This window comes from Ciconia boyciana, chromosome 1, assembly GCF_034638445.1.
Source record: "Ciconia boyciana chromosome 1, ASM3463844v1, whole genome shotgun sequence".
Classification (NCBI taxonomy): domain Eukaryota; kingdom Metazoa; phylum Chordata; class Aves; order Ciconiiformes; family Ciconiidae; genus Ciconia; species Ciconia boyciana.
The window spans coordinates 94,046,656-94,190,834 of record NC_132934.1 but is presented as its reverse complement, the minus strand read 5'-3'; the positions used below and the strand labels follow the sequence as shown (position 1 = coordinate 94,190,834).

Below are 144,179 nucleotides of genomic sequence, written 5' to 3'. Positions count from 1 at the left end.
GGTCTGTGGGGTAGGAGTTCCTCTTACTGTATGTACGTACAGCACTGGCAAAGTGAGACCTTGTCTCGCTGGGGCCTTTTGGCATACTCTTACGCATAAAAATTACAGAGCCTTGAGTGCTTGTACATGTATCACCAGTGGAGGCAGCAGTCAGTAGCACTGTGGTCCTAGTACTCTAAAACCTGTGAGCCGAGCTCTGAATAAGATATTGTTGGTGTTCCTGAAACACAACCTGACTCCTAGAAGGAAGCAGTCCGTTTAAGTAATCTGCAGTGCTGGATGGTGCTACAGAAAATCTTTTAAAATGTTTTAGAAATCTGTTTGCCAAGCTGTACATTTGCAGTGAAATTGCGGTAAAGCTGTCTTCTGTCTTTCTAGGTTGCTCTGTGAAAAATCAGGAAAACTCCTATGTAATTCACCTCACCTTTACTTTTGTGACAAACTTGAAACTCAGGACAGGTTCAGACCTACTGGCAGGATGAGGCCAGACTTGTGGGCTTTGCAGATTGCACGGGATCTCACCCAGGAGCACCAAGCACTGGGAGGATGGGCAGGACTGGAGCCCGTGTCCCCATGTCACTGGGATCTCTGCAGCTGTAGCTGGCGCATCACTCCTAGCAAAGGAGTGGAGAGTCAAATTCCCCAGGCACAGGGTGCTGTCTGGCTGCTATAGCCTGTACCTCCTGTATTTTATATTCCAGCAGCTAGATTGCTTTTCAGAGAAGATGTAGTCAAAACAAAATATAAAAAGATAACTTCCTGGTGATGAGACATTAACAAGGCACCTCATTTAAACCACAAAAATATACTGTAGCCCTTGGTTTTGTTAGAGCCCTGGATGCACTAATGAGCCTTAATTGCCCTGAGCAGCCTCACCTGGGGCCTCCAGCCACACCCCTGCCCTTGGGCCCAGGAGCCTCATTTAAGCTCAGCCTGAGGGGGTTAGTTTCTCTCTGGGCTTCGTTGGGGAGTGTGTGCTCTGACTCTCTTCCTGAGTTGTTGTTTGGCTTTCCTTGACCTGGCTTCTTGGCTTGCCTGATGCTTGGAGGGCTGTTGCTAGGACATGTTTCCATCACAGCCTTGCTCTGCTTGCTGGGCTTGGGTGCAGTGAGGTTGTGCCCTGCTGATGAGAGCCCTGCCTGCATTGTGGCAGCCTTTGCCTCCCCATCCCTTGGAGAGCAGCTGTGCTTTTGCTGCCCTGGCAGGTGTGTAGCTGTCTAATTTCTGTCTCCTTTTATGTGATCCCTTCTGGTGAATGAGGAGCTCAACAGGGTGGTCTTTATGCTGTCCTGACCAGCTTCAAATGTGTGTGGATTTTTCTCTGTTATGGGCATGACGCTTGAACCTTTGGAAGGGTGACACTTAAAATGTCCCTGGTTGTGAGGTGTTGGTTGGAGGTCAGGCTCATGCAGTATATGCAACTGCAACTTTGAAGAGAGAGGGTCATCCCTAGATGAGAGCTGTTCTACTGTCCAAATCTATATTCTGTTTGGTGAAGGGGGTTGTTCCTCACTTGCGCAGTGGCATCTGTTGAGTGTTGGTGTACTCTGAGAGGCAGGTCTCAAGAGGAGCACAGGAGAAACAGGGATAAACCTATTTAACACTTGTGTTTCGCCTCTACTTGTTCATTCTGTCTGTTCAGGCTGTGAACCCTTCTGAATCAGGACAGTCTCTCCCTGGGTTTTTTCTGTTGTTCCTGGCTGCTTTTTGGGGAAAACAGTTAGGGCTTTTAGTCACAAATGTAATAATAAATGACTGCAGTGGCTTAAAAATTGCATTTACTGATAATATGACAAATTAGGTGTGTGGGTATGCAAAGTGTGAGAGTTTTCATGGCCAATATTTATTGCAGCTACTGCTATAAAATGCTAGTTTTGTAAAAAACCAGAGTTTTCTTTTCAGGGGAGGCCTGTCTTCATTGATCTTTTAAAATTGTTTTGGAGAGGTCAGTGTTGCTTAAAATGTTCAGAAGGGTGGTTGAATGGTAGTATTTCAGCTTAAACTGACTTTCACTTTGAAATTCAGAATCATTGTGGCTTAAAACTTTAATAAAATCTTATTTTGAGGATTCTGAACTCTTGAGATGTTTACTACCATTTCTCTCCAGATTTGTGTCTTGTGTGCTCCCTGAGTTGGGAATATGGACATTTCCAGATAATTCCTTTTTTGGGCAGGAAAGACATAAACACTAGATCTGCATGATCTGGTAAGAATAAAGTAGGATTGTACTTCTAAAGAGTATGTTATTCTTCCAACTAATGATGCACTGTAATTATGAAGGACAAAAATCTGTGAATTTTAAGAGTATTTAGAAGGATTATGTTCTAGAAACCCTAGGTGGGCAAATTTGAAAGAAAGACTTAGGTGTATATGCACATTTGAAAGTACTTATGCATGAAGCTTACTTTTTCTTCCAGCAAAGTCAGTAAGAACAGATTAAAACTTACTGCATAAGTTCAAGTCACTTCCTATAAATCCAAAGCACATACTTATGCTTGGTTTAAGGAAAAAAATAAACCCTGAAACAAAACCTCTTTCAAAAGCTCTGCCCTTCTCTTCCTGTTTCTATGTGCCATTGCACAACAGTTATGAGTTTGCTTTTTAGATGCTTTATCTCTACATGTCCTTTGGTCTCCTCTACTTGCTTGTAGTTTCAGAGGGCAGTATAAAATACAGAAGGTATGGACTGTGTCTCACCTGCAGAGGAGTAAGATGTTATCAGAGCACAAGTGTGGCAGTTTAACCGATGGGGAAGAGTGAGTGTGAAACAGGTATAAAATAAGCATATGTGTAGTCTAACAGGAGCTGGTGAAAGGCCAGGGCTTATGTAAAGTTGATAAGGGGGATTCAGACTGGAATGTGGAACATCTAAACAAGAATTACTGTCCTTGGAAGTAAAAGACAGCCTGGAGAAATATGTAAGCTAATTAAGATGTTTTGGGAACCATCTGAAACAACTATAGAAATGTGATAAGAAGCACCCTCATGAGAACTATCCTCATTATAATACTAAAAATCTCACCCTTTGAGCTGGAGACCCCAGGCCAAGCAGAGACCCCTCACCTTTGAGCATGTGCAGAATATTGAAGTAGCACTGTAGCTTTAAGTTGAAGTAAGAGAAATGTAGACCAATAGAAAACTGCTTTGTGTAATTACTTATGCATATGCATAACTAGACTGTATATAAATACTGTACCTGCATGACTGAACTTTGTGCTAGCTTTGTGGAGCTAGCACCCATCTCTGTGCAGACATGAAATAAAAATACCGCTGTCCTGTGTGTATATTGGTGTCTTGCTCACCGGGTAAATGACTTCACACTTGTGGGATAACATGGGTGCATGGCAAGATGAGGTAAGATCCTGAAGGCAGCTCTCATGCAGAGACAAATGTGCTGCTGGTGCAAACCATGTTCCCCTGGACAAGCTGACATTGTACTGGCTGATGGTGTAGCCTACAGTGCACTATCAGCACAGCTTAGATAAAAGCATGGGCCACCCTTGGCCTTCTCACTGCCTTGGCCTTCACTTGCCCACAGTTTGTGTAGGCACTCCTCCCCGAGGCTCAGCACAGTCTGCCAGCAGAGGCACTCATCCTACACCCAGCCAGCCACAGCATGAGCTGGGGTTGGGCACTGTGCCTGCAGTACATGTGCTCAGGGGGAAATGCGGTGTTTGCTGTACAAACCTAGTAACCTGGGGTTCCCTGCATGTGAGCAGGGTCAGGGCCATACAAGGCACTGCTTTTTCTGAAGCTGTCTGCAGACTCTAGGGGGCTGCGTGGCTGTAGGGTGGTGGTACTTGTCTTTCCTAATTGCCTAAATGCATGGGAGTCAGCTTGTTCATTAGTGCAGAGATTCAGGAGAAGTACTTAGCCTAATGGTGTCCTGGTGCTGAACAGGTCCTGCTCTATATGAGGTAACTGTGTAACTTGGCAGACTGAAGGGCTGAGCTGACTCTACTGGAGGTCAGGGAACCACATTGTCCTGGGGCAGGCTTTTCAGCTACTGTGAAATTCCACTGTGCCAGTGGAATGGGTTTCACCAGCTGAGCATCTTCCTTTCAAACCCTAAAGTCTCCAGACTAATCAATTTTAGCCCTAGGACAAGCTGTGTGCATGTGTCTGCATGTGTGCCTGTGGATAATCTGTATTTGTAACCCTTCCAATAACAGTAGCTGGCAGACAGGAAACTGGCCATGTTCTGTCTGATGTGTTTCAATGTCCTCACATCCTTGCTGTCCCCTGCTATAAAAGTTCCTCTCTGCACAAGTAAATACCCAGACAAAAAAATCTATTTCTCTAACATATGTTGATTAATTGAACCAATTTTGCCCTGAAAAGTGAAATGTCCAAAAGGACATTGCTTTTGATCTATTCTGTCAGCATGCAATAAAATGGTTTGTCCAGATTTATTTGAATCTTTGGTTTGAGTCACCTAGAACAGATTTATTTTTTTTTTTACATTGCTTATAGCAAGAAATCTAGTTTCTGGAGCCTTTAAAATGTTTTCAATAATTCCTCTATTAGAAAGGTTGATATAAATAGACAATCAACTTGGGAGTGTAGGATTGGCAGGAAGCTCCAGGAGCATGCTCTATTCCCTTGCCATTGGAAGGAAAACATCATCCATTTTATAAACTGATAAAGATTTCTTGGAATATTGAGGCATAGGACCTAGTAGCCCAGTGAGAAGGCTGACATTTAGAAAGCTTATTTCCAGCCTAAATGTGTTTATGGTTAATTTATAAACATTAGATCTTGGGCTGGCATTGTCCCTTAGCTGAAATTATTAATTTCTTCTCTTTTTTTGGTGTGTGTTTGGTTGTGTGGTTTTGGTTTTTTTGTTTGGTGGTTTTTTTTTTTTTGGAACTGCTGTACTTACCAGCACTTCATAAATTGCCTTTGTATGACAGTTTTACATTATGCCTCATTTGATTTTGCTTCTGCTGAAAGAGAAGATGCTTGCTTTTACCTCAGATGCACATTCCTGCTGCTTCCTTTGTCCAGTCTAGCCATGCTGCAGCAGCAGAGTGAGCTGTATCAGCTTGTGATTTCACTCACAATGCAATGGAGATAGTGAGAATGGGGCAAGTGGGACTGCCCTTCTGATAGCAAGCTGCTGTTAGATCGGGTTAAACATATTTTTAAACCGCAATCCCAGCCTTAATTTTGCTGGCTAACCAAGCAAAGATTTGGTTTTATTCCACCTCCCTTTCAGGTATTTGGTTTTCTGTTGCTGTGTTCATCCTAGAGCCCTTTTCTGTGCTGACTCAGGTGAAATTCATCCATCCTGAACTTGGTGAGCAGAGCTGTCTGCAGTATTTCAGAGGCAGTCTTACCAGTGTCTTGTACAGTGCCACAAAAACTACCCTCTTTCTCCTGGGAATACTTCAACAAAGTCATCCTATGATCATACTTGCCTCTGTCACAGAAGGTAAGCTTCCACTTTGGACAGCACTGATGCATGACCTTTATTTCCCCTTACTGCTAAGGGGATCCTATGATTCAGGGCTCCTTGTAGCTTTTACAGCATTATCTGAACCAGCCTGTTTACTGCTGCAAAACTTGCTTTGCTAAAATATTGTGCATTGTTAGCTACACAGGGTAAAATCCTGGCAGTACTTTCACTGACTTAATAGGGTAAGGAGTCAATAAAGCTAATTTGTCCTTTCCCACAATGTCTGGCTGACTAAATCAGGACCTTACATAAAATCTGATGTCTAATAACTGTTGAACATGTGATTCATCCCTAATTTCAGTATGAAAATAGGAGAACAGTGGGGAGAGAAAAGGAGTGGGAAGTAGGAAACACACAACCTCCACAGTGTGTTTTATACCTGATTTAATTTCAGCCAGGCCTGTGTTTCACCTTGGTGAAAGAAAAAGCTTAACCACTGTATCCCGTGTTGTAAGGAGCTAGGTGATGTGTGAAATAAATTTGACTTGAAGAAATAAGAAAGGGGGTGCAGTCTTCTGCCATAACTAACTAATTAAAAGCTATCATCTTGCATCTGACAGCAGCGGCAACTGCCTAATTCGATGTTAAAAATATCCCTGACAGTCTTTGAAAAGTACATGTTTGCATGGTGGTGAGATAACTGGTACTTTGGCCTTTGTACAGGTTGCAAGAAACTAAGGGCTAATGTCTGAATGTGTAATGGCTTCTTCCTCTTGCTGCACAGGCTCCGCATCCCCAGCTTCTGACTCATGCTGAGGTCCTGGATTTTCAACAGAAAGCCAGTTCCTTTCTGCACTCCTCCTTCAGAATTATATCCTGACTTTGCAGAAGGCTTGTTTTCAGTGTAGCTGCTTCTTCTGATGTTGTTTTCTTTTTATTTAATTGGGAAGGGGTAAAGCTGATCTACAGATCAGTGGTGATCTTGAAGCATAATTGCATGTTACAGCCCCTGGTACAATTTGCACAATCCAGAGCAGAAGATTTTTTTTGTCTTTGTGATTGCCTGTTAGTGCCAGCAGCCCAGATTTGCCTTTCAAAAAGAGGAAAGAAAACAGAAATAAGGTGTGTATGAGGGGGGAGGACCCAGTCAAAGCCAAACCACAGGCACCTTAATGTTTTTCTTCCTTTCTGCCTGGCAGTAAATTGCCGGTATAATTTTTTTCTTCACAATCCACCAGATGGTGTTAGATGGCTATTCAATGACTCGCAAGGGACTGAAAGATCTTGGTGATAGCTAAAAGGATGCAAGAAAGAACAGTTTTGCAGGGATGTTCAGTGAATCTGAAAGCTGTGATAGGCTCCTGTTTTAAGCATCTGTGTGTATGCTTTCAGCTTACTACTAGTAGGGGGTGGGGAGCTTCATAGCTGTAGTACTCTATTTGAATTGAGACTTCTGAGACATCTATCATACTTCTTCCTCCAAGGGTTTAGGTGTGTTTGAGTCCAGTGGAGCAGAATGAATAAAACTACCGACCCCCACTAAACACTTTGGGGTTCAGAGGTATATAAATTATTTTTGCTACTTATTTTTTAATTGCATTTCCTCTTTGCATGCACCTGAAGAGGGAGAGTGAAGCAGTACAATTCTCTGCTGTGTACTGCTGTGACAGAAGTATCTGCTAAATCACACTGTCCACACAAAGGAAACAAGTGAGATGGAATGAATAAAATGTGAGCTCAGCAGGCTGTACACTGTCCAGCCAGGCTAAAACACAACATCAGTGTCTGACTGCTTTCCATTAGCTGGTGGGATGAATTCACTGGGTCTTGGTCAAGCTCCTAGAGAACAAGTGTTCTGTCTACACTGCTGACCTGGACCTGTTACAGATGATAGTATTACCTGTGTAAATTGGTAAGTGTGAAGTGATTAGTACTAGTGGGGAAAATCAGGTGGGTGCGGAAAATCAGCTTGGATATAGATAGATAGATATACACACTGGCTGTAAGTTATTACTGTTTAGGAAAGATCTTGGGGTCATTATGGATATTTCATAGAGTGTCTGGTTAGCTCACAGCAGTTAGAAAGTTAGGAATTGTAGGGAAAGATATATACTCAAAGATCCATTCTGTTACCATATAAGTCAATGGAGTAACCCACCTCTTCACTACTGTAGCCAGTTCTAATAACTCTACCTCAAAGTTTATAGAAGAGCTAGAAAAAATATGGAAATAGTTAATAAGAATAGTCAAAGGCATGGACTCACTATTACATAAAGAGGGTATAAGTAGTTTGGCTCTTCACCCTGGAAGAGAAGTGGCTGGGATAGGCTATGTGGGAGTCCTATAAATGATATGGTAAAGATGAACAGGGAAAGACTATTGCTGTTTATTGAAATGCAATTGGAGGCAATGGCCTAAAAGTTTTTTTAAACCTGCTGGTTCCTGCAGTGCATAATAAAACTGTGGAGCTCATTGTCACCTGATTATTATTTTTTTTTACTTTTTTGTGGAAGCTGGAGAAATAAATAAATCCAAAATAGGTTGGACAAACTCAGAAGACCCATTGCTGGCTGTAAAACATGACTGTATGAAGGCAGGCTCTGGCAATATACCATGAGAAGGGTCAGCCTAAACATTGCCTTTTCAGTCTTTTGTCAAGCTTAGTTCTTTGCTGGCAGTTCCTGGTAGGTCACCTGTAGATCTGTTCAGCAGTTACTCTAGGTGGCTACTGGAAATGGTATTACAGACTTGTGAAGGTCTTCCTTTCCTGTGAGATAATGATGTGTATTTAAGTGATTGGATTTCAGTGGTGGAGGTCTATAGGTATGCTACTGTAGGTCTACAGGTAGGCTACTGTACCCTGTTATTCAGAGAGCTGCTTATAAAACAGTCTAAATCTGCTTCTGCCTTTTAAGCAGCCTTCATTCTGGACCCCAGGGCTGGGTTCAAGTATACTGGTAAGATTCACCTTAACATCAAACGGTTAACAGACTGACATAGAAAATAATGAGCAGAACAGCCTTGACATGCCAGTCAAGGGCATAATTTATACAATCCCAGGAAATTTGTTTTATGAAGTGACAGCTTTTAGTGATGGGATAATGTATTCAACTTGGTAGACTTGTTCCTGAGCAGTCACTAAAAATAGCAAGCACTAGGGTATACAAATGTCCTAGGCAGAGGTACAGAAAATGAGAGAAAGGTAGAACAGCATGACTAGTCTGTTAATAAACTGCAGGACTGGTGGTTTTTGGGAAGGTTTTCTGTGTTGTGGGGTTTTTTTAAGAGTTACCCCTCTAACAGGATGTGGGCTAGTTTCTGTCCTGTAGTTCATGAGTAGTAGTGCATAAATCCACACCCAGTAATGAGAATAATTTATACTATGGTATTTAATCTTAGAGCATTCCAAAGCTGCTAACTGTGATGCTTACAGAAAACTAACCACAAAGGGAGCCTTATCAATATCTGATCTGGGAAGCTGAGTCATCCCTAAGTGCGACCAGCCCTTCGATAGGATGCTAGCTGTAAATCATGTCCATTCTGGCCTGTGGAGAGGAAAAAACCCAACAAACCCCCAAAACAAAACAAATGCCTTCACCCCCCCTCCCCCCCCCCCCCAATATGAAGCCCTATTTCCTTTTTTTTTTTTTATTCCTGGCTAGTTTGTAGTATCCCTTAGAGGATGGAGGGCTGTGATCTTGCCTCATGCCCTGAGTTTTCGGAGGGGATTTGCTTTCTCTAAGAAAGGCTACCTCTTTCCTTTTGTTGGTTTGCTCAAGAAACGGTAAAGAAAAAGAGCATGTAAGGAAAGGCTTCTGGCTAGTGCATCTCAAAGCCCTTGCTGGTTTGAAGGGGGATGTTGTGGCTAGTAGTACTGCCTTGATGTCTGATATATGTGCAATTCTGCATTGCAGATCTGATGTAGATGAGCTGGCTGAGTATGTAATATACTGTGCTTGGGCATTAAAGCTATCTCCTTAGGCTTGCTTAACTCTCAGTTACTTTTTAAAAATCTCTTCACTGCTTTCATCCCTTGTGGTTCATGTCCATAGATCCAGTCCTTGGTGGAAATGGACTCATCCTCACATTTGCAGTACAATAATTCTCTAAGATACTGTTTTTTGGCTTTTTTTATTCTGCTAGTGTCAGTTTAGCTTATCAGCTTCTGAGGCAGCTGTGTGTGTCCCTATCCTACGTGGTCTGAAGGGGAGCAGAGGCTTTCAAAATGGTCCTTGGCAGCCAAGAAACTGCAAGTTCGTAAATAACTGTTGCTGTGGTAACACATCAGCACTATCCCTGGGCTGAGTTTTCACTGGTAAGTGCGAACATTTGAAATTATTAACCTGGACTGGGAGCTGCGTTAGTGGCAGAGAACTGCAAAATGGGATTAACCACTTGAGGTGTGTTAAGCAATACCCAGTACTTCCCCAGATGGCTCTGAAGATTGGTGAAGGAATAATACAGCATTTAGGGGTTTTTGGCTCTTCAGTGGTCCAGACAGAAAGTGTGGGTACACGAGTGCAATAGTGGATGAAGTCCACAGGCTTTCCTTTGCCTTCTTATTGATGGTCTTAGCAAAAAGTCCAAGGACTGATATAAGAAGTTGGCATGCTTCAGATATGTTAAAAATCCTCCTTTCTTTGCCAATGACCACAATGATTCCCAACCCCAGGCAGTGTTGGGAATCTATGCTGGTACCGTCCATACTGAGGCCAAGTCGTCAAAATCTTCAGGACTTTATACTAACACTGAACTATCACTCAGGACTGCAAATGGAAGTGTTGCTCAGGAATCTAAATATCTTCCTCTCTTCTTCCAGTTATGCTTCTTAAAAACAATTTGCTCTATATTTAGAGGCCATCTAGTAAGATTAAAAATGTTATTTCATGTATAAAATTCTCTCTGGACTGGAAGAACAGCACGGCCTGTTCAGCTGGCCTGTATGCTGTATGTTTGTTTGTTTGTGTTTTGGTATCCATTCTCAAATAAAACTGAGTTAGATTAACTTCATTGTATTTACATTCAGTTTTAATTTCTGGTGTGCATGCACTAACTCCCTGCCCTTATGTCATCTTCCTGGGATGAAGAGAGGTTTACTTCACCAAATTTTTTCCTTTTTTTTTTTTTTTTTTCTTTTAGTGTGAAAATATGTTTGTTACTTCTATTCATATAGCAGCTCTGGAGCTTGAGAGGTCTATTTTTTCTAAAAGATTTCCTATTTTCAGAATGAGTGAAATCATATATCATTTTGTTACTATATGAAGTATCTTTTTTTTCCTGGTGATAGCTGTGGCTTTCATGGGTTATAAGCTTGGATTTAAGAAAAAAACCTATGTTTTTTTAATTGCCTGTCTTCTCACTGGTACTCCATCCTTTCTCACATAAAGTATGTTTTGTTGATATAAAAGATGATTTCTTCTAGACTTCTTGATGATGTCTTAAAATACTTACTCCTCTTGTAGTGTGCATGCAGTATCACATCAGTGCACCTTAAATGGCTAGATTTTTCCTGGTGACTTGGTACAGGGCTTTCAGAAGTTCCAGATATGGCAATTGCTATATGAAATTGGATCCTGTTCTATTTTTATGAGCCATTGATCTTCTGTCAACTTCTGGCACCAGCAGCTTTTGCTTGAAGAATTTTACTCTCTTTTTTCCTGTATCTCCTTATGATACATGTCTCAAACTTAACCTAACCTCTTATTTTCTATAGTAAAGCAGTGTTCCTATCTGTTTTCAGTGATGAAGGAAACTGCTTGTCCGCCAAAGGTGTAAAATAACTGTAATACCTCAGTAGCTTCATAGTGATTTGGTTCTGAGAACTGACTACTGGTGGTGGTTGTTTGCAAACACTGGCAGTGTAATCCTGCAGAGCTCCCATATGACCATTACTGGTCATACATTTTGAAGGTGCATTTGGGTCAGGGTGTGGTCTCACAATATAGTTCTTAAATTGTTTAGCTCCATATTTGAGCCAAATTCTGATCTGGAAAGATTGGAGCGGGTGGGGATTACCTTTCCTGCAAGTCTGCTTGATGATGGCAGGCAACATGATGCAGCCTGCCTGTTCTGCAAAACTTTCTGAACTTTGACCAGGTCAGAAAATGTGTTGTGATAATTTGCTTGTGGCTACCTTCAAATGTTAGCATCAGCTGATGGATCTTCACCTGGTCCTCAACAGAATGAGGAGAAAAGTGCTAATAACCATTTTTACCAATGCTACAGGAAGCTGAAGTATTTCTTCCCCCGTCCCTCATCTGAGGCAAAAGGATGCAGCTTCATTCTAGATAACTGGTAAGGTAGCTAACATAAGGAAAGCTTCTCACCACTGAAATCATGTCCCTGTGGCAAGGGCGTGTAACGTTTAGCCTTTGAGACTTAAGCTCTGCAGTGTTCCTCCAGTTCTGCCCTCAGGCTTGGAGTTATCTGGCAACATGTTAAGGGAATTTAAAGCATGAAATGAAATTTGGGTGAATGGCAAAATGCCTGATGAATTCAGGAAGGGAGCCAGCATTCACTTTGTCCTTCCCTGATCTCTTATCACAAATAAGAAAGTACTGTTGACAGTACTTTCTAGAGATTGTTCTAGTGTACTAACTAGAGATTGTTCCAGTGTGAGTGTAAGGTCCCATACTCCTCTCTCCTCTCTTCTCCTCCCAACCTGGAAGACAATATTGCGGAACAAACTGCAGATAGGTAACTAGTTTCCTACTCCTCCTTTTGCACCTGTTGGGAGGCCTGGGGTAAGGAGCCCACAGGGCCATGTGAATTACTGTTCCTTGCAGGGAAGATTTCACCCAGGGACTTGGGTAAATAGCTTCCATTTCATTTAACTGGGGTTTTTTTGTTTTGTTTTTGTTTTTTTTTCCTGCCCAGGTAGATTGAAACAAGGGAGACTCAGAGTGGATATAAAGAACCTTTTTCCTGAGAGAACAGTCAGGCAGAGGAGCAGGTTTCCCAGCAGGGCTGTGGTGGCTCCATCCTTGGAGGTTTTGATGATCTGACTGGATAAAGCCCTGAGCATCCTTGTTGGACCTCAAAGCAGATTGTGCCTTGAGCAGCAGATGGGACTAGGAACCTCCTAAGGTCTCTTCCAACCTGCATTATCCTACGAACACAAACCTCCCCTAAGCCCCAGGCAGTGCAGTCAAGTTTGGTGCAAGCCTGTATGGACAAACAAGATCCCAAGTTCTCAGCATTGCTCACCCGTACAAGTTCAATGAAGGTTTTAGATCCTCTCTTCCTGGGATGTATTCCTACTATCGTAAAGTGGTAAAGGTACTGCAGGGTGCGGTTTTTTTTTTAATCCCACAGGAATAGCTGGAGTGCATCAGCATGCACTTGGTCTAGAATGAGCTATTCTCACTGTGTTTTCCTGATCTTCACCAGTAGCTCTTTCTTGCCTCTGACAGACTTTCAGTTTTTGTCTATGTCCTAGCAGAACAGTAGCACTCTAATTAGAATGTTAGAATTTGTATGTGTCTTACTGTAATTCCCTGTGTGGACATTCAAAGCAACGTAAATGACATCAGAAAAAGGTGCGTGTACTGAAGACTAAGTTTGTGTGCACAAAGAGCTAACATCAGTAATAATACTAAGACCATACCAGTGTAGTTCTGCTGGAAATCTCTCCTTTGTAGGGGAGCCTGATGACTGTCATACTTCCGAGTTTGATCTGAAAGGGCCCATTAGGCTTAAGCTATCCATGGTCAGCAAAATAGTCCAGCGCCTTCATATGAGATCCAAAAAGCTCAGAAGCTCATGTCATCTCTTCAGTTGTTCATGCCAAAGTGCTGGACATGAATGCTGACCAAATTATGTTTCATGTTTTGCAAGTCTTTCCCAGACACTTCTGCTTTCTTTTTGCTGTGACCCCCTTGCTGGGTGGCTGAAGGGTCTGCTGCCATTCCCACCCTCTGATGACTGCTGTAGCTCAGAGATCCTCAGCCTTTCCCATATCACAGCCATCTTTTCACATGGTCACCCTCTCAGACCTGCAGATACTATCTGCCCTTTGCTGACAGGACCCTCAGGGGACACTTTTTCACCTTTGTGGCTTCTCTGTTCTGTCTGTGGGACAGGCAGCCACAATGAGGCTTAGGCTGTGGCTCTTTACAAAAGTAGCTGCTTTCCTTGATTTCCAACAGTGTATTCCTTATATTCTCCTGGTAGGAAAGCTCAGAACAGATTGGTTGGTTTTTGTTCTGAGAGTGTCACTGAGCTTGTGTATAAGATGGGCTGGAATGCTTTGCTGAAAGCATTTTTATGGTGGGAATGCAGAAATTTTAATCCTTCCTTTTGCTGTTTCTTGTCTTGCTGCTCTGTGTGGCTTGTTTTCGTAATTTGATTACTGCATGTTGCTGGAGAAGGAAAGAAACAGAACAATGTTCCTATTAGAGTTGCAACAGCTGGGAGATCGTCAGCAAGCAAGTCACAGTCTACATGGTCAAAACCAAAAACTTTTTGAACGATGATAGCAAAGATTGTTTTTGAAGCTATGGCTTCTTTGCACAAAAACAATTTTAAATAAAATGAGTCATGGTCTTTTTCTTACACAGTGATATGATATCCACAGGTAAAGAAGAGAAATGAAAAGAACATCCTACCATTCCCAAAACCAAATGCATAGGAGAAAAGAACAGCTCACCCCCTCCACGCTTTCACAAACAAATGCCTAAACATTGCTGCTGCTTGAAGATCAAGGCCAGTCTGAGAGGTGAACTGTAAGGCAAACTGCCTCTTGCTGAAAAGGCAGGCACGTCTACTGGATTGATTCAAAGACTTAAAAAAAAAAAAAATGGGGGGGGAAGCCTTTTATGTCTTAGCTTCAAGTTGCCATCAGATTGCTGTTGTGCTCTTAAGTTCGCCTGTTGTGCCAATGCAGAAGTTCCTGTTGTAGACAACTGACTTGCACTTGGACACAAGGTAATTATCTTTGCTTCAGATTATAGATTTGGAAGAAACCTGGTAGGAAAGTGATTTGTAAGTCATTCAGGCCTTTATATGCCTATGTGACTTCTCTTCTTCCCCTCTAGGGAAACTGAGTCTAAAGAGGAGTTTCTAGACAGGGAGACCACTACACCGGTGTTCTCCATTCAGTCCCTGAATGGCCCTGGAGTAGCACCTCAAGTGTATTAAAGGCTCCAGCTGATGTAAATAGATAACAGAAATGAGAGCTACATGAGAGGTCTAAGGCCTAATGGTCTTGGTTCAAGTGTGTCCACTATCTGACCACACAGTGGTTCAGGATCAACATTATAAATTAGCATGGCAAACATTAGCCTTGTCTCTTTGCTTGCAGCACAAATGCTGCCCTGGCTGACTTTCTTTTTTTTTGTCTCACTGGGACTATTGCCTTATCCGTAGCTTTCACATTCCTGTAGCTAATCTCAGGATGTCCGGGCCATTCATTTCATTGACCCAACAGGGTCAGGTTCCTACCAGCAGCCATTTTAAGCTGCCTTCAGGGGATAAGTTAATTCATGACACAAAAAGGAGGAGAGGTGAAAACAGGATATCAGACTAACTTTATTGAAAGTATTTAGTGGGATCTATGATAGCCACATACAGAGTAGACAAAGACTCAGACTTCCTTGTCTCATCAGAGGTAATCTAACATCCACTGCATTTACCCTAGAAGGATGGTGGAGAAGGGTTAACTTTGATAGGTGTTGTTTCAGGACTCTAGTATTGCTTAGCAACAAGAGTGTTTCAGCTCTCTTCAGCCCCATCTTTGCACTTGAAAGGTGGTGAATATGGTATTTCTAAGATGAAGTGACTTGCCTCGGGTCATTCTGTCAAGGTTGGAGGTAAGAATAGGGCCTAGAGACCTTAACTCTTTGGCTAGCTCTGGGATCTGTGCACTGGGCTGTGCAAGCCCCTGCTTTAGAGTGTGCGTTTAAATTATAGAGCATCTGACGTTGATGTTGAACATTGTAGGTTAATGTCTAGGACAGGATGTTATGTTTTATTTATAGGTATTGCTTAGTGGTAATGGTAGTAGGGTTTTTGTTAATTACGCCTCTCTGGAAGCGGTATGCAGATTGAATAAAACCAAGTGTTTGCTGTCTCTGCCCTTCTGTCCCAGCTGCTTTATTCCTTCTTAAGTCCCAAGACTAGCACATTAAAAATGCAAATGCTCTTTGATAGGCATTTCTGTGACTTTGTTGCATTATCTGTGCAGCTCCTGGTTTCAGGGGACCTTCACACAGACAAAATTGATCAGCAGCAGGAGGAGGAAAATAGCTGTTGCCATGGCAACCAGTGATGACTCATCCCGGGTAGCAAGCAGCAAAAGCTGTGAGGCTGCAGTAATTTTCCAGATGCTTAATCCAGCTCTGGATTCTTTATTTCTCTCGCTGACAGGCAGAAATTCTCCTCTGCCTTTCTTTGCTTGCAGACTGACGCAGCCTGCAGCCGTACGTGATGCAGAGTAGTCCTTTGTGGTGCTTACCCAGAACAGTGTCACAGAGACGTGTCTGAGTAATGTAGACGAGCTATTCCACGGATTGAACTGTAGCCCCCAAAGGTAGTAAAAATAGAACTGTAAACTGCCCATCTGCAAAAATACCCCAGTGTGTCATTGGCTGCACTCAATTCCTATCTACCAACTAGCATCACGTTTACTGTAACTCCAGCTCTGATTTAATATATCAGTTCATCTTGTTCCTTTTCAGTAATGAGGCTGTGCTTGTGCTCTATACAGAATGTGCTAAGAGGAGAAAAGTGAACTGCATTCAGCACATGCATTTCCATGAATTAGCTTCTCTTTTCTACAACCCACTAATTTTTGTGCGAGAATTTCGGTCTGTATGTGATGAAATAGAAGAGGTTAAGAGGCTTATCCAGGAAAAGGGCAACAAAAGGTGCAATACCTTCCATGTTGCTCAGGGAATGCCTACCTTGCAGTTTTCCTGCAATGACTGCATTGTAATACAGGCATCAGCCCATTTTGGGCACTGTTATAAATGTCCAAGTAGTTATTTACCTGCTCTGGTGGTGATGCAGAGTTCTTCATGATTGCAGTATGATGCTGAAAAATCCAAGTGTAACTAGATTAAAGGTAGCTTCAGTTTATTTACATGAGGAAGGTACACAGTTCACTGTTGAGCTGGAGGACCAATTAGCACAGGGTGAGAGTGGAATTTGGTTTCTCTGTTCAAGTGAGTTCATTCAGCTGTGGGGGATGTGAACCTGCTCTGTGGTACGGGGAGAAGGAAGAGCTTGTGGGAAGATAAGAAAAACAGCAACAAAGCCCTGTGTTTGGTTTGGGAGGGGGAAAAAATGTACTGATGCTGCCAGTTGCTGTCTCGTGCAGTCCCTGGAAGGCAGATGGCTTTATGTTGATGAATCAAGTGAGACCTTCTCCCACAATGCAGTCTCTTGCTTGCAAGTCCTCATTAAAGTTTTGGCAGGGTATGCAGCTGAAGTGAGCTGCTGCATTGCTGACAGGCTTTGCAGTGTATTACTGGCTGACAGCCAAATTCATTAAAGCCACCAAGTGTGTGGGCATGAGGAAGCTGTATGTGATGTTTGTTTTCCACTTCTTGTTGTGGTCAAGTCATCTGCTAATAAATACATGAACCATATTACATGAATATGTATTGCCTTGAATCTTTGTCTCCTGTCAGCAGGTGGGATGCGTAAGCATTTAATGAATGTGCTGTGGCTGTTCTTCAGGGGAAACCAGTTTTAAAAGGCAACAGAAGAGGCTCATCTTTTTACTGTGAGATCCTGAGCTCTTTCTTGATGTGCAGCTGTTCCTAACTGTGGCCAGGTTTTGTATATCCAAAGGGAGAAGTGTCCCATGATCAATCATGGCTTAGGACACTAACCCTATTTCCCTTCATATCCTTGCATGAGAACTAATGTTACTATGCAACAGGTTGATGTACATGGTGAATTTGCTAGAAAGTTGTCCTTTCCAGTAGCACAGGGTTTTGGAAATGCAACAAAATGAAAGCCAAATATGAGATTTTGATCCATTCATCCTGTCCCCCAAGACAGGAATCATTTGCTACCTGGGTAGCATGACATATGTGATAATCAAAATGCTGCTAGTCAGATCATCTGCAATTTCAGCAGCAATTATTGCAGGCCTGCATAGTTGTCCTAGATTTATTATAACATATATGGCTAATTGGCACCAAAAGTTCCGCAGTCCTAGCAAACTCCTTATGTGAAATCATCAAATATCATCAAGTGCATTAAGCTCATATGTATTTCATGGGTCCTAGAAAAGATGCTGGTCCCTCTGTCTTTCTGGAAAAGAAAAAAAAAAAAACCAACCCAAACTTCAACCCACCTGTTTAATGCTATAATATTCACTATTAATGAAGGTGTATGGACTTGCTAATGCATTTTGTGATCAATTAGACTTAAGTAGGTTGCCTGAAACCTTGTGGAAATGTCTGCTATGCTTACCATAGACAACAGTATTTGTAATTAGCTGCATGCTAGTTTCTTTGTTTGTTTGCAGAAGGCATGTTCTGGACAGGAGCTGGCTAAGGCCACTGTATCCAGTGAAGGTCCCCAAGGACTCTCTGACCTGTGGAGTGACTTAGAGGGATAAAAGCCTGACTCCTTTTCAAAGTAACACTGTATTTCTAGATGCCTTTTTGCTTTTGGAAGACAGAATTACTAATAAGTGTGACTGGATAAAACCTTTAATAATCAGGGCAGCCTTGGGACACTTGGAGTTGATGCACGTATACACTATTAGCCTTGCTGCTTCTCAAAATATGTAAACTTGCATATTTCAAGTTTTTCCCCTTCTGGATATTTTCTTTCTGAAGGCCTTTTTGTATTGGGGGTACACTCTTCAGAGTTCACTTGCTAGGCATCCTGTACTGTGGGAGCCTTATAATGTAGAAATAGTAGTTCCCATCTCCCTTTCAAAGCCATTCAGTGCAGTGCCAGCATCAGCCATGAAGACCTCTCATCTCCCCTCTGTAACCCATGCTGTGGATGAGGTAAGCCATCCAGCCTTGCATGCAAGCAAAGGGTCCAGCCTGCATGTCAAGATCTGCCCCCCTTCACTGACTCCCACCTTATTAGTCACCAACTGTGCAATTGCTATGCTTTCAGTGTATTACAGAAGCAAATATGAATAGATTTGGAAATCAAACCAAGTGTGCAGATTGCCAGAGTCTCTTCGTGGAGCTACAGTAAGAGAGGTGTGAAGGCGTGTTCAGTGGAGATACACTGAATGGTGCAGTTCAGCATGTATATGATTTCTGAGCCAGCTGGCAGTCTGGAGGCTGCTGGAGCAGCAGCACCATCCATCATGGCTGTTAGCTAAGGTGACATCCCACTGAGCCAGTCGACTCTGCAGCTAGAAAAGGGGCTGGCATTGCATCTTTGTGGAAAGGGAACAAAATCAGTAGCTGCCCTTGACTTCGCAAAGCTCCGGGCTCATTGATCTCCCTGGAAGTGCTGTACAAATAAGTTTTATTTTTGCTTATCTTAAACTAACATAAAGTGAAATGTCTTTTACAGGAAAGAAATATTCAAGCCGTAAGAACAGCTTGAACTAAATCCCAGGTTCTAAATGCTGAGTGTAGATATTAATTTGGATTTTGAAACTGCCTGTTCTCCTTATAACATGCCCTTTAAATCCCTCTGATCCAAACTATTGTTTACTGAAAAGAGGAATCTTATGTCTTTGGCACATGAGGCTCTTGGGGAAGCTTAAAATCCAGGTATATCGTATTTCATGCTGCCTTATACCAACAAGGGAGAGAGGAGCTCAGTTCTCATCTTGGTCAGTGCTTGGCACCTCTGTATGGAAATTCCCAATCAAAAGCCAGTTGCTACTAATTTAGTTTTGGCATTTGGATGAGTGTCCTTTGAAAACAATATCGTAGGCTGTTGAAGAGAGAGCACAGTCATCCTACTAATGAGATTTATAAATTGACATGTTCACCTCCATAATATTTCCTGGTAGTAAGATGTATTGCTTTGATAGTTTTGCAGGGGAAGCAGTAGAAACACTACTTTCTGAAACCTTAAAAGCCATAGCTACAGAGAGTTTCTGGGAGAGGTGCTAGATCTCCTCAAGTAGGTGGTCTACAGCGTCTGGCATGGCAAGGTCCTAGTGGATATGGCTGCTGCATTACCCCTGAATAGTGCTAATACTCATCACAGTGCTATGAAGTTATGCTCTAATTGCACAGTATTTTCTAATACGAGGATGACGAATGAGAAGGTCATCCAGCGTTACTGGATGAAGGCAGAGAAAATCAAAGTTCTCTTGCATTCCTAGGTTCCTTGTTCACGGGATTTTTCTCCTTCGTGCTCTTTTAAAGATGCTTACGTGAATTTCCCATGTCTAGGGATGTATGGAGCTGTCTGTTAGTCTATCTTCTGCATAGGAGACACAGAAAAAGCTGCCTGTAGTCAAGTTCCTGTGATACTGAAGTTCCTTGAAGTCATTAAGAAAGAAGATTCCAATGCTTTGGATCATTTGTTATTTGCACTCTAATTTAGTCTTATTTCTCATGTAAGTGAAGCTGAGCATAATACTTAAACCTCTGGCTTGCCTGCACTTTACACAGGATAGAAGTCTCCTTTCTGTACCTCATGAAGCACTTGCAGTTCAGTCTAGGAGAGCTCTGGCTTCCCCCCCCCCCCCACTGTGTTACATAGTCAATTCCATTTATCTCTCCATGGTATATCCCAAATATCCATGTCACTCCTGGGCACTGATTCAGAATTGAGTGCCATCTCCTATCTTCTGTCTTTCCCTGAGGTGTGGTGAGATTTCTCTGCATATCTGTCTCTGAAGTTTGGGCCAAGTCTGCTCTGCTTAGATAAGAACTATCAGTGGTGAATGCAGTTGTCTTTAACAGCGAGCAAAGTTATCTTTAGCTTTCTTCCTGTGCTGGCTACTCACACATTTTTGCCCATGAGCACTGCAGAATTTCCTCTGCTCAGCAGCAGTGTGTCAGCTCTGAAGCTTAACTTAGTACCAGTGTGGCTAGGCGGTTTGCTGTTGAGCACAGGTTTAAAGTCAGTAAAGAAACTCCATGGAGGTTGCTTGATCCCCCCCCCCCTTCTTTTTTCCCCGCTCTTCAGTGTTATTGCATTTGTGTCAGTGACTGCTTTGGCTGTGCAGGTAAGAACCCTTAAGACCTCTCCTGTGCATCTCTCACACAGCACGAGGTGACTTGAATGACCTGTCATTGCAAAGAAGTTGGGCAAAGACCACTGTATTTTAATAACAGCCCTTTCTTCTAAATTCTCCTGAAACAGGTCACCTATGTATATAATAACCCCTCTTGTGTGTTGTGTGACAACATAATGTTATATCCCTGACATTCATTGGTCTGAGGCTTTTGTTGCCAAAGAGAGTATTCAGCACCTTTTGCTAGCAATATATTCTCCACAATACCTTTATTTTAAGCAGCACTTACATTTCCCGGACTGACAACCACCGCCTTGGGATTCCTGGGAGCATCAGTAGAGACAAAGAATTTTCTTCCCCCACAGAATTAAATTTATGATTTTTTTTTTTTTACAACACCCCCCCCCCCCCCCCCAGGTGCCATCAGAAGACACTGGATCTAAACTCCTTTATTTCGGGGCGGGGGGGAGGGAGGGTAGAAATAAGCTCTGAAAAGTAGGTTTGCACTTTGCAGCACTCATCTAATGAAGGGGATGAATATTTCTAAGGATACTCGATTAATTTATTTCTACAATACTGTGTTGTAGAAATACACCACACTGTTCTCCTGCAAAATACTTCAATGCCTCCATTTTACCTGGAAGTCAACTGAGGGCTAGAGAGCCTTTGCTACCCTGAGGTAAGGTATTAAAACCAGCCCTTGAAGTCTTTGTTTTCAGTTTAGAGGAGCCCAGCCTGAGGCTGCATCCCCATTTACCTTGTGTTCTTCCAAGTTCTGCAGCCCCCTTGGCAAACTAGGAATGAACAGTGTCTGAACACACAGGAGCTTTTCTCTTGCCCAGTACCTGGGGTCAGTCTAAAACTTCCCTGTGCACGTAATCATTTTGCTATTATCTGAAGGCCACTGCCCTTCAGCTTGCTGGGAGCGTATGAGATTATTACACAGGCAATGGTATAATGAAGCGTGAGCTCACTTTTTCATTTAGCTTTACTAATACAGTTCTTCAGCTTTATTAAACATTCTTGAGATTGCTATCTTTAACTTGTAACTCTTTTTTTTTTTTTATAATGACTTTGGGGTGGTGCTGTTTTTTTAATAAGAATTCATGCCTTTATCTGACACGTTACCTGTAAGTATAATAAAAAAATAATTGAAATTTAAAACAATAAAGTCAAATCACTCTTATTTGAAGAGTTAGCATTGCATAGCTTCCAGAGATTTCTGCTCTTGCATGGAAGTTTTATATACATCTAGTAGAGCTGGCCAGGATTTAACCAATGCCTCTTACCACAAAGTTAGGATGATGGTTTCCTCCTTGAGCACAGAGCCTAACCCAGGGGGATTTAGACCTAATTCTGCATGGTAAGGGATGGCAAAATGTTGGTTGTTTTTTAAATAACTTCTTTATTCCTGCACATGTTCCAGTTATGGCAAATCACGCACAGAGAGTGTACTAGCCAATGTTTCTTCGCCTGCCAAGTAAAATTGGGTGACCATACCCAGGATATGGGCATATGTAAGCTCAACAAGCCCTCTGCAGGGTAGGTGAGGAAAAGTGCAAGTCAGTACCTTAAGGAATAGCACTTGAATGCAGAATGATCCATTCCCCATACTCGGTAGTGGAGGAAAGCCCATACAGTTACCTCCTTGAGAGGATCGCACCCAAGACTGCTACAAGGGTTTTGATGGGGCAAGAAAAATAATTTTCCCCAGGGCGTCTGTCTTTGAGGCTCTAGCTGTTCATGTGATGATGTGTCCTTGTACAGGGAGGGTCACAAGCCTAGGTTTTGCTTTGGGCTTTCCCTGCTGCTGTGGCATTGTGTGCTCCCCAGGAGGGATTCTGGCTGATGTGACCAGGAGGCTGTTGGGTGCTCCTGCTTCCAAATGGGTGGGCACCTCCAGCCTCCCCTTACAGCTGCCTCTTGCTTATAAAAAGGTAATGATCTAAGCCAAAGTGAAAGGCTTAGATGCTTCCTAATGAGTGCTGAAGCATTTTAACCATCCAGTGTGTTGGTTCAGTCCACCAGTTTCACCTGTTGGGCTTCCCTGCTCTATCCTAAAAGAGTAAGCAAGGCCTTCATACCATTTTCACTCCCCTTCTGAAAGGTGCTTTTAATTATGAGCTGTCAGAGCTCATAAATCTGGCAGATGTCATCAAGGGCAGACAGTTTCTGAACGAAGGCCACCTAATTCTCACTGCTAACAAAGCAGAGGGAACCATAAACTCCTATTTTTTTTGATGGTAAAAAACTAATTAGCCTCTCTCTTGAATGAAAACCAAATTAATTCACTCTGTTAGGAGCAAAGTGTTCAAGGACAATCCTTGATAAAAAATTCCCAGGCTCCAGTTGGAAATGCAAATAGTAGTTAATTCCACTGCAGTTTCCTGGAGCCCACAAAAAAGAAAATTGTGCCAGAAACAGATGCAACTTAGGAACTTCAGTGAAAAGGGTATTCTTTGTATGTATTTTATTTGGTATATTATTACTTTGATAACAGATGCAGGGTTTAGATTACTCTGTAGTGTGGGAGATCTAGTATAGACCTTCAGGAAAAATGTTCCCATATGAAGCCAAGCAATGTGAGGAAGTTATATATTGCTTGATATTGGAGATGCTTTAGAATTGATCATACTAACATGGTGGGGATTATCAGGTAAACTTGATCTTGTTTCAGAGGAAACGGATGGGCTAGATGACTTGGAGAGCTCTACTTCAGCTGCATTTGTGGAATAGGCAGTCTCCCTTTGTTGACATAAATCTGACTGTGATGGTGTGCTACCACTAGTACCTGGATAAGCACAGAAATGGCTTTATATAGCCAGGAAAAGGGAGCTGGGAGGCCTGGGTTCTATTCCTGCTCTGCTAAATGGCTGTGGACAAATCCTTTTGCTTTCCAAGCAAACCATCCACACCTTATCCCTGTCTCATCTCTCTGATTGTAGATTCATTGGTGCAGGGCTGATTCTCAGCATGTGTTTGCAGAGCACTGAGCACAGCACAGCTCCAGTCCTCCTTGGGGCTGCAAAATTATAATAATGTTGATTTCTAATTTCATTTACAGATGAGGGAAGTGTAAAAGACAGAAGTGTGAACACTTGAAGTGTTCTTTCTTAATAAGCTAGGTCGCTATTATTATTAACAATGGATGTTTTAAAACGTTGGGAACTGCTTCTGAGAGCAGGTTGTGCATGAAGAGGTGGAGCCAGCAAGAAGGGCAAATACTGGCCTTGTAAAGTGGATATATTTGCTGGTTGATTAATCTCTTGTGGGGGCTGATGGATGTTGTGCTGGGAAATGGCTAGTAAGTAATCAAAATCTAGAGCCAAACACGTGAGTTTCTAAAGTTACTAGCTGGGATTCAGCCTGCAGGTTTGGGTCCTGCGTTGTGCTGATTTTGTCTTTTATGCCTTTCCTCCAGCCTACTGACTGTATCTGGATTTTTCTTTTCAGTTAAGAGGGGAAATAACCACCATGAACTTTGCTTTTGACGTTTGTTTAGTGAGGAAGGTAGTCACATAGAGCTTCCTACCCTCCCTCTGCTTTTGCCTGGTGTTCCTCACTTGCTCCTCACAACAAGCAGGCTGGGTAGCGTGGAGGGAGGTGGTGAACAGTGTAGCCCTCCCTCTTCCTTAAAACAGCTCCACTATTTGTTCTTTGCATTTCTTGTGTCTTTGCTCCCCTGAGCTCATGTGTATGCAGCGTGTTCCAGGTGCTATGGACATGGTGTACAATCACACCACAAAATTAGTATTTGAGTGGGGTTTTTTTGTTTGTTTTTTTCAGCAGCAGTTTCTACTTTATAATATATGACAGCAGGAAGCAGTTCAATGTGTATTTTGATTTTGTTGCTGTAGTGCCTGACATTCAATCCCTTGTTAGTTTTCTTTCTCTTCCTCAGGTGCATACTGCTGCATTGGTACAGACCTGTACCTAGCTTCAGTCCTGAAACGCAAGTGCTGTACAAAGGAGGGGGTAAATCAAAAAGGTTTCCCTGGTTCTGCCTGCCATTACAGAGGCTGGAGCAAAATACCTCACATCTTTATAGGGGGCTGTTGTGGTTTAACCCCAGCTGGCAACTAAGCCCCATGCAGCTGTTTGCTCACTTCCTCCCCCCAGTGGGATGGGTGAGAGAATTGTAAGGGTAACAGTGAGAAAACCTTGTGGGTTGAGATAAAAACAGTTTATTTTATTTAAATTATTAAAATAATAATAATAAAAGAATATACAAAGCAAGTGATGCACGATGCAATTCCTCACCACCTGCCGACCAATCCCAGCCCATCCCCGAGCAGCAATCGCTGCTCCCTGGCCAACTCCCCCCAGTTGATATACTGAGCATGACATCGGATGGTATGGAATAGCCCTTTGGCCAGTTTGGGTCAGCTGTCCTGGCTGTGCCCCACTCCCAGCTTCTGTGCCCCTTCCCACCTGGCAGAGCATGGGAAGCTGAAAAGTCCTTGACTAGTGTAAACACCACTTAACACACTGATGTTTTAGTTGTTGCTATCAACATTATTCTCATCCTAAATCCAAAACACAGCACTATACCAGCTACCAGGAAGAAAATTAACTCTATCCCAGCCAAAACCAGGACAGGGAACAACTGGGATTAATTAGCACTGTTTCCCAAGGAGGTAGGTTCAGCTTTATGGCACCAGGTGGCTGAATATAGCCCAGCAATGGGAATCGTTGTTTCTGGCAGCAGGGTGCAAGCTGAAGGCCTGGCTGTGAGAGGGCTGAAAGTACTCCACCATTTGCCTGTGCTCCCTTGTAGGCGTTTGATATGGCTTTGCCTCCTAGCTCTCTGCTTATGGCCATGCTGGAGTATGAGCAGTTGGTGGGGGAGAGAAAGTTATTTCCCAGGGGAAGGAGGAGATGCTGTTTGTTGCTCTGCTTAGAAACTTCTGCCTGGCTTTTTACTTTATATCTAATTGCATATAGAGTCAAATACCCTAAATAGGCATAGATAAATTTAAGCATATACTAACATGCTTTTCTCAAGTGCTGTCCTGAAAACATGATAAATTTCTGAACTGGAATCTTTACTGGTTTTTATTGGTTCTAAAGTTAAGAGATCTTTATTCTTAGTGTGAATGTCATAGTTCCTTTTTAGAGAATATTTTCTTTTAAAACATATTGTGCTATGGAGTCTCTGAGAACTGAGGCACATCAATGAAGTATTCAGAGATCTGTGAATAAATCTTTTTTTGAAGGTCACTTAAAAATCTCTCTTAATGTTGAATGCCCCACCTGGCTTGGATAATGAAAATATTCCATGTAGATACCTGTGGTTTGATTTAATGTTGACATTTTCTTGTAAGACCACCTTTAACTGTAGCTTCTTTAGCAATGACATGGCTACATTGGGATGCCAGAACACAATAGTGAAATGGGATGTCAAGGAAGAGTATGTAAACCTTAGCCACAAATGACAGTAGAAATGCGCAATTTATGACAGATCTCTATTGTATGCAATTGATTACATCCCTTATTTTATCAGTAACGCTACCTAGCTGATAACACTTTTGCTCTTAGCAGTAGTGGGGCTAGTAATTAACAAAGCCTCAGATGTGAGGCAAACAACAAGACGATGTCTGTAGAGGAAAAATCTACAGTAAGAATGGCCAAAGCTATTTCTGGTTGTTCTTTAAATGTATAGGCTTAAAAATAAAATTAAATGTTCAGTGTGATTGCTAAAAGAGCACAGCCAGAGTGGGACCAGCCAACTTAGGTATGACAAAGACTCCTACATTGATTTTTGTGACGAAAATACAGCAAAGGCAGGCAGCCATTAGAAAATGGCTTTTCATACTCATTCCTGCTATTTTTAACACTCTGAGTATTTCTGGAAACTGTCTTTCTCTACCTTGGAAGAAGCAAAGACACGTACAAGTTTGCCAACTATTATTATCCTGCAATTGCCATCTGGCCACCAACTCCAAGTAACTATCTAAATAATAGAATGGTTCCTGGGACACGTCATCTGCTAGGGAGATCTTGGCTGGAGAAGTGATGTGTTATTGCCGGTGTTATTGGGTAGTTGGGTGTTAGCTCTTTCCCTCTGTGACCCTGGAGCACAGTTTGGAAACCGTGAAAGACAGAGGGAGTGACTCTTCTGTTGGTACCCAGGATGGAAGCTACCAACCACTTCAATGAAAAAGGCTTTTGAAAAAGTATTATTGTTGATAAATAGATGCCTTTAAAAATGCAGTCTTTCCACTACAAAAAAAATGGCAACCTGATGCTTCTGCTTTTGTGCCAAGGAAGTTCATTCTGGGAGTATAAACCTGGGAGCTTTTTTTGTAATTACCTCCTCTGCAAACTCAGACTGTGGCTCTTTGTGATTATGAGCCCCATGACAGAAAGGGACAAGATTATATGTGCTCCGTCCACACAACAAAAAGTGCTGACCTGGTACAAATTCTGCCAGGAAAAGTTTGGTTGGAAAATGTCCAAGGGGCAGTTTCATCTTGTAGCTTTTATGTGACATCGTTTTATCTCCTCTTCTGCAGGTGGGATAAAAGAATAGAGCTGCCTGACAGTATCATGTGTTCTGCATCACTTAAAACTACAGCTGAGCAGCTGTGCTAAGTCCTCATCAAATTTATCCTGTTGACTATCCACCAGTGCACAGTGCACCAGTGTGGGTTTGAAAAGCCTTTCCTCTCAAAGACTTTTGCAAGCACGTTGCCTTTGCTAAGAATACAGTTACATGTATACTTCTTTCAGTGGTGGTGCAACTTAACTTAAAGTGCTGCGGTTTGGCATCCCCCCTTTAAACAAACATCAGATTTGAGATCTGGCACAGCTGAGAAGACCTCATGAGGTAGAGATGGGAAACGGAGAGAAGAAAAGGAAAGAATTATGAAGTGCAGGGACAAGTTTTGTCATCAGAGAAATAATGGAACGACAGCTTTGATCTGAGAGGAATTTATAGTCAAAGAAATCAAGCCTGGGACATGGTAAACAAATGTACTGATGTGGAGCAGATCCACGTGTGCTTTGTCAGAGCTGGTTTGCCTCTGTATGGTTAATAGGAATAGAGAACAAAAAACTGAGGACAGCCAAACCAACACTTAGGCTTGCAAGTAACTATTTTTGGGAGAGGAGAAATAAGAAAAGGATGTATTGTTTGGTTTTTTTTCTTTTTTAGATTGCTGTTTCTAGTGAAGCTCTGACACTCCACAGTGCACTTTTAACATTGGCCATTAAGCATGGGTGTGAGTTTGAGTCCTCATCCTTACCTGATGCTCACTGTGAAGTCTCCAACCCCCAGAAAACTGGGATTCTGAAAACTTCCCTCCTACCTTTGAGATATGTCCTACCTTGGGCCTGTATGCAGTGCAAACAGATTTCAGGTCCTCTCTGAGGAAGGAAAGGGAGAGGGGAGGACACTGCAGGCAGGCTGGATGATGCTGGTCTTCCTTGTGCAAACCTGTGCCTGACTTTACAATGGTAAGAGGATAATGTGAGGCTGGGCTTTATCCTCTGCTCCTAATGAATGAGTGTAAGCTTAACCAAAAGTAGATGTTATTATAGTTGTATTCCTTCTAACACCAAACTGTCTATTTTACTTCTCAGCTTTTCCCTTTTGTTTACAGCACTTCAGTATTTGGATTTGTACTTGTGTTTCGGCACTGCTGTAGAAGAAAAATGCCATTTCCTGAATTCTTGATCCTACCTCCTGATTGTACAAATGGGCAGTGCTGTGCTCAGTGAGATCAAGCCAAACATGGTATTGCTGCAGGCGTGAGTAAATAGAGAGAGATGAGATCAGCAGTGTAGCTGTGCAACAGAGAACACAAGTGGGGGAGAAAAATAAAAAACTAGATTGAAGCAGAGAAATAAATATAGTCATTGCTGCAATAAGATATTTGTGTCTGAAAAAAGTGTAAAGAAATGAAGTAAGTCTTTGTGGCCCTCTATTGTAAGTTGCCAATGCATCTGGCTGTGTGAGTGTAAATGTCAGTGCTATGTGCCAAGAAGATGGGCTAGGTGTCTTCAAGTTACTTTCCCTTGCCTTGTTTCCCCTCCCACACCCAGATCAAAGGTGTCAAAACCTATGTGTATGTTTGAAGAACCACAGTCAGGCAACCGAGGTAGTCAGCTTTTTTTTTTTATTTCTATGACTTTTTCAAGAAAATGAACAGTTGTGTCCCATCCTTTGGTCAGTGGAACCCTAATGTGCTCATGTAAGTAAGCACATTAAGCTGTAAATCATTCACATACCAAATGAAACCCATTCTCCAGAGGCAATAGCTATTTACAGACTGTTTATGAAAGGAAAATGGATCCTGGTGTTGTGAAAGCAGGACAGCTATGGTTCTCTGACTTTACTTGTCATGTCTTTCCACATGCTTTTTCCATGTAATTTTTTTTTTTTAGTACTTTCTAGTGTAGAGTCCTTAATTTTCTTCCCTGGGAAACAAACTTTCTAGTACTTGTTTAAGAAATCAAAGAAGTTGCTCTCTTAGTATTAGTGTGTGTACTTAAGTCTGATCACAAGTGTTTGTTGGGAAGTATTAGTGTTGGTCTCACAGACATCGTCTGTCTCATGTACTGTAGTAGAAATCTTTCTGGAAAATCTGGCAGGCAGAAGAAGTGGCTTAAGTGGTTTAGTCCTTGACAGTCTCCTTTCTGAGTAAAAATAGTCTCATTTTTGAAGTGAGAGAACTGGGTAGAAGAATATAGGGGTTTGTTGGGTGGCTTGAGTTGGGAAGAGAAGCTGAGCAGAGGAGTGTCACTCATTGGTAGACTTTAACTCTCTATTTCCATGCTTATTATTCTTTGTGATGGGATGTGCAGTCCCAGCTGAGTGAGGCTCATGTTTAAATAGATGATGGGTTGGATTCTCCAGGATAGCCTCTCTTCACTGTTCATACTGTGGCATGCAACTATTTCCTGGCCTGGCTGATCTCGTGCAGGCAATCTCCAGGCTAGTGGCCGGTGTTTGTGCTAGCACTGCTGCTTGCTTGGCACCAAAGAGGCAAAGAGGGATGGACTGATGGCAGCCTGGGTCTGGGAGAAGGGGAATTGGTGGGGTGCCACAGGAACAGCCCTCATCTGGCAAAAGGCCTGCTCCGCTTACAGCTTATCCCCTGTCTCTCCAGCTGATGCTGGGGCTAGAGTTGAGTTGCAGCTCCCTGTTTGCTCTCAATAGGTCAGAGCTGAAATACATCTACAGTAAAAGTCTCCAAGCTGCTGCAGGTCCCTGTGTAAATCAGTATGGACTTAGCTACCTGCACGGCCATAGGCTGGCTCTTTCTTTATAAAAATAAGGTAACAGCATGCGGCTATCCTTCAGCCTATGTGTGCCTTGCCATTTGCACGCCCAGAAAGGCAGTGCTGGACTATGAGTATTCCTGACCACCTCATTTCTTTATGTTCACCCAGAGATGAGGTTTTCCAGTCAGCTACAAGATTGGAAGTTTTCTAGGAGAACAGCATGATTTCTTGTTGTTATGTTTAAATGACAGCAAGCACAATGGGATGGCAGTGTGTATGAGGAAGAGCAACGATGCGTGCTGGATTCTGACACCAGGAGAGGTCTGGATGCAAGACATGGAGCAAGGGGAAGGTTTGTCTTTCCTGGTGCGGAGCACATCTTGCTGTGGAGAGCCATAATGGAGGGGTGAGAGTATAATCTTTGGAGCTGCTGTTGAGACCAAATGCCTGCTTTGTTTGCTCCTTCAGTGGCTATAATGAATTAATGGGGGTTCCAGTGCAGTAAGATAACCAGGCCTTGCAGCAGGATTGGGTTTGTAATGACCACAAGTGTCACTTGATATTTTGGCTTATCTGAGCTCCTGAAAGAGTAGCCATGCTTCTCTGTGGGCAGCAGGAGCTGGATGTTATACACTCTAATTGCACCAAGCCATGAAAATGCTGCTTGCATGCATATCTTAATGGATGTAATTTCCTGCTTTTTATGCAGTTTGTCACACCTAGACAAATGGTTCTGAGTAATGCTGTCTTGCTTATTAAGGTGTGTTTTCACATGGAGCAGATTGACAGGCCATCAAAAGCCCAACAGAATGGTCTCATAGGGAATTTTTAACCCAGCCTTTCTGGCTGGGCATTAGTTAGCCCATTTAGAGTGAATAGATGGTAATGGTGCTTTAATCGGCATGAGGAATAGCTCTATCCATCTGTGGAAGTGGGGGCTCTCTGTCACAGGGAATGGTGACCTGGCAAGCTGCTTCTTGAAACATGGCTTACTTTCAGTCTCCTTTCTGGCTGGCACTGTTGCTTGGGTGGGACACACAGTGCCCCCTGAATGCTCAGTCTCTCCAATGGGCATGTTTTAGGTGCATTGCAAGTTTGTTATGAGTTCTTGGGGCATTGCTGCCTACTCTGAAGTGGGCACAAAGCATGAATGGGACTTCATATACCTTTGGTATGGGGAAAGGAACCTGTTTCTGAGCAGCATCAGGCTTGGATCAGTTCCTGGAAAGCCACATGGACTCACATGCACTTATTTTCCCCAAACATCAAGGAGTTTACAACATGTAAAGGGAAGATCCTAAGATATTAAAGGACTTCTCAGTCTAATCGCCTTGTTTATGTACAAGTGTTATTCTTAAGATACTATGGAATATGCTAGCCAGATATCCAGGAGTACCTATGGCTTCACTATTTGACAGCTGAAGGTCCCCACTGGTCAGTAGCTTCTGAATTATTTTTGCTGTTCCATTGGCATTTTTTTTCCTTTTGGGATGTTTGTGAAAGCAGTGGGAGCCTTCATCTTCCTGACTAGCAGTTAGTACATGTTTTGCCTTTCCTAACTGAAGATAATCTTTGCAGATAAATGTGGACTTAGTTAGGCTCTGCTTTGTGGGAGAGAAGCTGATCAAAGGAGAATGTTAGAGTGGTGGATTACTCTATATTTTTCCTTGGAACACTGAATCAAGGAATACTATTCTTTGCAGACTACAGGTACTTGTTTACTTTTGCTGTGTTGCTTGTGGTTTTAACTAACTGGGTTGTGTAGTGAATGAGCTGGGTACTTCCCATGTTCAAAAAAGTGATTAGACTCTCTAGGGAATTCAACCACTTTAATGATATCCCATTCCTGCCTTGCTTCCAATTTGGGGGTAGGGAGGGAATCTATTCAAGATACTGCAAAGCACCTGGGTAGTATGGCAGTACATTTTATTTAACACTCATGACAGCTCTGTGAAGTATGAATGTGCTGTGTCCCCTATTTTATGGATGGGAATCTGAAGCACATAGATTGTCACACTTTCAAAGCTATTCAGAGAGCTAGGTTATGGTTTTGTATGTGTGTTTTGTTCTGTTCTTCAAATCCTTTCTTGCATTAAAAGTTGAAGACCTGGGTCTTTTGGAAATTCTGGTGAAAGCGTTTTTGTAATTTTAGGTGTCTGAATACATTGCAGAAAAATCTCTTGGGAACAGACTTTCAAAGGTCATGGAGAGACTTTAGGAATTGAACCTGATTATGGCAAAATGCAGAGCTGAATTTTTGCCACCTGATCATCTTCCTGCATTTTCATTTTCCAACCCAGGCAGTGTGATAAGTGCAGAAGGAGGAGGAAGTAGTAAGAAACTCAGCTATGTTTCAGTGGTGTTTCTGCAGTGGCTACCCTGTCCTGCCTACTGCTTGACATGGTGCCAGTTTTCTGAGGAAAACTTACACCTCTCAGTGAGGCATGCCCTCATAAAAAGGAGCCAGGAGCACAGTGCTGTGCTGCAGACAATGCAGCTCTGCCTCTTCTAAACAAACCAGCTCAGGGTTTGCCAGAGCATGTTGCACCATACAGTTACTCCAGCAGTGCAGCCGTTGATGCAGGGTCCCCAGGGGAGCTGCTGGCCATGTGGAGCCTCCTGAGCACCAGCAATTCCCACAGCACACTGGCAACAGGGCGGTGTGGCTGGTAGCTTTTCTCAAATGCCATATGTAGATGAGGATGTGTGTGTGGTAGCTCCCTCTGGCAAAACTATTGCATGGTTACAGCAGATAAGCAAAGATTACCTGGCAGTTTCCCAGTATGAAAACTGAGGAAATTACGCCGTCACGTTTCTGGCTTATTTTAGTGATCATTTTATGGCTGACCATGGGCAACAGCATGATCTGGTAATGCAGTGTGTGGTATAAGCTGGGATCTTGATGATAAGCATAGAGTATATGATATCAAGCTAGAGGTAGCTGTAGTCACTGTAAACGCATTTCCTTCCTCCACTTCAGTGTGCACTGAAGGTTGTATTTAATGAGTGGGTATTTACCAGACAGCCCTACTTATATCCCAGGCTGTGATCCAAGCTGGATGGTAGTGTTGCTTCTTGTTTTACAGTTGGTTGTGCAGCACAGCTGTTGCACAGTGCGTTAGGTGCCTCAGCCCCTTGTATTGCTCAGAGCCTTCTCTTTGTGGCTCTGCAGCCTGCCTTGCACAGGCAGCTCTGCGCCCTGGCACTCAGGCTGCTGTGGCTGCCTTTACCAGAGCCTCTGGGGCAATATTTTATTTCCCCTTGTTGGTGTTACTCTCATGGCCTTGCACTTGCACACACTGAGGCAATGTTCACTGCTGTGAGCGTCACCCACTGGGCTGTAGCTCTTGCTTTACATTAGGGAACCCAATAATATGCAGGTACAGAATTGGTGCGCAGCACATGCCACTGCTCAGCACATGCTCTGATCAGTGCTAGCAGTGTCATACACAGGGACAAGCAGCAGGGGATCTGAGTGGATCTTGATGGAATCTATATAGTTGCTATGGGAAAAGGATGGGAGGAATGACCTGCTGTACTGGAGGAGTGCCTGGCAAAGATGCTCGTCTGGGGACCCCTATCACTCACTCCTTGTCCTGGATAGCCACTGGAGAGAGTTTTCCCTTCCTCTTCTAATTCTGTCTATCTCCTCTTTTGTTTTTTTTCCCCCCAAAGGAGTTTTCTCCATTACACCTGATGTACGGCATCAGCTATGGATGCTGCTAATTAATCTTTGTGCCTGTGCACGTCGCACTGTTCTTTGTGAGGATGTTCTAGTCCCAAGTCAGTCCTTTAATATGCCAGCAGAATAAATGCATCTAATATTAATGATGGAGAACATTAGAAATTACCTTTCTGTTTTCCAAGCACGGTTGTACAATAATTAAATAAAATTGGTTCTGCTTTGAGTTGTGCTTGAGGCTGATTGTGTCCAGACCCAAGGAACTACTGCAGCCTGCCATATGCTGAGAAGGACCTGGGCTCTGTATTAAATTAATATTATATGGCAGCTTGTTCAGATAGAGGCTTTGGTGAGGGTTAAGGTGGTCTGAACTCTGCTTCCATGCTGTGTGCCTGAGAGCAGGGACAGAAAACAGAACTGTCATTTTGCTGATGCAGTTCTACAGCGACACAAACTGAAGTTGTAGTGACCTCAAAAGAGCTCATCTGTGTCAGGCAGAGAAGGCTGTTATTCTGAATCTGTATTACAAACCTGAAGAAATGATTGGGATTGTTGGTGCTGGGAACGATTGTGCTTACCAGTTTCTAACTGACTGGGGACAATTGTTTAATTAGGCTTTGTACCTTGCTTGCAAACCCTTGGTTCCTTTCCTTTTAGTTAAGCTACAGCTCTTCTGCTTGCAACTTGAAGAAGAGCTAATGGCATATGCGGAGAGCCTGCACATTGAAGGCACAGCTGCAGGGTTTTTTTTCCTGCTTCTGTGGCCTTCTTGCAGCCTCTGTGAGCCCTGGGTAAAGGCCATGCTGTGCCGTAGCAGAATGCCAGCTCTCTATGCCTCTGCTTGCAGCTTGGGCACGTGACCTATGGTGCAGTGTAACATGCAACAGTGAAAGCAGAGCTCTCTTATCTCAGCCTTTGCTTCTCTCTGCTTTGGTTTCCTCTGATTTCACAGTGGTGAATGCTTTCTGACTTGTAGCTGACCTTACAGGGAGGAGGCTGTGAGGATGCATGAATGTTTTTGAAGTGCTTCATGATCCAAAATAGTGTGGCCAGCAGGAGTAGGGAAGTCATTGTCTCCCTGTACTCGGCACTGGTGAGGCTGCACCTTGAATACCGTGTTCAGTTTTGGGCCCCTCACTCCAAGAAAGACATTGAGGTGCTGGAGCGTGTCCAGAGAAGGACAATGAAGCTGGTGAAGGGTCTAGAGCACAAGTCCTGTGAGGAGCAGCTGAGGGAACTGGGGTGGTTCAGCCTGGAGAAAAGGAAACTCACGGGAGACCTTATTGCTCTCTACAACTAGCTGAAAGGAGGTTGTAGAGAGGTGGGGGTTGGTCTCTTCTCCCAAGTAACAAGTGAGGCCATTTCCTCTTGTCCTATCAAGTTGCGCCAGGGGAGGTTTAGATTGGATATTAGGAAAAATTTCTTCACCGAAAGGGTTGTCAAGCATTGGCACAGGCTGCCCAGGGAAGTGGTTGAGTCACCATCCCTGGAGGTATTTAAAAGATGGGTAGATGTGGTGCTTAGGGACATGGTTTAGTGGTGGACTTGGTAGTGCTAGGTTAATGGTTGGACTCGATGATCTTAAAGGTCTTTTCCAACCTAAACGATTCTATGATTCTATGATCTACTGTTATACATGTAAAGCCTTTTAAAATTTCCCTTTTATCTTAATGTATACCTTCAGAGGCCCTAGTGAAAGGATTAGTTGGCAAATTTGATATGATAAATCCAGCATACATTTGTTGCAGGAGGTCTCCTTGTAAAGGGGGCTGGGGGGGGAAGAAGGCTCGAAGGAGGAAACTTTACAAATACGATTACTGATGAAAATACAGACAAGTATTACAAGCTCTAATGTGCATCCCCTGTAGATGCATCGAAGTCTGGTGAGTTTGCACTGCCACTGTGAGCTTGCTCTGGCTGGAGTTTGCTTTCAGAGTTATGGTATCAAAACTGCAAAGAGGGATGCTTAGCAGGCCTTGCTGAAGCAGCACCTGGATGGCTTTCCCCACACTCTTGTTATTCAGTGTTTCTTTAACTTAGAGCACACTAATCATATAAGAAAACCTGCAATTTAGGAATTGTCTGTATTCCACAAGATCCACTGGTCCATCTAATTGGATACCTTTGCTTCCAGAACAAAGCAGTGGCGCTCCTTATCTTGTACCACGCTTCCTAAAATAATGATAAGAAAGTGAGATTCTGGCTGCTATCATGCCAGTTATGACTAACTCTAAGTGGATCAGAGGAAGGTGGCTGCTCATCTTCCCCATCTTTCTTTTGTAGCACCTGGACAGTTGAATTATGTCATGTCATGGGAAAGAGAGAGTTCTCCTTCCTCTTCCTCCTCCTCCAACTTCCAAAAGGAATCACTTCTTACCTGGAAAGTGCCCAGAATAACAATTATGCAGCTAATGTTTGTCTTGTAATTTTCCTATCTGTACCATACTTGTATGGTTGTGTGTGGTTTTTTTCTTTTTTTTTTTTTTTTTTCCTTTTAGAGTATGGCCTGTTTGGCTCTGTAACTTTGGAAACCAAGTGTAAAACCACATTTTTTTCAGATGCACTTTTTTCCTGTTTGGTTTGGCTTTGTTATATGTGTTATGTGCAGTAAAACGTACTGTCCAGGCAGCAGAATCACAGGCCTTGGAAGAAAAGAGGGAAGGGGCAAACTGCCATCAGTACAAATATGAGATGGGTGCCATCCAGAATGGTGTGGAGTGACGTGGCACAGCTCATGGACAAAGTGGAATTTCACTGACAGAAGCTGCTTTGGGAACATCTGTGCTGTGTGGTGGAACATACAGTATTAGTTTAGTCTCTTTCAATTTCTATCACTTGGCAACTTGTTTGAAAAAATACAGGTTTATATGCTTTCACAAAAGTGTTCCTTAATATAAAAATGTTGAAAGTGGAAAATAAACCATGCCATATACACAGAGATCATGATTAGAGGAAAACTTTTTTTGCACCTGGGATCTGGCATTGAGGAATTCTGCTAGTCCCAAATTTTCAGTCTCTAGCTCTTAAATAGATGTAGGATCAATTTAGGAAGAAGTTTCGGCTCTTATTCACAAGGCAATGAAATGACCATACATGTATATTTTAATAAGTCTCAGTTCCGTAAGGCAATCAATATTCTTGGTGGAAATTAATGAATGCAGAAGTCATTTTGGAAAGACTCATGTAATAAGCTGTGGAATGGTATAGAATTATGCTAACAGAATGAGCCTGAAATATGAATGATTGCCCAGTCATACTCAACACATGAACCAGCCGAGTCCAGAATTGACATCAGATACTGGCTGTTATATTAGGGATGTGGAAGTCTCTTTTGGATGCCAGAAAAATCTATAAAACTAATTTAATATAAAGATACAAAACAAACACTTGCTTTTTTTTTTTTTAATTTGATTTTTTTTTTTTTAAGATCTGACCTTGTTACATGTCAGTCAAGGGAGCTATTCTGAAAGACTAGATAAAGCAACTGAAGGCAGTGCTGGACTTGCAGAGGGTGAATTGTGTAATGTCGGGGTGGGGGGGAACAGGTGGTTATAAAATCCCAACATCCTTGTGTACAGAGGGGTCTGATTCTTCTCTTTTGTGCTGTACTGTTAATGCAGAATGGCCAATACTGTGAATTCACACTGTTAAGTGTGGCATGGAGCTTCGTAGCTTTTCTTTCTGTCTCTTTCTTTCTAGTGTACAGGCTGCTCTTCAAAATGTCAGCTGAGCACATACTAAATATCTTCAGCCCAAATCTGACAGAATATAGGAATAGCTGTACAGGGTCAAATGCTCATTGAACCTAGTACCTGTTTCTGACAATGACCAAAAGTGAATGCCGGGGGAAGTACTGGAGAACAGCTCTAGCATGGGTGGCACTTTCCCCAGTGAAAGACCTCAGACCTGGCAATGGATTATATGTATTCTAGTAATCCTCATTTATCTTCTTTGAATTTGCCTAATCTCACCTTGAACCCACATGAACCTTGTACCATCCAGAGCACCCTGTGCAGTGGGATTTGAGTTACATGCAGAGCAAAGAGCCATCTCGTCTGCATTGTTTCCAGCCTGTCTCCTACCAGTTTCATTTGATGTCTGCAGATTCTTGTACTGGAAGACACAGTGCAGAGCTGAATCTCTTCCACACACAGTCTCCACACAACTCAGGATTTTACAGACCTCTATCATATTCGCTCCTCAGACATCTCTTTCTCAGACTTAATTCCTGTCACAAATCTCTCCTCTGTCTTGCAGTGTGACTTATTCCTCTTACTATACTGTAAGAACAGAAGCAAACCAGGTTGCTAGGGCTGAATCTGTCTCCAGATACTGTGGCAGTAGGAGCCGTAAAAGCACTGATGATCTCTGAGAGGGGCAGTATTGTTCCCATTCTCCGGGAGGGGAGAAGGTGATGCTACCACCTGCGGTGCTGTGCAGGCAGGCCCCGTTTGTTCCACTCATGCCCTGAGATGCCCAGACCTGCCCAGACAGAAGCCAGCTTGCATTCAAATGTTGGGTAGTGCTCAGCCCAAGCTGACATACCCTGTCTCTGTGGGATTTCTAAGCTAAGACTCTGCACTGTGCTAATGTGACTACACAGCTTCTGGAAATAAGCTGGCTTGTAGCTGGCTGGGTCAGAGCATGTGGATTGGATGCGGGACTGCCTGTCCTACTGTGCCTGCACATCTGAAGCAATCTACTTACTGCCACAGCCTGGTAGGGGAATGGAGTAAACTGTCTCCATAGTACTTCTCTACCATTAGCCTCCTATTTCATGCAGAGTCTGCCTATCTAGCACACTGCTGAAACACAGCTACTCTTGTCCCAACTTCTTTAATGCAATGTAGATGCATGTTTCTACTCGTATCTTTGCAAGCAAAGCCAAGAAGGCTGTAAAATTGACTCTTGATTTTGCGTGAATAAACACTGGTGGATTCAAGGCTGGTTTTCATTACAGGCACAGCTTCTTAGGTAGCAGATTGCAGGGACAGCAAAATGGTCACAGCACTATTGCTTCAGCCAAAGCACTGAAAACCTACATTCATGGTGGCTGCTGCCTGAAGGGGGGACTGTGGGTGGGACAGCACCCACTGCTGAGTGGGCAGGAGGAGAAGTGGCATCTCTCAGCAGCAGCCTGTGCTCGCCTTACATTTCTGATAGCATTGAAAGCAATGGAAGCAGTAAGCCTGTTCTCTAGAGCTGTGTACTGTCTGGTTGGGTCTTCCCTTCCTCCTTCCTCTGCTTCTTTCCTTTCTGTGGTAGTAGGGGCCAGCTCTTCATCCTGGGAGCAGCAAAAATCAGTTTTTCCTGTGCTGCTCTAAACTGCTGGAAAGGAAGACTAGTTCTATCTTTTTGCTATACTGAAAGAGGTGGCATTCTTCAAATGATAGATACTGCTGAGAAGAGGTAAGGGCTGTGTGAATAGGAGTTCTTTTCTGGCTTATGTATAAATTGTATAATTGTAGCCTAAAGAATGGCTGTTTTCTATCTGCAGTCATATCCAGTACTTGCTCCTCCCTTTTTTACCTCAGAGATAAAGGTTGAGTGGCATTATGTATTCTTCAGCTACTCCTGACTTGAGCACCGTCCAGCAGAAGGGATGCTGGATACCCCAGTAATACAAAGATCTTACCAGTTGTTTGATCTTTATTTTCAAACATTTTCCTTCCTCCTTCCATCCAGAGAAATGGCTTGCAAAATTAAATGCTTGCCAGACGTTCTCCATGGTCTCAGATAATCACTGCTCAAGGAAGAGTATGGAGGGGGACACCTGCAGGCTCCTGGTCAGCTGAAGGAGAGACACGTGGCATTGCAGAGAAGTGGCGGCTATTCAAAGCTGGGTAGCTCTTTCTGCTGTTGCAGGAGAGTAAAGCAGGTGTAAGAAAGTCACACAGAGATGGCAGGGCAACACTTAGCTGCAACCAAGGTGCCCAAGGGCACTTTGCTACTAGCAAGATGCTGGATGTGCTCCAGTCTTTTCAGTGCCTATAGGCAGTGCAGGCATGAGCTGCTTTTGGATACTTTCTGGGTTCTGAACTCTTTCTGACAACAGCATTGACTGGAACATGCGTGACTGCTGTGACATTATGAGAGGAACCTTGTTATATTTCAGTCTGATGGTATTTTTAAAAGGTGAATGTTACCAATGTTGTAAGCGGACAAGAAGCTATTGCAGAGCTGTTTGCTGAGCGAGGTGGCTGTGGGAATGCTGATGAGCAGTAGTCTGCTCCTTGACAGGGGTGCAGAGAGCTACTGGCAAGGTGGAAGGAATTCACAGGGAAGAAAGAAAAGTGATGAGGGGCCTGGAAGGTTTGATATATAGGGATGGTTAACGTGCTCAGTGTGTCAGGCTAGAATAAGTGATAGCTGAGAAGGGACAAAACAAACAATTTTGTAGATGTACTAAGAAAGAAGAATTATTTAAGGCCCCTTTTGAGGGCAGAAAAAGGGAGGTAAAGTACTGAAGCAAGGAAAAGGAAAGTTACATTGGATACTCAGATTGGAACTTATAAATAGGGCTGCATGTTTCAATGAAGACCTCAGTATTCACTTGAATACATGATAGCAGTCTCATACGTTGGAAACTGCAGTCTTGGATGGGCCCCATTGCTGGTAAATCCCAGGCTGCTGTTCTGCAGCAGCTCTCAAGCTGCTGGGTTGGCTGAAGCTAACATTTGTTGTAGGGCTACATCAGAGCCTGCTTGTTCTGGAGACTGTATAAACTCCCAGTAAGAATGTCCCTAGGTGAGAGTGTAGGTAAAATGGAAGGAAAGACAGACACCAAGAGGGGTAGTGACGTGCCCAGGCTCACATCACAAGCTGCTGATGGTTTATGCAACAATTTAGGCCCCTGCTACCAGATCTGGCACTTTGCTGTTTGGGTCACATACTTTTTTCAGCCTTGGGTGACCTGTCTCCAAGTCTGTGAAATTACTACAGGAAGGTGTGCTACTAGTTTTGTGGGAGCCATTCTGTCTCTGGGCATCTTTGAGACTACTATCTTTGTCTTCAAGTATTAAAAATAATGTTACCAATTTCGCTTCCTCACCGGGTTTTTGAATTGTTCCATTCCCTTCTCCTCTGTTTTCAGTGTTGTCTCTTGGTCATGAATTTACACTCCTGGAAGAAGAATTTACTGATATCCTTGTGTTAGTCTCTTTTCTGCTTTGGTTTTCATGTAATCTCTTCCACTCTTTCACGGTGAAAGCTGTCATGATGTCAGTGCATTATAAATATTGAGGTGAGATGTATGACCAGATCATCTAATCCACTTTTCTGGTATTAACAAATTGTTTCCTAGTGAGATGTCTGATTTAGTTTTGACATTGTCAAAGCAATGGACTTTTTGATACTTAAGTGGTCAGCAACTTTTTTTTTCCTCACAGTCTTTTTTGTTTTCCCCTTCTTCCTGCTATCACCTTTTTTTTCTTACTAATGGTCCCTTGCACAATGCTTGCCCATTTGCTTTCTTTCTTGGCTTTATAATTTCCAAAAATATGTTTAGTGTAGCACATTTCAATGCTTTACCGATGAGGTCAGTATTAGTATTCCCAGTTTAGAGGTGAGGAAACTGAACCACAGAAAGGAAACTAGATCACCAAAAAGCCAGGGTCTGAACCCCCCAAACCTGGTTGCCAATCTGATGCTTCCGATCTGGTCCTGCTTTTTCTGTTATAGATGCTCATCTCTGCTACGTATATTCATTGGGTCAGCCCCTTTGGCTTCACTGCCACTACTGCTGGATCCACCTGCTGCCTTTACGAGCTGATGTGAAGACTGAATGTGTTAAAGCCTCAGCTTTCTCAGGAGGCTAGGCCACATCTTCCTGACAGTGAAGACGGGGCATCCTGATGGATCGTGTAACTATGCCACGACAAGCAAAGCCGAGTCCTGGTCAGGCCTATGCCGCACATTGTAATCTTCTATTTCCAAACTCTGCTTCTCTATGATAATGTTAACTGGCATTGTGTGATCTTATTGCAGTTTGCTTTACAATAATACTTGGAAATCCATCTGAGACGCCTCTTACACCTGGCAGGTCAGCAGTCCTGTCCAACATACCCTCCTCTGTGTGTAAGAAAGGCACACACCGTCATGGAGAACTTAATCTGTTGCTGCAGACCCAGAGCATGAGTTGCAGTATCAGGCTGGGCTTGTGTCACAGCCACTTGTCCCCATTTATGAATAAGAAAGTCAAAGTTGACCGGATATCGTGACAGCTACAGTGCTCCCTTGTGTGCAGTCGCTTCTAGAAGCAGGTATGACTTGTCTGTTTTAACCTGAAGGAGGGATACTTACAGTCTAGTTAATTATCTGACTTCCAGTAGTATCTAAAAACTGCAGTCAAGGACTAACGTGCTGTTGTATTGGTGGTTGTATATGAGTGAGCACAGTGAACTTTTCTGTGTTAAGTGACAAATAAGTTTGTCTTTGGCACCAGTTTCAAAGCTGTGCTGGTGCCAAGCTTGTCACTAGTGCTAATGATTCATTACTGCTGTCCTGCTAGTAGGGAGTTTCTTTTCAATTTGGGTTTTTAAAGTTACTTACCTGAAGTTGTCCAGTGGTCAGTGAAAGAGTTAGAACCAGAATTCACACACAACTGGATCTTTTCCTTCTGTGTAGTTTGTGCCTAGATCATTATCTAAATTAAACTTCAGGCTGACTTTATGCTGGCAGAACATTATTATCCAACTTGGTGTATGTCCAGAGTGGCAGAGGTAATGCACTTTCCCAATGAACAGCTTGAAGTGTCTTATCCTACTATGCCTGCCTGCTATTTCCTTCCTTCCCAGGTGGGAGTAACCTTGTAAGCGACTCCCATTAGCACAGATGGCTGTCTCTCTGTTGTTCCAGCCCTCCCAGCAGCCTGCTCTGATCTCAACAGATGGAGTGGGCTTGGTGCTCCAGTGTTAGGAGCTGCAGGGGACATGTGTATGTTTGGTGGAAGCAGCAGACTGAGTCACTCAAGTATTTATGGTGTTCTTTCTGTTGAAAAGATTAATGTGGAGATGAAAAGTAAAGTGCAGAAAAAATTGCTATGCTGCAGTAGTAACCGTGGTTCCCAATGTGGAACTATAAACAGCAAAACTGTGGAGACTGATTTATGAAGAACAAAAGAAGGAGGAATTCTGCAGAGCTCAGTTAAATGATGACAACTGCTAGGCCATGAGGAAGGCAAGCTGCTATTTAAAGTGGGGCACAAGGGCACAGCCAAATTTCAAGGGAACGAAAACGAGCGTACAAAATGCTGGCTGAACATTGCAGAAATGTTCTCGGCAGTGAGACCTTTCTTCTGCTTAATAAGGGGAGTGGGAGAGAGCTCCAGCACTCTGGGTGAATTGGTTTTGTTGTGAATAAAACAGCGCTACATGGTGTGTTAGAACTTGATGGCTGTGCCAGGGGTGTAGCAGGGGAGGAAATGTGGGCTCTTCAGACCTCAGATCTGGCTGTGCAAAGGCAAGTACTTGCTTCTCTGCCTTGGAGCAGGTGTGTGAAGAGCAGCAGGTAGACACTGCAATTCTTTGTTCTAAAGCATCTCCCTCTCCCTTTCTGCTGCTTTTGATGAAATTGGGGAATTACAGTAACTCCTCTAGCTCTTTGTGAATCTCATTTTTCTTTCCTTATAGCCTGAACCAGTTCTGGCTGGTATAAGCTGCAGATTCTTCCGCATTCCTGGAAACTTTTGAGGGGATTAATGTTAAACTGGAGCTAGGTGCTCAGGCTTTTTTCACGTGACAGATTAGCTTGGAGATTTGGAAGGGAAGGCATATGATGCACACTTTGGGAACAAATTCTAGGGATCTATAGTCAGGTTACCCTGCGCGCATACGCGTGCATCGCTGAGATGGTGAAGATCATACTCCTTAGCTCACCCACTGCTAGGAAATCTCTCAGTCCCCAGTTTCTTTGGAAGAGTTTCAGCTCTGTTCCTTCCCACAAGGTAATCAGTGCAGTCATATCGATTCACTGAGTGAAATAGGCTTTGAATATCAGATAATTTACCACCAAGGTGGAAATCAGCAGCAATGCCAATTAAGTCAAAAGGTTATTGAGTTTGAAAGTGGTAGGAAAGTGGAAAGAGACACAACCATTTAACAATTAAGCACTTATGATTTTTGAAGTATTTTTTCCTTCCTGGGAAGCATCCTAGAGCAATACATGATAGATCAAAACAACAAAATGCCAGCAGATAAAAAGATAAAATTTTGGAGAGTGATGTGCAATTCCCCTCAACACAGGGCAATCTTAGTGTCATTCAAACACTTCTTTCAAGTTTGTTTTTTCCCCTTCCCTTACTGTAGTTCCCCATATCCTAGTTCACATAATGTTGCCTTCTTGATAGTTTGGCTTCTTACTTTTGATTAAACAAATTAGCACACTAGATGAGCAACTCGGACGCATTTCCAGATATCCTTTTTGTTCCTTATTGACTCCTGCATAGAAAGTACACCATTCGCATTCAGCATCCATGCAGAAATCTGCAGTTAGGTACTATGATGCATTTTCTGATCTCTTCTCATTTTAGGACATGTTTTCTTGGGGAACAGCAAAGCCCATGGGTAATACTGAAGTCTGATTGTGCAGGTAGAGAAGCAGACCATATGTTCTGCACGTGTCCTGTGTGCAAACACAAGAGCTGCTGCACTGGTCCATTGTGAAGAGCAGAATAGCTGTCTCCTACAGAGGCTAACGCATGTTCTTTAGAACTGGGTATAAAAATCCCTCCTCTATTTAACGACTCAGGTTGGATCAGTGAATAACATTTATTTCATACCCTGTGTGGAGAGCAGCTTTATTGTCTGAAGTAAGAGAACTGAGACCAAACTAGGAGTTTATTGTTACTGGTGTAACAGCACATATTGTGCTTCATCACTCGGTGATCTCTAACCTTTTGTTGGCTTTTACAAAGTTACTGTACTGTACTGCAGTCACATCCCATACCACATGGTTTTCTGTTTTTCTCTTTTCATCTTCCCAGAATTTGTAATGCATAAGGTTTCCCCCAGTTTCTGCCATTTAATCTGGACTTGGAGCCAGACAATTTTAGCCTGTGGAGGACTTTGAATGTCATATTGGTGAACTGGGCTTTTTCCTCCATTGTTCTGTAAAATGTTTCTCTAGGTTACTTACTCTCTTTTCCAGAGGATGCTAACACTTGATAAGGGAATTGTACAGGTAGCAAGTCCTGGGACTGTCTACCCTCCTGCTCTTGATAGTGTTACAAAACTTTGCAACTGGCCTTTGCCAACCGAGGAGAGAGGCTAGGATGCAAATTACATGGGTAAATATTTATTCATGTGCATGAGGTGTCCCAGCCAAATTGGGGCACCCCAAATGTGGTTTTACACAGGGTTCTTATACTCTCCAAGCGTTCAGGTATAACGTGATTTGACTAATCACTAACACCCACACTACTGATTACTAATCATAGTAAAACTTTGCAAAGCAGCTATATTTCTGCAGCATTCTTGCTGCTTGTCTATTGGTCCAGATGTCCCTGGAGTCAGTTTTGCTGTAGTTTACTTATCTACGATGCCAGATGATGCTGGGAGGGTTTTGAAGATTCGTTAGAGGGCCTAGCATGCTGGTGTTATCTTGGTTATCCAGGGGTATCTTTTATTCTTCACGGACAGCTCCCAGCTTCCAAGCAGCAAAGCCCTTATTTCCAGGGGCAGGCTGTACTTTAATTTGTTTTACTCAAGCATGAACAATACCAAAGCCTCCAGTAAAATTCCACTACCTCGTTACATTGCAGTGTATAATGTGAACTAATATATATAACAAAGTTAATATACTGTCATACTATAAGGACCGATTGATATTATAGTTAGGGAGGGAATTTTCATAACAATATATTAGTTTAGAATTTTTTGGATAAACTTCTCCAGTGAACTCTGAGGATGATTTAATTTTCCTATCAATCCCTGTGGCAGATTTTTGTGGCTTTAGTCCATGATGACAGTATTGAAAGTTTTGTACCAGCACTGACCATGCTGCTTTTTTGTTGTGCTTCTTATAATTGTCTTGCTACCTAGCACCTAATATGGTCTTTCCTCTTATTACACGGCAGGTAAAATTATTTACATCTTTACTTACATTTGATGGGTGCCTTTGGGACAATGCTAGCTATATATTTTGTCTTTCTGTTATTGATAAATGAGCTCTTTTATTTGGTTTCATCTGCTAGCAGGAGTCACTCCTATTCAACAATCTATTGAACAGATATTGGCAATACCAAGAAACCCAGTATAATCTAGATAGGTTTTGGAATATTCCATTGTATTTCTTACTTGCCTGTAACGATCTCATTCTCTGTGGACTGTGACCCAATCCATACAGAGAACAGTAGAGTTGTTATGTGCTCTTGCTAAACTCCAGGTGTCATTGAAGACCACTGGCTGATGTCCCCATCCCCATCTGCGCGTTCAGTGGTGCACAGTCCTTTGGGGCTTGATTATTTTTGCTACTATCCCATAATATACTATAATGTTCCAGAGATTTCTCTTGTTACATGCTTTTAAAGATCTTGCAGGAACTTCTTAGCATTTTTTGCAAGAGGTGCCTGCTGCTTTATACTTTGTCAGTAGTCAGAAAGCAATGGTGTAGTTGGCACGCAAGCTCCCTGTTCTGAAGTTTGCCTTTTTCTTTCAGACCTGATGATCCCTTTTTTCATAAAGGAGTAATGTGTGCCTTCCCTCGATACTACACTTGGGCAGGTCATCTATCTTTGGCAGTTTTACTATGAGGCTTCTTCCCCAGTGCCTTCTCTTTCTTGTTCTATGTCCTGTTTCAAAGTGCAAGGAAACTCTGGAGGATTTTTCTGTCACTTGCCTAAAGCATCTCTCCAGTAAAAGTTTCCTCTCCAGCTGCTTTCCTATTTTTGTGTTTAATAATGGAATTTCCTCCCAGGGTTACAAGTTAATTATACAGAAGCTCTAAATATTTCAGTCTATATTACTGCTTTGCTGTCATCTTTTCTGAGCGCTCTCTTGAGCTTGCATTGAGGGAGAGAAGAGATGGTTTCTGTCTGTCTTCCTATTTCAGATATTTGTTTCAGCTGTCACTTGTTTGGAGGGTTGTCACTCATGTGGAGAATAATCACTCATTTTAATCTCAAAGCTATGTGATAGTATTTACAATCCGATATAGCCTTTGATAGTATTTACAATCAGATAGCCTTTGATAGTATTTAAAATCAGAAATTAAAACGTAACAAGGACTGAGGGAGTCTTCCATGCTGAAAGTATGAAACTTGTGACATATGAATTTCCTGAAAGAATAACTTTTAGGGATCTTATTTCAGATATAAATCACATATTGCTTCCTACTTTTGGATATACATTTGCTTGAAAATTTGTCCATTGTTGAGTCTTTATGAACTTGAAGATAGGTTTGTACCAAATCATCAAGTAGGAGTGTTAAAACATTATTCTCCAGCTGAGATACAGGACTGTACTCTCTGCATGCTGCATGCCTTCAAACACGGGTTTGAAGTCATCACTCTTGTTTGGAGTATGATTGGTGTTTGTTACCAGCTCACTACAGTCAATTCCTGTAGTAATACCTGTGGGTTGTCCAGAAATTAAGTTGTGAATAATCTTTTTCTTGTGCTGTCCCCAGAGCACGTGTCTGATGCCTGTAGTCCTATATACAGTTCTGGTGAAACTGAAGATTTTAAAGAAACTGTTCCCTCTCACTCCCAAGCTAAAGCAAAATACCAGATAAAAATCTACTGGAGTATTTTGAGCACTGCTGATAGAAGAAATTTCTGGCAGTCCAGGGAGACAGCTACTTTTCATGAGATGTCAAAATCAAGGAAGTTTATTCAAGTGTTCAAGTTTGGCTGCTTTTTGAGGCCCTTAAAGTTGACCTCATAGCTTCTAGCTTTAAGTGTCTTAGTACTCATTTATAGCATCCTTAGCAACTACTAAGAACTGAAAGTTGGACCAAATGTGAAGTCAGATCAAAGGTTCATGAGTCAAGAATAGCTGACACTTTTTCTGAATTGTTGCCCTACAAGCTTAATTTGTTCTGGGCTTTTTTTTTCCCTCTTATGCCACAGCCTACAATAAATATTTGGCTGCTGGAACTTCATTGATTTCTAGTTCAACTAATGATGAACAAACCAGAATGGAAGTGGCTTCATTCTCTTTGCTGTTTTGTGTCTCCTTTGGGTTAATTAGAGGATATCACATCAGAGCTTTGCTCCCATATTGACTTCCCTGTGATTGCAGAGTGATTTTTTTTTCCAGTTTTTTTTTTCCCCTATGCTGACTTTTCCAGCCTTTGCCACATTAAAAAAATGGACCTTAAATAGCCACATTTGTTAGCTATGTGCTGGTATTGCTACTCATCCCCTGTAGCCAGGCTGCTGCTGTCGCAAGGCTGTGGGACCCCATACAATCATGAAGGACTTTGTCCTCCATTCACATCAAGGCAGTACCTGCCCTTGTTCACAGCCTCTCCTCAGGGCTCCTTTCCATGACAGCAGTGTTGGCCAAGGGTCGTGGCATTTGGAGGTCAGGAGACAGGTTGTTCATCATCTTCTCTGACCACAGGCCTGTTTTCAGGCATGAGTGCAAAAGTCACTTCTTCCGCTACACTGTCCCTCCATCAGTCTCTTTTTCCACAGGCAAATAAAGACGAGACAGTCCTCAGATGTGCAGCCAGCAGTTTGTCCCAGCAGGCAAACAAGGGAGAAGTGAGAGAGAATAGTGTGGAAAACTCGGGAGACAACCTTATCTAACAAAAGTGAGGATGGTGCATAGCATGGCACAAGTAAATTCTTGTGGTGGCTTTTTTTGAGTGACTTGAGGAGACTTGGGGAATCAGCAGGGCCAGTAAGGCACAGCTGATACACAGGAGCATGGTGCAGGACAGCCAAAGCACGTTACAGGCTGGTGGGCCCCCACCAGAGGTACAGACGTGTTCAGCAAAGAGCTGTTGCTTTGCCTGCCTTCAGATGTGCCAGCGCTGAGGAGCTGCCTTTGGCCCCTAAACCCCGTCTCGTTTCAGAGGGAAGTGAGCGCCCAGCATTCAGGCTCCTTCCCACCCACAGCAGGTCACTTGTGCGGGATTTAGCGTCCTTCCTTCTTGAGCAATTCCCCCTTGGAAACCTCGCAAAGGAGGTTTTTCAGGCGGGGGCTCACCGCGGCAGACAAGTTAACTGGGAGCTCCCTCTCCTGGCGGCGGGCTCTGCGCGGGGCCGGGGCTCGCCGGCCTGCGCCGGGTGTCCCTGCCGGCAGCGCCGCGGAGTGCGGCTGGCTTCCCCTCGCTGTAGCTCAGTAGAGCCGGGCTGGCAGGGTCAGTGCTAGGAGTATTGGAAGAAGGGGGTAGGAAACCCCGAGCACCAGGTTCTGCCTTTACCTCATGTCGATAGAATGCAAACACGGTCGCAGCATTGGATTTTCTCCGTCTTTCAGTGATGCCCGCTCTTGCGGTTACCACACAACTGGACTTCATCTGTCTTCCATTGGCCAGGGCTAGGCAGTGCCTTGCCTTGTTGCTTTGTGATGAGAAGCATCACGATTTCTGTCTTGCACCCCTTTGTACTTAAGACAGGACAGAAGAAGACATCTCCGCCATCTCCCCTCTCCCATACCAGCTGTTCAGTCTTGCCTTCCTGGGTTCATTCTGTGCTTTGTACCTGTCATTCTGACAGAGACTCAGTGTCTGTAGGATGTTCTGTGAAACAAAACGGTCTGGGAGCAGACCAAATTACTGCGTCTGTGCTGTTTAACAGGTACTTTCAAGTGATTTTTTGTGCTTTTGATTCTTGCTGTGTATGACTGCAATCTCCACATTATTTTCAATGATTTGGGAGAGCAAAAGACTTAAAAGAGCTAGCAATGCACTAATTTTGAGTATCACCAAAGCAAGTCATTTCCCTGCTGATTATCTCAATTTTAAAATGAGGTTGAGAAAAAGTTGTTGACATGGGTGTAGGGATGATCATTTCTGGCAGAACAACAGAGTGGATCTGTTCCTCGGGTGTGGGAAATAAGGGGCATGTGAGGGAAAAGAAGGATAATTTGGAGGAGGTTTGTCGCTAAAGGGTGGAAGGGAACAGTGAGCAGGGTGGCCCTGTGTGTGTGGAAATTGGTTGGTTTTAGGAAGACAAAATGTGTCTGTGGTCATGACAGAAAAAACAGTGGGAGGGTGATGATTTTGGAGGAATGTCGTGGTAATGGGAATCTTGTATGACTAAGGACAGGAGATGACTGTTTTGAAGGGAAGTGTATGTCCAAAGATTGAAAACAGTTTGAAAAACAACGAAGTAGGGAAATCCTAGGGCAATCACACCACATCAGGTTACTGAGGTTTATTAACTTCATTTAACTGGCTTTCGCTGCTAGGAAATATCCTACTTCTCATTCTTTTTTAACTGTCCTGTAGCCCTGGGCGGGTGGCCTGTCGTTGCAGAGCAGGGAGGAGTGTGTCCATCACAAGGGCAGCATGCCTGAGCATGACCTGCAGCTTCCCACTTGCTCTGCAAACCTGTCGTGTATCTTGTAGCCCACAGTGGCAGGGAATGATCATGTTGTTGCCCTCTTAGGGTGGTCAAGGTAAGTCTGGCCTCAGCTGTTTGTGCTGGGCTTTATCCTGTTTTACAGGTTAACCAAAGGCTCTGTACAGATTTTGAAGGGCTTCTCTATGGCTTTGGGCATTGGGTGAGATGAGGATGCTTACTGAAAAGATGGGTACCAGCTGACATCCTGATGCTGAGAGCAATGACATCTCTGTCAAGCGTGATGTGGTGGGACCACGGTGCTAGACAGCTTTTCTATGTGGATAGGCTTCTGAAATACTTGTGAAGTGTCATGGGGTAATGTAGGGTGGGGTGGCCAGAGGAACAAGCCACTCTATGGCTTGACTCTATTTGTTCAGGAAAAGCACTCTGGGACTCAGGAGCTTTTTCTTGCTTAAGTTGCCCATGATAAATGGATAGGTTGAAGAAAAAACAAGGCATCCTTCAACATAGTAAAACAACAGATAAGGGGCAGCGCTAAAATAAAACTAGCTGCTGTGTCCTACGTGATGACAGGGCTGAGACAAATGTAACTTGCTAATCAGATCTAGCAAAGGGCTGATTTGAAGGCTTTGCTTCCTGGTGACAAGTACGGACTGGTTAGGGCTTCTTGAGCTTGGGGACTTGGTAAGAGATAAGTTTCACATGAGAAGAGTGGCGATATACTTGTTTTCACAGCCTCTCTGAGGAAGTCCTGTTTCAAACATGTGACCCACAGTCCAGGCTCTGCACCCAGGCACCATTCATCCGGGAAACACAAACTGGAAAGCCGAGGCACGCTGAACAACAGGACATTGACTCCTGTTCCTGGGTGGGTGTATGGGTCCCATATAGAGTGGATCATCTTTATACAAGGATATGGGGTCACCCAGGGTAGATGAAAGTAATCCTTAATGGAAATGGCTTGTGGAAACTGAGAAGAGTGTGCTCACCCTCTCACCTCTGTCAAGAGCAAGGCTTTCACTATTTAAGGGAAGTGGCTGTTTTCTTTCTTTCACTGCAGTGCACTTTGCCTCAGTATGGAGGTCTCAGCCCTAAATTTGCAAGGTACTGTGAATAGCTGGGTATGCAGTGGATTGTAAAATCACAGCTGTGCCAAAGACACAGAAGAGTACTGCTTGGACCACTGCTCTGAGACACTGAATTGAGAGAACCAGAAGAGAAGAACAAAGAGCTTGGGAAGAGGGAAGAAAAGTGACTCCAAGCCACTTCTGTCACTGCTGCTGGGTGGCTCATTTAATCCAGCAAGTCTCCCACAAATTGTCTGTCTTTTCTGCATCTAAACATGAGCATTGCTAGGTAAAGACCACTGTGTTGTTGATCCTGCTCCTATCATGGCAAAGCAGTAGAATGATGCACGAAAAATAACTGGGGTTCCTCACTTCAGTTGTATGTCTGGGGAAATCATGGCTTCCTGTGGCACTTTGCATATATGTTGGTCTCTTGAGATGCCTCTGTTCAGACACATGATAGCTGCCAAGAAAAGCCTCATCCAGAATCACGTTATGACAGCTTTTCACTAACATAGTGTCTGTATCTCCTTGAAAATGGATGAAGAAAGTGATCCTAGGAATTGCAGAGAAATGACCACCTGATACAGGGCCAGATCATTTGGATACCTGCAACCCCAAATGTGTTAATGTCTTCATGGATATCAATTCCTCTTAACTTCTTTCCATCCAATTAATCTAATTAGTCATCCATTGGTCTTGCAACTCTCCACAGCAAGGCCAGCAGGATACAAAACAGGGGGAGATACTTCTAATCTTTCCTTTTTTCAGTTTTGCATCCTTCTGCATCATACTACATGCTTGCAGCTAGTTGCTTGAATAGTCTTCAACATGAAGCCAAGTTCATTGTGTGCTGACTCTGGAGGGTCTGGTTGGTTAACTGTCTGCAGACTGATGTGGGTCTGGTCAGTGGTTCTCTGTATCCTCATTAGCAGCGTGGAGAAGGAAAGACAGAGTGAGCTAGGGAATTTAGCTGATCACGGTAATTTGTTTCAGTTGATAAAAGCTGTTGAGGTTTGTTAGACACTCCAGGAGGAATTAAACATCTTGGCAGTGCAGCGAGAGATGAAATTTGAGATGGATAAGGCTACAATAATGCCCATTGGCAAAAGTAATCCAAGTTTCTCTTCACCTGCCTGGGCTCTGAATTCGCAATCTGTTCTGAAGGCAGAACATTAAGATAGATGTTATCACAGACAGCTTAATGAAGTGTATAGCTGCAGTTTTAAAAAGGGAACTGAGCTGCTTGCATGTTTGAGAACAATAATGTAGTAACACAGAGTGAACTCTGACACATGGATATTCTGGTAGAAAGTTAATGAAGAACACACACCACAAAATTAACACTGCGGTTGCCTCCTGCGGAGAACAAGAGCTGAGCAGGTCAAAAAGAATTATCTACTTGCGTGGATATTAAAAGCACCTCAGATCAAATAATATGAGAGAAATACTTAGAAGGCTATTGGAGCTGTATTCTTCAGAGGCATAAGCTAACTCCTCTTTGAGGCACAGAAGAAAGTGTCATGGACATGGTTATTGTTTCTTAGAGGGCTTTTTTTACATCTTTCTTTTGAAGCGTTAGTACTGGTTGCTGCCAGTGGGACAGAACATCAGAATTGACTTCTGGTCTGATCCAACCAGGAAATAAATTATATTTCCATAGCAAAATTTCAGTGATACACAGTACAGTATTCTGTCATGTCAGTAAGCTCTCAAATAGTACTTAGTTTTGGTCTCCCCCTCCTTTAAAGAAATCCACTGACATCTTGTTACATGCTTGATCTGTGAAATTTTGTGCTAAGTTGGACAATATTTCTTTCAACAGGAGATAGCTTCAGAAGGTCTAAAACTCAAATGCAAAAGGTGAGGTTTTAAAAGAGTCTGGAAAACTCTGCACTCCTGACGAGTAATTTTTTGGCGACCAGATTGGCCTCCCCAGGAGTGAGGCACAGCAGAGTATGTGAAAAACATTTTGACCTCTTAAGGTGAGGAGCATGAGGATGTACCAGAAAATACAAGGAGAACCAAGGGCAAACACTACATTTACAGGTTGCATAATGTGCTTAATGTTTATAGTGAGTGTTTTAAACCCATAAAAGTAGGAAACACAAACATTTTCAAAACGTAATTCTCCCCTTACAAATGCACAGGGTAGACAATACTGCCTTTTCATACGGTGATCAAATCACACTGGGTTTTAAGGACCTTACTTCTTGAGTTGCCTTTTCAGTGCCAGGTTACAACCCAAACACTTTTTCCTGGAACCGTAATCATTTGGGAGCCATTATTACACCAGGTGGCACAACTTTGGTTTCTATTTTTTCCTCAATTTGCCAGTCTGGATTGTTTTTTGTTTTGCAAGCATTATTGTGCTGGGAAAAAGTGTTGTTATGACAGTCTATAGGTGAGATTCTCCTCCTTGCAGGCTATAGCAGCACAGGAAGAGCCAAGGTAAATTCCCAGTCAGCACACCTGGTGCCTTACCTGTAAGACCTGTGCATGGGAGAAGGGTTCAGTCACCACAACCTGGTCAGTCGTTGTGCTGGTAAGTGCATTATGGGGCCTGCTGACATGACTATTTCGTGGTATGGACTCACAGGCATAAAACTGAAGCCAATCATTTCATAAGGGCCCTTGGAAGCTCAAGAGTTTCCCATCACAGATCTGAGGTCTGTTCCTGCAGGGTAGCAAGATGAACATGTCAGGTCTTCTTGCTTTCAGCCTGGAGCTACTAGTGTTGTGCAAGTCAGTCCTGGTTGGGAATTTGAAATGCCTTGTGTCATTTCTTCAGAGTTTTGCTTGCATTCAGTGGTCTGGCTGGGTGCTCAGATGGCTTTACCTCAAAGCTTGTGCAAAACATACTAGGGCCAAATTTTGCAAAAGAATCTCATGCTTGGCTGTTCCCAAAGGGGACAGTGGGAGTTGTTGGCTAGTGAGTACTTTCAGTGAGGGGCACCACTCATGATTGTGCTTCATGGTACTGACCTAGTATCCATCCAATTTCTGAGACACTAACCTGATTTATTTAGTTGTTTTCCTTGAGGAGGGAAAATAGGAAGGAACTTGTTTTCCCAAAGTCTTGTTGTATGCATTTATCTCTTTAGTTTGCAAATTGCATGCCTTCTATAAAGCAGCTGCATGGTGTGTTCCTTGAGTCTAGGTCATCATTTGTTGAAGAAACAAATCAAATACTGTGACTAGCTCCTCAGCAGATGAAAAATGGGATTTGAAGCCAGTCAGTTTTTGCTAGCTAAGGACTTGACTCCTGCTCTTTGAGAGCCTGCTTCTTTCTTTTTTCTTTTTTAGCATTGCTTGTGATGGGAGACAATTGTGAACTAAAAAGAGAAGAGACATCCAACTGTTCTCAGATATGACTCTTCCAAAATACAATTGAAGGTTGAGCAGAAGGCGGCATAAATAGTGTTTGGATGGGGAAGCAATGAAACTTTGTCACCTGGCTATTTGCTATTGTCCTATAATAGAGCAAGGACTTTGAAATCTGCTGCTGCCATAGAGGAGTTTTGCTTCTCTAGCCAGGAACAGCTATAGTCTCGTCACTGTAGAGTGAGGCTCTGGGTATTTTGTCAAGCATTCATAGGACTGCCACTGAGTACAGGATACTCATCACTGCGTTCAAAGCTGCGCTACAAGCAGTGTCTAGTCCTTAGTGACTCTGAATGCAATTGAATTCTGAGTGACTGCTGTTCTTTTTGAAAAAAACATTTAATTGTTTAAAAATATAATAGTATCAACCTTTACTGATTTGCAGTCTGTGCTCTGCAGTTGCAGCAAACTGATGTTTACAGCCGCCTGTGTGGTTAACCCGTGGGAGTGGAGGTAAAGAGCCACAAGTGTGCCTCTGAGCATACAAAAGAGTTAACCATTCATTTTCTGTTGAGGATCTTGGAAGCTACAGTCAAGATTAATGGGCTCCAGTCAGGTGGTATATTGTGATTACACATCATTGCCCCTGAGTCAGTAAGACCACCCGTGGCACTCCATTTGCTCGTGCATGTTGATACAGCGTGGCCCTATGCTGTACTTCAGCACTAGAATGATCAGATGCTGTAGTAAGTTGGTTGGTCGGTGAAGTGTTATGTATCTTCCTAGCACTGCCATGGGTCATTGGCTTATCTAGCAATTTTTGAGATACTAATGTAGTGATCTAGATTTCATTTTCTCTTTCTCATTGTGCAACTTGTGTCATGCAGGCCTGGTACCTCACAAGCTGTCCTAGTGTCCTATGACCAAATGAATGACTTTTTTTGTTTTTCTTTCTTTTTTTCTTTCTTTAAATAAAAACCAAACCCAGTCATTTCTCTTTAGCTAGAATTGTGTTTTTTGTGTTAAGTATATGTTTTGGGGAAAGGAAGGCAGGCTCTTAAAACAGCTAGTCTAATTCCTGTTTTGCTGAAAACTGTATATGCTTCCACAGAAATCCTGCAGCTTGCACAGTGTAATTACTGTCCCATTGGCAGTCTCAGATGAAAGTTCTGCTAACAGTATACAAATGGAAAAGGAACTGTCTGATCCTCCAACAAGAAGAATTCAAAGTGTTTTTCACTGGTGCTATTACTCTAGAGATACAGAGGCAAACCCAGGAATTTTTACCGTATGTTTTTAGGCACTGCCTAAGTGTGTCTGCAGAAGGGCATGCCCTATTACTCCTATAGGCTGGTTGGATCATGGGTCTAAATTTTCCTAGTGTACAGTCTACAGAAGCTTCTCCTTCTCCTTCAGGGAGGATAAAACTCATGTAATAGCTATCAGTGGGGCAGCGTTCAGGAGGCTTGCGTTATTATAATAGGCAATGGGCCAATTTTGTACAGGAACTGAAGTCTTACTGCGTACGTATACAGTGTCTACTAAAGATGATGTTCAGGTGCTGTTGAGTGATATTCATCCCCTGACAGAAAGCAAAAGCAAATATTAAGCCTAAACTTTTTTTTTCAGCTGAGTATCACAAATGAGAGGAAGGAATTGAGCTGTGTGCAGAGATCAACCTGCTGAAGTTCTGCTGAGCTATGCACAGAAATAAATTCTGGAGTCGTGGACTATCTTTTAACTGTACCAGATAATGCTTGGTATCTTTCAGCATACAAATGCTTGTTTCATTAGTCAGGAGCCAGTATCTACTAGGACATGTAGAAATGGCTTTGGCTACATCTGCAGGGGACAACATAGTAAGTCCAAGGAGCATATGATTTACCTTAAAGCCTCTAGTGTCCCCTTGCATTTTCAAAAAGTTTTATGTTTAAATGGGAAGTTAGAGCGATCTGAAACTTGCAAGATCTCATGCAAGAGGGCTAATGAAAGGAGTTGCCATCATGACCTATCTGCCACCTGTCTTGGGGTTTTGAATGTAGCCAGGCTGGCTGGTGTGCACTGCAATTGTCCTAACTCTGGGGCTGGCTGCCACAAAGTCTAGTGAGAAGCCTGATTGTCTAGAATTGTTTATTCTGAGGCAGTTAAGCGGAAATTTGCCACTGTCCACATCTTCTCTGTGTCCAAAATTTGATTATAAAGGCTATTTAGACTCTCCATTTACAAAGGATGTGAAAGGTTAACTTTGACTTCTCAGCCAATACCTATATATTTTACAGACCTGTATGGTGTTTCCATCCCATTTTTAGCTGAAGAGCATCTTGAAGAGAAGAGACTTTATCTCTGGTCTTACTGGGAAAATTATGAGGGGGAAAAATTCAGATGCCTTTTTTTTTTTTTTTTTTAAAGCCAACCAGACAAGGATAAAATAGCCATTCAAGCAAAAAGCTGGAGTGATGTTTCAGATTTTTTGAGGTTCCAATGATTTATTTATTAATTTCTATTGAAATTTTATCTGCCATGAAATACAATTTGCATCCAATACCTCAGCGATTTATGCACCCACACAATAGTGTTGTGGGCAGTAACACATTTCACATTGTTTTATGGAGTCGTTTGGATACCTGGACCAAGAGGGTGTGTTAGAGGAGGCTGCTTGGCTTAGAGGTGGCGAACAAGCCCCTTCATTGCCTAGCCCTTGCTCTGAATTTTACGTGTGGTGACAATACCCACTAGTTGCAGATTGTTTTATGGTTGCCAATGTGAAAAGAGTTGGTGTCATCAGTCAGGTCTGAATGGACTGGCACATAGGCATCCGCCACTGGTGTTCAACATGAGCTGCTGTGACCAGTGCGAAGGCCCACGTCCATTACAGCCCCTCAGCACAGAGCCGCTCCTGTCTGTCTCGTGGTTACCTTTCGCATCCGCAGAGTGCGGGGAGCCGCCCTGCCACAGGTTGTGCGAGCCCCAGAGGCAGGGTCAGAAACAGTGGCACTTGGCCCAGGCGTAGGACACCCCTGATAATGATGGTAGAAGAACCTTGGTTACTCCTGCCTTTTTGTGGGCTTCATCTTTCCATAGAGACCGGTATTTTTCATTTAGGAAATGATTCCTCCAATTCATATTTCAGGTTGGTTTATATTGCTACTTCTGCCTTGTACCTTCTCTGCTGATCAGCAGAGGATTTTAGTTTCTGAAATTTGTCATTGTCACTACAGTTCACTCACAGTATGACCAGCTCTCTGAAATCATAGAGCCCTGCAGGACCCAAAGGTGGGTGCTCCATGTGGACTGGCCATCAGTGCTTGCAGGAGTTTGTTCCTGTAACAGAAAAGGCTGTACAAGGAGGATCTGGGTCTCACAAGTGAAAGCATGGCTTGCTAAAGAGCACAGCGGTCTTGTGGCCAGGAAATAGTGTTTCTTCATGGTGTGAAATATGTGGTAAGGTGGAGGAAAATACGTATGTGATGCCACATACTTGGAGGGGGAAATGTTAACTGAGTGGAGGGATGGGGTGTGTGGGAAAGGGTCTGTGTGAAGTGCATGGGTAGGAAAGGGTTTGTGTGCAGGGAGGTTCATGAGAGTGCTGTGAATTAGTGAAGGAAAGAGTGGGCTTTGCTGCTGACTGCTTTGTGTTCTTAGTAATGCTTTGGCTTGCAGGGGAGAAATGTGGAGAAAATAGTGGTGTCATAGGGCTCTTTTGAGGTAATAAGTAACCTGTGGTTTGAAGAGACTTGTCTATAACCATGGGTGGCCATCTGAATGGTTGGAGTGGAGAATATGCACACTGGTTCAGTTTCCTTCCCTTTCACTAGTGTCCGTAGTTTTTAAGCAGTGGCTTGGGGTAAGGCCTCATGGCTGAAGGATCATGGTGAGATCAGAAACATTGACCCCAAACCACACATACTCCTTCCTTAGCGTTTGGGCCATAGAGGATGCTCTCTCAAGCATGGCAGTTTCCAGAGGTTACAATTCAACTTCTGAGAGGGTGGTAATCTCTTGTCTGGTGGCTTTGACCATTAGCAAGCAAGTAATTCAGGCAGTGAGTTTTAATAGCATTTGGATGCTTAACTAATCCCAGTTTCTGGATCCTGTGACAATTCTTGGGTTCTCTGTAGTACTCTGTAGTACTTTGTAGTCTCTGTAGTCTCTGTAGTACTTTGGCTAACAAACTTTGGATTCTTCCATCTTGCGGAGGTTCTTTCTGTGCGCTGTAGTTGGTAGGGCTGTGCTCTTCCCCTAGGACAGCTACACCTCACTGGGTTTGGACAGTGGCCTGTCAATGCAATTTGCCTGGTTTAGAGACATCTGTTTTGCAGCTAATGGTGTAGTATCCAGAGTACAGTTCAAAAGCCAAGCCTGGCACTGAGAGTCCTGAAGGTGCTGCCTGAGGTCACCCTATCCCTGAAACTGCAGGCTAAAGAGCAAATAGCAAATTTAATTGCTGGTAACTGCAAAACCTAATGTGTCTTTCCATTTTTTTGTGAAGGAAGGTCCAAGTATAAAGTGAGGATGCCTGTGAGATTTTATTTTTAATTGAAAAATAAGCAAATAATCCTTGCCTGTTCAAGTTAAATCCAGTTACTTGCCAAGGAATGCCTTGTTTTTTACAAGGCTGTAGGCATACATGTTTACCTGGCAAGGTATTCACAGGCATCTGTGGCAGATCTGTGGTGCCTGGTGCTCTGTGATATTTACCATGTTGCAGATGATTTGCTGGTCCCCAAAATGCATCCTGAGAAAGCCAGCTTGCAAGCTGAAATTCTTCTAATTTCAGGCTGATAGCTTGGCTAAAAAAAATGGCTTTGCACTGAAAAGGGCATTGAAAATCCATGGCAGGGAGGCAAATTCAGGTGTACTGTTTAAGGAGAGGTTTATATGATCCTGCCAGCTTCAGTGTGGCAACTGCCATGGTGCCCCCTCTCTGTACCTGTGGCCTTCTTTTTCACTAACTTTTCAGTCTCTCATTCCAAGTAGGTCTGTGACAAGACCCCAGCTCTTACCTGTTGCTGCATGCGGACCTTTTCAAAACAGCAATAAACTTTCCAAAGGATGAATACATGGAGGAATATGTGAGAGTTGTGTCTTTACTGCATCCCGCTGGCTTTGAGGTATACAGAGGGAATGTGTGACGACTCAGTTGCTAACTGTAAATTATGTGAAAGCAAGACTTCAGAGAGATATTGGTACAGGCAATTGTAAGTCCTTATTTCTATAGCATGTTCCTAGGTTTGGGGGATAAAGGATGATGATTCAAGGTAAAGGTGAAACAAAGCTTGTCAGCTAATATAGTGCTTTCAGTTCCACTGATTTATTTATGCTGAGGATCTGGAAAACAGAAACTTTCTGCTTCTGTTTCAGGTAGGCTTAGTTTTATTGTAACTGGTTATTATTGTTGGCATGGGAGGTAAGGGAGCAGCTGCAGGCTTTGTTTGCTCTGATTTTGCATTTAACTTTTGGCAAACGCAATTTTGTACCCTGGATCAGTCATTTCTTTTCCATCTATTTGTTATAAAACCAGATAAATAAAAGTCTGTTGGCACAGAAGTGAAGGAATGGAGTCATACTATTGGATGAAAAGCCAAAGAGGATGAAATGAATTAGATACCAGATTCCATTATGATGCAACAATATATTTCCTGCCCTGCTATAGAAATGGATTGTGTTTCTCTGTTGTATAAAGCATTGTAGTCTTCTCTCACTTAAGGCTAAGGCTGGATAGAAAAATGTGATTTAATTCTTATGAGAAAAACCTTTCTCCTCTTAGTCCTCAGGTCCTGATCAGGAAGTAGGAGAGCAGCAAAAAAGAGTATGTGAAGAGGAGAGCTAGAAAACCTATGTTCAGGTTGGATTTGGAGTCAGTAAAAGAGGATAAATTTAGGACCAATTGTGCTGTCACTTGTTTGCAAAGATCTTTTTTGGGTGAGGAACAGGAATGGGGAAAAGAGTGAGTGGAGTGAATATGCAATGGTTGTAAGACTAGCAGCAAGCTTTTAACAGCTTTGCTGGAGAAGGCCCGAGTTAAATTTGGACCAGCTGAAATGTTATTAAGCTAGTTGTCTATTCATTTGACTGCATCTTGGAAATACTTGACTATATGATGTATTGGGACTTCACTGTTGGTGCATACCCACTGGGAAGGTAAGTGGTTATCTATGAACGTTTCTGTTTACAGTAATATACTGTGCACTGTGGGGAGGTAAAGGAAAGGCAGGTAATTAAAAATATCTTTTTGGCTTGTTAAGCCTCATTTAAACTACAATGAATTCTCTGAATTCTGTGCTATCTTAAGATAGTTAGCCTTATAACAGACTTTTCCACATTCAGCCTTTTCATAGGCTTTTTGATACATTGCTGATGGTCTGCATGAGATGTATTTTGTGTACCTGTTTGTTCTCTGTGAATTCTCAGGTGTGTGTTCTTGGTCTTTTAAGCCTATTTCAGTTCAAACTAATGACTTCAGAGAACATTACCTAGGCCCACAGAAGGTTTACTGTATTTGAATCAATTGACTTGAAAGAAACCAGAAGGAAACCAATAACCAGAAGGAAAATAAGTATGAAGCATAGATCCAGTATAAAAATAGGTATACAAGGTAAGTACATTCTTTTAGGAAATGCACACTGGGAACTTTTTCTACTTTTGGTAACAAAGCTATTCTTTTGAAAGTCCCAGTTTGAAAAATCCCTAAGAACACCTCCAAAACTAAACAGGACATGCCCTCTTACACTGAACAACTTGACAGTCTGTAGTCTATAATAAAACACAATTCAGACTTGTCCTTTAGGAATATGGTATAACTTTAACATGTATAGTAAGGACAAGGACTAGCTTAGAAACATCTAACCACGATGCTCAGCTGAACATTGCTGAGAATCTGACCCAGAGCTGGGTTGTCACCTCAAAAGCTGTTCCAAGTCCAGAAATAAAACTTCTTTCATTTGCATTTGGTGAAACAGTTAAAAGGCGAGTTGACCGTGAAGCGGATGTGATATATCAATGGCAGTTTCTGCAGATGAATAACGAAGCTCTTTAGGAGTGCTAAAAATAGTCATAAGCTATAGTCATGAAGAGGCAATTCCTAGTATCCAATCTATAAATAAGAAAGCTAATGACTAGTATGGTAGGTTTATATATCTTTCATGTATTTTAAGCACTTTGGAAAGCGAGGTAGCATGATCTGGAGGTTAGAGCAGAGAACTGGGAAGTGAGGACTGTTTCCAGTCTCCGAGACCTGGTTTACGGGACTTGCAGTAATCACGCCATAGGTTTTTGGGATCTTGCAGAGCAGCGGTACTATTTTCAACCTTCACCAGTTTCAAAATGCAGTCAGCCAAGACAGGAGGGACATTTTAAAATGCAATCCCACCACTAGATGGGGGGAAATAGTTATCTTGACGGTACTTTACAGTCCCTCTTATTAAAAGGAAAACCAAAAAAGCTTTAATGTACATGCTGCTGCTTTACCCTATACACTGTTTTAAGCACAGTTCATCTGACCCAGTGTGGATGCCTGCAGTCTGAGTGGGTCGCTTGGACTGTCTTTATATTAGAGACAGAACAACAGCCACATCAACAGTTCATTTTCTCTTTTCCTAAATTAGATCTCTAAATATATAGGTAGCTGAATGACATTGTAGAAGTGCTTATTTCCTCTGTCCTGGACAGTAAAGGGGATCCTAAGTGGTCTCTGTCTCCATCTGAGATGGAGACATCTTCACTGTAGATGTCAAAAAGTGGATGAAGCAAGGCCCACACCTTTTCTTCACTACTTGCAGGTCCTGCCTTTCACAGTCTTCCTTTCTGGGGAAGCACTGCTGTCTAACAGACTGAAAGACTAGGGAGGGCCCTCATCTGCCTTGGAAATCTGAAAGGTTTGGGAGATGTCTATTTGTTTCTCCTTCACCATTTGTGTCCTCTTAAAACAGGGTGATCACAGGGGAATACAGTTGCTTTGCTTATAGCACGGGGCTCCTGCTGTGGCCAGGGCTCCTGCACTCCTGCACACTGCAGGTTGCTTATTCTGTCTCATCAGCGACACATACCCTCCATCTCTGTGGTTATAGCTGAGGGAGACTTGCAGTAATTTCCACACCTACTCCCTTCTCCAAACACCTTTCGCTTTAACTCATGAAAATGTACAAATGTTTGGGGGGGCTTAAAGATAGGTTTTTGGAGGCAGTGTTTAGTTTTGTAAGACTTAGGTCTGTTATGAAACCTAAACTGAGCTGATGGTGTCCCCTCAGGTAGTTCTTCACCTTTAAACAGATATTTCTGAGAGACTTAGGGCTTGATTCAGCCCACAGAGAAAACTAATAGCAAAGTTCTTCTAAGTTTCATTGGCAATGGATGAGGCTCAGGATTCAATCAACAAATCCAGATGGGCTCCTGTATTAAATTTTTCCAGCAAAAGTGTTTGGAATTACAGTTTAGTTGGAAGCTGTTTCATTGTAAAAAGCATAAAAACGCTCCCAGTCTGCATCTCACAAGGCTGTCCAACTTGTCTACTTCCCTGATCTCTTTGTTCACACTAAGTTAAAAGGGCACAAGTTATTGTGACCGGGGTTTCTGATGGTTCATCTTCATCTCTCTTCCTACCTTCAGACAGAGTCTTACATGAGAATGGACACAATATACCTGCCAATAACTTCTAAATTTTGCAGAGGCTTCCTGCTTCCTTTCTAACATGTAAAAATGTGGTGTTACATGCAAGCAGTTCATGGTGAGAAAATTGTCAGATACACACCTTTGTATTTAGATATTGCTGTTTTGTATTCAGTACTTTCTTTTACTTCAGAAGTGATTGACAGGAAGTGCTTCTAATGGTCCTGCAGGCTTTTGGTGAAGGTCAATTTCATATCTATGTATGTATATACACATGCATAAAATACATACAAAATTTTGGGTGGCTCTGACGGAAGTGTTCTGGTTTGCAATGAATGGAACTTCAAAGTATAGCTCATTTGGAAGGATGCATAATTTTTTTAATTAAAGGAATAAATTGCTTTTGCTTAAAAGATATTTCTCTCAGATTGTAATTTTAAAATAAAAACCTGAAATCTTTAATTTTGCAAATTTCAAAACAAAATAGTTCTGTTTTCTGAGAACTAAAAAAAAAAAAAAATTATTTTCATCTAAATGCGTTGTGTGATTTCACAGATATTATTCCTTGTCTTGAAGACTACAATTCTGGGGAAAGTAAGTACTGAAGAGAGAGGAAAAAAGAAGGAAGGAAAAAAAAAGAAACCAGCAGCTCTTACAATGCAATGAACAGTCTCATTAGGCAAGCCAAGGACAGGTGTCATTGCAAAAGGTAGGGTATTTGCTTCAGATACAGCTAAAGCATTCTGACAAAGCAGGAAATATTTCAGTTGCCAAGGCAGATAACCTTGACTTTTTATTGCCATTATAACTGATTTTTTTTTTAATGAGGCCCAGTTGAGAAGCTAGACATTTTTTCTATGATCAGAAGTCCACTGAGAAGCTTGTAGGGTCCTTCCCATGCTAGACAGGAAGTCTAGCTGGCTACCATGCAGGAGTAGTCTTCCTCAGCTGTTAGTTTTCCATCACTTTTCAATTCTACTAAAGCTGAAAAAAAACCCCAAAAAACATTTCACTGCGAAATACGAGTTCAACAGCAACTGTGAAAGAAATATGCTGCAGTTTCATGGTGGGAAGGTTATTTTTCTACCTGAGCTACGATATAATAATACTTTTAAGCTTTCTATCGTCCATCTCCTAGCCAGGTCAGGATTGCTCTTTGAGGCATAAATTCCTTTGTTCTGACAGGAAGGCTCTGAATGAGGAGAGAAAGCATGATTTAGGAGCTGAGCTGAGAGCCAGGAGAGCTGCATTCAGTCCGTTGGACTGCAAACTTCAGCAAGTCATTCCTTGGCTTTATGCCACCTATAAAATGGGATGAGAGACGCATTCACTTGCTGTTCGTCTAGCCTCTGTAGGTTGTGGAGCATATGGTTCATGGATTGCCTTTTCCTCGGTGCCAAGGACACTGGGGACCCAGATCATAGTTGTGGCTTCTAATGCAAGCCATAAACAATAACAGGAAATGAGATTATTGTCTTGCCTCTGTTCTGCAGAGACCTTGTTAAGAAATTATTTTGTGTTCATCCACTTAATCTGTAATTAGGTAATTCCCAAATGGGGGCTAGCCACTGTAAAGGTGAAAGGGGTATCCCCAAAGTCTCCTTCCTGCCGGGAGAAAGCTCCTCCTCACCTAACCCTGCCCTCCCGACAAGGGACTGCTTGTTTTTCTTGCTGAGGCTGATCCTTGACTCAATGAACCAGCAAGGAGGAGGTGCTTTATGGAGAAGAGAGGAGCCAGCAAGTGGGTGTGGTGAGAGTAAAGAAATGGGATGCATAAAGCAGTGTAAGTATTAGTGCTGGGGAAGACGTTGAGCAACATGGGAACACAAATAGGACAGACAGGAGTCATATGTAGAGGAGGAGAAGGATTTGGAGGAAGCACATGTGTGTAGTCTGATAGTCCTGTACAGGGTGAATTAAGAGCTGCAGAGTCCTGTAGCTTGTTCTGCTACTGGCAACATAGTAATTTTACTGAAGGTTTCCACAAGGAAATGCTGTCTTTGAATAAGAAGCTGGGGTTTCCTTTGAGGAAAAGCTACCTGAAAAATTTCAGGTTAAATCAGTATTTTGAAGAGAAGTAATGATTTTCATTTTGCTTTGTCTTAAAATGCTTTTCTCTTTTCCTTGTTTATGAATAAAAAAATATAAAACACAATTCTGTTTTAAATTGAAATGGAACAAAAATCATTGTTTTACATCAAACCACAAGTGTAAGCGTGAAATGGGATTTTTCTTTTCTGTTCACAATTTCTTGGCTTCATAGTTGTGAATAAAGGGTTTTTTTCACTTGAATTTAATCAGTGGAAAAAACATCTGGTTTTCCAGCTCATTTTTAACTATCGCTGAGTTGCACAGTACGTTTAGGCACATACAATGTTTCTTGACAGTTAAGAAGATAAAATGTTTTGTTGGGAATGAACGGCTGCGGTGCTACGCACTTATGACTCACTTCTGAGGTAATCGTGGCTTGCATGATCTCTCTCCTGCTGAATTTGAAGGCATAAACGAGGTTCAGAAGGACCACCATACAGACATCACTGATAGGACACTGGGAAATGGGTGGCCTCCAAGCGTTACGGAAATCCTTCTGCATTATCGTCATCTGTCCTTATCTGCAGGGCCAGTTGCAGGTGTAAGAGTAGGCAGCTGCCCAAGGTAAGTAGGCTGCTGTGGGGAGTAAGACGGCTGCCTGCGTGGCGTGTGCCAAAGTCCTGCAAGGCCAGGCTGCTGCTGGAGAGGTCTGAGCCCTGGGAGGCTGTGGCTGGCCTTTCCTGGGACCACAGCCTCCACCCACCCTGCCATCAGCCGTGCAGCTGCTGGGGCTTCAAGTCCCACAGCTCTTCATCCCAGGTTCTTCCCATCTTTTCCTGTGGCAGGAGCAGCTTGTCCCTGGTCTGTCATTCTTGGGCATCCAAACTGACTGAGCGTGTATGGATGTCAAGCCTTGAGCTGGCTCTGCTTGGCTGCGCACCAGACTCTAAGAGTCTGCTTCTCACTGCATTAGGCAGTGCTGAGGCATTCATCGCATGCAGCTGCTGATCAAAGAGGAGGGAGACTTCTCCTTGAAAATACCTCCCTGCAGATTAAACTGTGCACATTGCCTGAGTCAATCTGATTTTTAGCAGACTGCCATAAATCTATGCGTGTCTTTCTCTTTTTAGAGCAGTATCTTCAGCTTTCCTTTTAAGATAAAAAGCTAGAAGAAAGTCAAGCTGGCAGTAAAAATAATTCCTTATATGTATGTACAGTTTGCATAAAATACATTCCAGCAATGTTTGCTCTGTCAGCTGGAGAATAGAAGTACTTTTTTTCATTTACACTTTTTTTTTGGGCTCTGACATACTAGACACTCTGGAAGAGAGTGTTAGCCTAGTTGTCTCTGGGTTGAAGCAATATATAAATGGTTCCATTTTTGGTGCAGATCTAACATCAGAATGGAAGTCTTTGAGATGTCAGAAAAGAAACTAATTATGGTCATGAGTTTTGAACTGCTACCCTGTCTTGACAAATGGCGTATGTAATTGGAAGCAGCAGAATAACCCATGCACTCTCTAATCTTGTTGGAAAAAACCGTCATGTATCATCAAATAAATCTCTTCTCTTGCCAAATGACTGTTGAAATGAGAGTTGTATGTTCTCTAGCATTTGCTGTGGGCTGCATGGAAATAATAATCCAAAGCAAAATGAGTTATTGTGTTAGCATTATATACATACAGGAAGCTGTAAACCAAGTATCAGGGAAAAGGAATTGGAATTGAAAAAGTAGAGTAGCATTTGGAACTCAGGGAAATATATATATATATTACCTTGGCCTTCTGGCTGTTGGGAACAAAGGCCGTGCCTCTTAACCTGAAAAACTATCTGGTGTGTACTTGGCTAGGAGCCTTTCCACTGGCATCCGTACTTTCCTGGCAATGGTGGTGGTTTATTTTCTCTCTCAACCAACCCCAGATTGATGCAAAAGAGGGTTTTTAGACTTCATGTCACAGGAAATAGCCATCCTTTAAGTGAGATCTAAAATTGAAGACTTAGCCTTACTTTTTATCATTTTGTTCCACTAATTCATTCAAAGCTTTGTGTTTGGTGTAGCTTTGTTTCTTGTTTCTTGCTGTGGTAGGGTCTGATTTGTCTGATATTTCTTGTTTCCTCTTTTCACACTCTGTTTTGGACGTGAGTTAAGCTTGAATCCTTTTTACTTCAAGGTTCTCTCCCTGATACTCTTGTTATCTCTGTATTAAGCTTAAGACTGTCCACTTAAAGAAGCCCCTGTTGGAATTGAATGTAACAAGCACTTTGGATGTCACAGTCACTTCCTGTGTTTGACACTGCTGTCTAGAAGGTGGCTTCAGCTGGAGCAGAGTCCTAGTGAATTCAGTACATTTCTGTTATTGTTCATAGTTGTATAATAACAGTTGCCACATGGAGATCTGAGCCTTATTGCACCAGAAGGTGCATCTTCTGTGGAGAAACTCAATATTCAGGAGTTAGCTGGGAGAGTCCTTGCTCCCTGACACTTGCAAACAGTCATCTCCTCAGTCTGGTCTTGCTAACATGAATTTAAAGGCTGTCTTGAGGTGATATTTTTTGTGATATATAATACTTTCTGGCCAAAAGCACTAGGAGGGAATTGACTTTTGATGATGTTCCACTGAAGGAGTCCAACAGGAAAATTTCTGACTCAGGATATTTTTTTTTCCAGTGAAAAAATGGTATTTGTGACAGTTCACGTGGAATGGCTACTTCCCTCATAAATGTTTGCTTTTCATACAAATTACATACGTGGTGCTGCTTCTATCTCTGGTTGCATTTGGAAAAATAGCCTTTAAAAAAACAGTGAGTATTGACCCAAAAGTCAGGTCTAGAAGCGTGGATAGTCTATATAGTCTATAGTCTATGGACTATACTTGCTATTTATTAAGCTTTCATGCTGTAGTGAGTGTCACTCATGCATTTTGCTGGGCCTGTTATAAAGCAGAAGACTGACTGAAAAATGGTCTCTTTAACTTGTGTCATTGTCCAGGTATCCCAGTTCTCCACTATACTTAAACTGGAATTGTTTAAGACTAAACTTAGTTCCCCCTGTACTGCTCCCTGGGGCTAAATTCTTTCTGACTTTGGGGAACCAAGCTTTGATTTGTTACTTACACATCAGTGTTAAAGTACCCATTCCTTCCCCACCAGAAAAGATAAGTCTCTTTTTTCTGAGAAGATTGTATTTTCCTAGTCTTCAGTCATGTTCATACTTCTCTTGAAATCAGAGGAGCATCCCTGGTGATCGAGGCCCAGAGCCTTCAAAGTTGTTTCTGGGATCTCTGTTCTATAACCACATCTCTGGAGGCTCATACATGCCTAGATATCCTTAAGTATATGCCTAACTTTTGCACAGCCTCAAAAAAGACAGGGAGCTGGAGAACAGTGTGCTGAAGTAGATTTTTTCCTGGGAGTCCTGAGGTAGCACTGCTTTTTGTAGTCTCAGCTCACATAAACGTAAAGCTACCATGAACCACTGAGTGGTTTTGGCAAGCATGAAGGGGAGCGAACATATTTAAATTTACAATTGGCTAGCTGTATCCTCAGCCCTACACTTGTTTTTCACCAAGTCAAATGTGAAGAACAGACCAAAGGGCTATCGATAGGCCATGCTCTGCTGGTTTCTCACACTGCCGCTTTTTTCTTTCCTTCTTTTTTCTTTCCTTCTTTTTTCTTTCCTTCTTTTTTCTTTCCTTCTTTTTTCTTTCCTTCTTTTTTCTTTCCTTCTTTTTTCTTTCCTTCTTTTTTCTTTCCTTCTTTTTTCTTTCCTTCTTTTTTCTTTCCCCATTAACAATTGTAGAAGGAATCCTTCCAGTTTCTCTGGCCAACTCAGAATGGTTTCCTTAGAGGTTTCATTAATGAAACGACTGCTGTTCGCATCTGGAGAATGTTTTATTGATTTTAATATTTAATATTTATTTTAGTATTTTAAATATTTTACTGATTTTATCTGTTCTTTCTTCCCTCTGTAGGATTTCTCAAAGAAAGTAGCAAGCGTAGTGCTTATTTGGTGAAACTGAATCCAATGTCTGCTTTGGGGATGTGCTCACCTGTTCAGTCTTGCTTCTGGCTCCACTGAGGTAGATGGGTTCACATTTCATGTAGCTGACACACACCATGACTGCCCTTCCAATAACCCTGCCCAACCATCCTTTGCTCTGGGTATTGTGTATGGGTGTTGTGGTTTCAATATTAAATAACACTGGTACAGGACATGAGCTACTGTAGGGTTCACTGCTTTAATACAGACAAACCAATTTACACATGGCTGAATTCTGAGATCAGGGGTGCCCAACATCAGGAGTGACCAGCTTTTAGCCATACTCTTTAGAGGGCTGGGTTTACCTTTGGCTCACACCTACTGCTCCTGGCAGCGTGGGTGTCCGTGCCCTTCCCAGCTCACCGGGGGTCATGCTGCCTTACAGGGAGTTACGTTACCTAATGTAACCTTGCCTTTTAGGACAAGTGTTCCTGCAGCACAGAAGGATCTCTGCTTAGATGAGAGGTGCAACAGTCCTTTCCTGATCTCTTAGAGGCAAGGGGGAAGGCACATTGTACAGGGATACATTGGGTGCTGGAGACAAACAGGACATCGGGGCTGAATCCAGCTACAGGGTGCTTTGGAGAGCATGAGGGGAGCTAAGTGCCCCTTCCTGCACTATGCTTTGAGCAGTGCTGGTGAGAAGGCTCAAGCTCCCACTGTACTTCTGTCTCCTTCTCCTTCCTCCTGGTTTATCTGTTCTCTAACACCCCAATGCCTTGCATAGGAAAGCTGGACTGACCTGTGAAGCACAGGGACTCTGGTGAAGGGCTGAGCAGAGAAGACTAAGAAAGGAGCTCAGGGTTTGGCTGTAAGATTTGTTTATATATTTGCTCTTGCCTTGGGCAAAGCACAGTGTGGGAAGAGATGGATCTAAAAATAAGAAAGATGGGAGCTTATATGAAATAGGAATAACTAAAAAGAAGGTGACAGGGAAAGCAACAGAAATAAATGGGACAGCAGCACCCGCTTGAAACAGAAGGTGTGGTAGGAAAACTAAGGTGAAAGCAATCACTGAAGTCCCCTCTTCCTACATTATCTTACACATAGTTCTACACAAAGCTCACCTTGTGTTCACACAAAACACAGCCTGTTTCCTGTGGGGTTTTGTGTAGGTGTGGAGATCTATCCTCAGAGCTGCTTGCCACTTAGCTAGCTCTGCTTGAGGAAAGGGACAGTTGCCAGGGGAGAACTAGGGATACTAGGAAGTAGCCATACTTGCAGCATCCCAGCAACAGCAGAGGACAAGCTCAGCTCCTGTAAGAGAAAATGAGATCACATCTCAGGAGATTGATGAGATATGCTGGTCTCCAGTATAAGCCAGATGTTTGGCAAAGAGAAAGTACCAATTCAGCACTGTGACCCAGTGCTATTTTTTTTTATCCCATTAAAATCTCTAAACCCCATTTCGATAGTGCAAAAATATCTGCATTTTTAATAGGCTTTTATCATCATAAGATTATAAAAGCTTTCAATGAACATCCGCTGCATTTGGGAAGGTTGGGGGGACTAACCTTCAGGTTTCGGAGTCTGGGATGAGGAATTTGCTGACGGGGGTTTAAAATAAGTCACAGAAGAACAGACTGTCTTGTGAACCTGAAATAGACTGTCAAGGGAAAACACCCTTGCCTACTCACTGGAAAAGCTCAGGATAAAAAGTCTGATAATCACTGTGCAGCTGAGCAGCCTGTGCAACTCCTTTGTGGAAAGTTAAGCTGGAATGCCAGAAACATGGGGGTCTTGGCTAGCTAAATCTGTATTTAATGATAGACCTATTGTATAGGTACATAGTGTGGGCTGGTTTACAGTTACCAGGGTGCTGCTGTTCCCCTTTCTGGCAGTGCACAGTGGTAAGAATCTTACCCTGTATATATCAATGCGTGTAAAATGTAGCTGTAGCTATTTATATAAAATGAGGAGGAGGCTGAAACACTGCTGGTTATTTTTGAAAACTATTCTGAAACAAATCATCTATGCTTCTGTCTAGATAGTGTGTATCTGTCTGTCTAATACACAATTTATTTCAAATTTTTTTTCAGAAATAGCTGTCATTCTAGAAACACTGCCCTCACTGAGGATGGAGCTGATGTCTTTTTTTGGAGCCACCATTTATCAGTGTTTTTAGTCGCAATTTGGTTAAGTCATCTGAGACACGATGCTCATTTTCTGAAAGTACATATATAAGGACAGAGAAGGAGAGGTACTTCAGTGGTGTAAGGAATTTTGTTATGTACTTGGCAATATTTGTTTGAGTTTTCTACATAAACAACGTAGTAAGACTTGCTGTAACACTTCACAGCTTCTGAAAGCTTCCTTTAAGTCATGGATTTCCGTTAGGCTTGCCACCTTAGAAACAAAAATAAAAGAAAAAGTGGTTAGCCACCCTGGCTGGAGGTGATCTGCATGTTTAGTGAGTGCAACATTAACCTAATGAAAAAATACAATTCATCACACCTTTGTGACTTTTTTCCTTCTCAATTTTGAAGCTGAAAAAAAAATATCATTGACATACAGGGTTAAAAACCATTAGTGAACAGCTTTGAAAAAATTTTCCTTGCTTAAAGTTGTGGTGTCCCCCCTTAGTCAGTTCTAGTTCAAATTGAGTGTTAGACACTACTGAATCAGGACAGTTTTATAACTGATTTACATGGAACCCCAATTCTACCTACAGCACTCACTCTCTTTTCAGGCGTGTAATGAACCAAAGCACAGAACAATGGAGAATCAACTCCGTTGTCAGTCTCATACAGTCAAACTAACTTTCTGCTTTCTTCTTAATGTTACATCTATGTTTGTTCATCATCTGTTTTTTTTTCAGTTTAGGAAATATTTCTGTCCTCTGATGTGTACATACAAAATTGTATGAAAAATCCATAAAACTGATGTGTGGATGGACTGCAATAAGGAAGTTCTTGCATTACAGACAGATTAGAGGCCTCTCCTCAGCAGATCTTTTCTGGAGATGACTGAGACTTGACATATGTGTAGAGAATCCACTAAATAGTAGGTAAGCAACTGATGGTTTATACTACTTGAAATTCTTGTGTAGTACTTAAGATATTTTTAATTAGATGGATTTTTATATAAAGCAATAATAAAGAGCCTGGCAGATTGGAGCATTTTCTAAGGCTCAGGAATGACTTGGAACAAAGACTTTTGCTCTGCTCTTAGGTCTAACACTTACTAGTAGTTTAACAACAGATGTACCACTCAACTTCTGTGTCATTTTACTCATTACGTGATGATAGGTAAGATTTATCAATACCTAATTGCTGAAGTTGTCATAAAGTCTTAATAGATGTTCATTATGCAACAAGACAGTCTCAGGTTGGAAAGGCTATCAAAATGTTAAGTTTTTACAGCTACACGTAGTGAAAACTCAAGATTATTGACCCTTGGGAAATTACAAAATTCAGGAGAAAAGGGGGTTTGTTTCCACTTGGAAACAGAAAAAACCCTAGAACTTTCTGTACAACCAAAAACTTTTTTCCATTTTGAGGAAAAAAAGTTGAGACGTTTTATTTATTTGAAACGCATCCCAGCTTCTCTGGGACTTCAGTTTGAGGGATTCTGCAGGCTACTGCCAAGAATTTAAGGATAGCTGTTACCCTTTGGTATAGAGAGTGGATTTGGTAAACCGCGATCATGCTGCCTTGAGCAAGGGTTCTTTGGGCTCCTAACAAAGTCTGCATATCCAGCATGCACTTGCTTTGGGGCAATGCTATGATATCTGCTTCCCTTAAGTTGGGGACCCCAAAGCTTTCATAATCTGAAACTGTGGGTTTTCAAAGTGCACTGCTCCAAGAGAATGACAGAACACATGGGCTGTCCTGGGGCCAGGCCACACGCTACTCATGCATGATCTGCTGAGCCAGAAACACAGTTGCTTTGAAGAGGCACTGTCTCCCTTCCTGGCCCCATGGCAGGGGCAACGGAAGCTATGAGAAACCAGATTTAAGCCACAGTTGTCAGCACTTCCCCTCTCCTTGCTGCAGCATGTCCCACAGAGCTCCTAATGGTGTGTGGTCTCCTGTTAAACTCTTGGGGCAGTTTGAGCTTGAGGGAGTCTTGTGGAAGCCTGTTGGAGGCCTTGTGGAGTCTCTTGAGAGCCTGTTTGGCCAGTAGGAAGGAACCAGGCAATGAATCAAGAAAAGGTCTTTGGAACTGCAACATTTCTATATTGAATTTTTATCTTAGGGGATCACAGTTTTCTTTGTTAGGAAAGATGTGTCAAGCTGTAATTACAGTTTTGGAATAGTGCAGCTTCAAGTCAGTGTGCTGATCTCTGTTAGACTGACTTCGACAGCCCTGCCAATGTTCCCCAGCTCAGCAGCAGGCCCTTAGCATTTATCTCTCCATCCTGAATTGTTGAAGAATGTTGCTAAAGAACAGTTTCACACAGCTACTGAATTTCAGTGCTTATTAATTCTTTGTGCATTTGTGTGGAAGAAGTAAGCCACTGCATTTGCTTCATAAGCATCTGTAAGGCTTCATTTGCTTGGAGATGCTTTGGGTGAAAGATACTGTAGGTGCAAAATAACAGTAATATAGGTCTATTGTACCAGAACTCATAGCAAAGGAATATTGTTATAACAAAATTCTGCGATTTATTGTACTCTGCTAAACAATGGGTAACATAAGGATATGAAGAAAAACACTGACTGACTTGAATTGAAAATGAGAGAATAACAAGCTCATCTTAGCACTGATTACATAAATAAACATGGAGAAGAGGCTTATCTGCCTCTGGCAAATAGCTGAAATGAATATTTCAAAATAAGACCTCTCTTTCCGCTCACCAGAAAGCATTCTATTTACATGGTTAGCTTGGCCTCTCCCTGATGCTCATCATCGGGTTTAGAAGGGAGAGAGCATTATGTTTCCAGACACCTGAGCTTAGCTGCAAAAGTGCATGACACTCACAAAGCAAGTACAGATTGAATTTCCAGCCTTGCATATACCATCCCACCTTCTCAGCTGTAAAAGGGATAAGGATGGTGAAGATTGCTATAGAAACACTACTGGCATCTTTACTGTTACAGCCCTTGGCTGCTTTTCCTGTTAGTCACAAGCTGGTGACCACAGAGACTACCCCCCATGTGAAAAGTAATTTGGTTTTATAACTGAATATGGTGTTACTGAGATGATCTAGACTGAGAGGCCTAGAACCTGATGTCCTCTCTCCACAGAGTGGTTCCAGCCTGAACACCTTCAAAAATAGCCTTCCTTCTCAGGATTTACAGCAGTGTTTAATGGGTACCAGCAGAGGAAGCAAGAAGGGAGATTAATCTACAGTCTAGATCCATGCTACCTGAAGTGTGGGCTATGAAAGTGCCCAGAGGGATTTATGAAGCATAGAAAAAGCTGAGCAATCAGCATCTTGGTTCGTCCAGAGAGTGATTGTGTAGGGAGGTCAGTTCTGGGCCTTGAATTAGATCTAGACCTTCCAGTGAGGTCCAAAAGTATTGGCATGGATAGCTATCCATCAGCTGGCCAAAAGCACTTCCTTTATGGTGAACAGCCTGCAGGTGTTTTCACAACTCCCTGTTGCTACTCATCTACAAAAGGTATGGTCATACCACTGATGTGGGAGTAGTACAGTCTTTTTAGCCTATTATCAGTCCCTTGGCCATCAAATCCTATGTATCACAACCTGCTAAACAGAATTCTTCATGATTTCAGATGTAAATTATATAGTTTCAATTGTTAGGAGGGATTCTTTTTCATCATTAGCAGCAGTCCAAGATGTCTAAAAGTCTAAATCATTCATTATCAGCATGCAACGCACTCAGATATGTGCTGTTTTCCTCATCACATAGCATATGGGATCTGGTGTTGTTTCAGTGGAAAAATTCCCTGCTGAATAGTTAACAAAAAGCAAAAATGTGCTTTTGATAACACAAGGACCATTTGTGGTTGTGTAAGTAAGGAGAATTTTGCTTACACTCAGCTAAGCGAGTAAAGTTAGCAGAGAATTGTCTCTGGCATAATAATGGCTTTGTAGAGACCCTGATGAAAGGACTGTGTGACCCTGCATACCAGAGGAAGCACAGGAGACCCAGATAGTCGCTGTGCCTCCCAAATGCACACCCCTTCTTGCCCTAGCAAGGCTGAGCTTCAAGTGATGGAGTATGCCTGCAGGCATCTATGTGGGTGCTTGGACTTTCTTCTTGAAACCTGTTAACTTAAAATCTGTTCAACAAGTGCTTTCAGAATTAAAAACAGAAAGAGATGAAGCAGTTAAGGTTGTAATCTGTGAGTTTATACTGCAGGAATATGTCCGTCAGCTAAGTTGAAAGTTAATAGGGCATCCGTTTTACACCAAAGAATCTGGCCTACAGTAAGGAGAGACATTCCTTTGCATGTCTGGAATGGGTTTATAACTGGGTTACAGTTAGCTCTGTAATTCTAGCTGATTTGATCTGTGGCCAGGAAAGAGAGATGGAGCAGCTCACATAAAAATGCAGTCTCATGTAGTATTATTTCATTCTTGGCAGTTCTTTTGCCTTCTTGTCTTACGTAGTTGTATGCAGAAGATCACTGACTCCTTTCTGACTGTACCAGCTTGCATCTGGAGACTCGGAAGGATGGCTCTGGCTGAAGGACATAAGAATCTTGTGCGATTGTGGTTGCCCGTACCACCCAGAAGCAGAAGCAGAAAGGCAGTCATTCATATGGTGCTGAATAAATCCACAAGGGAACTTGGCAGAGAAAAGGAGCTAAAGGTTAGTTGATGTGAACAATCTCAAACTAACACACACCACCTTCCCGCTCCCGCCACCATCAGATCTGAATCAGCTCTTCTGAAGCATGGAAGCGCTTTCTAGTAACCCACCTGAGCAACAGTGAAAAGAATTCCCATGGGAATAATCAGCTAAAGCGACCATGATTTTGGCCAGTTAAAACTACTGGGCCAAATTCTGCAAGTCCTTAATCTGTATTCTGCTAAATTCCTGCTGGCATCAAAGGGAATAATTTTGCTTGAGTAAAGGCATAGTAATTGTATGGTGCTGCTGGACTGACTATTTCTGGATCTGTTTATCACTTGACTGCAAGAGCACCAGCAACACTTGCCTGCCACAGGAATGAGCAAGAAGCCGTGACTGGTGTTTGCCAAGTAAAAAATCACACCAAGTGAATAGGCAGAAGGACTTTATTGTGCCCCAGAATCACAGCTGAACTGACAGACGAGAATTAGAGAAATAAATAGGACTGCATGATTTGTCCATAAGATCTACACCTTAAAAAGAGGGTCTGGCAGCATTTTTAAGAATGTTAGGAGACTTGGAAGATGTGTGTTTTTGCTCGCGTTCACTGTACTCTAGAAAGCTTGCTTCAGGCTCCCTCCTCCTTCAGTGCTGCCTGTGAGGACTGCTCTGTTGATAGCAAGAGCAAGCCCCAGATGATAACAGATTGGTGGGTATAGCCAGACAGTAAAGGGAGGCTTCATGAAGCCCTTAGAACTAGCCTTGCTTTCTCCAGCTGAAGTACAGGATAGGGCTTTTTTTGTTTATCATGGAACAGTGAGGGTAGGATAGGGACTACATCTATGGCAAACTTAATCTGAAATAATTGAAGGCAGAAGGGAAAAACTCACTACAGTGTAAGGCTGCACAAACTGTGGTAATGCTCTGCTCCAAGTGTCTTTATCTGGTTGTGGGCTTAGACTACAGTAGAACAGACCTCCCCTCCCTCCTTTGGCGCTGTTCAGTATATGAAGGGAGTTCGTATTCCCCGGAGGATCTTAGTTCATTTAGAAGCTTCTTCAAAGTTGTAAGGAAAAAATTATAGGTTAGTTGATTTGTTAAATATATTCTTTTAATTGACTCCTAGAATTGCAAGCTTTCTAGGTTTAAGGGTATCCTTTCGTCTTTGTTTACTGAGTTCTCTAAGAGATGAACTAATTATATTACAGCAAGTTCAAAGCAGCCATGTGTATGCCCTGGGCAGCTCTTAAACATTTGCTGAAAGGTACAACAGGTGGCTAGGTGGTAGGTAGTCATAAATAATCCTTTACTGTATTAAGTTAGGATTCAAACATCCAGCTAAGCGGTGTCCTCTGTCTTCTCGCCCTGCTCTTGTATGAAGATGGTGTCTGTGTTCTTTATTGAGGGCAGTGCCTGGCATGGATCAGGACACTGCACTGAACACTGAAGCAAGCAAGATAATTTCCACAGTTGTTATCTGAGTAAAAATGAGGTTTTGCTGGACCTTCCCCCAACCACTCTCGTGCAACAATTGCTTTGTTCATTGTGGCTTCCCTATTTGATGTATTTTCCCCTCCATTAGCCCCCTTTTGCCAGCCCACCACTTTGTCATATGTGTAAATGTCAAGTGGCTTTAAAAATGAATCAGAACATTATTTCTGTCACTCTCACATATCTGATCACCTCCATCTCTGCACTTGCCCTCTAAAATGCTCTCTGTAATTACTCGGTATGGGCTAAGTTGGACTAATTTAGTAACAGATAAGCGTAAAGTGAATTACTGGAACTTATTCGGTTCCTCAGCCAGATTTCAGACTTCTCGCATCTCTTTCCTTAGTTGTAACAACTAATATGTTTAGCACCTCATCCCACACCATATTAGTGTCAATGCCAGGATTTGGGAGGGTTTGCAAGAGTGCTTATTCCTCATTTGCTCTCAAATTAGGCCAAAATGCAAACTTCGTAAAAACAAACTCAATTCCATTTTCCAGGAAATTAATCTTTGTGATTTATTTCATTTCCAAGCTTTAAAAAAGATTTTTAAATTAAACTTTATATTGTATATAAAATATAATATATTAAATTATAAAAATGTAATTTAAAAAATTTAAATGTAAATATAATTTTAAAATTTAAATTTAAATATGAAATACAAATGTGGACACTTGAAACAGTTAAACCTTTCAGGATTTTGTGGGATTTACTATTTGTATTCTCAAACCAATAGTTTGCCAAGGTGAACATGAATTTGCAAAATGTTTTCGTCTACCTGAGACTTGTTTTTTTAATTTCAGCAAAGTCTCAACCCAAATGTTATCTTCAGCTGCATGAGCAGGATTCTTTACTGGAGTGAAATAATATAATGCTGTGGCTTCACGGAGCTTTTTTGGCTTATTCAGTGAGGATGGATTTACTCGAAGGGCTCTGGAGGCTCAGAGAACTCAAACCCCATCTTTCCATCTAACTAGTAATGGCCAGTGTGATATATACATTCCCTTGTCTCATGTTGTAGTTACAGCTGGATGGCTATTAACCTCATATAGTAGTTAATTCCCAGAAAATACAAGCAGAGATATAGGGTTGAATGGAGCCTGTGTTTGTTCAGAGACTTTCTTGCTGCCTAGTAAGTAGCATTTTCAAGTAGTTCAAGGTGCAGGTGGTGAGTTTCCTGTTTCTTGCTATATTTGGTGCCATGTTTAGTCACCTGCCATAGGTTTGCACTGTCACTTATAAGAGCAACTGTGGCTCTGAGAGTGCGTTTGGGAGAGACTATGTGTTTAGGAGTGGATATAACTTTAGGAATGGTCTTAGGAATGGACGTGGCCTTGGCAGTTGGTTTGGGAGAGATCATGGCCCTGAGGATACATGTGGGGAAGCATCTGGGGCTGGGAGGGTGAGTGGGCTTGGGAGTGAATGGAGCTTTATGAATGCATTTGGAAGATGATGTGGTCTTGGGAGGAGTATCAGGAGTGGGCATGGTCTTTGGTGTGCTCTTGGAGGTAGTCTTTGGACTGACTTTGCCTGAGGGTTTGGAAACTTGTCTTGCCTTTTGTGTGTGTTAGGACTGGTGCTTACGGCTCTGCTGGAAGGTCTTTTTTCGACCTTTCATCTGATATTTCCATGGCATCTTGCACCCACTGGAGGTCAGTCCTCACATAGATCTTGCGGTGTGCTGTAGTAAGGAACCTGCAGAACAGAAGCAAAGCCAGGTAGCCATTACACTTCTGGTTTCTAACCCAAGATTTGCTGTAAAATTTACAATGAGACCTTTTAAATTAATCTGTCATCACATATTCAATACAAAACTAGACCACAATACTAACTGTTCATACATTGGGCATGTGTATAGTTATATATAGTATGAGTATATATGAGTATACATAATTATACTCATGCGCAATGTATGAACAGTTGGTGTTGCTGCCTGCAACTGTGAACCACTCTGGGGTGTCTCATATACAGCAAATAGCTGGTGAACAGCTGGTGAAAGAGTTACTAAGCTAAAGTATAAAAGTACCTGGCAAAAAACATCATCTATGCTTAGAAATAAGTATGTTTGTGGAGCAGCACTAAGTAGCACTAGTGGGAACATCTCAAAATGTTCTCCAAGGATAGATCAATGGTTACATAGGATGAAAACTGTGCTCCCTTTTTCTCCAAGTGTATAAACTGCAGGGGTTTTATTTTGTGTGCTGACTTCCACTACCGTACAGCACCTACAAATTCTGTATGCACAGCAGCTCCAAAAATGAAGGTTAGTTTTTCTTAAGGTAGGCATCCAAAAATAGAAGCCACCCCCATCTCCCCCTGGTATGCGGTTTTGAAAAGAATGAAGTGTAAGTGTCAGAAGGCCAACAGCTTTGTAGTGACTGCTAGTGAAGTGATGGTGATCCTAGTCATTATTCCTCTCTTCCCCATACAAGTGTGTTCTGCAGAGGGAACGCATGAGGATTTACTATGATGGACATGACAGCCTAAAAGTCTGGGCAGCTCTTGCTAAGAAGCTTGTAGTATCTATGAGCATGTTCTCAACTCATGCTGCAGGAACCAGCCTTCTAAGAGAAACCAGGAAATGCCATGAGCACTAAGGGTCCACATCTATAATTCCATTTATCTCCTTTTTTACCTCCTGTCATTCACTTTTCTGATCTTTTTTGCCTTTTCTCCTTCTATCTTCCTCCCACACTCCTTTGCCACTACTGTTTTTGCCTGTCATTCTCTCTCCATTTCTTCTTTTCATGACAGAACCAATCCATCTCCCTTCTTTTTACTCCTTGCAATTCTTTTCCCTCATAAAGGGTATGGCTGACTGCTGCGCCTTTAACACTGGCTTTTTAGAAAAAGCCAAACTCACCTTGCAACCAACAGCAAATTCCTTGAAAAGTATCCTTGCAACATGGTCTCCAAGCCATGTTTTTTTCTCTCTTTTTCACTTTGTTTTTGGCAAGATCTCTCTTCTTTAGGATGTTAGTCAACAGAACTATTAGCTACCTTGGTTACTCCTTTAAGCCTTGTCACCTCTGCATATCCCTTGTACTTAACAAAAAATCCCAGGGTATTTTTCCACAGACTTTCTCCTGCATGTGTCTCTCCCCACATGGGAATGTTTTATAGCAAATTATCCCTCCCAGAAAACAGAAGTACTTGGCTCTGAAAAGCTACTAACAATGCTGCAAACAAGGAAGATCAGATATAGAAGTATTCTCCATGAAATCACTGAGAAGAAGCAGCAGCAAAAACAGTGGCAGTAACCTCGGGGCATGCATGAGTCACTTCACGAAAAAGTTAGAGGCGTCCTTGGTTTTCGCTTTCCCTTGTATTGTGAATGTGTATTTTTTGTGCTTTGCATTTTAATGGGTTTGCATGAGGCTACATGTGATCAGTTTATGCCTGTGATTTTTGCACTCTCAAGTCTATGCAAAAGTTTTTCTTCCATTTGTGATTATGCACACCACGCGAGAGCTTCAGCAGCAGGCACGGTTTGTGGATTCGAGTCTATATCACATCACCACTAGTAAATAATGGGCAACAGTGGTCTTAAGGTCTTAACTGTACAAGGTCAGGAATAAGACTTCATGATATAAATCACTTGTACCCCTTTGTCTTGAATGCTGTTTTTGTTTCCACTGTCCTCACATCTATAAAATATTTATCAGCAAGATAAGAACCCAACAAAAAGGTAAGATACATTGTCAGAGGGATGATGGACTGATAAATGAGGATACTAGAAGATTAGGTCTGTATAGATTAGAGAAGGACAAATAAGAGGTGAAATACAAGTATGCACAGCAAAAAGGGAAAGACTGTATCTGAAACTGACTCAGGAATCTTCATAGAATGTCATTAACCCATGCAGCTTATTGCTATAAGGCATCAGTGAGATTAAAAGACGTTTTCTATGCGTATGGCTTCAAGATTTCATACTTACAGAAGAGCAAATAAGAAATTTCTAAGGCACAGAAACTCTCCTGGCATTAAGGTGGAAGCCCACCACTAAGATGAATCTCCTGTGTAGGCAAGTTATGCTGTAACTGCCTTCAACAGGATTTCTTGCTGGTTTTATCACATGAATCAACTCTGACTGAGAATGAATCCTGAACTCACCAGACTGCAAGTGCAATGTGGTTGGGAATTTCTGTCTTCCTGTTGGCTTGCAAATTTGCATGTCACTTTGTGCACAGTGAAGGTATCAAGCCGAAAGATGACTAAAATAGCTGTGGTGTGGAGTTTCATTGCTGGTGGCTTCTGTGTCAAGGCAGACAAGAAAGTGATAAACACAAGCCTCCTTTCATGGAGGTTATGTACTGTTGTTCAGTTGCCAGGTCCTGGTTTTGCCAAAAAAAGGTAGTGGAGTCGTGGGAAAGGGGTACTTATGTAAAAATGTTAATCCTGGTGACAGAGAACCACCTCTTTACTGTCCATTATCTGTTAGTAGCCCCCCCCGTGAAGGCCTTTCTTGCTCAAACCCTGTTGTGGCTGAAGTTCTCTGAATTAAGTTTTATTTTAGCCTGTTTTAATTTAGCTACTTTTCTGCTGTACTGTGCTGTCTGTGGTTTGAACATTGTATGTAAAGAGCCCCACAGAAGCACAGAATGACACTGACCAACAGACCACTAACGAAGAGAACATGTGTCAAAGGAAAGCTAGTTTTGTTAATGGAAATGGGAATGAGGTGGCCCAATCATAGTGGCTGTGTAAGCCAGCGGTTACTCTCAATGGTATCTTTAGAAGCAGCTCTTGAAGAAGTACCACATGTCCCTTCTGTGGGGTGGGACTTGTCAAAAGTTTAATGTTTTCTCCTGACCTCCAGAAAGCCCAGGCTGATACCACAAAGTGCTTGGGCTGGCTGAGAGAAAGTGCAGAAGACACACTCTCACCTGCAGAACATAACCATCTCCACAAGTCACCTTGCTAATCACGGTTTTCAGTAGGGGCTTTGTTAGGCAGCCACAGGGAAGTTTGTGGGGCTTCAAAGCAAAACATACGTTTTAGAGAGTTTGTGAATATGTTCATGTAATTCCAGACCATCAGCTGAAGTCCTGAGATCTCTTAAATGATTTTTGAGATGGGAAAAACACCCAGCTATAGTTGTACTAAAATCTTTAGCTGTAACCACAAAGCTTCTCCCAAGATTTTCTCTGAATGAGAACTGTTTCTTATGGTTGTAGTTTTAAAGACTGAATTTAGACATTCTTGAAACTTTCATTCACTACAAGTAGTCACAATAGGGAGGAATCAACCAGTTTGAGTTTAAAAAATGAAGTTTACCCCAGCTGTTTTTCTCCCATTGGATGATTTTTCATTTAAAAAGTTAAATCTGAGCCCATAAAACATATGCCTTAGAGTAAATTTTTAATAATCATGTTACTAATTTTATCCAGTGAGTAATTACCACTTCACTTTTTTCTAGCATAATAAAAATCTAGAAATGGAGATATGCAATATTTTCCTGATTTAGTTGCTTAACTTGATTGGTATCATTACAGCAGGTCCTTCTGTGTAGACAAGGTATCCCTCATGAGAGATGCTTATGCTAGAAGGCCTTAATAAATCAAACCTGAACTGGCCAGCACCTCATGGAAAGCACCCCAAGGGTAGTACCAGGTGAATCAGCAACTCATAGCATGGCAATTTCTGTTCAGGGTTTGTTTATAGACAGGGTTAGGATGACCCCTGAGGTAGGTTGGATCCCTAGCAGAGCCATTTTCTTCTCACACTGCACAGAGAGGCACTAGGCAATTATGACTTGAGGTTTTTTGTGAATCAGTGAGGTTTTTTGTGAGTCAGTTCCCCAATACACTGGGGAATACTAGGGTAACTCTCTAATGGTCTCAGAGCAGCGGGCATGTTGGAGCTGGCACCCTGGTGGACATTAGGCAGCAGATGGTAGGAAACAAGCAGGTATTTTCCCCACTGAGAAGCCTACAGAAGCCTCATCTTGCACACGTATTCATGTGCATGCACAAACACAGGAATGCACATAGATATATGCACCCTTACTGTCACTTTCCAATGCCTATCTTTCAGGGAGACTCCAAGTCCTAGTGCTTATTCTTACAACAAACACTTCTTCACCTCATGGTTCTTGAGGAAACTGTAACCTCAGTGTGGAACTGAAAGGCTCAGAAACCCAGAGAGAATGAAAAAGTTATCAGAATTATTTCAGGTGTTACAATTTCTAAATAGCTTTTGAGGTATTTTTTTTCTTCAGTTTTTAAGGGCTTAATTTAATGCAAGAAATATTCAATATGATACATAATAATCAGCCCAAATCAAGTGACAGCCACTGCACAAAAATGAACAATTAAGCAGAGCAGGACATGAGCTTGTATTTTTGGAGTCCTTTTCTTGTGTCTTGTGACAGGACCAGCCTCTTTCTTTGCATAACAAACATCTAGACTTTCTTATTCTAAGCCACAGCCAGACAGGAAGGAAAAACAAAACTTCTCCAGGAAAGGGCCTGCTGTGCAACCCCATTTTCTGTGGTCTCTTTAAATGAACAGAGAGACAATAATTTTAAAGGCAATAAGCAGGGATTGAACGAGCACATGCTCTGGAACTGTCTCAAATGAGCCTCACAAAGTTAGAAGGTTCATTTAAATTGCAATCCCATACTTGGTTTTGGGATAGTTATTTACTGTTTTGTACGACAGGCTTCTCAAACTCCCTGGAGATCAGGTGCTGGAAAGTGTGTCCATGGTTTGCTCCGGTCTAGATGCTCCATTTTCTAGATGGGCTCTTTTATGGGCTGATGTATCCTATTTCTAACGATGGTGAAGTTATTAGCAGAAGGGTTTTTTTTCAATACTTCCTTTCCTGTTGGGAATGTAGAAACACACAGGCAGATTGTACAAATATGGAAACACCAGTTTTTGTCAGTCTGAACCTGCTGGTTCAGTTGTTTTAATGTTTTCTAGGTTAGAGGGTGAGAAGGATCAGGTGAAATAAGTTTTCTTCTCTGCTTTGGCATTAGCTCTTTGTTGCACAATTTCGCCTCTCTCTGCTGCCTTTAACTATCAGGTGAAATGGGGGGGAAGGTAAACCATGACATGACAGCAGAATATTTTTTAAATCTTCTGGGCAGCCTCTGTAGGAGTTGTCCTGGCAGGTCTGTTCCCTTCTTCTCAGATCTCCTAACAAAAATACAAGTTGTGGGTGGATAGCATGGGGTGGGAAATGGCAGACAGAAATAGCTCTCAGTGTTAGTAAGGGCACAGGCATTGTGGTAGGCAGTAAGGGGAGTCAGACGGGTGCCCTCAGAACAGGTCAGGTATTGCTGCAGGAAGGGTATTGCTTAGATGTACCTAGAGAGCGGATGGGCTCGCTGGGGCATGCAGCAGTGGTGGAGCTGATCATAGAGCGTGCTATATTCAGTTTTATCATGCTGTCCAAGTCAAATGCCCAGCTAAAATTTGTATTCTGAATGATATTGACAACCACTTGCAGTGTAGTAATTTCAGATGTTTTCAATTTGTTGATTCCTAAAAATTTGCTAGTGGAAGAGTATAGCTTGGGGCTTCCAGGTTTATGGCACATCTTTTAAGCTTCTGTTTCCCCAAGGTGAGGAGAAACTTACCCTAGCGCACATGCCACAGAGCAATGATGATAACTCAAGGGAGCAGGTGAGCTGCTAAAAGTCTGTGACTTATTAAGGACTTCATGGCAGCTACCTCATACCACTTTCTCCTGAAACAACCCCCTGTCACTCCTTTCCTATTTGTTACTCTCCTACCTTTCCCCTCACCTTCTCCTGTACTGGCTTGCCATAAAATTTGAATTAGTGTCTTCTGTAGCAAACCCCAATAATTTGGGTTAAGTAATCAGTTCATTTTCAATTTAAAATATAAGGTTTAGCTTTCCAAATGTGGTGCGTTGTTCCACAGGGATGAGAGAAGAAAATATTTGTATTTGCTGAATTAACATGCCTTACTTGTCATGTCATGTACCAGTATTTGGCAAAATACCATCATTGATGCATTAATATTTGTACATCGGTACCCAGTCCTCCTCCCTTTTCTTCTTCGCATGTAGGGTCTTGAGCAACCTGTTAAAATAGGTGATCAGCTGATGAAAACCTCCAGTGTAAAGCAAAGCACAAATGATAGTCAGAAGGCATGTAAAAAACCAATCAAGGAATATCCCAGCTCATCACTGGGGGTTAGGGATTGAATGTTGTAGTAACAGTTTCCGGGAAAGCTGATGGTCATTGTAAAGCCTTAACTTTCTAGGGCCTTAATTATAAATAAGCAGTGAAAAGAATACAGCTGCAGTTACGTAAAGTCATTGTCTAGGAAGTATACTTTTTTTATGCAAAAAGCCAGCATGCCCGAAGGGATGGGTAGTTGTCCTGTCTGCCTCTGTTGAAATTAGTGAAGCTGTGAATACTTACACAGGTCGAGGGTTTGTCCACTGTGCTCTCTGCTGTCTTTCCCCTGTGCTAAAGATCTGAACACGGTGTATCTCTTCAGTCCCTTTAGAAACTGTGAGTGGTGTGCGACAGAAGAGAAATGGCTGACTTGTTTCAAATATTGCTGCTCCCTGGTCTGCCATGTGTATTTGGAAGGTCCTTTCTGGCAAAGTGGCGCACAGATCTTACAAAAGGAGTCAAAGGAAATCAGTGTTCGTATTACAGGTTGCAATCTAGCAGAGGATGAGCAGGAAGGGAAGCAGTCACCATGAGCCCCCGGCTCCCTACCTCACTTGGAGAAGAAATGGTGGGCAGCCAGGTGTAGGGAGGACATCAGTGCAACCACAGCCCCAGATTTTCAAATGTACCTTGAAGCCTAACTTCCTGTTTTTCTATGTGAGATGTTTCCTAAGGATGTTGGAGAGACCGAGACTATGGTTCTTACTTGCCTCCAACACAACAGCAGCACTCTAGTTCTTCATTTTGCACTTTCCTTTTGTGTGTGTGCGTGTGAAAAGGAGGTTTAATCATATTTTCCATTCTTTCTAAAAAGCATTTTGAGAGCCCCAGGGAAAAGTGCTAGGCAGGAGCAGTTCCGTTAGAGATAAGGTTCCAGATTATACACAGCTAGAGATGACAAAAATAGCAGACAACTGGGACCACAGCAAGGACTGGGGTAAGGAATGGTCAGGGAAAGACAGGGAAGTCCCTGGGGTTTAATGGCTGAGTAGGAAGAAATGTTGAGAGCACTGATCAGCCATAGTAATTAACTCCCAAAAAGTGCACAAGGATCATTACAGATCTTGCAAGGTATAACAAACAAGATGTAATTATTAAGTAGGATGATTCACTCTTAAAAATGATTATTAATCATGCTATGAACTGTGATGAGGATGAGCAGATATAAAGTATTAATTGCTATGTGATCGTTAGTTAATATATCCTCAGGTTGTGATAGTCCTAATTAAGAAAAATTATATTCACTTCAGCAAGATTAATTCCAGGATAAGATACTACTGAGTATAAGCAAAGGCATTAAAATTCTGCCTGCCAAAAGCATGTTAGTTAGTTCTGGTCCTGGATGAATTTGATCAATGGAAGCTGATGGTATTCATCTGAGAGAGCTTACCATAAAAATGCTTTCATAAGTGACCTGGTTTTGTAGCCTGCTGATGGTCTGATGATGCTGAAGGGAACAGAAGTGTTTCTGTTGTATGTAATATGAGGGACTGTGACCTTGAGATTGGTGGTTCAGAATGAATGAACACCAGTTTATATAGTGCCGTACTCCAGAAACATCTTATCTCAACATTTCTTTCTACCTGTGAAGCTCTTCTTACAAAGTTTGTAGCAACAACTATTTTTTTCTGGTGTAGTTGATATCGAGAACTTCAGTAAGGAAGCATTACTCTGTATACTGGAGGCTCAGTAGCCTGCCTTGGCTCTGTTCTATAGTGTGACACGTACAGTCATCCTTCTCTTCCCTGCCTGAGCAGTAGCACTGCTTTAGAACCTGTCCTGGATAGTGAAAACTAAATGCGTTTCCCTACGCAGGACTGAGCTATGACAAAACGTGAGCCACAGGAGACAAATTCTGCCTGCAGACTTGACCAGAGCAGTGAACAGAGTAACATGATCTTATTTCTATAGTGTAGTTTGGAAGTGCTGTAGTTTTGTGTGTATCACTAAGAGGTTATTTGCAATGAAAAGCTCATAGTTTAGCAGCAGTGCAGGCTACACACATGCGGTAGTATGAGAGGAAGTTTATTCCTGGAACCGCTCTGCCTATAGCTCTCCTCCACCCCTCAAGTTCCTCAAACGCCAGTTTTTTCTCTCTCTGCCCAGAGCTCTTCCATGTCTGCTTCTGATAATGTAGGGATCATCCTAGTGTTGTATGAAGTCTGACTTAAGTACCCGAACTTTTGAAGAGGTATTGCCTGAAATATGGGCTTTACAGCTGAAATATGGTGTAGAAAGCTCAGAATCAGATTGTTTTTGAACAATCTGAGTGTAATGAGTTGGCAGTAGTGTCAGCTCTAGCTGGCTTGCCCAAAAGTTCTCAGATTCGTGCTGTCATCTTGGTACCCGTTTCAGCGGTCTCCATCTGCATTACATACAAGCAGACAAACGTACCATTTGATTCCAGGTTTATAGTAGCTTTATTAAAATTCAAAACCTTCTGTTAGTAGAATTTATCAATTTTAAAAAATATTAGACATTTACATATACATAGTTCTCTAGAGCAGGGAGTTCCTATGAGTTTGTGAAATACAGATTCCAGATATGGTTTCTTCTTGCTTATTCAGAGAAAAGCAAAGGAAAAAGTAAAACAATTGTTTCAGGTTTGTCTCGCATGGGGGTGAAACTGAAGTAACTTCACAGAAGTCAGCGGGTAGGATAAGTCTTTCCCAGTACAACGCTGAATAGGGTTACATTCATAGAGTTACCCTGAATTACTCCAGGTCATCCCTTAGTGAGAGTATCCATACATCATCGTGGACTGAGCTAATAGTGCAATACTGTTGTCCTGGTTTCAGCTGAGATAGAGTTAATCCCGGCTGGGGCTAAACCACAACAACTGTGTATAAAAATAGAAAGCCCAAGGATCATCTTCTGAATATTGCACTGATTAGGAGATAGCCTGAAGCATGAGATTAATTTACTTATAGATTATATAGGTATGAGTAAACATTAAATTATATAGCACCTTCTCAAACCAGCACTCAATGCAGAACATTCTGACCTCCATCAGGATGGAGGTCTACACTCATCCAGCTCTGTGGGAGGTCCTCTTCTCCCCTACAGTATGTGAAACTATCTGCCGTTCTTCCTTAAATGCCATACTGGTCAGGACAACAAGGATGAGAAGATGTCTATAGTCAGTTGTAAATAAATATTAGCAAGCACTTCAGAAAATGAAAAGTGTAACAGAGTCCAGATATAAAATGAAGAAGTCAGCAGATGTTCAACCAGTGATGAACAGATTCTGGTGAGTTCATGTTTGTTCAGAGATTTTATTGCCAATTAATAAATAGGAATTAAAAGCAGATACTAAAGCTTTCTTCCCTGTTATGTGCAGCACTGATGATGATTCCATTTAGTTGGCCTTAGGTGCTCGCCTAGGACAGGATTATTTGCCTTTGGTGGTACGTTTTTCATCTATTTTCTTCATAGCAGCCTGCACCCATTTCTGATCAGGGCTTACGCAGATCTTGATACCTCTAGTGGTGAGAAACCTATAGGAAGAAAGAAAGCAAACCAGGCGGCCATTAAATTCCAGTCTCCAAACCCAGGTTTACTCTTGGTTTTTATGCAGAACATGAGAAACAATGTGGTAAAATCATATCACATGCTGGAGTTTGTAGTTGTTAGTTGGAATAACAGCACTTAGTAACATTAGTTCCCTATTTATGGCATAGATATGTATGTAACATACATACATGGTCATGTGCATTTAAAAAAAGGAGCATACCTGATGTTCTGAGATTTTATATGAAATCATGATGCATATTTAGCTCCCAAGAGCAGATGCCAGATTCAATAAAAATGCATGCTCGTGAGATCAAAAGACCAAACACAGCTCCTAGCAGGAGTCAGAGTTATCCCAAACTCTTCCACATGGCTCTTTCCCCTTGGCTCAGTTCAGTGCACTGGACTTCTGACTGCTCTACCCTGACCCCTCGCTGAGATTTTTCCCCGCTTTCTGGGCACAAAAGCGGGGAAGTGAGATTTCTGGCTGTTCAGTGAGATTTCTGCCAGTGTTTGTAAGCAGCATTCATCTCCCAGCTCTCTGAGGCCCTCCCCTCTCCCTCACTCCCTCAGCTGCCAGGTGACTACTTCATGGGGGAACTTGAAGGGTGACCTGAACTAGCCAGATTTAGTGATTTGGGCCATGAATTGTCTTCTGATGCCCCTTCCCTTTCCAATAGTAGCATGTTTGCATAGACAAGTCTGAAGGTGAACTGTGCGCACTGGATACTTACATGATGGCATTTACTGGAACTCGTTGTTTTTCATAGCTGACAAGCTTTCGGATGTTCAGTTGCTGTGTAGACAGACTTACACAACTGAATTTGCGCATGGGCTGACTTCCAACGCTCCCTAGAAGGGGAAAAATAGATAAATGACAAAGGCAGTCAATACTATATTAATATTTAGCCATAATTACTTAATAAATTATGAATTCCAGCAGATTTCCACTTGTGGTTAGAACATGAGTGTCTCATGATGTACAGCCATAACACCAGTTATACAAGAGGGCTTAAGGTATTTTTGTGATGCATCCTACCATCTCTAAAGTGTTATTGCTATTTCAGTTAAGATACTAATCTTCACCCATTCTCCTGAACAATTGTATAATCGTTCTGCCCCTAGGGAGTCACTGCTTCAATAGTAGAAAAGGTATTTGGCATCATTCATAATTAGGTCTATATCATCTGCAAATAAACGTCCATATGGAGTAGCACTTAGAACCGGCACCTTTACTGGGTGAATTTCCAAATGCCATCTGAATGTGGATCAGTAATTCCCCCTACTTTCCAAGTAAAGGAGAGGAAAGCAAGGCTACTTGTCTCACACTGGACATCCAAAACTAGCATTAAAAAAAAATAGTTGAAAGAAAGGGAGGTCCATCTGCCAGAAGACTAAGTACTTGCGTACTCTTACTGTAAATCTGGTTTAACAGGCAATGGAGTGCTACTTAATCCTCTCTTTCCTCCAACATTTTCATACATTTCAGGGAAATGCACTGGTGATTAATAAAGAGGATCACAATATCAGTGTAAAATTCTCTGGGCAGTTGTTACCTTACGTGATGATAACTAAAAATGGGAGCTTATTTGAGTGAGATGGAGTATATGTATGCATTACTGGAAGCCGCCACTTGCTAGTTTCTGGTTTTCTCCCACCCATCAAAGACCAGTTTGGGAAGGTGTGAGGGGGACAAACAGAACACTGCTGTATTCTGAGGTTTCTGTTTAAAGAATTTATAGAGAAACTGGCTTGAGAGAAGTCCAAAGCTGTTCAGGTACAACTTGCTAAATATAAAACCTGCTTCACATAATCTTGTTATCTGTGAGCTTTTTTTTGTTTGAAATAATTGGAATAGCTGAGGCAAACACACATCAGCCTTTGGAGAAGCTGTAGCATAGCCAGTGCATGGGTACTGGCAGAGTTGCTAATTCTTGAATTTTGTTTGCCTGAAGGAATATCTCTTCTGATCTTGCTTTAGTCACGAGTAACACGATGTATTTTTTGATGATTCATTACAAATATTTATCTTACTACCTCACTCAGACTGGTTTTCAAAATGTGGCATTAAAGAGCTTAAAGATAGTCAAGCAATCCTTACTAGTCCTGGAAATATTTTCTCTACTACTAAACTATCTCCAGGGAATGCATGCAGGGAATACCAGCAGAGTTTCTCTAAGCCTTGGAACAAAACCAAACTGCTCTGCACCTTTAACTACCCTTTTTTTCTGGTGGGTTTTTTTTTTTTTCTTTATCATTCTTCTTTCTAATCCTTTTTCTATCCCTTGCACACCACCTCAGTGTGCTTTCTTAGACTTGGTGATATTTATGGCAAATTATACAACCTGGAGAATGATATTACAAATTGGCAGTCTGTGATATGAAGCCGCATGTTGCTGAGATGAACAGCAGTAGCGTTAATCAGCGTATGAGAATGTAGTGTAATCTAGCTGTAGAGGCACTAGGTCAACATACTCAGTATGTAGCTACATAGTCTTGTGAATGCTTAGCAGGTCTCAGTTTGGTTTTGGTGTGGTTTTGTGAAGATGCCTTTTCTGTGTGTTTCCCTTTGCATATTTTTGTGGGTTTGCATATGTCTTGCATAAGAGTGTTTTCTGTGATTTTTATGTGTGTGTTTGCATGAATCTGGTTGTGTATAAGAAGACATGCTCACGTGTGTATGTTCATGTTTTTGCATGATACATGTAGCCTAATCCAAAAGTCACAGACCTAAACGTCACTGTAGACAAACTTACTTAAAGCATGGCTAATAAACATGGCTCATCTCAGTGCTCATAAATGGTTTCAGAAAAGATGTTAAACTGTATGAAATCAGGAAGAGAGAGAAGACATTGTATAAATCCATTGCTTTCCTTTGCAGATTTTGTTCATAATTTGCCTGTCTGTACCAAAGTATTTGGCTAGAAACAAGCAAATAGGCAGTATGTGATACAGAACTGGAAGAACTTTTTAAAATAGGGACATTAGAGGGATTAAGGCTATATAGTTAGAGAAAGACAAATAAAAATAATATAATAAAAATACATATAAAAGTAGTATATCTGGAAAAAGAAAAAAGTACATCTTATTCAAGAAATATTTTTCATAAAATGTTATTAACCTATAGAACTCATTGCTATATGGCATCAGTGAGATTAAAAGACATTGTGTCTTCAAATTGCATGATTTTGAGAGAAAGAATAATGCAGAGAAACCCTTTAAGTGTTATAAGGCACAGAAACTCTCCTTGCATTAAGGCAGAAGCCAACCACTAGTTGAGAGGACATCAGATGAAATCTCCCATAAAGCTGCCTTTCTTGCAGTTCTGATCTGGATTTCTTGCAAGTTTTATCTTATGAATCAGCTCTGGCTGAGAATGAATCCTGCTCATCAGACCACTGGTGCAATATGGAACAATTCCTGTCTTCCTCTTGGATTGTAAACTTACCTTTCACTGTGTGCACAGTGAAGATGCCAAGCCAGAAGATGACGAGGATAGCTGCAGCGTGGAGTTTCATTGCTGGTGGCTTCTTTGTCAAGGCAGAGAAGAAAGTGGCTATCGTCAGCTCTCTTTCACAGAGTTTATATGTTGTCATTCAGTGGTCAGTTCTTGTGTTCGCTTTTGGGACGTCATGGGGGGCGGCTGACTATAAGTGGAAAAAACAGAGTGGCAGTACTTTTTCTGGTGACAGTGAACCACCTCCTTTCCCCCACCTGTCCTTCACTAGCCCCCCTGTGAAGGCTTTTCCTGCTCAAACCCTGCTGTGGTTGCACTTGCTTCTGTGTTCTGAGTGGGGTTTATTTCAAGCTGCAAAAAGTGAGAGCTCTTGTTCTGTAGTGGAAACCTTTAATAAATGTTCCTGTCCTTTCACACCTCAATTTAGAGAGCTGTAGCTAAGCCGCTCCGCAGAGGCACAGAATAACATTCAGAGTTATCTCTTTGACCAGTGGACCACTTAAAAGGAGAACTGTGAGCTTAAGGATGATGGAAACAGGAACACCTTGGCTTTTTCCATAGTGGCTGTAGATAGTTGGTCACTTTAACACGTAGCTTTGGAGGTGTATCACTCTTATTTCCTACGTGTGGTGGAGCTTGTCAAAACTCTTCTGTTTTCTCTGTGATTTGATAAGGCCAAAGCTGATACTACTATGTGCTGGGAGAAGGAAGAGTGAACACCCTTTTACATACAGAGCCAGATCCACTAGTCCTCCTGCCAGTCAGGCATAACTAAAATATAACGGTTGCAAAGAGGAATAAGAGTTTATAAAGTTTTTGTTGGTGGTGGTGGTTTGTTTTTTTTTTTTTTTTTTTTGTGGTGTGGTCTTTCTAGTATAAAGAATGGAGCCCAAGAAAGTAACCAGGCAATCAGAGAGGCACAACTTACAGGAAAGAAGAAAAAAGTTCATTGCACTTCCATGTAAACATGGTGTTGATAACAGGTCTGTCAACTTGTTCCAATTGTACCTCTATGAAAAGTGTCCTTTTTTGCAGTCTGTGCTAGTCCTATTGCCCAGTTTTAGGTGTCCTTTCTACGTTGTGGTAAGGTGGTCTGAGTTACTGGACAGCATTGCTACATGCCAGCAGTTTTGCACCTGCAAATATTTTTCAACCAAGCTGTGGACCTCCAGGCCACACATGAAGCAGCACCTGAGCTGGCATCATCGTCCAGAGCCTCTGAGCAGAAATTTCCTCTCGTGCTTTACACTGTGGAGCACTTCTGTGCCCAGTAGAAAAAGCCATGCTTTGCTAGGGCCATGGAGACCCAGATGGGCCTGGTGTGAATCGGTAAGCACCAGGTTGCTTGATGCCCGAGATTGTAAGGCAGTGGTGTAGAATAGCTGTTGGTGCAAAGCCTGGAGCAAGTGTCCATTCACGTGAGTCTGAAGTTATCCCTGCTCTTACCTCCAGGTCTCGCCTCAGCTGGTTACTTCCAGTTTTCCAAATTCTTGATAGCATCAGTGTAAATTGCTTTGTATGGGGAAACGCAGCATGTGGAAGTTAATTCCCTAAGATTCCTCAGGCAAATTAAGATCGAGCTAAGAAATGAGCTCAAATACTTGACTCCTAGGCTGTAACGGCTGGTCTGTAACCTCAGGAGCAGTCTGTAGGTCTTGCAGGTAGAGGATACGCTGCTTGGTTTACTTGTGTATACATGCACATTCTTTGTTCCTTTTGGTTTGATTCTTTCATCTTACATATACCATGCAACCCAGGGAAAAGCAATGGTAAAAGTAGACAGTAAGCAGGTGTCTAAGGTACTTGCTGCTTTACTTGCATGCCTGCTAAACCCACTTGCAACACTAATGTAAGTTGCAACAAAATGGAAGCCAGAACTTCAACCAAAGCCCTTAAAAGACATGCCTGATGCCACACAGGGGAGTAACCATGCTGACCTCAGCAGCACTAATGGGAAATCTAATGTTAAGTTTGTGCCCAAGCAGTGTAGCAGCCTGGTGTTTTGCTGAACGCTGCCTGAAATCACTCTTGAACGAAATATTCTAACTTTTTGGTACTTGGCAGCTATGAGATGCAAGATAGCAACTTTGTCATTGATGGTAGAGAGAAGTTTTCTCCCCATTAAGAGAGGAGATGCTCCCCCACTTCTGCTCACTAATATGATATGTACATGTATGTATATACTTACTGTCTACAGCTTTGAGAGGAAGGGTCACCAGCTGTATTGAGCATGAGCCAGCTCAGAAGTCAGTCCTTCCCACAGAAGCTTCTGCAAGTTGTAGATTCATCCCTGAGGTGCTGTTAGAAAGCCTGTTGCTTCTTCAGTTTTCCACCATTCTTACGGTGGGATGGAAAAATTGCCAGGTGGCAAGTTTTTCCCCCCTTCGTAGTTCTCATTTGCTGTGGCCTCCTGGGCTGTTGTTCCATGTAGCTGGCTTATGTCCAGTGAAGTCTGTGTTTTGGGGAAGAGTTTTGTGGGCTGGAGTCCCACAGCCCTGTCTGTGGGTATTTGGTGATCTCTGGTGTTCTAATGTTGTATAAGGCTCATTTTGCACATACTCTAACACCAGTGTGCACTGCCTCTGTGCTGCAGCAAAAGCTTAGTGCAAGATGATCAGAGGTATGGTCTTTCTGTTTTCTTGCTGGTAAGTCATATTAAAAAGACAGCTAATAAGTGCCCAGGGTACTTTTCTTATTAGTGCTGCTCAGCTCTGGATAAGTTGAATGCTAATGATACTTGTCCTGGGGCTTGACTGCCTCTTGTATGGCTCACTCATCACAGGCTGCTTTCAAAGCATTCTGGAGTAAAATGATAATTTGCAGCTTGTGATACAGCCACAGACAAAACAGTATGATTATGGAATTCCCTAATAGGTTGTAAAGTCTGAATTGTGGATAAAGATGACTAACTTTATCACCATGCTTCCCAAACCTGTGGCTACAGGTACGATGTTGTGTGCGCCATGAGAGCCGCCCCTTCTCCTCCCTTCCACATCTCATGTTTAACACACGCACTCTTTGCTGAGAGAAAGCAGGTGCAGACAGTGGAATCTGCAGGTATGGTTGTGTAGATGTATCAATATTTAACCTTTGGAGCCTGCTCGCGTGCAGAAAACCACAGGCTTTGAGTTAGTCTCCTAGGCTTCCTATACAACGTGGGGAGAGGCTGGGACACACAGCCCTGGGAGAGGACAGCAACAGCAAGGTCCTGCTTGAGGAGTTCAAGGGCTCTCCTAAGCCCTTCGGCCCCTGTTCATGCAGAGCAGCCTGCCTCCATTTTACCACATGGCGGCTGGGGCACAGAGAGGTTAAAGGACATGTGGGACTGCTCACGCACAGCAGGAGGCAAAGTCAGGGCCTGCTCTAGCACAGCTCCTAACCAACTGCTGAATGCAATCATTTTCTTAATTTTTAACAAGGTCAAGAAATTTTTACTGAAATAATTGTTGTATATACCCTGTTTCACATCAGCAGCCCTGCTGAAGGAAAAGAAATATGCCGTGAGCAGAGTGTTGGGCCTAATATCAGAGTTTATTACCAAGGTAAAGAGTCTGAAGTGTTGCATCTTCTCATACTGTCGTTAGCTTTCAAGAAAGAGAGGGCAAGATCTTCACAGGTAAGTAAATTCTTATGCACTCCTAGAAATAAACATCTTTAGTGAATGTGCAGCAGCTCCTTGAACTTGAAGATGTGCCAGCAGGTCACTATCACTTTTGAAGACTAAATCAGGGCATTCAGTGACTTTAAGAGGGGACATAAGAACCTCAGCTTAGACACATCAGTATCTCAGACAACTGTTTTTAGGGTAGGAGATGTCACACTCAGGAGATACATGTCTGTATTACCTACAGAAGCAATATATGCATGTATCTTATGCTGGACATAGTAAGTGAGCGAAGTTAGGTGGGATAAATCTGAGCCTAATGTATTTTGGTTTTGCATTGTTTCTTAACATTTGGAGTGCTGGTTTAAGGATTACCAGCAAGTGACATCCAGCTGTGATATTTACATGACTTTCCTTCCCCTCGTCTTCCTTTGTTTTTCATCACTTTTGCTCTGTAGATTTCATGCTGATTTCATAGGTACTTCTGGCATTTAATTTCACTTTCTTATTGACATGCTGTTGTCTTTCTATTTGTGCTTTCCCACCAGGCTTGTTAGGTCACGGTCCCTAGTTCAGCATACCTTAAACTATTTACTTACTTTGAAACTCACATCTGAATTCATGCCTGCTAAGCAGCACAAATTAGGTATGTAATAAAGACCCAGTGAAGTCAGTATCCCACTTTAGTACCCGCTTAGTTTTTTTGTTAGATTGGTGCATTGAAGTATGGTCAGATAACAGCTGATGACAGAATTAGCGTGATTTAGGAAGTTTCTGTCCCTCACCTGGAAACAGAAGTTTATGTTCAGTCTTTTTCATTCGTATTGTAATGGAGTAGAAATACACACATGTTCAGTGCTCACATCTCAGCTGAGAGACAATGACTTTCAATCTAATTTGATCACTTAAATCACATTTTTAATAACTACTCTGTTTTGTGCTGGTTTTGGCAGAACTCCTCCTTTAGAAATGTAACCCTGTTAACAATACTTTCTCTTAATCATAATAGAGTTTTTGCTTGTAGACCATCTGTTTCCACTACCGTACTGCCAGCTTTTCCCAGCCAGCCTTTCCCTCGTCCTGCTAACATGCTCCTCCCTTGATGTATTATGTGCTCTTAAATAAGTTAGTTATATCAAAATCTTTCCTTCGGTCATCCAACTTGAAGCGTTCAGATACATAAAATTAGACTGAGAATGATTTGGTTTGAAAGGGACCTGGAACCAAACATAAAAAGGCTACTCTACACTCTACAGTCAACTCTACAGTCAGCTGTATGCAGGCATGCACTTGTTTTGCTGATGTTTTAAGCTGACTCAACATGAATGTGGCATTCTCCATGTAGCAGAGGTCTTTGGTCTTTCTTTCATTCAGTGTTGTTTTGTTTTGTTTTCAATGAGCAGTTATACAGTCACACAAAAGTTTGCAAGAGGAAGACTCTGATCCTCATCTTTATAATCTTAGTTAGTCTTGTCTGTTTTGGTTCTTTGTGAGATGCATACCAGGAAGCTAACTGAACACCGTGCAATGCTATTGCTGCAGAGAATCACAGAGGTGACTATAGTCAAATTCTGTGAAGTTTTCTAAATATTGCACATGCTCAAACAAGAGACAAATAGCTTTGGGAATTTGTGGAATATTCTCAGTCCATCCTCTTGCTTTTTTCTTCCTTGTTTTGGGTGTTTTTGTTATTTCTTTTTCTGCTTTCTCTTCCTCAGCTCTCACGTAAAACAGAGAATGCAGATTTTGTTTAGTGCTTCTTTCTGTGCGTGCCATATCTATAGGATCAAGGATGTGGGAACCGAGTCTTATTCTGTTAGTCTTCAGGAGAAGAAACAAGCCTATTGTGTGAAAAATAAATATACTTCTTGGTTAACCATGGATATCCAGTGTCTGTAGGCATTGGAGATGGATCTGAACCAATATGTTGCTTCTGGGTAAACCTGAGCTTTCCTCAGAAGACTGAAGAAGCTCAGATGCTTATGTTTTCTCAGTGGGGACAGTTTCCTCAACTGTATCTCATGCTCTGGAGAGAGCCCATTGGCCAGTCCTTATGTGCTTGGATTCCTTTGCTTCATGATGGTCATCACAGGAAATATGTTGATGAGCTAAGGTTGTTAGGGAAAAAGGGGAATTACAGGTATAAGAACACACATCAGTGATATTTGTATGCCTCACTCTCATCTGTTGTGCATCCGCTATTATTTACTAGTACACAGACTTTTTCTTATCACTTCCATTAAATACTTTTGCAGTCATATCTGTTTTAATGAATGTTTGAAGTGGGGACTATGTAAAAGAGAATCTCAAATAAATCAGCAGGTTCCAGGCAGCAGAGCAATAAGCAGAACCAGTAAGCCTGGATTCAACTTTCAGTCCTTTATCTGCTAACTTCTCTTGCCTCCACCCAAGAATTATTCTAACTCCTCAGCATGTGTTTTCACTTGCCAAAGAAAACCGTGCACGCTCTCCACATGCTTGTGGCTGTCTAGTTCATGTGTGGTGACAGACCTGCTGGCTAGTGCCAAGCATCGAATACCCCTATTCTGCTGGCTTTTCCCCACAGTAGAGGCACCATGTTGAGTCTTTCTCCTGTTCAGACACTGGGTTTTGGAAAATTCATAGGGATTTCTGCCTTTTGTTTAGCATTGGTAGAAATTCGGCAGTGGATTAAAAAAAAAAATTAAGGTAAGACAGATGAATAATGCAAAATTCCTTTTTTGAAAATGTCACCTTCTCTGAACTTCTGAAAAGGGAATCCTTGGGATTGATTTCTTCTTTTTTTTCCCGACATAGATGATTTCTAATAAATGCATTTGTTTAAAACAATAATACTTGTAAGCATTTGTCGTGGTGTAGCTTCAGTCAGCAACTAAGCACCATGCAGCTGCTTGCTCACCCTCCCCTCCGGTGGGATGGGGAAGAGAATCAGAAGAGCAAAAGTAAGAAAACTCGTGGGTTGAGATAAGAACAGTTTAATAATTGTGAAAAAATATTATAATAATAATAAATTGTAATGAAAAGAAAAACAAGAAGAGAGAGAGGAACAAAACCCAGGGAAAAAACCCAAGTAATGCAATTGCTCTCCACCTGCTGACTGATGCCCAGCCTGTCCCTGAGCAGCAATTGCTGCCCCCCGGCCAACTGCCCCCAGTTTATATACTGAGCATGACATCGTATGGTATGGAATAGCCCTTTGGCCAGTTGGGGTCAGCTGTCCTGGCTGTGCCCCCTCCCAGCTTCTTGTCCACCTGGCAGAGCATGGGAAGCTGAAAAGTCCTTGGCTGGTGTAAGCACTGCTTAGCAACAACTAAAACATCAGTGTGTTATCAACATTATTCTCATACTAAATCCCAAACACAGCACTATATTAGCTACTAGGAAGAAAATTAAGTCTATCCCAGCTGAAACCAGGACAACATTTTTAATAACCAAACCTTCATAAGGTCCTATGATGGAGTTTAACAAATTTGACAAATTTTAATTTGCAGTTATGGTGTTAACCCCTATGGCTTCCAGGAAAAAAAAAAATAATAGAGAAGGTAGGAAGAGATAATTCCAGAATCTTTGCAAGAGAAATCCATGGATTTTTTTTTCGATGAGGATATTTTTTTCTTCCTTCAAAGAGAGTTATAATAGCTTCTGGAATAGGTACTTTTCTACTTCATCTCTCAGATGAAGAACTGTCACACTTTCTAACCACGCCACTGGTGAGGTACACTGTCTTGCTTCACACTGGTTACTACAATCTGACAATTTTGGGCCACATCCTGTTCCACGAAGTGTTATAGAATTTCTTAAAACTGGTCACAGCACTTGATCCTCATCTGCCCTATGAGGTGAAGCTTGGTGCTCATGCAGCTGTACCCATAAATGGATACAGACTGAGAAGAAGTATTTTCCTTTTAGTTGGCTTTTATATTTCCTTAGCCATTTGCTCAGTGAGCCCATAACAGCAGGAGAGTCACTGTGCAAATGAAGGTTTAAATGAGAGGGGCAAGGAAAAAAGAGCTCAGCTCACAGGAGCCTGCAGCAAACACCCACTCTTGAAAATGTTCCACTCTGAACTTTCTAGAAGAGAGTCCTTGGCGTTTATTCGTTCTCTGGGTTTTTCCCCCTTGTAATGACTATGAGTATGAAAGCATGTGTTAGACAAATGCATTATTCACCTGAGCTCACTGCAGTGAGTGATGCAATGTGGGAGACAAGAGGGGATGGGAAAATTCCCTCCCTCCCCCCTCAAGTTAGCATTAATTTTATTCTTTGCAGTTTCAGAGATCAGGCTGTGACTGTTAAATGCTGTTTCACTTTTCCTTTGCAAACTACTTTTATCTCTCACTAAGGGCTGCAGAAACCCCCACCGTGTCTAAGACAGCAATAAATTAAGAGCTCCCTCCCATGGTTATCATATTTCTTGCACTTAATTCAGCTGATTTCAGTGTGGTCATGGGCCACTATATCCCTGCACCATGGTCAGCATGGCCCCATGTGTAGCATTCCACCCAGTCTAGCAAAACATGCCAGACCTGGTGAATGCCCTCACTCTCTTCTTATACACAAAACCAGCCCAAATTAGCCACATGTCCCAGTGGCCAGTAAGGCTACCTGCTTGTGCCAGGTCTAGTTTCAGATTGTCAGTTTGCTCTCTGTGCACTAGCTTATTTACTGATATAGGACACTGGTTTCTTCCATCCCCTATACTGCCTTCTTTGGGATAAACAATTATTTTCCCTGTTTTCTACACAGAATGAAAAGGAGGTTACTGGTATGGTAATATCAAAGGCATACATGGGAATAGGTGACCTAATCTCTGCTTGATGGGGCAGTTGGTACTTTAGAGCTAAGCAGGTATTGATGCAGCCCCAAACTAAATGGGACCAGAGTCAGCTGATTGTTGCTAGTTAAAAAATTCGGGGACTGCCCTGCCTGTTTATCCCAGTCCTTACCTCGCTCCAGCTCTTCTCTCTGTTGGTCCACCTGTGAGCTATTTTGCCTCCTCTCACTATATGCAACCAGCAGATTCACTGTAAGTAATGACACTGCTCTTGCGTAGCACTTCTCTCCTGAGGTTCTCCAAAGGTTGTAAGAGTATTGGAAAGTATAATTAGCTCTCCTATCACAAAAGAGAAAACAAGTCTGGCAAAATAGAGAAGTAGTGCTGTAACAGTGCACTGTTCCTCAAATTGGCTGTGGAGAGGGCGTTGTAGGTCTCGGGCACCACTTGTCTTTTGCTGGATTCCTGTGTTCTATCAGGGGATAGAGCTCTGTTTTTCAATTAGATGTAAAATAAACCATATGGCCTAGGTCTCAAAGGCATTAGGAAATAGCTACTGTTAAATAAGTAGGAGATGGACTCTTGCCTTGAGTTAGTAGCATTTTTCAGTTGCAATTTACTATAGTTATTAATGTTTAGGTAAGATTTGTATGTATGTTTTATTGTTTGGCAGTGAAGCCTACTGGAGGCGTGCAGATCTGGTGCTCCTTGCAGAACTGCAGGAGTTCCCTCACGGGGAACTAGAGCTGGGAAGTTTGCAAACTCTTTGGCTCTGTCTCCAAATTTGTGCCTCGATCCTTCCATCAGAGACTTAGCTGAGCCTCACAATAGTGATTTGTTCTTCAGCCTTGAAGCACACTCATGCTCCCACCTGATTTCTCTTTTCTTCTATGCCCTGTGACTAAGTATATCTCATTCCTGTGTTTTTTCTTTGTGAGGGAGCACAGCTCTCATTGCAAATCAACTTGACAGCTCATCAGCTGGATCAGGGTCCAAAGCTCTGCCTAATTTCTTTAGGCTCTTGTGTGTGCATTTGCTTCTCCTCTGAGTGGGGTGAGACAGGTGGGTCATGGAGGCTGCTACCCCTTCCTTCAGACCTTGGTTTATAATGTAGGTAGCTTATGCAAGGAGTATGGGCCATGTTACAGTGCCACTGTGCCATCCTCCTACAAGGTCTCACCACCTCGGTGTATGGCAGGTAGGTACAAAGAAAAGGGAGGGAACGTAGAGCTTTCAGGGAACATTGTAAAGGGGAAGTGGCTGGAGGTAGCTGCAGTCTAGTCCAGGCAAGTCATAGTCTTTCGTGGCTTATCTACACGCTTATTACCTATTCTCTGGTGATTTAAGCTTTACCTCATGGGTAGAAAAGGTTGAAAGGTGTGCCATGAACACAGGGCCTTAAACCTGGGAGAATTAGCTAGCCTGAGGAACCAGGGGAAAATAGAGATTGCAAAGAGAAGAAACTGGCAGGCAAGTGTTAAGCCTCTTCTCCTTGGGCAGAAGTGTTGGAGGGAGGAGAGAAGAGGAGGGAATTTTCAAGGATTTAGAGGCTTGGTTGCCTTGGGGAAATGCACCCTAATAAAATGGATTTCAAGGGCAACCTGAGCTGGCTTATTTTATTGTGAGGAAAGAAACTGAATGTTGTTGGCCATGTCGTGAACATCCCCCATTCTTCCCAGTCAGGGACTGGAGAGACTGATCTTGGACCTGCCGTGGCCTGCCGGTACTTCACTGCCAGGTTAGAAGGAGGTGCCTTTTCCCAGCAGCTATTCTCTGCAGCAGCCTTTGTCTTGCAGCAGGTCAGGCTAGGTGGTCTGCTGGTCCTTTCTGGAAAAAAAAACCTGCCGAAAACCATTTCCCCTCAGCAGAGCTTGACTTGCAGCAATTCAGGTTCAGCTGACTTTGGGCATGAGCTTGCTTAAGCATCTTCATAGTAGGGGGAAGGAGGATTGAGTTCAAACAGGTGAGAATCAGCTTTTGTGCCTTCATGATCCTGATGGCTGTTGTGCCTTGGAGGCTCCCTGCGCTCTGGTTGCTCTGTGTGGGTAGCTCTAGATGGAGCCCAGCAAGGCAGGAAACTGATGAGGCAGAACAGAGGTGGTTAAAAATCAACAGGGTGTACCAGCCAGACATAATGTGCCATGCTCTCAGAAAGGGACAGAAATGACCATCAGGGCTGGTTTTTCAAGACCTTAATTTCAGGTAACAAAGCCTGACTATGAAACTCCCTCTTTTTAGAAGCTGACTGTTGAGGAGCATCTACTTTTGAGTTTTATTTTCTAGGCCGTGTGTTAAGTCTGTTTACAGGCACAGTTGCGCAGTACAGAGAGACCTGTTCTCCTTTGCTTCTTCCAACAGCAGGGCAGAATCGGAAGACTTCCTACAAGCTTGAGCTTGATAAGCTGCCAATACCTACTGAAGCATAGTTAATTCCTGCTTGAAATTGGGCTGGACTGTACACCAGCACCAACACCAGCTTTGCCTGCCTACGCTGCCACTGTGCAGCCAAATTCACTGCCCGCTGCCAGCAGCTGAACTCCCCAGCGCAGACAAGGTCTAAGTAACGCAGTGCAGAGCAGCAGGATCTGTCTGCACATCAGACTCTGCAGCGCTGGGAACTCTGAGCGGCAGAAGAGGGTTCTCTGGGCTGCTTCTAAGGGTTGTGCAAAATGAGACTAAGGAAAACCTGATAGCGGATTTGGTTTCATTGTGTGGAGTCTGTTTCCCAAGGGCAAGTTTTTTAGGGGTTAGCATGTTGAAAGGGTTGCAAATTGCTGCACTTGAATGATTCTAATTTCTAGGCCAGAGCATGGGCAACTAATTTGATTTGGGCAGAATAATAAAAATAATACAGTATTTTCCTTGATGAGTTATGTCATGATCTTATTTCTGAATGAACTGGATGACCTGTACTGTCTTTCTAAATACTTCTAAAACCCCTTTCACTATAGACTTGACCTGCTCCAGAGGAATTTTTTCTCATTCCCCTCAATATGATAATATGAGATCAGGCCTGCTTGGTGCAGTGTGAAGAAGTGAATGCGTGAATAGCACTTACACAAAGTGCACAAAGGGTTGCACATGTTTTGTCACATCTTCTATGTGATGCGTGGTATTGTGCCTATTTTACCTGACCACTAAAGGAATTGGGAAGAAAAAAACCCACTCAGCTGAAGCAGAGAAGGGCAGAAAAATGTAATTCTCCATATCTTCCACCTTCTTTGCTGTAATTGTTAAAGAGTGACCCTTCCCCATACCATCTGGGTTAAGTGGTTGGGTTCAAGCTAACAACAACCTGTCTATCCAAAGTTATCCATTCTTACATATCTTGGCACCTCAAAATCCTGATCAGGATCAAGAGGACTTCTCAGCTGGTAGTTTTTGCAGGCTCAGAATTAAGAAATATTGGCTTGTGAAAGTGTTTAAGCACATCTAGAACCTGATTTGGATGAAGCTGGGGGAGCTTTCCAGAAGTCTGCTATAGTCTATGTTATGAAAGAGTAAATAATATTCCCTACCAGAAGTATGAAATGGTGAGGTAGATGGTGGGGAACCTCCTGACTTTGTGAGGATCACTTGGGACATTTCTAAAGGCCATCTGTCTTTGTTCCCTCTGTTTCATACCTGGGGATTCAGCTTGTGTGCAGAAATGACACCTCTCTGCCCTTCCAAATGGGGTTGCACAGCAGGTTCTTTCCAGGGCAGGTTTTATTTTTCTTTCCTGTCTGGCAGTGGCTTCAATTAAGAGATTCCATGCCAAGTCATTGCAGTTGTTCTTTGTGCAAAGAAAGAGGCTCATTTTTTCAGAAAGCACCACAAAAGTGTTCTGAAAATCTGGGTTTGTGTTGTGTACTACTGATTTCCTCTTGTAACCTTTTGCGTGCTGCTTATATTGGCTATGCCTGCCCAGTGAGGATATCGTTACTTTATTCCTCCTCTTTATTTAAAATGTATGCTCTTAAGAGATTCGGGTATATGATAATCAACTTTTCCAATCCTGAACTTCTAGAAGCTGAAGGCCCCCAAAACATAAGGTTGGATTAAAAAATCATGGCACTTTTTTATCAAAGGAGGGATTTCCTTTTCTGTGCTGAGAATTTGGAGTATTTAGGGATGTGGTCATGTAATATTGTCAAGATTTTCTTCAAGATCTTGAGGGAAAGATTTATTTCCCCTAGAAAACAAAATGCAAACCAAAACCCCCTCTTAACTTCCATGAAGGAGTGTGCACTCACCTCCTGAGTGAGTAGGGAAGCAAAGTTAGGAAATGTAACTCTCCTAATTTTACCAGGAATTCTGGTAATGTTGGATGTCAAGTGACAAGTCCGTTTGGCACTGCTCTAAAATAATGCTGCTTTTATGGTTTCCCTGTTTCTTCAGCTGGGCATATGGTTCCAAATAATGAAAAAAATGAGATGTGTGTTAGCCATCACGTGAAACCAAACCTATACCTTCTCTTGCTTCTTGTGCCTCTGACTCACTTTGAAATGACATGCTGAGCATAGGTCTTGTCCATAAAAACAGCTGGGTGGCTTGAAATGTATAAAGGCACCCTGGAGCAAAAATGTGCTCACATGGCAAAAGCTGGACAGGCTTCACGTGTTTTCCTTTCATCTTAGAGTATTCTGTTTGAGCTCAGGCTTCTCTGGGGCTGTTGGCAAGTAAGTGCGTGCTTGTACACACCGCTAGCTTAGCAGGGTGCCTCGGTGCTGGCTGGTTTTGCCTGCACTTGTACTGTTGCAGAGTGGTAATTCCAGGAGGCACAGAGAGCTTGCTGTGGTTTTTCTGCTTTCTTTAAAAGCCTGGACTCCAGAGAGGCTTTGATCAAGGTGAGCTTTCCTTCCTGCCCCTGCCTGCATAGCTGTTTTCCACACAGTTTGCAGACAGGGAGCGAGGTGCCCCTCCAGGTGTGCCAGGTTGTAAGCTGACCCAGTGGGTGACATCAGAGTCCCAAATACTCTGATGTCGAGAATACTCTGGGGTCGAAACTGTGCTCTGACCCCACCTGAAACTGGCTGTTTCTGTTTGATAATAAACAGCGTGGTGGTTGGTGAGTGCTGTCTTGGGGCCAGTTTTTCCAGAGGGTGCAGACCTTGCCAGTGAATTTTGGGATCCTATTCTGAGCATGCGAAAGGCTGTCAGCTTATATAAAGTCTTATGCAAGAAATTATTCTAGGGAGAATTCAAAGCTGATTTTTCCTCCCACCTGTGGCTATCCATTACATTTTGCCTACGTGTTCTTTCCATGCCTTTTTTATTCTTTAGTGAACTTAATACCTAAGCTACTGAGTACATTAGTAATGCTTGATTGCAGCCCCTAGCCCCTGTGCTTCAATGCCATAGCTCTGGTATTACAGAAGCGGGAATGTCCTTGGCCTCTTACTCAGCTGCTCTGTGAGCAGGAAACACCACCTCATTACTATCTTTTACTGGCCGTGATTGCTAGGTGTTGCTTTGTGGAATGAGAGAAGGAAAAGGCTCTTTTATGGTATTTGGCCTATCTCCTGGATATTTATAGGTCTACCCTGCCTATAAATAAATGTGTAACAGGAATCATCTCAGTGCAAGTTACTGATGGACCTAGTATTGTGCCAGTACGGCCTCTACTCTGAGCTGTTGCAGGCTTGAGAGAATGAGCGTGGTCTGGGGCCTGCTGCACCACCTATATGGGATGGCGAGTGCTTTGGGGGGCATGGGGAGCAAGTGGCTTGGGGGGAGTGGTGCTTCCACCCCACGAAGCAGGGGACCCCCATGGGAGCACACTGTCAGGGCCTTGGGTGCACTAGGGAGCACCTTATAGCAGATATAGGAGCACAAGAGATGCCCATTACTGCTGTCTTCTGAGCCTGTTTTCACTTCAATCAGGAGCAGCTTGATACTGATATGATCTAGTCAGACCTGTGCTCTGCAAGTTCTTGCCTGTCTCGTGTGCCATACATTAGATTAAACTGATCATGTACAGTGATGGAAATTTCTGTCTTTCATGGTACGTTTTTATCTCTGTGGAGAAACTGAATGGTGTGGTACTGTAACAGTAAAGCATAGAAGTATAGGTAACAGCTTTTGTGTACGGGGATAGTACATAGTCTAATTTATGTTTACTCTCCTGCATACTTCAAATATTTGCAGGATGGATTTCATTGAATAATGAGTTTCTTTCATTGATTCATCTATTTAGAAGGACCTTCCTTCTGGGGTGATTAGTGACAGGACACTGTATGCTGCTTCATCCTGCACTTTACTCTGAAAGAACTGCTGATGTTTCTGTACAAATTGTGCACAAATATTGCACCGCTGCCGGAGAAAGGCAGCTGCCTCTGGGTTCAGTATGTCCTAATGGTCGGAAGTGATTTGCACTTCAATTTTTCAATTTAGCGTTAAAGCATTAGTCCAGATACACTCTGAAAGAAAGGGACCTTTGCTCAAGTTCCTATGATACTGTTTCTGCTTGCTTCTTAGAGATCTCCTGTGTAGCTATTTGCCAGAGGTCTGCGTAATAGGTATCTAGGCAAAGGTGGCTAACAGGTAGAGAAGGCAAGTGGAAAAAAATTCACACACGCAAGCATTTCTGCTGGAAAACTAAACCTAAGAATTTTATTTATCTTGTAGAAATGGAAGACTGCAGCAGGGCTTGCATAACATATACAGTTGAGGCTGAGAAAATTCAACCCAAAATTTCAATTTTGGATTCTCAGAGAGAACTGAGAATGATCTATGGATAAGGCATTGCTGACCCACAGTTATTTGATAAATAATATTTATGATAATAACTATGCTTGATACAATAATTTAGTTCAGAAGCTTTTTCAGAAATGATTCTCAAATTAGGATGAAGGAAACTTCATCAGATTAAATAATTTTCTACCAGTCACTCAATAGGGTCTACAAGGGACTGATTCTAAGTCACTTCAATTTTAAATCAGCAAGCTTAAAATTGTCTTTTAATTCAGTGACTTTAATTACATTTTTTGTACTTATATTTTCCCAAATCAAGAGTTGCAGCACTAACTATAAAATACTTTTATTTGATTGTTGTAATCAAGTAAAAATCTTTACACAAAATGTTGTTGGTTTTTTTTTTTTTTAGCTAATAAGGATATTCTGTAGCTGTGTATACTTAAGCAATTATATAAAAATATTTATTTTCATTCTAATATTCCCATTGTAGTAGATTTAGGAAAAGGTGAAAGAAATGTTTCATATTTATGAAACATTAGGCATAATTAACTTTCTACTTACCATTTGTATCAAGTTAATTTTGGAAGTAGACTGGAACACAGATTCATCATTGTAAACCAACATTCTAAATCGTTTCTAATATGACTTAATAGGTTTTCCACACTGAACAAGTTTTGAATTCTTCAGTAAAAGTTGCACTCTACAGAATTCTGGATAACAGCAGTGAATATGCCAATATAGAAACTCTGTAGGTGCTGGCATTTGAATGAATAGAAACTTTCTTAATTCAGGAAATGGTTTGTCGTACTTTATTTATAAAGTGGGATATGATAATTTACTTAAAGGTATTTCACCTCATTCTTTCTATTAAAAAAATTAATTTGTTTAACTACTTACAAAAGCTCACTGATTCAATAAATGACAGTTTTCAATTGCTTAATTTATAGTATTATAATTAATTATTAACATTTGTTGTTTTAAGTTCATTTGAGATATAAAATAGGTTCATTTTTTAAAGTATAATAATAAAATCAGAGAAAGCTTTGACTAAAATGAAAACCTCTGTTCTAATACTTTGAATAATTGTTTTTTCTCTACCTTGTTTACTTATAACAAATTGAAGTTTCAAAAAAGATAAAGCTACCTCATTAAATATAAAGATTGCTGAAATCATAGAAAATAACAAGTAGTCAGCAGTGATTACAGCAAATTGCTGTGGGTGGTTTGGAGTAAGAGCTCAGGTTTCTAATAGCAATAGAAATTTAGTTTTCCCTCATGTTGAAACTAATTTAAGAGGTTTATTTATTGCCTGCCTATACTTTAAGTTACCGGAATGTATTTAAACTGTGTGCAGGAGATGGGTGTTTAACTAGTGTTGGAAGTATGCCTGTTCTGGATGGGGACTTCATGTAGCAATAGGTTCTCTCCCTCCTCACATGGCCTACAGCGTACTTGTGGCATGGGGCAGTACCAGTGGGATGCGCATTGCTGGTGGCAAATCTATCTCTGCTTTCTTGCGTGCAGCAGCCCTGTGAAGTTCAAAGTTATGCTTCGTGTATGTCGAGTCAGTTAGATATGTAAACATCTTAAAAACTGAAGAGCTGTAACTCATAACTCTGATTTTTAAAAAAATGTATTTAATAAGTTAGTCTATATTCTGCTCCATTTTTGGCATTGGAAGGTTGAATTGGCAGGCAGAAGTCTTGGGATATTGCTTTGTTTGCTTCATTTTATTCTTTCCCCTGTTCTTTCTAACGTCACTCTCTGCAGCTTTGATCAAAGAAAGCTTTGAAACCTTTCTTCTTCAGCTCTTAAGAAACTGTATCTTTAGATCAACTGACTTCATAGATGTAGAGCCCAGCTTCCTCCTGTTTAAAGAAAGTCAGCCCTTCTCAGTGTGGAAACGTGTACCTCTTTAATGAGGAATCCAAACCAGAGAATTAGGAGGTTTGGTTCATCCAAAAGAATTCTGCAAAGTAACTTTGTAAAATTATGTGAATAAAAACGTGGGTTTTAAAAAACGATTTTATGTATGTTTAACAGAAATGAAACTAGACTTTCTTTGCCTGCTCTTATTAATGTAGACTTAGTCGAAATGTGAAGTTACATTGTGAAAAGACAGGAGATAAACAGAGGGATAAAACTGGAAATAACCACATTGACTGAGCCCATCTCAGGCTGACTGAAGTGCGGAAAGTAAGCAAAAAGATTCACTGATGGATCCATTTTACTGCCTTAGCTCTAGTAATTTATCCTGAATCAGACTCTACTATTTTACCAGTTGCCTACATTTTATCCCTTGCAAGTAAAATGATGTGCATCTAACACTTACGACAGTGATACGATCCAAACATATTTGTCCATCTTTATGGTTTGTTACAAGATGATAGCATTTGTACGTTCTTTGCTTTCTTCTTTCCTTCTCCAAATTATGGTCAATTGGCCTCAATCTCTACTGTTTTCTTCTACTGTTGATCCTCAAGGTTGGAGTGATATGACAAACTGGACAAAAACACAGAAAGTTTCTATAACGTAAAAAGAAAACTTGAATATATGTGTTGAGTATTTGGTTGTACATCTTTTGCCTTTATTATTCTAATTGTGAACTCCTATTTTAATAGAATTATCATTGCATAGCATACTCTGATCATTGACATGCTATATGAATTCGCTATCTTATCTTAATCTTGGGCTCAGCAAGACCATTGGGTCAGGATACTCTCAGATTAAGTGAATTACCTTTAAAGAAAAGATTGAATACTGGCAGAAATAGTCAAGCTAGGTCATGTATTAAGTTCCTTCTTTTCCATGTTGTTCCTAATGTTGTGAAGAATTTATATCTGAAGATTGTTTACATGTTTTTGTCTAGCAATTAATCACCTCATGGACAAGGAGTTAACAAGGCATTTTCGTAAGTCCTTCTAAATGTTTGATTTGTTGGCTTCTATCCAAGGTAAAGTCAACGGATCAATCCTGATTCCAAAGGAGATGGCATTGGCTGCGTAAGCTTGAAGATGGGTTGCATCTTTTCTTATATACAACTTACATCAATGTAGGTGATCCTTTAATTGCATTGCACATCTTATGTCTGTCTGTGGTTTCATCAATTATTCAGAGATATTGGCCTCATGTAAGTGTAACAAACACTTCAGTTGATAGATTTAGGAAGGATATTTTTAACCTGAGGAAGAATTTTCTTTGTTATTGCAATAAGATCCAGGAACTCCAGTCTTGCACCAAGAACCATTGTGGCAGATAATAAACAAATATGTAACCGAACACTCAGTGAAGGACAAGCCTACAACCTAAGTGAATAAGCTGAAAGGTCTATACCAAACAGGCAGCCAAAACCATGTTCGAAAGGAGAGCCCTCAGTGTGACAATGAAGTTGTCACTAGGCCAAATTATTTCATGATATGCTGTAGGTCTACCTGACTACATAAACATGTATTTATATATGTTACAGATATTATATGTTTCATATCAGATTTTTAGATAAGGATGATAAGTTCCCTGTGTGTCTTTTTAGATATGCAATATTAATAGCTCATTGTAATAGCACCAACTAGATTGTTTACAGGCTGGAAGGCCTCCTAGCCCATTTCTCCTTCACTCTGCCTGTCACGTACATAGGCTGGTGGCGAAATGTTTTTGGGGAATTTCTGTTACAGAAGCTTCTGTGGTCAATGCTGACCTCAGCCAGAGTTAACTGGACTTCCCCTGTGTTTCTTTCTGTGTGCCTTTACTGCTCACACACACAGGGAAGGGAATGGCAAAATAGGAAAGTAACTCTGAATCTAGTAATACAGAATTAAAATTGTGAAGAACTCAAAGACATTATTCTTGGAGAAAAGGCAAAGCTCAGCTAAACATTCTGTTTTGCACAACAAAAGAACTGGAGGTTCTCAGTTACATTCATAAAACTTTCTTCCCAGCTGACATTGATTTAAAGATTAAATTTGTACCTTCATCTATATGACAGATAAAAGAGAGTACATACTTAAATGTTGATAAGGATGGGAAGTGTTAAGCTGAAAAGAGGAAGTGTCATTATTAAGAATTAAATCCAATAAGATGAAAATTTAAAATAAATACCAAGAGTATAATTAATAATCAAATGTCTAAAAATGCATAGTAGTATAGAGTGGAAGGGAAATGTTATACTTTTTTTACAGCTGAAATACCAACAGATACAACTCACTTGAAGGCTACCTACTGAATGTCTTGCAGGGCCAGGGATGTGTTGTGGGTTAGCCCCAGCAGGCAGGTGAGCCCCACCCAGCTGCTCACTCATTCCCCTCCCAGTGGGATGGAGGAGAGAACTGGGAGGGCAAAAGTGAGAAAACTTGTGGGTTGACGTAAAGACAGTGTAATAGGTAAAAAAAAGCTGCATGCGTAAGCAAAGCAAAATAAGGAATTAATTCACTACTTCCCATCAGCAGGCGGGCGTCCGTTGCTTTCCATCTTCGGGAAAGCATGTCTCCATCACGTGTAACGTTTCTTTGGGAAGACAAACGCCATCACTCCAAATGTCCCCCTCTTCCTTCTCCTTCCCCCAGCTTTATATGCTGAGCATGACGTCATATGGTATGGAACATCCCTTTGGTCAGTTGGGATCAGCTGTCCCAGCTGTGTCCCCTCCCAACTTCTTGTGCACCCCCAGCCTGCTCGCTGGTGGGGTGGGGTGAGAAGCAGAAAAGGCCGTGACGCTGTGCAAGCACTGTTCAGCAATAGCTAAAACATCCCTAACTTGTCAATGCTGTTTGGGTCACAAATCCAAAACATAGCACCATACAAGCTATTATGCAGAAAATCAACAGCCCAAACCAGTACAGTATAAAATATCCCTTGCCTTTTGAAAGTACAGAGGACAGAATTCTTGCCTGTAGCGTTAGGAGTGGCTGGAGTTGTTACATGACACCAAAAAAAATTCTTGATACGAGTCTATGAACAAGGGAACCCCTGGGGATCTGGCTCCGTTTGCTTAATTTTATCTTTATTTTTGCTTCTCTATTTAATCATGTGCTTTGTTTGCTTGGCTTTTTTTGTTTTGTTTTGTTAATGTTGATCTATGGTATAACGAGTCTATATTGCATATTTCATTAGGCTTATTTCCAGCTGCACTGTCGCTGGCCATGTTGTATAGCTGTGAATAATTAGTATTTGAAGTCTCCATTGGCATGTGTGAGAAGCGTGAGAAAAGGATCTCAAAAAGCAGGTTTTCTTTTTCAGGTGTACAAGCAGGATATCACTTCTAATGTTTTACTTTTCATGTTTGTGCTCATGGTCCCTTGGTATCAGAGAGGGCAGAAGTTTTGAAGGAAATAGTAACATCTTTTATTAGACCAGTTGAAATATTCAGAATATAGGAAGAATATCGGGCTCATGAGAGGCTTAACTGAAGGAGGAATGGAGTTAACCTGCCTTCAGCCTCTCAGGGACAGAAATGAAAAACACAGAAATATTCAGGTTAGAGATGTATTCCTGTATGGAGTCCCTTCCTTTCCACATGCTTTCTAATTTTGTTGCAAGGAGTTTGTATTTGGAAATGGTTTCTTCTTTTCTGTCTATCAATAGCTGCTTCATGAACATGCCATCATAAGGCGTTTTTGTAAGGCCTGAATGTCCAAGGCCACCTGTGCATGAGTCCAAGGGAGCATGGTTTGCACACCAAGAGGCAAAAGAAGGTGTAAACTGATGGAGAGGATGAATATCCTGAATTTAAAAATCCTGCTGATTGTTGTGTTTCTGAAAGGACTAATCTCCTCCAATGGCTCATGTGTCAGTTATGCCATCGTCGGCTCCCAGGACCAAAATCTGAAATGATGGGGTATGAGTTAATTGCTGGTAAGAGGGCTGGTAGATGTGTGTAGCCTGTGAGTCAGACCAAAGACATTTAACTTAACATTATTTACTGGATGTATTGAGGGGAAAGACTGACAGTTTTGTTTTTCTCAGTTCAAGCTCAGTGACTATATCTATGCTAATAAATTAAACAGTGCCAGAGGTTGTTCCCAGATGCTGAGATGACTTTGTTTATAATGCTCAGCTATTGTCACTGACCTGTTTTGGCCCCTGCCAACTAACCCTCTCCTAGGCAATTCACGTGCACAGCTTGAAAGTTAGCAAGGGCCAAAATGTTTTGGGCTATAAGAGAGTTGAGCTATAAGAGTAGCTGAACAAGGGCTAGTCTGTACTAGAGAGCAACTGCTGGGCATGTTTACCTTGCTGGTATAGGCATTAGGTATCCAGTGAATAAGGTACTTTTGTCAGCAGTCCATGGTAAAAAAGTTGTACTGCTACTTGTTATGAATTAACCAGGGCTGAATCTAATGTGGACTTGGAAAAAGGGTGGTTTTGGTCATTTATTTGGTTCTGACAAGAAAGTTTGGCAGATCCCAATGTTATTTTCTTTTCAGAACAGGTCATCTTCTCCATCATGTAGTTTGCATATCATCATCATCATCTGTATGAAGATGAAAGAATTATGTGAATGGTGTTTTGATTTGGTTTCCTATTACATAGTAGTTCTCCACCTGGAAGCTGATCCTGCTCGTTACATTGTTTCATATTGTAGAAGACTGCAGGTACATGAGAATGGCAGTGGAGAAATGGGACTCTGTAAAATTTTTAAAAGAAGCTGACCATTACACTTCTGAAATGCCATCATAATTCATGAAGAGAGTTTTACATCAGCTGCTTCCAGTCCTCCAGTTGGCTGCTTGGTTTGGGGCCACCTCCTTGAACTACACCTCCCATGATGCACCCGAAGCTGTGGCCGTCCCCTCTCTGCAGGCCTGGGGTGTCTGGTGCCTCCAGACAGTCACCTGCCTTTGCTGATTCATGTGTGATGATACCTGCTAGGAAACTTGTTTTCAAGCAGTCAGACATTTTTCTGCATAGTATTTTGGTCAAAATCCCGTCTTTCCAATCTTTCTAGCCCTTTGTGGTTTCTAAAGAAAAGCCAGCCAGCCCAAGTTAATGGCTTTGACTCTTCACTCAGCTCTGAAAATGCTCTGCAGCACAGGAGAAATTCTGCTACCCACAGCTGATAGGTAGGGAAACCGAGGCATGTCGTCTAATCCACAGTGAACAGCACAGCTTGGGAACAGAGTCCAGGTCGTGTGCCCCCCTGCCAAGTATGCCAGAATAGGTGACTTAGAGGTGAAAGGCTGCAGCTGTGAGACGCCAGTCCTCCTTGATTAGCAGCGATTAACATTCCTGGAAAGCCTGCCCGGGCTTATGTCAGGTAGTCATGATTTCCTGCGTGTGAAGGTCTTTATATAAGGCTTTACATGCCAGCTGTAGCAAGCTCAGATGCCTTCAACCCTGAATTTTAATTTGTATCATTTTTAAGTCTCTCCTTGATTTAAATAAGGAATATTCCTAAATGTTTTTACAGGAATAACATGGAGATATGTCATTTCTTCTGGAAGAGGTAAACTACTATAAAACCTCACTAGGGCATTGAACAGATTTGTTTAAAAAGAGAAAATGGAACCCAGAACTGAACTTTCTAATTCAATTCCTTCCTGTGCTGGCACAATAGAGCAGTGGCTGCTACTGCATCACTTAAGCTTCCCTGCCTGCAGTGGTTTTGCTTTCCTGCCTCCAGTAATGAGGTACCTCCCCTTCTAACGCAGCAAAGCTAAATTTAGCCCCTCCAGAGTACATATTTCCTATATTTAGTGTTGTGAAAGTCAGACTTCAGCAAGGAACTGGCTAAACTATGAGGTGTTCTGCAGTCCGGGAGACAGAAATAGAAACATAGCAAAGTGCCTCCTTGGGTTTTCCCCCTGTGGCCAAGCAGCAATGACAATGGAGGGGCCTGTGCAGGGCCAGGCTTTTTTTAAAAATATATATCACGGCAGTTATCATGGGATTCCTGAACGTGAGCAGACAGAGAGCTGCAGAGCCCAGTGCCACTGGGAGGACGCAGAGCCTAGCTGCTGGCTTTGTGATGGAGGGAGGCTGCTAGCAGCTCACCCAGCCCTGGCAGCCTGGTGGGGGCACAGCGGTGGTGGCTCTGCCAGGCTGATGCAGCATCCCCAGGTGCCAGGCGCACTGCAGGGGTGATTTAGGCTGCGTTTTACTCCTCTGCCCTACAGTTGTTTATCTGCATATGTATGATATATGCAGAAATATGCATGTGCTCATATATACAGGAAGGGCCCAATTCTCATTTACCCAAAGCTTGCCTAGTATCAGCTTGGCAAGATTTGTAAGGCAATATAACACATTTGTTAAGCCAGGTGATGTATTTGGGAGAGAAATGGGAAATGTGGGGGCACTGTCCTTTGGGTCTTGCATCAGAGCAGGTGATGCAGGCCACAGGTATGGCAGTGGGGGTGGAAATGTGTTGTGGCTTTTACTCACATGGCACCTTACCAGATGGATGAGTGGGGTGGTCATGGTGGCACCCCAATGGCAGCGTGCACTCCCTCTGCGTGGCTCTGCTCCGGCTCCTGGCCCCCCGAGCACGGTGGGCACTGCTAGAGGGCTCGCAGACTGGGACTTACCACATCTGAAAGCAAACTGTAATTCAAATTGTAAGATGTGCTGGCATTAAGCCCCCTTTGTGCTGCCGGTGGAGGTTAACAGAGTTAATATAAATGGGTATTCAATGATCACTTCAGACTGCCTCTTGGGTACTGCAAGCCATGTGATTTAATTCCTGTGTGAATCAGAAAGCATCTTTTGGACAAACATCAGATCGATTTGGTCAAGCAAATCACTGTTGTTTTTTTAATTCAAGTCTGCAGAGTCTGCAGCTTAAACAAGGTTGGATTAAAATTTGATCAAAAAGGCTGGTACGTTACAGAGACAAGCCTCCATCAGGGTATTCTAAGAGCCTTGTGGGAGCCTGTTTTCAGAAGAAATGTAAATGCTCTAGAAAGAGAATTATATAGGGCTAGAAGATTCCTGAAATGATCCCCTGCTATCATAGCCATCAGGCCATACAATGGTAAAACTTTCCTAAACTGATCTTGTTATTTCCTAAAAATAGCCACGTTTTTTTGCCCCCTGTACTCCTCCTGGGAGGCTCTTCCAGAACAGCGCAGGTAGAGCCATTTTCTAATTTCCAGCCTAATTTTATTGTGGCTCATTTATTCCCATTTGCTCTTGTGCCATTTGTTCTTCATTAGCTCTTCTTCCTCCCCGATGTATCTCCTCTATAAATATACCTGGGATAATCATATTTTGTGCCAGCCTTCACTTGGCTGGGCTAAACAAGCAGAGCTCTTCAAATTGCAGATTCTAAAATAGGCTATCAAGCTTCAGGATGTTGCCACGAGGCATAAATACTTCCTTTTTTTCCTTCTTTTACCCCTTTGTCCATTAGAGAGTATTGCACCAGTGGGGTTACTATGGCATGGGGAAAATTTGCCATTATGTCTTATGAAGTGTGGTATCGGTAGTTTTCTGAGACAGAGCATTCCACTGAGAGAACCGTTTTATCATGCAAACTGCCAGGTACTGGTCTAGATGAGCCATTTGCCTTTTCTAACACCTTGATTTCTAATTTTTTTTAATGCAGAATAGCTTAGTTGCTATAGAGAAAATCATACTGTTATAAGCCAAGGAGCATGACCTCAGAAAAAGATTGAAAACAAAGCAGCAAGAGCAGAGGAAAAAAAAAAGAGCAGAGCCTTCAGAACATCTCAAATTTTCCTAAATTTTCTGTGAGATGCAGGAGGATATTAAAAGCATTAAGGACAGCATTCACATACTAGTTGCTTGTCATATATGGGCTGGTCCTTGGAAAGGGGAAAATGTTTCTAGCCTTGTGGCAGTATCCCAGACTGGAGTGAGCCCTCTGTTCCTTTTGCCTCTGTCTCCTGGCTGAGTTTCCGTGCATGTAATGAGTTGCCATTGATGGCTTTTGACCACTCCTTTCAGCTCGGCGCCAGCAGCATGGAGCTGGCAGGCAGTGAAAACTGAATCTGTGTAGGAATGAGAAGAGGGAAGCATCTCTGAAGAGCAAGGCTGAGTCCATGCAGCAAAGCAGAGCTCGTGGCTGAGAACAAACAGATAGTCAGTCAGTAATCACTGCTGTCTATTCAGTCATGAAACCTGAACCGTCCTGGGGCGGGAGGTGTTTGCTGCACACTGTGGCCATGAATGACAGGCACAAAGACAATCCCATGCTGCTCAAGTTCCGATTTAACTTGTCTGTTACCCCTAAAGCACGCTCTGACTTGAGCATTCCTTCATTTACACAAGCATTAAGTGTATCTGCAAAAGTTATATCTATCTTGACATCCTTTGGCCCCATGTTCAGGGCAATGCTTTTATAAAAAGGAGAGTGAAAGGGCATTATCTTAGCTGGAGGCCAAAAGCTGCTAGAAAGGAATGGAAAGGGAAGGGGATTCCATGCTGAAGGTAATTAGAGAAGATGAAGTACTTAAATGAAGTGAATGCTTCACTGCGCTTAGTTAATGCTGAATTTCACTGGTCTGGGAAAAAAAGCTGAAATGTTGCTGCTCAGATTTGTGTTAATAATTTTTTTACGTGCTACTAAATGACCCAACTCACTTTGTCGTGGGAACAGAATAATAATGATCCAACCAGTGTCCTGAAGACTCCAGGAAAAGACTCAGTACAAAGAAAACCAGCTCTGTGCGATGTGACAAGGCAGCGTGTGAATGATTTAATATTATCTCACTGGTGGATCCAAGAGCCAAAGGAAATGGAGGCCTTGTTGGGCAAACAGTGCCCAAGAGCTACAGTCACAGCTCCAGTAACTCGTAGTCTGAACAAACATAACAGAGAAGCAAGGGAGGATGTGGCATTGAACTAAATGGGAGGTGAGAAGCGATAGCAGCGTACAATGAGGGAGCATGTGCCGCTCCAGCAAGCATTAATGGCTCACAAGCAACCTTACTCCCTCCTCCCAATCAATCTGCACTTAAAGAAAGGTGATGGAAATTAAGTGCAATACAGCTGCTTCTGTAGCAGAGAGTCTAGCAGCAGAGTGCTTGCAGGCAGCTTCCTATGGCCTGGCTGTGTGGCAATTGCCGCGGTGATGTCTAAAAGCTCAGCTCCCAGAGCCTGTAGGCCTGTCAGCGCATTGCCTTGCCTCAGCTCAGGGCCCGGGCACAGCCTGGGGTGGAGCCGCTCTGCCCAGGGCTGTGGCACCTCCAGAGCTGTGCCACCTGCCTGGGGCCAGCTGGGAGCTCCCTGTGGCACAGAGCAGAGGTGCTCAGGGAGATCTGGCCAGGGCGCACACACCTAGACAGCAACGCAGCTCGGCCTTCGCCTGGGCCTCAAGCCTTTGCTGTTTCTCTGTATCACGTGGCACTAAAGCCGTGGTGAAAACCAGCTCTGCTCAGGTCTGTTGCCAAATTCCCAGTGACTCTAATGAGGCCAGGATTTCAGCCCGGCAAGCTATTCAGTAGTGCCATTCTCACAGCCATAGCCTGATTAGCCAAGAGATGCAAAACCTTTTGTGATTTTCACCTTCATGTTCCTAGTTCACCTGCTAACTAGCTACTGAGTACCAGTTGCCCTTTTTCTTTCTCTCAGGTACTTGCTTCTGTTGCCAAAATGTCTCCCTCCCTGGCAGGCAACATGAGTGAGGATGGCACCCCTCTCTCCTTCCCCAGATGGTCACTGCTGTCTCCTCCTCAGCCACCAACTGCTGAATGTGAAAAGATTCGTGACATGAGTGTTGACATAGTGAGAGGCTGAGAAATTCCCTGGCTTGTAGTACTGTCCTCAGCCCGACCTTCCTCTTCATCTATATTTTCTTTTGCCGCTCAGGGTGGAGGAGTGCGGCCGTGAGTCATCCTGGGGGCTGATGACTCACATTTTCAGTCAGAGCCGTGAGCGTGCTGAGGGTTTCTTGAGGCGCTGCCCAAGCTTGCATGCCCGGAAGCTCAGCAGAGGGAGGGCACTCTCTCCATTGGGGGCATGCGCGCGGGTTTTCCTCACTGTGATTGCTAGCCCTCAGTTGTCTTTTCTCTCTATTGCATTGTTTCCTCCCTTGCCAGTAGCTTTTCCCTCCCCCACGATCTACCTCTGTGCTTTCCAGTTCCAGACTGAATCTGCCTGTTTTCCATGTATGCTAACATTTTCCTCTAACATCCTTACTGTGCTGCTGCTCGGAGAGACCCCGCTAGTATTTACTGTCTATGTGAGATGCCACTTCATCATGGCTTGAACAGCCTGTGTCGGTATGCTTTAGGTTGTGCTAAGAAATACCACGTTCTTTTGAGCGCCCAGTTGCTAAAGTGTACGTGTTGCTGTATGTCATCCCTCGCAGCTGGTATCACCATGGGTTAAATGGGCTGCTTTCCAACTGTGCATCTGTGGTTCTTAAAATACCCATCCAGTCCCCAACTGAGGTTTGCATATCATCCATGGTGACTGGCTGAAGCAGCTGCTAGGCCCAAGCATTACTTGTCTCCTCTTGTTTGAGATTCACCTTCACATCAGACTACATCAGTATCAAGAAGCAGCACGTAGGGGATCTTGGGGAGCAGTGGCAGGCAGGAGATTGTCCACAGCTGAGGGGGTCTGCTCCAAAAGGAGGTGATGAGAGACAATCTTGAGATTGTTGGTGAGAAGTTGCAGGAAGAATTCTGCTTGAAGCGCAAGCCAGTGGTGATATTGGAAGGGGAACTGAATGAGAAGGGCATATGGAAGATGCGATGTGATGGGTAAACGGGAAAAGAGGACAGAATTGGAAGGCAGCAAAAAAGTAATCAAAGTAACCCTTCCCAGCTCCTTTGAACTGACGAATATTGTGACATTCAAAGGCACCAAAACATAAACACACAAAAAAAAGAACTTGTTTTTGTTGTACAGTGCATGAGTGATGTGTTGGCAATGTTTCATTGTCACTCTGCATGGCTTTTAATTGAGGTTACCTAGAAACAGTAAGGGACAAAAATGTTTCACCATGACTGAGTTCTAACCAGGGGAGAGTTCATAGGAAACCCAAAAAGTTTCATGGAGAAGAATGGAAAGCCAAATTGTGTTTTCCTCAGTCTTTTCAATCTCTCCTTTATTTGCAGACTTTTTAAGTAAAACACACACAGGCAAGTCATGCAAACGGGTCATGGTTTAGTTCCGTCATGTTTTTTGTCTGATTTCTTTCCTTTTCCCGAATTGAAAAGAAAGAGAGAGAAAGGAGAGAGCGAAGTGAAAAATAATTCAGTTTGGGGCTCTTAATTGAAAAAATATAGTTACATTTAAAAATTTTTAATCTTACTACAAATTTTCTTCATCATTTTCATTTTTGAAGAAAGCCAAAGTTTCTGTGTTTGTTGGAGAAGCAAACAAAACCAGTGTGAATTGAAACTTTAAACCACTCTGTGCTTGACAGAATGAACAAACGACTCTTGCTCTCTGCATACATCTTTGCTTCAGTAGATCTAAACATGCAGGATACATAAAAAAGACATCATAACATATGCCATTTGGTAAATTGCAGTGCATCTCACATTTTATGTGATAGGTTAAAAAACTTGTATTTCAGCTCAGCCAGCGCATGCGTGGATAATAAATAAATGAGCTACTAATAGGCTCTCAAGGAAGTGAAGCCATTCTGCACCCTTTTTGTAATAATGAAGTTTAAAAAAAGAGTATTGGGCCAGGAAGCATATATACATAGAAGTTCTCAGATCAAAGTGTCCCCAGAAAAAAAGATTTGCTGGAATAAAGTAGCTTCCAAAAAACTCCGGATAGTCGCAGTGTGAGTGGAGCCAAGCCCCCTGGAAGCTGCCAGCCGTGTTGTGTGTCTTTTGGCACCTCTGCAACATATGTAAATAGCTGGAGACCTTTCTGCAGCCAGGAACAAGTGAGATGAGAAAAGGCTCTGTTTCTAAATTTGAAAAGAAAGCTGTAAACAACAGGCATGCTGATTGTAAGTATGCCAGGGGACTTCAGGAGTCTGCCCTTTGGTCCTCTCTGCAAGGAAGGTCAACTTCCCCTCTGTTTTTTTGTAAACACAGTGCATGAGGACAGTCTGGGACTGCTCTTTCCTTAGGACCAAATCCCAAACCGGGAAGAGGAAACTTATCCCGGTGTGATCAGAAGCCCCACACTCACACCTTTGCTTTCATAAGACGTTGCTTACCGATTGTCCAGAGTGGCTGCCTTAACAATAAGTGGTCCTGCTGTGCAGTTCCTCTACTTAATCTAGTCTTTGAAGAGGTCAAGCAGGATTATTTTTAGGGGAAATCAGAGCAATAAATAAAGATCTTAGGCCATGGGACACAGTACTAAGTTAAGTAAATGACAATTCACTACAATATGAGTGGTGAAAGAGTCCACAACCGACCCCTGTCCAGGACCACCATGTATTTGGCATCTGGCCACATTAATTTGGAACAGATACTAGATGTCTTTTCTGCTCTCTAGTCCTATTCACATGCCAGCCATATTTCCAGCTTCCATGAACTCTGCACACTCCCTACTTCTGATCCGGTCAGGAGAGAGCAACGTGGTCTACTCAGAGAAGCAAAGCCATATGTTAAGCTATCTTTCCCCAGATTTCCATTATTTAAAGGGTCAGGGTCTCATTTTAAAGTATTTGAGTTTGTTCTTAACTGAAAATTTTGCTACATTGTTTTGCAGAGGTGTTTGTACAATTTCATAGAATCATAGAATCATTTAGGTTGGAAAAGACTCTAAGTGCCACATCTACACGTTCGTGTATCTGAAGAGAAACATAATCCAACAAGAGAACTGAGGACTTTTCTGGCCACAGTGTTATGTCAATGGCATTTTAGTTCCTTTAGAAAAAAGGGTTGTATAGTACACTAGGAGCACAACTGAAGGCAGTGGCTTCCTAGGTGGTATTGTGCGTCAGTGAAAACTGGAGCTGAGTAGGCAGCTGCACGTGGTGCATTTCACACCTCACCAGCTCATAACCACTTGAATAACCTTTCAGCTATTCCTTCCTGCAGGCAAGGTTGTGAACTCCAGAGAAAACATAAACCAATGCCTAATCCCCCAAATTGCTCAAGGTACTTCAGCTGATTAAGCCTTTTGGCTGCTTTTTGCATGCTTTTCTAGTTCACTGAAGTGACCCTTCAAAGTTTTCAGCACTTTACAGGGGAGCTCTGGCCACGGGCACTTTTTGTTAGCTTTTTTTGCTAATATGTTTCAAATACTATTCTTTAGAGTCGTTGTTTCATCAATTTTCTTCTTCCATCTTTGTAAAGCTAAGTAGCAGATGATCATTTTTTACACCTTTTTTTTCTTTTTGGGTCTAGACTTGACATAGGAGAGAAGGATTAGTTCTATGGGCCACTAAAATGTTCGTGGTGGCACTTTCTGTTCTGCTATTTGGGAGGATGCTCCTTCCTCCATCTGGCTAGTCACATTTACCCAACAGCGTTTTCGCAAATCCACGGCCCATTTATCACAAATGGTCGAGGAGTATTCAACTGTATGTGCAAAGCATGTTTTCCTCAGAGATCTCCAGTCTGTTACAGGTTTTGCTTTTTCTTATCTTTTCCACAGCATTCTTAGAAATGTCATAACACTGTTCATTGATTGCACCTGTCACCACAATAAACTCAACTTTATTAGTAGTATGTAATAATGTTTAATAACATACACAGTAGAGTCTGGACACTACAAATGAGATCAGTTTCTCTGTTTCACAAGGGAGCACTGTTCTTTCTGTTTTATAGACAGAGAACAGGGCCTTGAAGAGACTAACAAGAAAACCATGGCAAAACCCAGTTTGTTTTCTGAATCATTTTTTGTTATCCTAATCAGAGGACAATCCTGCCTTGCTGGCATTCCTCTGGTGCTGTGAATTACAATGTGCTTAATTACCAAGTAGGGGTGTTCTTCCATGCAAGAATATTTTGTTCCCAAATCTTCATCACTTCAAGACACAAGAAATAACTGTGCAGATGAAAGAGCTGTTACTTTAGAACAGCTGTTCAAATGCACATAAACACCGTGCTGAAATTGCTGTGGCTATTTTGCATATGATTTACATTAGTAAGAGGCCTTAATAACTTTCTAGTATGAAATTTCAGCTTGTGCTTACAGCAAATGCTGGTACAAGTTGCAGTAGATTAGAGCGGTGCCAGAACGCTGTTCTGATGAGTAACCTACCGAGAGTGGAGGTGGCTGGGGGGAAAGCTGCCTCAGGGACACGTAATGGAGGACGCTTCTTCTCACTTGTTGCCTAATGATTTTTATCCATTTTATCCCCAAAGTTCCTACTTGTAATAGCTTCCTAATATCCTCTGTGCTGGGCATTAGGATGGCTTCAAATACATTCCTGGTGAAGACTTTCTGTAGTAGCATAGCTGATGCCCTGTTTGTTTTTTTTTTCATTATTGTAACAAGGAAAAGTATCAGGGCAGTGGGGAGACAAAGCTGTTCCCTGAGTGCAGGGCTAGACCAAAAGCTCATTGTGGTGTGATGGAAACGTATCTGAGGTGTCGAAAAAGAGAGGCCTGCCATCGACATGATACTGCTGCTCTTCTCAAAAGAGGATGCTTTCTTTTTCTTCTCACATAATGAGTTGCTAAGTGACTGACATGAAAATACAGAGACATATCAAAATGGGATTTAGCTGCATTTTTGACTTTAATATAACTGCAGGGAAAGCTGTATGGGGTGATGTTACCGGTAGAAGTGGATATGTGCATACGTGCATTGATCAGACCTTAAGTGGGTATAAATTTGCTTAGTGTGTTGACCTTTGTGGAGGTACACCAGTTAGCAGTAGATGCCAGAGGTTCTTATGTTTTTAACATAAAATGCTCAATTAAGTATATATTTGATACCTGCCGTTTGCTCCAGATTCTTTTGTTTCTAAAGCAATTTAATTTCCTAGGTCTAGTAGTACAACACAGAGCATTTCCCTAACAGTAGAAATCTAAAAATCTCCTTAGTAGTGTTACTGTAGCAGCACAGCTCTAAGTTGTCAACCTGCATCATAGGAACAGGGTGAGAATTTAAAAATGTCTCATTTGCTAATGGTGGTTTTGTTTTGGTTTGTTTGTTTGTTTGTTTGTTTTCCCCGAAGCTTGAAGGTTTTGGTGATGGTTTCCTGAACAAACAACTGCAGGTTGAAGACTGACCTCAACTCCCAGGGAATATGATGGCAATTGAAAGTGTTGTGATTTTGCCCCGAGTGTCGTGTGAGACCAGGATAAAGCCATCTCCCGCTTCACTGGGGCTTCCCACCTGTGAAACAGAGGATAATTGCCTTGCCTTGTCCCCGAGAGGGCTGTGTGGATATACCTCTTTGGTGGTGATGAAGGCCAGCGGAGATGCAGCCAAGTAAATAAATAGTGAGTGTTGTCAATATATATAGGTTGTTTATATATTTTCCTTATTAGTGTGTGCATGCCTCCTGTCACTTCTTTTATAACTATTTATTGTGGAAGTTTGTCATTTTCCTTCCAATATGCCAACTCATGCTTTTTAGCTCTCAGTCATGGACCAGTCCCGAGTGCAAAATGTGTTACCGCCTCTACTGGGTGCTGGTGTCAGGGTTTTGGCAGCGGCGGCTGCATTGGCAGCTCCTGTGAGGAGAGGCTGGGACTGCCCCGTGCCGGACGCAGCCGGTTCTAGCCAGCTCCAGCGGCCCCACCGCAGGGCACAGCTGAGCCCCTCAGCCATGGGTGGGTGCCTTGGGGAAAGCCTGTGTAAGAAAGGGCAAAACGCTGCCCTGCAGTGAGGAGTGAGGGAAAAAAGTGTGAGAAACAGCCCAGCGAGCCCTGAGGTGAGGGTGGGAGAAGGGGGAGGAGGTGCGCCCGCGGTCTGCAGGCCTCAGCACTGCACCCAGGGGCAAGGGGTTTCCACTCGGAAGGTTTTCTCCATGATCCTAAGAGGTTGCATTTTGAGATGAAATGTTACAATCTAAAAGTGTAGACTGCCGCCAGGCTGTGTCTGGGGCTCATTCTTCCACCCCAAAAGTGCTGTTTGCATCTTGAAGATCGTCCCAGTTTAGAAACTGGGAGTTTGTGAGGCTGAAGAGGGATATAAATGTAGGGGCTAATGAGTGGGAAACTGTATCTTATGTGTTTGTTAGGTAGTGATGTGGCTATGTAAGTGAATACTCCCTTCTGATCATCCCAAAGTAATGGAATAACGATCTTTGCCCATCTCTGTGGTTATACTACTTTTATTCTACTTGCAGACTGATAGGTAAGACTGTCTATTACACAGAATGAGAAAGACATATTTTCAATTCATTTTCTGAATGTGTAGGTCAGCTTGGCAGCCGTGGCCCTCAGAGGAAGGACAATCTAATGCCCTTCTTGCATCAGGACAGTATAGCCATCTAAACACAACTTTTTCTGTGTCTGGAACATGCAGCTGTTGTTATACCAGAGGTGCCAAAGTTTTTTCAGTGGTTTAAATGACACTCACTTTTCTCAGCCTCCTGGCTTTCTGGAGAGATGCAGGCTTCTGAGCAATCTAGATGGCTTCCTTCAAAAGTTGCCTTGGAGAGTTAGTCACTCGGAAAACTGCACTTCTCAGGGTGCTGTGCTTTTCAAAGCAGTAACAGGATTTGTGATAATGAGAGAAGTGCAAGGAAGTGGAGAGTGAGGGGAATTACATTATCACCCTACGGGGTCAGGCTGTCTGGCTGGGAATCTGTCCAACACAACAGAGGACCAGCAAGACACTGCAGACCTCTTCCTGATTGCAGTCTGAGTGTTTTATGGCATGTAAAATCCTTGCTCTTTCAGTGAAGTGGTTGCTGATGCTGAGACCCCACGCAGATCCATGTAGAGCCCATGGGTCAACTCCGTGGAGTCCCAAGATTTTGGAATGGGCATCCTACATTTTAGTAAGTCAAAAAAAGAAAACCAGAGGCACCCCCAAAGAGTCTGCTTGGGCAGGCTGAGCATGATGAATGACAATGTGGCAGAATTGGGTAGAGGTTAAGAGAAACAAGCATTTTGTGAAGAGGAGAGGGGATATCATCTGGGTCAAAGGGAGAAGGTAATGGGAGGATAAATTTGAAGGATGGAGGACAAAGATTTACCAGGCAAAGATTGTCAAAAAAGAATATGCTTGTGCAATATTGTTTTGAGCTCTTACAGATTGGCACCAAGGTATCTATGTAGTTTAGCAATCTAGATGAGCTCAACAGTTAATCTTCACCTAGCAGTCCACCACTGACACTGTGATACATTACAGAGAGAGCCTGTGTTTTTAAAAAAGAAAGTGATTTACTGAGAGCAAAAGATCACAAGCCTGTGTCAAGATAGAAAGGGAACAAAAGAGACTGATACGTTTGCAACTGCACATTCCCAGCAGCCTGATTACAGAACCTGCTTCTTTTAAGTGAGGGATGTCACATTTTTAAACACAATTAGATCCCTAAGGATGCAGAGAGGCACCTTATGGCATTCTCAGACACATCCTACTTAAGGGCAATAAGTGAAATAACTTTCAGTTCCTTACTTGCATTTTGGATGCTTAAATTGTTTTTTTAAAGCTAATGCTGGAAGGTCAGATATGTCACAGCTTATGTTTATTTCCTGACTAATGTGTACCTGTGGCCACGAGTATTGTTTAAACATTTTCACCATATTTATAGCCATCATACAGCATGCATGCCACAGGATTATTTTAAAATTGACTATATGTTTTTTTAACGAATTTCTAAAGATTATTTTCTCCCTGCTTTCCAGTTCTCTCATAAAAGGCATAAACAATACAAGGTATTGTAATGGTGATATGTAAATTGATCTGAATCTGGAATGACTTCTCTCATGGGGCCTACTGTGATTTCCTTTCTAAAGAATTATCTGTCTCTTCCAGAGAGATTTGATTTCTCAGTGATTGCTTAATCATGCTTCTTATTATAAATATTGTGTTAGACTAAGCATGGAAATGAAACCTCACCTTTAAGAGAGGTGAGCAATCAAACAAACCAAGTACATGTTGCAGAATGCACAGATTGAAATACATATCAAATACAACAAAATTATTAACCAAACAGTTGGGTTTTTTTCCTCATTGCTACTTCCTTTGCTTTTTCTATCTCCTTCCTTCTTCTCCGTTATAGTTCCTCTTCTTTCTCTTTGCCTTCTTCCTCCCTGCTTTCTTTTCCTTTCTTTAGGCCTGCTTGACCACAGGTGGAGAATGACATTTTTAGACCACAATTCAGCACAGGGCTGAAACACAAAGCTTACACCTATTGCTAAGGCAAGGTAGTAGTCTTAACCTCCCTGTAGACATGCAATTTAGTGAAAGGAATTGGAAAGAATATGGGTTACATTGATACTAGAGGAAGAACCATCACTTTTTGTAGGCAACCATCAGAACTCCAGGATGTTTTCTGTACATAAGCACAAGATGAAATGCGTTCTGTTACCAAAGGCAAGGAAGAAATCTGGTAAAAATCTCTGCTGACAATCTATAGTATGGGATCAAAGAAGTAAGAATTACCATTGGTGCAACAATTGCAGATTTTAGTGTGAGTTTAATGAAGAGAATAATGAATGGCTTAGGGTGCTGGAAAAATACTCTTTTTAATTATTAATCTGCAGGCTAGTTTGGTTTGTCAGAGAAGAAATTCCATCTGTCTGAGTTTTCTAGCTGTGGTTCCGTTTTTTCAGCAAATTTAAAACAAAATACAATATCACATGCTTGTTCAAAGGCTGTTCTTGCATTCCACATGTTTTGTCCTAAGGTGATGATTTGAGGGTTTTTCATTCTCCTGTCTCCAGGCGAGGTTTCTTGTATTGCCTGTCTGGATCATACTTAGACATGTATATTTAAGTTCTAGTTCTGTTGTAAGTTGAAATGCTTGTTGCTGTCCCTGTCTGGCAATGGTGAGGTGTCTAATTATGAATGCAAAAATAGAAATCCTATTGGCTAGAAGGAATATAATTGGGAAGATGTTCCTTAAGTTTGCAGGTTAGGTGTGGATGTTTTCCCATGATTTATATGGTCCCCCAGTGCAAAACCACCTCATATTGAGCTATGCAACCTCCACCAAGTCTCCAGAGTGGATTACTCTCTTATTACAGTAACAGCTAGGCCACGAGAGCCTAACAGGGAATAAAATAAATGAAAAGGGCAGAATAGGTACATGAAGAGTTGTGGTGGCTGCTAAGTGGTCTGCAGCACTTGGTCACTAATAGCTGTGTACAGCTGTAACTCAAAAAGCAGCAAACAAGCTGCTGCCACAAGAAAATGCCGAGCTCACAAGTAGAACTTTGTTTTTCTTATTGGATGCATTTGGATGTTAGTTTGAGCTATGTATTACCCTACAGAATTCGCTCTCTCATCTGATCTTAAAAACAGTGTTCAGATTTAATAATTTAAAAGAGAAACAAAGGAAAATTTCCAGGAAACAAAGCAGGCCACTTACTTTCCTTGTGGGACACCAGGCGGTAGGTTCTGCAGGTAACTCTGGTTCATGAGCCTGCCTGCAGTGGGGAGACAAACCTCTGCAGCCACTTCTTGTGCTGGAGCCGTTGCCTGGCGTCACTTTGTCGTCCTCCATCCACAGCGTTGGTTCCAAGAGCACAGCAAGGCAGCCAGGTTAACAGCCACTCTGGGAACTGCATTCCTGCTATAAAACCCTAGAGATTGTCCTTTCTAAGTTGCCAGAGGCACTAATAAAATTAATAGCTGTTGACATGCCAACAGGCTTGAAAGACTGTCCTGCTGGTGGTATCCCCAGTGTCTGTCCAATTACTACTCGGCCCTCAGTGGTGAAGAAGAGTGGGATTTGTGGTGAAGTGTGAGTCAGGTGCCAGTACAAGCCTGGGAGGAGGCAAATGAGCCTGAGAACAAGATTTGTATTATAATTAATACTATTGAATAGTGCTGGATAATACTTGTTCTTTCTGTGAAGTCACTGCAGTTGATGGCTTGAAAATGCAAATGCTCTCTGGCTAGCTGGCAAAAAGATGCAAGTTAAGCCAGCTGCATTCCAGATAGGGCACAGCAGTACCTGCATGTGTTACTGCTGCTTCAGTTCTTGGAGAAGAAACATGGAAAAACTGGGGGGGAGCGACAGAAATGTGAGTGAAGGCAGAGAATGGTAGGCACCAGGTGCTGAGCTCTGTATGAAGGCTGTAGGCTTCCCCTTCCTGCCACAGGGATGGTGTTCGCTGCTCTGACCAGCTTCCTCTGTAGTGGAGCACAGAGCTGGCGCAGTCCACTGCTTTTCCAGGGGAAGGCACCTACAAATAGATGAGAGGCAACAGCCAACCTAAGAACATGAGCTTGTTGAGAAGCTTGGAAACCTGTGATACATAAACAGTGCTCCTGTGCTTATGCCATTAAAACTTCCTGAAGGTATCTTTTGATAAGAATCATACAAAATGGATCATAAAAAGGGATATGAAAGGTCCGAGAAGCAAAGAAGGTTGCTGAATGACGTGGGTTGGATTTTACTTGTTGTTAAGTATTAGAAGACTTCAGTTTTTTACTCCGCATTTCTGATGCAAATCAGTTACAGCAACAAGTTTTAACATTAGTTTCTCAGTAGAAGATCTGAATGGGGGGATGTTGGTGGTAAGTCAACAGGCTGTAGGAACATTTGGGGCTTTCTTCCACCCTTGCTGCAAATTTCCACTTGGAAAGGTCTTTTTGGATTGGAAGGGACCTTTCCAGGTCATCTAGTCCAACCCCCCTGCAAGAGCAGGGACATCTTCAACTAGATCAGGTTGCTCAGAGCCCCATCCAACCTGACCTTGAATGTTTCCAGGGACGGGACGTCCACTGCCTCTCTGGGCAACCTGTTCCAGTGCCTCACCACCCTCATTGTAAAACAATTTCTTTCTTAAATCCAGTCTAAATCTGCCTTCCCTTAGTTTAAAACCATTACTCCTTGTCCTGTCACAACAGGCCTTGCTAAAAAGTCTGTCCCTGTCTTTCCTATAGGCCCTCTTTAAGTACTGGAAGGCTGCTCTAAGGTCTCCCCGCAGCCTTCTCTTCTCCAGGCTGAACAACCCCAACTCTCTCAGCCTGTCCTCATAGGAGAGGTGCTCCAGCCCTCGGATCATTTTTGTGGCCCTCCTCTGGTCCCACTCCAACAGGTCCATGTCCTTCTTGTGCTGAGGGCTCCAGAGCTGGACGCAGTACTCCAGGTGGGGTCTCACCAGAGCAGAGCAGAGGGGCAGAATCACCTCCCTCGACCTGCTGGCCACGCTTCTTTTGATGCAGCCCAGGATACGGTTGGCCTTCTGGGCTGCGAGCGCACATTGTCGGCTCACATCCAGCTTTTTGTCCATCTGTATCCCCAAGTCCTTTTCTGCAGGGCTGCTCTCGATCACATCATCCCCCAGCGTGTATTGAAACTGAGGATTGCCCCAACCCAGGTGTAGGACCCTGCTCTTGGCCTTGTTGAACCTCATGAGGTTCAGAGAGACCCAATTCTCCACCTTGTCCAGGTCCCTCTGGATGACACCCCATCCTTCTGGTGTGTTATGCTGTGGTGCATATGCTTTTATGCTTTTCCTGACTGCTGTTTGTGTAACATCACAGTACTGTAAGAGGAAAATCCTAGAAACAGCAGTTCACAGTAGTGGCTGTGGTTGACCTGCATTTGCAGCCAGTTGTCACTGCTTTGTTATCAGCTGCTTTTGTGTGCATTCCCCTCTAAAATTCCAACATGTAATTCTCCCAAATTGATATCTACAGAAGATGTTTTTTGCCATGCTTCTGGCTTTCCATGGGCTGAGGTTTTCATAGCTGATTGAGTGTTGTACGCAAAGTGTATGTTTCACTTCTGTCTTTTTTGCCTTGGCACTCTCATGTTTGAGGCATGATGGGCACTAAAGTATGAAGTAAGAGACGTGGTTGCTTTTCATTTCAGTTTCATAATGCAGGGAGGTACAATTATGAAACTGAACTGGCTGACTACACTTTGTATATTAGCCAAGACAGGATAAATCAGGACATTGTTAAAAGGTCCTAGATACAATTGTTGGGGCAGGTAATTTTCAGGTGAAGATACCCACCTTCCCCAGGCCTGACACAACCTTTACTGACCTACATTTGCTAGGTAGTAAGGCTGGTTCTCTGACTAGCTTATTCAGCAGGTTTTGGCTGGGTGGAGAAGGGGTGTGAAGGAACTGTTCTTCTATGGCAAGTGAATGTGGTGCTATTGTAGTTTGCAGACTGGCTTGTAGAATGCATTCTGAGTGCTGTGTGCATTGTAGTTTTGACAAACAGTATAAATACTTACAGATTGTTCTTCCTTCTAACTCTCCAAATGGACTTCTTCATGAGAGAGAGAACTGGATATTACGTGCTTCCCATGCAATCAGCAGGGTATGAACTGGGTTTTGACCCTGTGATGATTGAGCCCGTCAGATTCAGAGGTTTATGGACAGCCATGACATGACCTTCATCTAAAAAAAGAGCTGCGGAGCTATGACTGTGTCACATAATGCAGGACTAATGATTGGTGCTGGTAGAAAGGCTTAATTTGCTCGTAAACGTGTGCTTGAGTTTGCAAAGCCAGCATTTGGGGAATGAAGGGAACATTATTTTTGTTTTTAGAGACTTCATGTTTCATCTGGAGTTAATGAAAGGCAATAAATGTCGAATGAGGAAGTACCATATTTAGTGAATCTCTTCTCAGGGACATAAATAATGCCTTTTGAGTTGATTAGAAATGTTGTATGTGTATTCTCAGTGGTTGTATTCTTATTGCCTAACAGTGGGATTTACTGCAGTTTCAGTATATAAATAAATAGGCAGGTGTGGCTCTGCAGCATTCAGTAGTTTGGTCAGGCTTCCCCTTAAGCTAGATGATGAGCACAAATGAGCAGGAAAGGTTTTGCTTGGGCAAATAACCCTTGGCCTTCTGAGCTTCCTGGGCAGCATCCTTGCAATACCGACTTCTGCCCTCTGAGAGGAATTAGTTTTAAATCATCAGGTGATTTCTACAGCCACCAAGCATCACATCAGATTGTACCAGCTTTTGACCACTGTGAAACTGGACCAGATTTAGATTGGTCATGTGGACCTGAAATGTTATCAGTTGTGTTACAACCCCTGTGAATCACTCATTGCCACAGATAGGTTTACCCAGTTCTCTCCTCATCTTTGCAAGTGCTTTCCCTCAGTTTAATTTTAGTTTGTATACTAATAGTAGCTGTTACTAATTTCTGGTTTATTTATTTTTCATGCCATCTTTGTTTTGTTTCTTCATCTCTACTATAGCTGCCTTTTTGTCATTATAAAATGATCAAGCAGGTCGACACTTCTACAGTAAACTAGAAGATACAAGGGAAAAAATGAGTGCACAGGTACCACCAAAATTTTGACGCAAGGGTAATTTTGCTAGCAGTTAGCAGTTTCTAGTTTAATGAGATCAGTTCTTAATGTGAAAATTATTCTGACCTATCATTTTATACAAAGATTTATTATGAATAGGGAACAAACTGGGTGACTGTTCCCTTGTGAATCCACACACACCTACACACTTTTATAATTTATTTCTTCTTCCTTTTTTTAACCTATAATAATGAGAGAAAAGCCCAAATGAGAATTATGGCTTGCAGAAATTTAGATTAGTTTATGTTGAAATTATTTGATGTTATTATGATGTAAAAACAGTTCTTCGCTCCTGCGTCAGAAAGGGCCATATAAATCATCATCTTTTACCCAATTACTTCCCTAATTTTCTTCCTTGATGAAAGGATGTGACTGATTGTCATAAGCTAGTTAAATTTATTTCCAGTGTGCTGAGAAAATATAATAGGATGCATGGGCAAGTGACAAGGTTTAGTGGCTGACTAAGCTATTAGCTATTTTTAATGACCTGCTTGGCCTATAACGGTACCTGAGGTAAGATTAATTGCTTTTCCCCACAGCAGAAAGCTAGGGACAGCTTTCCCTGGCGAGACCCTGTAGAACAAGGTGTTTTGAAAGTCCATATGATTTTGAGAGGCCATGTGACTGCAACACTACTTTTCCAGACAGTGATTTTCCCAGTGTGATTAGGCTGAAGCCCACCCCCCTCAGCAAGCTTTATGGGAAGGTGTTTTCACAAACTAGATTGCAGATTTGGCTTCCAAAATGCAGGAGTGTCAAAATATGGGAGTTCAACATGTAAAAATACAAAACTATCAGAAAGCTACACATTCTCTGTCTTCATTATCAACATGTGTAGCTAGATAGCTTTCTTGGTCACCCAAGAAGGGAAGAAGAGTGGATCTCAGTGGTCTTCACTGCCAGGTGACTGACCTACTACTATCTGGGAGATCCCTGCTGATGAAAAGTCTGTACAAATACCTTCTCTGTTGGCTACTTTTTGCAACTGAAGTAAAAATCCTTCAAGGTTCAGAAAAGAAGGTAACAGATCAAAAGTAGCTCATCATTTCTGTATTCTAAGGATCTTGCTTTTCCTGTTCTCTTTTCTTTTTATTTTAAAGGAAAATGTTTCTGGTGGCAGCACGTGGAGTGTGTGTGTTTGTGTGCCGACACATTAAAAAGACTGCCTTGACATTGGCCCTGGTAACGCTCCCCTGTCTTTAAAACCTAAATTTGCAGTTCATCTGTTCCAGGTATTGCTTCATTTAAGAAAGTTATCTGAAACTGCTACCTTGTAAGGTGTCAACGTTGTTTAGTAAAGCTACTTTGATCTGAAATAAGTAGGTAAACTGCTCTGTAGGTGATTAGATTGAGAAGAGGATAAATGATAAGAAGAAAATGATTTTTTCTGTTGCTAGCTGCATGATCTGCTCTGGCTGTTGATAACTAAACTGGATAGCTGTGATGTCATTATGAACCAATCTGCTGCTCTGCGAGGTCAGGTTCAATTGTGAGCAAGATTTTGTCATTCAATGCTAATAAAACCAGGGAAATGTTAACAGTTTTCACCTGTATGGTGGGTTTCTTTTAAATTAATGTCATCTTGCTTATTTATTTTGTTCAGGCCTGTGAAAATTAGGGAGCACTGATTTACTCCTTCTGAAAGCCTCATGGACTGGAAATGTGCAATGAGGTGAAGCAGTTGAGTTTATATGAGTTTACACTGAGTTTACATATTACCTTCTACACACTTTAAAGTGTTATTCTTGCAACCTGTCAAGAAACAAGTATCATCAATGTTAAATGTTACATTTTGGAAATAAATCATCCTTGCAATTGAATATGATGCCACCAAATGTGCTAAGCAATACTATGTGCTGGTCGTTCCTAAATGGACTGTGGTCACCCCTTGCACACCCAAGAGGAATTAGTCATGGATTGGACTAGGCACAAGTAAATAAATGGAAGACAAGAATATGAAAAAGTAGTTCCTGTGTTGGAGAGCTTGTAGCATTTGCATGTGAACAAATGCAAAAAGGTAGAGACTCTGGTACAGTTTAGACACATGGATCTATTAGGTTCTGCAGAATGAGAGCTGTTCTTTCCCAGAGCTTTGCACTGGGTGCTAGATGGGCTTGTAACTTAAATTTAAATTCAGGAGTTGTAGCCAACTTTAAAAGCACCCATGTGCTGCCTTTCCCTAAATCCCAGACTTCCTGTAAACTAGAATAGAGTTAGCAGCAGTTTGACTGTTTGGTGTATCATTTGTCTTTGAAAGTGCAAGAGAGACCATCCATTGAAACAGCTGCAAGCTATCATGTCACATAGTTTCTCTAAGAGATCCCCCACAGACAATCCAATACCTGCCCTCCCCTTTTTGCCACTCCTTTTCTGGGAAATAATATTCTAGATCAGTTAGATCCAGTATCTCATGAGAAATTGGAGCACATTGCAAATTGATAAGTAATGAGATTTCTTTTTGTATAAACTCACCTTTAGTAGAGACAGGGAATAAATTGTAATTTCAGGCCAGAGCTTTATAATTGGTTGGGAGATATCTGGCTTTTTTTGAAAGATTTTTTTTTATCCCAATAAAGATTTGTAACAGGTGACATTAGCTTTCATTTTGATCTACATGTGGCATAATTTCTTGAGGTTTGTTGAAAATGACAAAAAAAAGGAAGAAAAACTTCCTTCTTTGGTGGCCAAAAAGTTGTTGTGCTTCATGAAAGATTGGATCCTTTTTTTGTAAGAACAAAGGCACTACTGTGTTTGAGGACATAAGAAGACTCTTCTGTGCTGGTTAGCCAGGGAGGGTGTTTGAATGCTGGAGAGGAAGCTATGAACCTCATATCAGGGGTGAGCTTGTTCTGCAGCACTGCTGTGGAAGAAGAGGGAAGTTTTTTCGGGCCTCAGCCTATCAGCCTGTGACATGAAGGACTAGCAGCAGCCCTCTTCTCTTGCTGCGGTATGTGCCGGTACAAATGGGTGAGTTCTCCTCTGGAAGAACTGCCAGCCCATGGTGCACAAGATAACAGGGCATCCGTTTGGGGAATACGTAATCTCTAAACAAGCGCTGTTCCTGGTTGTGTGAATACAGCACCAGTGCAGCTCTGTACTCTGTTAATAGCTACTATTACACATCTCCTTTTTTTGTGGGAATTGATGGACAATTGTGGTTGAAAGACCTATATCTGGGAGGCAAGTGCCTCTTGGGGGATCAACGGATGGCCTGCTGGCATTACCATCAGGCTTGCCTGGGTGCTTTGCTTTTTCTGACAATTAGACAACATGCTCTGATACTGTGTTAGAGGGCAACATGTGAGAACCACCTTCAGGGATGTGCCATGAGAAGCAGGGATGGTGTTCGCTGCGTGTTGCCTTCGCAGTCTTTTTGAAATAAATCCATTATGCAAATAGAGGAAACCTGCCCTAGGGGAGAGCGAGCGGGATTCCTGTCGCAGTCGTGGCACTAACTCAGTACGATCCAGGATAAACCCTTTCCCCTCACTTAGACTCATTTTAGGAGCCGTAAAATCAGCTATAGAATAATATTTGCTTCTGTTATCATGAACTGTTAATGACTTGGAAATGCTTTAAAATCTGTAGGTGAATGGCACCAGATTTATTGAATACAATGTGCTGCATAAAATACTGGGCGTGTTTGAAAGGGATAGATGAAAAAGGGCTGATTATAGAGCCCTTTGAAGTCTGTGTGAAAGTTTTCACAGATTTCTGTGGGCTCTGAATCAGATAATGAGTGTGGAGGGAGGGGTGAGAGAGAAAAAACTTATGCAAGGTCATCATCTACTTGTTTTTAAACAAGGAAGCAAGCTGGTGAACTTGTGATTGATTGCCCCTTATGCTAGTCCTCAGAAAAAAGGAAGATGAGGGAAATGTTGCTGGGATCCCATTGATGTGCAGCCAGTTTTGGAATGGATCATGGAAACTCTCTGCATCAATGCTGTCTGAATTTTGCTGTCTGAATTTCTCTGTCTGCAAATGATGATCCACCGATGAACGCACCCATAAAAATGGAAAGAACACTCTATGCTGCAGCCCCGCTCGGCAAATCCTCTCACAAATAGACCCTCCAGCTACTCAGAGTCACGTTGCCTGGATTATTTCTAGGGTCAGTGGCCGGGTGACGAATGTGACACCTTGGGCCATTTATGTAACCACCTAGTCATGTAACAGGTGAGCAGGGAGCCCGTGTACAGTGTAAACAAATCCCTTCGCCATTTTTCCCTACATTGTCAGGCTAATTCTGATGAAGAAAACACGTGAAGCTGAAGCCAGGGAATTAAGGCTTGGAGCCTGCTTGGAGCTTCAAGAGGAAGTGCTTCAGTGAGGGCACTTTCCGACGTCTTTCAAGTGAAGACTAAAATATTTCCCCCGCCTCTGCTTTCTCATTTGTTATTTCACTTCTGCGCCACCTTGGCTGGGTGCTGGAGATACTTGCGCTCCAAGGAGGAGAGAGGATGATTGACTCCACAGGATGTGGCTTGGCGCCAGGAGCTGTGGTCTGCGTGCAAATGGTTATTTGGTCCCTGATCAAGTTACGGTGTCTTAGCTTCTCATCTGTGAGCAATACATTATAGAAGAGGCTGCGTTCATTTGGTGCTTCCTGAAGGAGGAGCTGGGTGTCTTCATTGTCTCCACTACAGACTTCTCCTTACGTGGGAGCCTGTTAAGCACTGGCTGCAGACAGTGGAAAGGTGTCCCTGATGAGTGTGCACAGCAGCTGATAATGAAGAGCTTTTCTCCCCCAATGAATCTGTGCAAAAGAAGAGCTCCTGCATCTACTTCCCATCATCAAAAAAGAACATTTATAATGGGCACCTCTTAATTGTTCAGGACCGTCAATTTACTCAGCTGGTACACACCATAGATTCTGGCATGTGTTTTACATCTTTTGCAGCTTCCTTTCCATTTAAGTACAGCATACTGTTATACCTAGAAAACTCAACCTGATCTTTAAAAAAGACAGACATTTCTCCAGGTTTACCAGGGCTCTACTGTAGTTATCATCAATAAGAATACCTAATAACTAGTTGCACTTTCTTCAGGGAAGTATGAATGCATATGGAGAGGCATTGCTTGATGCCAGCTGAATATTTTTTAGCCATGTTTCATAAGTTGCTTGATTTTTTTTTTTAATGTGTGCTTTCTCTGGCAAGCACACAGTTAAAGGCAGCATTGTACATATTTTATGGTACATAGTAAATATTTTATTAGCATTATTAGTCAGGTTAAAGGGAAAGAATAGGGAATTAATAAGTTAAGCTGATCTCAGAAGGCATATAACTCTTATAGCTAATATATTTGCCACATTTCCTAGTTAGTGACGAGGTTGTCTTGTATCTGCACAGCACTTCGCCACTCTGCTGGGCTGTTTCCCTCTGTGCAAGTAGTATTTAATGTGTCCATTAAATCAACATCCTTTAACAGATCTTCACGTTGCTTAGGTTTTCCCTGTGCAATGAGTATCTCGTGTCTTGTCTATCTGGGTGTTATTTTTATATTAGGGGAAGATAAAGAACAAAAGAAACAGCAGTGCTCTGATGCTGAGTCACAGTGAGCAGGAGGTCTTGCTCTGTGTGTGTGTGTGTCTGCGAGCGTGTCCTCACACTGCATCCCTAAGTCAAGCAAGAACTCATCTTACGGTCTGTACATGTATACATCAGCATCATAGCAACTCCCTTAAAGTAACACAGCTTCGTATTCTGTCCCCATGCGGACACGAATCTAAAGCCTGCTGAGTTCCTGGGGAGTTGGTTTGTCAGCTGAGATAGTCTTTATTATCTAGGAGAGAGTCAGGAGGAGGAGAGTATCAAAAGCAAGTAAATGTGTAGGAGGAGTTTCTCCCAGTTAGTCACAAGCAGGCAGTACTCCTGGAGGCCACACAGGACCAAGGCAGAGGGAGAGAGACAGAAGTCTTTTGGACCTCTTTAGGAGATCTGGAGGTGAATCTTCTTTATGTAACACTTACTGAAAACATTCATGGAAGTACAGAAATCTCAGAAGGAGAGATATTCCACTGAGAATCAGTGACAAACATAGAGAATTGTGAAAGTTTGCTCTTGTCCGGTCCTGTTTGAAACACACCAAGTACAGGCCTTCAGCATTCAAGCACTCAAAACATCCAAGCTGTTTGCAGAAACTGTCCATATGTTTCACTGCTAAGCAACTGAGATTTTGGTTTTTGCTTCCTTTAGTCTGTGCTAACCTGTCTTTACTGGAAACACAGTGGTGAGAGAGTGGAAACAATTTAACAGGATTTGCAAAGAAGGGAATGATGCTATACTAAACCCGCTAAGCCCCATGGAAAGCCTTAGTTATGGCTTTGGGACCTTAGCTTTGGTGTTGAAAAATATGCCCATAATAGCTCAAAAATGAGGCAATTCCTGCCTTACCGAGGATTTTCCATTGAGAATTCCTGTGCAAGGTCTGCCAGTGTCTGATGTGCTTAGCCTACTGTATGAAGGTTGCCTGGATAACCACTCTCTGTGCTGTGCTTTTGGGCACAGTCCAGTGTCCCTGACATCCCTCCATTTATTTCAATTTGCACTGGATTAAGCCCAGCATAAGCATATTCATTTCATGGTTGGTTGTGGGTTATGTTTTGGAGGTTATAAGGGTACTGACTGTTATAAATATCTTTATAGTTTGGCCTTATAAAAATGCAGTGCCTTTACCATGTTATCATGCCTTTATTATTATCATTATCAAATTACCCCTTTTAACCACTCCATGGTTTAAAAGTGGAAAAACCTTCCATTACAAAAACATAGCAACCTCATCTCTAGAAGAATGTGATTTAATGTCAAGTTATTAGCTGTGGAGCATTTTGACTTCACTCGTGAGCATTTACCCTAATCCACTAGCCAATGCTGGTTCCAGCAGGTGGGTCTTAGTTCACACTACTCCACACTCCAAGTTTTTTAAGCTCTGTGAAAAGCTGTGCTAACTAGAACAGTGACTATGCCCATATGTCACTAGCTATCTATGGAGGCAAGTTTCGAGAACACAGAGCTAAAAAGGGTTCACATTTTCTTGGCTACTGTATCAAGCAGCTTTATGTCAACATCTTCACATTACATCTAGCCTTGACCTTCAGTGTCTGGTTTGGGACTTTCCAGAGTGAGATTCTTTAAGTGAACAGTACCAAGAGCTTGGAGCCCAGAGGCTGGTCTCTTTTGTATGAGCTACCACAGGAGATGCACATACAATTGCACTATGTTTTTAAAGAGCCAATTCCACAAAGAAGCTAAGTGCCCAGTTAGGTGCCTTGGCACTTCCTTTCAAACCCCACCCAGCAGCTGTTTCAGTCAGACATACCTGATTTCTTTATGTGTATGAATCTTCCAGGAAAATCCTGACTAATTTATGCTGCTGGGCACAAACTCAGCTGCTCAGTTTCAGTTGGCTCCCACCTGAAAACCCAACAGGGTTCTCAGGCATCTTTTGCCTGCAGGACCCAATTTTGTAGGCATTCCCAGGGCTAGCGGTCTGGTTCAGGCTGTACACAAGACAGCAGTGGTTAAGCTTACCTAGGGTGTAGGTAAACCAGCTTAAGGTCCCTCCACTGCCTGATTTAGAGTAAGAATTTGCCTTCAGATTTTCCATTTGCTGGAAGCTATTAGGCTGCCCTGTCTTCTGGCCTGCATTGCTTGTTTTGCTGAAGCCCCTCTCCTCTGCATGAAAAACTTAATATTTGTTAAAGCAAATTGCTTTTTACAGTTGAAAATGTGAGTTTATCAAGTTACTCTCTCCTTCTTTGGGGGCTCAGTGAATGGTAACAGTGTATATGTGGTTATGGGCTTGCAAAAGAAGTTACTTTCTTCTGAGATGAGTAGAGGCAATAGGCAAAACAATCCTAGGTCTCGGAGGAGGTTAAGGGGTGGTTAACCTCACCCAGTATCATAACCATGGAAGTCTCCCTGTGTTGGACGGGGCAAAACCATGTACACACACACACGCATGTGAAGTTTGCTACTTCCTGATAGCCTTCCCCACCTGGGAGACCTTCCTTTATAGGAAGAGCCACATAGTTTGAGGGACTGTATATGACTGTGTGAGAAACAGGTTTTTATCCACCAAATCAGCACTAGTAAGAAACTGTAATTAAGCAACTGCATACCATAGCATCTTTCCCTGAGGGAGGGACTTGGTTTTCCTCTTCTGAGTAAAAACAATATGTCATTGACTGTTTAAAGCATGTGTATGGCAACTTCAGCCACTCTTACTCCCTGGAATGAGAGACGCAAGGTAAGACAGAATAGAATAACAAAGGAAAATAACAATGATTTATTATGGTGTTTTTGAGTTAGAGAAATCTCTTCTTATACCCTGTGAAGAGTGTAAAATGAAGTACATGAAATTACTTGGGTTGGTAGTAACACAGCAATGCAAGTGGATCACAGCTTGCACTCTTCCTAAATACAAAGTGTATGTCTCATATTCTAATATGAAACTGGTAGATCTGGTCAGGTGGGATATGCCTGGCAGCTCCTTAGATCAGTGTCTGCAAAGCATTTTAATCCAAGTCTCACTTTGATCCTTTAAGAACCTTCTCCCTCCATGCTGCAGTGGAGGTGTGCAGTGATGGCTGGGGAAGGTGTCCTTCTTACCATGTGTGTTTTGCCTGCAGCACTTTAACAGTCAGTATTCCATGGATGAGAAGTGTAGCCCTAGTAACTTAGGGGCAGCAGAGTATCTCCACAGCTCTGTCCTGAGAGACCCTAGCTCAGAAAATAGGTAACTGGCATGGCTGAAAAAGATGGCACTTGCCTAAACCATGGGTGCACCTTATCTCTTCAGCAAGTGATACCTGAAGGGTGTAGATGACCAAGTCCAATTCATGACTGGCTCATTGATACCATCTGCATGTGGTAGCTGGCCTAGCAGCAAAAGACGAAGTAGGTAGGGTGTTGGTTGCTGGCCATGTGAGTTGTTACACACTGCCACTCCCAGAAGAAGTAGCCATATTTGATGGGTTAGAAATGGTCACCGGAACGGGGAACCTAGCACTGTCTGGTGCATTGTGATGACTGTGCTGAATGGGAAGCTGCCATGCTGCTGTGTTAGCTCTGGAGGGACCTGTGGGGCAGCAGGTACTCTAGCCAAGCACAAAATGCCAGAGTGTGGAGCCAGCACTATCACTGTGATTCATCTGATCTGTTATATTTAGGGGTATCTCCCTGCCTTCTCCTCATCATAGTATCTTAAAGCCTTACTGTTGTCATTGCATTTATTTGTGCACAATGCCAGTGATGATTACTATCCGTGATTTATGGAAAGAGAGATGAGATGCAGAGAGACACAGGGCATGTTTCGTATGTCTAAGTTACATATGAAACAAAGCACAGTCTTAGTGTTAACCAAGCTATCCTGGAATCAGGCAAGCCATGTTAGTTGAAGTATGTGCTTGGATTAATTAGCAGCCTGAGCACAATGAAAGTAGTGCTTTGAAAATGTGTGTTAGCATCTCTGTGTGGGGCTTTTAGGAGTATCATCCTGCTCAAAGCTTACAGAGTAATCTTTAGCCTTGTTCTGCAATGTGGCATGGGAGCATAACCCAAGTGACCTACCCTGCTCACATGAAGAGTGGATGGCCAAGCAGGAGCCTCTCAAGTCCCTGGCTAGCACTTTAACCACTGGGCACTCTTTCCATGGAGACTATTCACAGTGGGACTGTTCACGGTGACTTATAAGAGGGTTTTTCATGGGACTAATCACATCTCAGTCCTGCTGTAGATGCTTATTCCCCAGGACTCCCTTATTTTGTGGAGGTTTCTTTCTTACATCCATTCCTTCCCCTCTTTCTTTTCACTGTGAAACAGTCTCTGGCATGACTCAGACATCTTTTTGCCTTGCACAGCATTCAAGACACAAGTTGCAGCTTGAACAGCTTGTTGGAGCATGGTCCTCTAAACAGAATAATGGATTTGTTTCCTCAGTTGAAGGACTTAGCAGGAATCAGTTAAAGGCCTTTGCCCAGGTGAAGCCTGGAAGATGACACAGGTGTTTGTACACTGCACTTTCAACCTGAAAGCCCCTGAAGAAAAATGCAGTTGTAATTCTTTTTGCTAGAATTACCTTCAGGTTTATTATCCTGTGCCCACACAAGCACTATTCAGTTTTTAAGATTTCAGACAATTGACTGCCTCACTAGCAAAGCCTCATTATGAATATTCCTTCTTAATTTGTTTTTAATTGGAGTTTTCACACTTCATCAGTGTAACATTTAAAGAAAACATTAGCTCTCTTCCTACTGTCAGGTTGACTGCACACAATTTTAGGGTATATACTTCTTCTGTCCTTCTCCCTGTCAGCGCTTACGCTATTTTAGGCATGTGCCTGGCTCTGGCATTCAAATCTGTGGCTGAGCTTGGTGTGGGGCATGGGGGACCATGCCCATTGTACCAAGCTGATGCTTATAATGAGGCAGATGTCACCTTCTTATCCTTTCCCATCCCCTATTAATCTCAATTTCTGACAGGTTTTTTCATTGCCCAAGCAGAAATCAGGAAAGTACAGTATCTCATTGTAGGTGAGGAGTGAAGAACACTGTGGATTTGTCTGCGTTGCACACTGCACAGAGTACTACCTAGCAACACCCAAGCTAATGCTAAGCAAACTAGCTAGGATACAGAAATATAACTAATCATGACAGAGTGGGCCATGGTGGGCTAATTTACCTTCCTCGTCTAGAACAGTGTCAAACAGCATTAGGCTTTGTATCAGGAAGATCTAGGTCTCAGCAGAAAGGAAGACCCAATAGTAGAAAATAGTCTGTTTTCTGATGACGGCTATCTCTTAAGCACTAACCATTTTTTATATTTTTTAATTAACCCAACAGGAGAAGCATGATAAAATTCTTAATGCCAAGCTTTGGCCAACTGGAATTAGATTGCTCTAGCAAGTTCATTTCAAGATGGTCCAGTGTGTCAGCACCGCACTGCAGTCTGCTCTCTGTTATGGCTAAGACCCTTGGTGACAAAGGGAGACAAAGGAAAATTCAGAACCAGCATGGGAATTGAGGCATGTCTTCCATGGCCCATCCTTCTCACTCAGGGTGTTTGGCTCTGAAAGCATTTATATCTTGATTTTCTTTAGTTCTGCTCATCCCACACTACATCATTACCCTCCTTGCTTATTTGGCATGGTCCTCCAAGCAACAGACTGAAGCCTGAGTCAATTTTTTAATAGAGCAGGCAGGAGAATAATATCTATTAGTCACTTGCTCTTTCTTTCTTTTTGCTTGATCAAAAGACTTAATTCATTGCTGCTGTAAACTTTCAGCTCACAAAGATGTAACAACAGCTCGTTATCTTTGCAGGTATTCATAAATACATGAGATGAGCAGGTTCTTGGTGTGCTGCGTGAAGAGCTGGCTGAAGGGCAGAGCTCAAAGGGTTGTAGTGAATGGGGCTACATCTGGCTGGTGACCAGTTACCAGCAGTGTTCCTCAGGGTTCAATTCTAGGGCAAGTTCTGTTCAATATTTTTATCAGTGATCTGGATGCAGGAGTTGAATGCACAATTAGCAAGTTTGTTGACGATACCAAATTGGGAGGTGCTGTTGACTCTCTTCAGGGACAACA

General features: G+C 42.3%; 1 protein-coding gene and 1 long non-coding RNA gene across 2 annotated transcripts; one reads left to right on the top strand and one right to left on the bottom strand.

The window, feature by feature from the left end:
* Window positions 1-71,861: 71,861 nt before the first annotated feature.
* LOC140646992 (uncharacterized) lies at window positions 71,862-124,441 on the top strand. Its single transcript, XR_012040628.1, has 3 exons — window positions 71,862-71,978; window positions 75,495-75,696; window positions 124,353-124,441. It is a non-coding gene; the product is annotated as an uncharacterized lncRNA (long non-coding RNA).
* On the bottom strand, window positions 88,442-92,430 carry LOC140646982 (lymphotactin-like). The gene is made up of 3 exons (XM_072851348.1): window positions 92,283-92,430; window positions 89,569-89,686; window positions 88,442-88,821 (listed from the first exon to the last, which is right to left on the bottom strand). Exons 1-3 carry the CDS (start codon window positions 92,428-92,430, stop codon window positions 88,716-88,718), a joined length of 372 nt encoding a protein of 123 aa, XP_072707449.1. The 3' UTR covers window positions 88,442-88,715.
* Window positions 124,442-144,179: the final 19,738 nt, after the last annotated feature.

Excerpts from the sequence above, each read along its gene's own strand:
- LOC140646982 (XM_072851348.1), bottom strand. The coding sequence starts at position 92,430 with ATGACAACATATAAACTCTGTGAAAGAGAGCTGACGATAGCCACTTTC. Across the intron at positions 89,687-92,282 it reads CACTGTGCACACAGTGAAAG|GGAGCGTTGGAAGTCAGCCC; the intron begins GTAAGTTTACAA and ends TTCCCCTTCTAG. Across the intron at positions 88,822-89,568 it reads GTTCCAGTAAATGCCATCAT|GTTTCTCACCACTAGAGGTA; the intron begins GTAAGTATCCAG and ends TTCTTCCTATAG.